The 144,179-nt window shown below is 37.1% G+C and overlaps 1 protein-coding gene and 1 long non-coding RNA gene across 2 annotated transcripts; one reads left to right on the top strand and one right to left on the bottom strand.

Moving 5' to 3' along the window:
• Nucleotides 1-59,026: 59,026 nt before the first annotated feature.
• Nucleotides 59,027-103,025, bottom strand: APOB (apolipoprotein B). Its single transcript, XM_015889909.3, has 28 exons — nt 102,899-103,025; nt 98,052-98,167; nt 97,197-97,342; nt 95,409-95,562; nt 95,093-95,254; nt 94,024-94,148; nt 93,812-93,894; nt 92,570-92,792; nt 91,278-91,505; nt 90,140-90,254; nt 89,894-90,040; nt 89,325-89,536; nt 88,036-88,276; nt 86,958-87,134; nt 85,961-86,152; nt 84,339-84,506; nt 82,807-83,018; nt 82,108-82,290; nt 80,462-80,583; nt 79,798-80,008; nt 78,092-78,267; nt 77,482-77,669; nt 76,879-77,018; nt 76,062-76,435; nt 66,523-74,061; nt 65,967-66,081; nt 64,473-64,656; nt 59,027-61,350 (listed from the first exon to the last, which is right to left on the bottom strand). The coding sequence occupies exons 1-28, from the start codon at nt 102,954-102,956 to the stop codon at nt 59,707-59,709; spliced, it is 13,635 nt and encodes a 4,544-aa protein (XP_015745395.2). The 5' UTR covers nt 102,957-103,025; the 3' UTR covers nt 59,027-59,706.
• Nucleotides 103,026-111,390: 8,365 nt separating this feature from the next.
• LOC148216998 (uncharacterized) lies at nt 111,391-114,559 on the top strand. The gene is made up of 3 exons (XR_015797809.1): nt 111,391-111,447; nt 112,047-112,107; nt 114,240-114,559. It is a non-coding gene; the product is annotated as an uncharacterized LOC148216998 (long non-coding RNA).
• The last annotated feature ends 29,620 nt before the right edge of the window (nt 114,560-144,179 follow it).

Here is a 144,179-nt window from a genome sequence, read left to right as displayed (position 1 = left end):
GCCTGGTTAGATGCTTCAGATAAATGAGAATGTAAATATAAACTGTTTGGAGATGCGGACATCCAGGCCAGTCTGAAAAGTGTGGTTCATTTCCCAAACCTGTCTCTGGTGCAATCCCCCGTAATTTATAGCCTCGCTCTAAACAGCAAGTTCTCTTTTGTGTGGTGCTCATTTGTTTGAAATATTAATCAGTTCCACGGAAGGAGTTGCATTTATGAACATTTCCTTCTGATAAATGGAGAATTCTGAAGCTGTTTCTCTTTGCTGTGGTTTTCTCAAAGGATGATAGCTCCACATTCAGGCATCCACAGGATGAAAAGTTTTCTCAACACCTGCTACTGCAGTGCCAGAACAAAAAGCTGGGACACCATCTGCTTATAGAGTATTTTTCCTGGCACACCCAAAAGGCTTGTGTAAATGTAGGAGAGGGAAAACATCCATTGTCATGCTTCCATCAGGACAGGACTTGGGGCAGAGGTTCAGGTCCCTATGAAGAAGAATGAACAGCCCTCCGCCCTGCCCCCAAGGACTCACATTTGATGTAAATGAAGTAATACTTGTCACTACTTAAAGAATCTTCCCCCTCAAAGATAATGTGAAGACAGAGTAATTACAGATGTTGCCATCATAAGAGGTCTTCCACACATAAATCCACAAAGTGCAGAATTTATGGCGATACAACTAAGCCACCTATTCTTTGGAAACCTCTTTTGTTTAAAGGAGGTACTGCAACTGGAATGTCTCAAAAGTAAGTAAGAATCTGATATCCTTGTCATTCCATCTATGCATTTTTTTTCTCCAACTATTTTCAGAAAACCTTTTCTGCCTCTTTAAAACATAGGCAGTTGCCTTCCACCAGGTCAAGTCCAAACTTGTAATTCTGTTTGTAATACACACTTTCCCATTACCCATTATTCCATTTGCTTAACTGGAACTGAACCTGGTATCTCCCTCATGCAAAACATGTATTCTTGAACTTCTGGTTCTCTTTCCCAACCCCTCCTATTTCCTTACCACCTTGGTTCTTGCTATCTTGTATTCAGTGGTAAATACAATACAACCCATTACAAGAAAATAAAAATACAACCAATACTAGTCAAGAGATTTATCGACAATAGTATACCAAAACATGAGTCCAGTTTCTGAAATATATTTTATAACATATCAATTCTGAAGTAAGTTCTACTGAATTAAATGGGATTTCCTTTCAGGTAGATGTGTTTAGGATTTATCTCTCAGTAGACTGTTAGTATGAAGAGTTAGACCTTGCATTTTAAATGGGGATAGTCTGGATCTGGTCCATTGTACAGAGTTATATGCAGAATTTTAAAATTCCTAATCCAGTAGTTAAACAACCTCCTGTCAATACTAGGTTCCCATCTTAGTTACTGGACCAAGGAGCACTGCTCTAAATTTACACTCTCAAAATCATTCTGTTTTGCCAAGGCTTAAGGATTAGGACAATTCATGATGCTCAGCTCCTATACAAGAAATGAAAAAACAGCATTATGAGCTGTCACCAAATATACCAGGCTTTTGTTGTTGTACTATATCATTCCTTGCAGTGCTCAGGAGTATGGAATAATATACCAACAAATAAGAGAATAGTACACGGGAAGAAATGGCAAATGGGTCCATTAAAGAGCCAGAGTGGTGTAATGGATAAATTGATAGACTAAGACACGGAAGCTCACTAGATGATTTTGGTCTAGCTGTTAACTCTCAGCCTAGTCTACCCCAGAGGACTGCCATGGTGGAAAAAATGGAGGAGAAAGTGGTAAGGATGCTGAAGCTAATATGAAGGTGATCATTAGATCATTAAGAACTACTGGAAAATTGATTCCCCCTTTTTTTACCATATTAGCCTTCGCTCTAATACATGTGTTTGTTTAGCTAATCCTATGTAGAGATTGCTCAGTCCTCTGGTCAATCTTATGAGTGTCTCTAACTTTCTTTCCCCCTTCTTCTGGAGCCTTAAGTAGATGTAACTCCATGTGAAACCCTTAAAAAGGATCTGGTTACAGAACATAACTATCATTTCAATTGGAGTGGGTACAATTAACATCCATCACTTCACCTAGATTGAATCCCACGTGAGGAGGAATTTCTGAACATGATAGCTTGAGAATCTATTTTATAGCTTTTTCACCTACCGTGAGTATGCATGGGATCCCAGCTGGCACACATGGAAAGAGGCTGAATGATGGGAGTGACAATACATTAAAAAGAAAAAAAAAGGGGGGGAGGAGAAACTTCTGGCTTATAAATTGCCCTTTTTTACATTATTGCAGGGTGATTTACATCTTTAATAAGAAGGGAATGACTGGAAAAATCCATCATATATCACTGGCACATGTTCTACTGTTAGCTCTTATTAATTTCAGACCTTGTTGAAATTATTTGGACTATATTCAAATGAATCTGTGGCCTCTGAAAATCTAGGAAGTTCCATTCCTTCTGCAGCTTAGCAGTTCTTTCTTTAAAAGTTAAAGTCTCCTGTGAATCAACTTAATTCTTGGAGAACCTATCCATGCAGTTTTTGTGGCAAAAATATGGAAATGCTTTGCTGCTGCTTTCTTCCAAGATGTTATTTCAAGTTCCTGCTCTAGCCTGCAACCCTGATATTTTCTGGTAATGTCCCATCCAAGTACTAACGAGGTATCACCAGGCTTTGCTTTTGGGGACCAACAGCCTTTCTTACACTGACATTTATGTATTTGGGTATTTATTTATAGTTTTACTTAGGGTTATGGGGTCATGTAATTAAAGGGAAAAAAAGGACAAAACAATTTAAAAAGATTATTTTTCCCTATCTAAATCTGAGCTGCAATGGGCAATTGATAACAGGTTGTTTCTACAGTACTTCCCCCAAATCCAGGGACTTAGACAAGTCTATGGCAGAAAGATCCCATGTTAGCTGAGGGGGCAGAAGCTAAAAAAGACTTTGCTGTTTTCTGCATAGATTATGGTTATCCTTGAAACCATAATCTATAACCAGAAACCCATTGAAAAGAAAACTTTCTCCCCTTCCCTTTTTAGCCGATTAGGTTTTCCTTCAAACCTTCCCTGTATGATGGAAAACGTGGCTGGAGGGAGACTGTATAAATGGCACTTGCACATGGTAATCCATCTTATTTCCTCCACTCTTTCCTTCCCTCTGCAGTCCCTATGCTACATCCAGAGTCCTTTTTTTAGGGTCCTTACTTTGAAGAAGAATAGAAAGGAAGGTGTTTAGAGGACCAAAGAGCGGAGGAATAAGAAAGCCCCATTGCTGAATTTGTTTCTGTTCATACAAACTCTGGGTATGAACAAATACCTCAGTAAATAAATAAATCTGTTGTGGACCTCAAAGATCATGATGGAAAATAATAATAGAGGATGTGGGCTTTGAAATCAGTTGGGTCCACCTAGATTTAGTTCTACCACTACTCCCTTAAGCAACAAGAACATGTATTACAAGCATCAATCTAATCATCCTGCTGTTCCTCTAAATTAAGCCTAGGCAGCGTGTGGCCCTCCAGATGCTGGACATTATCCCTTGCCATTTGTCATCCTGCTATAGCTGATGAGAACTGGGACTCAATGGCCACACATTGCTGAGCCTTGCTGTACTGTAAGTGGAGAATTTAAATTTAATCCATCTTGAATATCCCAATGAATGCTTAAATTAATATCAATACTCCAGTTGAAATGGTGTGACAATGCAGCTGCACACTTATTCTCTGCTGAACATGATCGATGATGATGATTTCTTCCCATATCATGGCTTCACTTAATTAGGAATCATCCTTTACAAAAGTGACTTTAGAATTTCCATACTTTCCCAGATTTTTGCATTCCAGAATTGCTGATCACTTGACACCTCTAATCTGTATATATTAGTTTTGGCAAGATCCTCTGACCTACTGAAGAATAAAAATTCCTACATACTTTCTAAAGATGACTTTTTTTTTTTTTTTTTTGCCTACATGGAAAGATCTGGCTTTGGTGGCAGTACCTCCAGAAGGTTTGGTGATAATTGCTTTCTCACAAGGGGGAAAGTTTTGAGTTGTTAAATTGGCAACAAAAGTGATGTACCATTGTCAAGCTAAGGAGCGAGTTATTCAATTTTACTAAAGTTGATATATTGCCTAAAGTGACATCAAAGGGAAAATTTTCTAGCCTGTGTAATAAACATAGATGCTGAAATTGAAGAGAGCAGAAATATTATTAGGGTTTTTTTTTTAAGCTAATGAATAAATCACAGCATTTGAAAACACTTTCAGATTGTATATGGTTTACCTGCATATCCACTCACTCTGTCCCATCATACTCCATCCAGTAAAAACATGCATTAAGCAGTACATTTCAAGAGAAAAGGGCCATGGTATTTTGAGTGGAAATTCTGCAGACGGAGGATATGATATCTCCAACTTTTATATGATTTTTTTTATTTTGACAAGATCTAACCTTTCCTATCATCAGCAGTGTAAAGGATACAGTTTTCCCCACTTAAGATCATTTTCTACTGCAGCATCTTATAATTTCATCAACTTTGTCACTGCTAATCCCCTTCCAATCAGATGAGGGTAAGTTCTGTTGTAGGGTGGCCCATCTTGCATCCTGATAGCCATCCAGCAAATGGCCACCTTGCTAGTCCATGGCTTATTATGCTTTCTCCAAGAGCTTGAAGGGGAAACTTCCAAGGGGCTGAATTCTACTATATGACTGATCCAACTTTGTGCTGGAATGATGGATATTGTTATTTTGGTGGACTGTGCACCATATGCTTCAAATACAGCATTAGATATCAAACCATGCCATTTTCCAACTTTTTAAATAACCATTGTTACAAGCATTTTGCTTCTCACAAGATGTTATTTCAATCTCTCATTTGTTTCCAGGAGAAGCTGGAAGGGAGTACTCTACTTTCAAGTGAAACCTCTATATAGGCAATTAAGGTAGCAAAACCTGTATCCATTTTCCTCTATTTTTTCTATGCAAGGGACTGGACAGCTCCATTTTGTGAAGGAGGGACAATTTCTAACTGGTCAGTTTTGGTATCTGCCAGTCCTTCTGTCAGCATGAGAAATAACTCACAGTAAGTTCTTCTAAGAGTAGTAGGTCTAATAATGTCCTTTAGTGGTTCATGGTTTCAGTGAGCCATGTTGTGATAACATGGTAGATTGTTGCATTATTAGAGAATAATAAAAAGTTAACTGGATACTTTCTTATAAAGAAGGCAGGCAGAAAGCTACGAGAACTTGAAGGACAAGGGAAAATTAAAAGAAGCAGTTGATAGTTGGAAAGAATAAAAAGAGGGAAAAGAAGGGAAAATGAGGAAATCAATATGTATATATTGAAGAGAAAAAGAGACCGTCGGCCTTTGTGATGATTGTTCTTTAATTGAACACTTAGGAGTTTTGTTAATGTGGTTATTCCCTATATTACTTGTTCATACGATGTTATTAAATTCAGCTGTCATTGTTCATAATCAACTATCTCTGAGGAAATGAGAAACAAAATATAGTACTATTTGCCATATCTAAGATGCTACAGTATTAGGAAAAGAACAGATAAGAACAGCAATAACACCAGGAGAAGATCAAACCTTGATTTTAGAAGTTGCAGTGACATTATTACCATTCCAGGGTGGCCCACTTGCACTATGGCCCTTGGGCACTGAGAAGTTTCCTGCCTGCATTACAGTATTTAATGCATTTAAATACTCTCCTATATAATCACAAGCCCACTTAAAACAATAAAGTTTACAGCAGAGGTCCATGGGGGAGGGAATCAAGAAAGTGAAAATGATGGGGTCAGGACTGTGCAGTTGAAACCCCACACCTTTGTACATGCGTTGATGTGGGGCTTTGCCAATTCTGCCTGTTTTGTTTGCAATGTCACTGAGATAAACAAAATGCTGGATTTTTGCTATTATTGTTGGATCTTCTCCTTCTCCTCCTTCTCCCCCTCCCTCTTTCCCATAATTTTAATTTTTTTTCAGGGCTGATTCTAAACTCTATTAACTGCACATAGGTAATTTGTTTTGGCTTTCCTATCTCTGCAGAAACAAGACAATAAACATATTTCATCTGTAAAGCCAATGTATCCTCACTGCAAAGAACATCCTTTAGGGTCTCTACCAGCTGGGTTTGGTGTAGAGCCAGTTTGGTGTGGTGGTTAAGGCATCAGGCTAGAAACTGGGAGACTGTGAGTTCTAGTCCCACCTAGGCAGAAAGCCAGCTGGGTGACCTTGGGCCAGTCACTTTCTCTCAGCCCCTAGGAAGGAGGCAATGGCAAACCACTTCTGAAAAACCTTGCCAAGAAAACTGCAGAGACTTGTCCAGGCAGTCTCTGAGAATCGGACACGATTGAATGGATTAAAAAAAAAACTAGCTGGGTTACATTGATTGCTAGGTTAAAGTCAAAAACACTTTCCCCAGATATGAAATGCTAGAGTTTAGTAGCAAATCCCAACAGACAGAGCAAAGTTTTTTTGGAAAATGATGTTATATACAGATTTACAGATCACTTCCAAGTTCTAAAATAAAAAGCTATTTTTGTGATGACAATGTTCCCTCATTGCTTCAAATATATTGATGGTTGATCCAATTCCTATTATACAGGTGTCACTTCACCAAAGTCACCAGCTTTGTTATAAAAGAAGGTGGTTATTGCTAAGACAGCATACAAAAGTTGATGTACATAGTTACAACAGCAGTTATTACATGAACTCTGAATTCTGTTTTGTAAAAGAAAATTGTGACTAGATGATTGTGGTAAAATGTTACAGCCCGGCATTTAATATCCAGCGATTTCAATAGCAGCAATGGAGGCACTTTTTAAATCAACATCTATCTTTGGCATATGACAGTGTGTATATAGGGCTAATATGTGTTAAAATTCTTTGGTTATGGGGACTTCAGGTGCTCAGGACCAATCTCTCTCTTTGTCTTTCTTCCTCTCTCTCACCTTGTTATAGGCTTGTTACAAAGGATTTACTAGGCTTCACATGATTTCAGCAATGGTGCCATTGAAAAAATGTTGCCACTAAAACATTTTGTCCTCAGCTGCAGTTTGCAGGATAATTCAAATTTTCCTCGTTAATCACCAGGTAATTCCTTTTTCAATATCCAATTTAGGGATATTTTACTCTGCTGCAAAAAATCATTCCAAAGTACATTGCCAGTGCAAGCCTATACAGGTCTACCCAGAAATAAGGGCCACTGAATTTAGCTGGGTTTACATCTAGGTAAATATCTGCAGCAGTGGTAAGAACTCAAGCTATGCTGGCTGGAACTGGTGGGAGTTACCGCTCACCAACACCTGGGAACTGACATGGGTTTCCAACATGTTTAGAAGTGCCCTGTCAAATGAGCTGTTTTTCTATCAGATATGGTGAAACAAACATTGGGAATAAAAAACCTTAATAACAAAGCCAATATTTAAATGCTAAATACAACACATGCAAAATTGAAAAATAAAGGCCAAGGCTTCTATACAAAATTAGGACACACCTACAAGAATATTCAACTTCACTCTGCTAGGTGTGTTTTATTGCAAGAAAAGCCACTTCAAGAAAGAGAGATTTGCAATGGGGGAACCGTTGGAAGTGGCGAAAACATATTGGTGGGGTTCATAAATCACACCAATCCATTGTTTAATCATGATTTCTTGATTGGCTGGGTTGGCACCTTGATTAGTTGGGAATCTGTTGTTTAGGTTCACACACACTGTCAACCAAACAAACCACTTATTGGCATAGCATATTATGAGAAGCCAGTCATTAGGTGATAAACCTTAAAGCTACAAAAGTTTTAACAATTAACTCATTTACCAGTTTATTATATGAACTCCTTAGAAAGGTTGTTATGATCAGACTAGATAAAGGTACAGAGAGAAGATGACATTTGGAGAATGGGTTGTCCCAAAAGGGTAACCTGTCCAGTGAATTCATTATGCCTACATACTGTATAAACCAGCAGCAGCTATTAATATCATTTACTCAATTTATATGCTACATTTCTGTTCAAACTGAACATTCAAAGTACTAAATGCTGAAACTACAAAAGATAAAAATGAATAAATTAAAGCACCAGTAATAAAAGCACAGATATTTAAAAGCCTGGCTAAAGAGATGGTGCCCTTTACTGAACGTTTGAAGGCAGAGAGGGGGCCAAATGCAAAACCCAAGGGAGGGAGCTTCATAGTTTGGCAGTGATACAATAAATGGGTCTCTTGAAGCAGGGATATCGTTAAGAGAGGATCTCTCCTGCCCAATTTACTTCCTGTATAAGTTTTTTTCTTCCGCAAGATTCCAAACACTGAAATAAAAAAGGGGACTATATTTATGTACAGTGTATAGCTGTGCCTTACTAACAAGATCAACTGAAAATCCCTTATTAAGCACAATATTTTTATCTATTGGTGCAGTGAATGAAAATACAGAATAAAACATTTCTGTCTGGGAGGGTATGAAAAGGTAGAACAATGATATTTGAGCTGCAAAGATCTGGATGACTACTAGATGGCAGCACAGGATTAGAGTATTCTGTATCTAGTGGTCATCTGGAAAGGTACTTGACTGAAGGTACTGGAGGAAAGGTGAAATGGAAATCTAACAACAACAACAAAAAAGAGTAATGATTTTCTATAGGGGGGCTGGTTCCCCAAATCTTTATTAAGGTCTGAGCATAATTTACTGTAATGTTCTCAGAATCATATCAGTACTACTTAGGATCCCTTTGCAGAATGCTATCATTAGAATAACATATGTTCCTAATTAGTTTACAATCTCATGTGTGCTGGTGAAACATTTGCAGAGAGCTGCGCTATTAGTGGCTTGTATTGTGAGGCTGACTGCAGGACTATGTATTTCTGATACATAGAAGAATATGTGTTTGAAACTTTAGCTAATACAGAATGCTGAGGCTTTCATCAAATGACAAGGAGGAACCCTAGAAAATGCAAAGCACATGTTCTGAAACATATTTCTAATATCCTATCAGTTGTCAGGCCCAATTCATAGAGGCTCTTATGCTTAAGATCCTAAGGAACCTGCAGCCTGGCAGAAAGACCCTTCTTTTAAGTCTGTCCTTTAATTTTCTGAAGCTTCAAACATTAGATTAGGAAGCTCCTAGGATTAAATGTAAAGTTACTTTTTCAGCACCATTGTAATTTTGAATGGTCACTAAACAGGGCAGTCATTAAGTGAGGACATCCTGGCCATATTTATTTCTTATTATGCAAACCTTTTAATGTGAGTCTGGGGTAAGATATTTATTGTTTCTTTAAATGTGGAATGAATAGCAACTCAGAAAAATGACTCTGTAATAGTTAGGCTGCTTTAATTTTGACTTTTATCTGACACATTTCTTGGGAACATATTCTTACCATCCTGGGATCCCATTTTCAAGATCAATTTTGTTTTCCAAACAATCAGAATCAATTCTAGTTAGAAAGATGTTAGAACCCATGTTGTCAGTATCATGAATCTTCTGTCTTCATTGTCACTTGAAGAAAAAAATGAATTACTTCCACAATAGGGAGTATAAGTTGGAAGTGAGTATGCATGTATCACTGGGATTTACACTTGCTTAGGAATTAAGTGATATCACGTTCTCTAAGCATTAACAAATTAGCAGCTTGCTCTTTAATTTTTTTCCCATAGTAATTGCTTGATTAGAACCAACTAAGCTAAATGCAAGATCTCACTGAAATAAGACAATATTGTATACCATCTTTTTCTCTGAATTATATAGTTTGTGTCTAGTTTTCAGCATAGTTTGTGTCTAGGACAATTTCCATTAAATTATTTTAAGTTGGGTCTGTTGAAGCCAAGGGTATATATCCATCAATGTAGTGAGATAACACCACATCCCATCTGCCACTTTTCCATGTTGTTGCCATTGGACAGGTATGATGGTGCCAGGTCCTGGCTTCCTCCTGCTTCAGTCATATGGTTTGGGGCAAATAGCATCTGGTGGCAGAATCATTGAAAAGCTGGTAGGGGTGTGTGTCTCTGTGTGTGTTTGTGTGTGTGTTCTTTGCTTCATTGATAGAACTTTATCTCAGCAGGAAGACTCCCCTGTTAGCTTGCTTTGACAGCATTATGATATCATAACTAAACGTCAGTCAGAACCACATAGTAACTTTAGCAGTACCCACTAAAGATGAAAAGTTCCATAACAGATGGAAGTGAGCTCATTTTAAAGCAAATGTTTGGTAAGAATGGGAAATATTTGTTATTCATTAGAAGCAGTAGAGCCCCAGGAGCAGCCGGAGCTGCACAAAGACCTGCATCATCTTTGCAGAGCCGCACTCGGCCTTGCAAATTATAGGCCATGGGACAAAACGAGACCGCAGTTCTAAAATGATTAAGAGCTGAAAACTGACTTCAGCAGTAGATGAGATGCTAGCAAATAAACACTTATGTCTAATGGTTATTAAAATCCTATTATACTCAAAACTGCAGCAAGGATATATCTATTCTACAGGGAGTAGGAAAAGATAGTAGGGCCTCCATTTTGACCTGCTTCAGGAACATAGTCCGACTGGGACCCAATCTGATGTCCACTGGGAGGCTGTTCTGACGGGCCAGCACTGCCACCAAGAAGCAGCTCCTCCAATCCTCAGCCCCATTTCTAGATACCTCTACTAATATAACAGCATGACCAGCTACAGGTATTCCATCCAATTCCCCTTCAGTCACAGAATATAAAAAAATATAGTAATTCCATCATTGTGCTAAACAGATTGCTGAACAATACAGTGAAGGTGCAGTTGAAATGGAAAAGGTCTTATCTTTTGTGCTGTTACATGTGTTTGATCACATGAGTTTTCCTCCATTTCCGTTTCAGTGGTTGTCCTGCTTGCTGCATTGTCCTCAGCTCCAGCGTGAAGCTAATTTGGCTCTTTTAAGTGAGGGCTATCATGCCAGCTTCATGTTTATGAACATTAAAACTAAGTTAGTTTTTGGAGTGGCTTTCCTGTTACTTTCATAAATCATACTGTAGTTCAATTATATGATCCAAAGGACACAACTTACATGGTATCATAGAAACTAACTGTTTAGTAATAATACAGAATAAGAAATTTTAGAGATACCATATCTAGGCTGCAAAGATATGAATCATTTTTGGAGTTTTAACTCTGTTGCTATTTTATAGTCGTCTGGATTTATGTGGTCCAGGTATTACCGTCTTAGACAAGTTGACCTACTTGTTTTTTCTGACTGTGTCAGAAGAAAAATAGAGTTCTTTAGAACAATTTTTCTATGGAACTGTAAATAATTGACCATTTTAGATTTTAGGTTTTTAATCTTTTAGGCTAGGTTTTTAATCTGTTCCAGTCTTATCCAAAATGGTACTGTCCAAAAGTTATCAACTTCCACTATCCATAGGCAACAGGGTTTTTTTTCACACTGGAAGGAGATTATGGGACTTGGTCTAATAATTTTGGAGTCCATCTTAGATCTGGGAAGATACAATGACTAACGATAAGAGCATCAGGATTCCTCAGAAGTAATGCTTTCAGCAGAAGGAATAGACTGTCCAAGTTCAATTTGATTGTAAAGATAAACATACAATTTACAAATAAAGGACACGGAATAAGTATTTTACAGCTTTTTACTTGTACACTGTGATGTAAAACCCTGAATTTGCATATACATTCCTGGACTCCTGGATTTTCCAATAATAAAGAAAAATATTGATGTAGTTTCTTAAACAAAGCTCGTTTTCAGGCTGATATAGCTAAAGATCTGCTGGGAATAAGATGAGAGAGGGAAAAGCTAACCTGAAGCTGAGTCCTTTATCTATGAAGTCTACAAGTATGGCCACAGCCAACAAACGGAATAAAAGAAGGATGCTTGATGGTGCTATTTTATGACCAGCGACTATATTTTTTAAGTTATATTTTCCAGAACTCTTGTGTATAATTTTTAAAATAAAGAGCTGTTCTTTGGGAACTTAAAAGAGTTCCCAAAGAACAAGAACTCTTGTTCTTTTTGGATGTTTACTCTTAGGACTTGGGTACTTTGGTTCATAGCATCTATCTCAGATGTTTTCCAAGACCAAGCTATTTGATGGTCATACAGTTTCCATTTGTCCAGCAGGATGAACTAAAATTGTTTGCTTAGGTTTGGCCAAGGGTAAGTTATTAACTTTGCCAATGGATCAGTACCAGTCCTTGGTGCACTTTGAATATTTCATTACTACAAGTCCTCTGATTAGTCATGAATGGTTCAAAGCTATAAATTCTGAATTTTAGTTAATACATGTGAGTACTATATATTAGGTAAGTACAAAGCATTTATGTGAAGATGCCATGGCTAGCAGAATCCATTTTATTTGACTTGTGGTCAGGGAAGTTATATGGTACAATCTAGAATCAGAATGTTGCTGGTCTTAACGGGGGCCATTCAATTTTTGATTGCATTCTTCATCGTGAGGTCTTTGATTTTAATCAGATCATTGTGTGCACATATGGATTTTCCTGGTGGCCTAACCAATGAACATAATTAAAAGAAATGATGGGCTTTCACTTTAAGCAAACATCTGGTTTTACTTGAAACAAGATGACTTTTCTGTTGAAGAAATATACCAAATTCACATTTTCATCTTAAATATGTATTTTCTCTGTTCAAGCAGTATGTGAATATAAACACTATATGTAACTGACAGTCCAAATTTTTAGAAAGAGTTGGTGCTCTGGGCATTAGTGAGACCACAGAAATTATTGCATTTTTTATTTGATCTCTGTAAATCAGTTTCAACAGTCACTGATTTGGACAATTATTCTGATTTATATTCCAAGAGCTATAATTTGTAGAAAATGTAACCAACATCTTTATATATAAAATGTTTGGCAATCTAACCTTGTTGTGATGTCATGGATTTTGATTTAATGGAAATATTGAGGGAACAGGAGGATAATAAATACTTTGAAGAATGTTTCACAGAGTGTCCTTCTTTGTTTCCTTAGAGTTTTGCCTTCATTCATACATTGGGAAGTGAGGTGTATAGCAGGACAGTGTGAATTTGCTCCTGTCCTCCACACAGACAGTCTGTAATAAATTTAGGTCCTTTGACTGAACTCTTATTTTACGCTTTTATAAAGAAATCCCTAATTCACTTCCTGCTACATCCAAGTTGGTTTGGAAAATATTTGAGACTTGTAAGTTTAGACAATCCTGAACTTAGTATATGGCACCATCTTTTGTTCAATGTGTGAAGAAATATGACTTTCCTGATTCTTCTTTCTCAAAGAAGGGAAATTACAGAAACGTGTTTGAAGTGCAGACTGTTTGTGTATTTGACTGAATGTTTATACCATACCATCGCCATGCTGCTGCAGTTCCAGAGCAGCTGATTAGGAAAAGTAAAGCTGTGATTTGATTGTGCTTTTCCACAGGCAAAATGCATTGAATGAACACTTCCCAACAACAGATAACAGTGACAGTGCTACAGCCGACAAACAGGATATAAATAACATATAATTAAAAGCTTATACAAAATACAACTACCATGACAATATAAAAGCATCAGATTCAGCAGCTTTTAAGTGGTCTTTAAAACTAATAAAACACCTCATTAAAATAATGGCCACATTTTGAACATTTCCAGATGTAGGCTAATGCCATTCCCAACTTCAAGAGAAGAATAACATTATTAATGATCTTGCTAAGAAACAAACAAACGAAAAAACCATCCCCGGTTTCCAACCGTTGTTTCTACTTCTGGCCTCTGGTTTTTATGCATTGGGAGGCAGCTTTGTCTCTCACTCTTGGTGGCTTCTTCCCCAGCTTCCATTAATACCATCACTGTTCTCCTCATATCCTTTGCAGTTAGTTGCTGTGTTCTTTCTTAGAGGGTTCTTCACACCAACTCCAGAGTAAGCTGTGGGACTTAAATCTCTTCGTTATGTAACTTTTTGATACATGTAGTCTCTCGGTTCTCCATTTTGTCTTCTTCCCCACTCCTCTCCTAAGTCTTAACTCTTCTTGTCTGCTGCAATGCCTTGTAGGACTTGTAGTACAAACCTACAATGGTCATCATGTGTGAAGTGTCACTATCATTGGACCAGGTTGGTGGCTTGTTTTGGAAAATGGTAAAAGGTAGTAAAATGTCAGATTGATTTATTTACAAAAAAAAAAAAAAAACAAGGGTTCAGTGTCACATGCCACATTGTGGACTGTATTGGCTTAAATATGATAATGAAAAAATGGCAGTAGCAGTTTATTGGATTCAAATTTAGTGATTCTTTACCAAGGCCAGACAGGACTTAAATTAGTCATGACATTCTGACTTGAATGTCAGTGGATGTAGTCTAAGCAAATTAAGTCTGTATCCAACCCAATGAACAGAATCAATATAAAATGGTAGTAAAACTTAAAAAAAAATGGGGGGGGGAAGTTTTGTATTTCCATTAGTAAAGAATATTTCTGTCACTTATTTTCTGTATATTTGCAAAGTTGGGTTTTCAGTTATATATGGGCACCACAGTCAGACCGACCAATCTGGAGAGAATATCACTACTTCTCATTTATCAACGCCAGGCACCAGAACAGAACTTTCATCGTTAGAACACAATCTAATCTGGTTTGTACTGAGACCTGAGGGTAGACAAATGTATTTTATTAAACTGCTACTGCTCATACACTTCATCATATCTGTTTTCTGAAAAAAATAAAAATAAAATGAAATAATTGAAAGATTATTAAGAGAAGTCCTTCATTATAAAAAACACAAGTTACTGCCATGTATGACACAGTGAAAAACAGTGAAGAAAATCTATTCAATATGGAAGCTATTAATCTGGGTACACCTAGGCAGAGTTCATGGGGATTTCCAGGACCACTGAAAAAGTTGTCCCTGGCACAAGACGTTAAAAATATGCCTAATGTGATTTAGGAATTTGAAGTATCACCTTAAGCCTTTCAGAAACAGAGAGGAGGGGTAGACAGAAATATGTATCCATGCTGGAAATGTGCACTTGGCCAATACGTTGGATTTTTTTTTAAAGGATGTAGAGTATTTATTTCACATATGATCATTTTTGAGATGCTGTAAATGAATGCTAAATCCATTTGCTTAGATTGCCTCTCCCAAACTAATTTTCTAAAGATCCAAAAGTTGTCCTGATGCCAAAACTTTGCTTAGTCTGACAAAGATAATTATGCCAATTGTTTTATTACTATCAGTGGATATTTTAATGGATGCAGCTTCAGAAATGTGATTTTAGGGTGCAATACCACTTGGTTGCTCAGACATAATATTTCAGTAAAACCAATATTAATACATGATAGATTGTTTTTCTTTTTGTGGCACATGGATTCATTTTCTATCTTTTTCTCAAATGTATTTATATGATGAAAACAATCACACATTTTGAAGAATTGTTTGCACAAACTGAGACTGTACCAGTAATACAGTATCTGAATGCATCGTTGTGCATACATCCAAGCCCTTCCAAATCCCCAGTTTGGGGGCTTACATGTGTTCTGAGTCAATAACTCCATAACAGCACTACTGTAGTCAACTGTTCCCCATTTCCATTAAATGGCTGCTTGATCTGTGAATCTTTTACAACTAGTTGGATTGGGGTGACATTCAATTCAGTTTCTATTACTCTTCTAATATCTTATATTTTTCTCTTTGTTCTTACATTTGAAAAATAAAAGCTGTGCACTGACAACAATTTCAGCTACACCTGCACAAGGAAATGAACTAGCTTACATTAGACATGACCTCAGCTCTAGTTACTGATCATGTACTTCCAGCTGTAGTTAATGTTCTATTCATCTCTACTATTGCATCCATAATTTTGATTTATTTGTAACATTTTATCCCCAACTGTCAGTCACAATTTAGGACTCTTGGGGAGGGCGGGGGAGAATGTTCAGTAAATAAAAGTAAGGCAGAGGTCCATTGCTTTTGTAGCTAGTGACAGTAATGGAGCTGAAAGGAAGCCTGTCTTTTGGGACATCTGTAAGTGACTTAAGTGACTTGAAGCCTAGGTTTTAAGCTGAATCAGCCCCACCACCATGTCTGTGGGTCCAAGGACTTTTGCAGGTGGGCCTTTCATACTGAAGTTCACAAAAGTCAGTCTGTGTGCAACTGAGAACGAGAATGTACAAAAGGGGGGAAGGTGGCAGATAGGTTAACCAAGTACAATAAAGCTTTCATACATAGAAGTGAGTGCTGAAACGATGTGGAGTAGCTTAGAAAAGCATTAGCAAGTATATGGAAGCAGTTTGTCAAAATTATGTCTGATTAAAAGAGTAAGAACAGGCCTGCTCTGTTCTCTTAATTTATAGAGCTCAAGGTCACCGGTGTCTGCTGAAGGCAGCAGCGGCTTGGTTAGTTCCAGTATTGCAGTTTACATCAAGCTTTGAAAGCATAGGAAACTGGAGAGAAAAAAGTTATAGACTTACAGCTGATCTACCTGTTTAGAAAAAACTTGTGAGGTAATGCAGGCCTTGTAACACTGTTTTGTTGTTGTTCAATTGTTAAGTCGTTCCAACTCTTCGTGACCCCATGAACCATATTGCGCCAGGCCTTCCTGTCCTTCACTGCCTCCCTGAGTTTGCTCAGTTTCATGCTCATTGCTTCAGTGATGCTATCTAACCATCTCATCCTCTGCCATCCTCTTCTCCTTTTGCCTTCAATCTTTCCCAGCATCAGGGTCTTTTCCAAAGAGTGACCAAAGTATCTGAGCTTGAGCTTCATTATCAATGTAACACTGTACCTGATGAAAATGCATACATGATCGGTATAATGGATCAATTTAAAAAACTACCAGTGCCGCTTCATTTGGGGTTACATTATCTGGGTTTGTAAAAAGGAAAGCATACCTTAAAGATAAAATTGATGTGATGCATGTTTCCATCTATCAAGGGAACTGTGTATCTTGCTAAAGTTGGAAACAATTTTGACTTCAGCAGCTGGATTTTTTATTTCCAAAAATGAGAAGTCCATAATTATTTGCTTTTTTTCCCTTCCTAGCAAACTTTGGGATAGTGTTTGGTGCAACCTAATGCCACTTCTGGACCCCGTTTACGTCTGCAGACATGAGCATCTGCAGTGGGAGGGAAATGAAGGAATGCGTGTTGTGACATTGTAACCAACTCCACTCCCTTTGAATGTGTGCAGCAAAGTCACATGCAGATATGAAAGGGCCGGAGCTCACGTTGTAACATGATGTCTAGATTCAACAGATGCCTCTGTCTGCAGACTTCACATGGAATTTATTTGGGATTGTCATCTAATACGAGCAGGGTTCCAACATCACACATAGATATCCCCCATCCACTTTTTTCCTGGATTTTTACTATTTTGACTGATGAAGCACTCTTGAAAACGTAAAAGCTTACATATCATTTAGTAAACCTTTGGTTGACTCAATAAATGTATAGCTTTAATGCAGACGTTGAGTTTATTTTCCTTTCAGATTAGAATGGCTGTTTTACTTTGTATATGCTGGGCATACACTGTTTATCAATTGCAGTGGAACTTCTCTCAATTTTCCAAGAGATTTTGCTGCAAAAGTTGAACATGTCAATGAAAGAATGATTTTAAATCTCCAGTTCCCAGGAATAAGGAAGGCAGTTAGGAAATCATGACATGTTCTCCTATCACTTGTCAAACTGAAGAATAATGAGAAAGAACAAGCACAGTGTTCTTTTTCCCTATAGCAAACCAAATGTGTCAGAGGCTTTGTGCCAATGTTGGGACAGTCAGGCCTTTCCTTATATTTTTCCTTCTCCTCTCAACAAAACAAAACAAAATAAATATGCCTTAGCACTAGGGTTATCATTTATTTATTTATAAGCGCATCCTACTTCTCACATTTCAAGAGGATTCACATTATAGAAAAATAAACATCATAATTCACATAATAAAAATTACAAATGCAACCTCAGCCCATCATCTCCATCAAAAACCCATTGGAACAAATACTTTTCACTGCTTTGCAAAAGGGAGGGGGTTCCACAATGTGGGTGTCACTCCCACTGGGAAAATACACTTTTGGGCACCTGACCCATTTATTGTGAGATGGGCTGCTCAATGTGAGCTGAACAGGGTGGGAGATTCTGGTCCAGAGAAACAAGCCTGCAGGTACACAAGTGCCAAGTCATATAGAGTTTTAAAGGTTACAACCAACATTTTGATTTGGTCCTGGAAGTGTATTGGTCCTACTTTACCAATTAGTTCTCTGGTTGAAAGGCTGTGCTGTTTGCATTCAACTTAAAAGTACCAGGAGTTGCAAGAGCAAGGGCTTGAAAGCTGCCCATTAAAGATGAATCTGAGAGACTGAACAGGCACACCACAGTGTTATGTAATGCATTGCAGTAATATTTAGATGACAGTAATGATTTCTGAAAGAGCATCTCTATATATGAGCTAACATATCTACATTTTATGTAGCTGATTTTGGGGTGATGCAGAAGATAGCCTATCTTACTCAAGATGTATTGGGTGGAATGTCTTCCCAGGTCTTATCATAGCCAGGTTTTGGCAGTAACCAAATATTTACAGGGAGCACAAGCAGCATTGTAGACCATGGGGTGAAAAAAAAAAAATCTAAAAATCATGGCAAGGCTATATGAACTACAATAAGTAAGTTAGCATTTCGAGTTCCTCAGAACCTTTTATCAGGCTGGATGTTAAGCTCAGAGAGGGAAGGAGAAAAAATAAAATAAAATTTGTGAGTACTGTAAGAGCATTACCATATCCAGTCTGCGAAAGTCTAGGCCACTATCACATTGTGGTAACCCACCTGATAGTTTGTTTGATTTTGGCTTAACATCTAGTGTGAACCCAGATATTGTAGTTTGCAAAACATTATTTATGTTGGGATATCAGATCTGCTGGTGGTCCTCTTCCTTTCTTTCCTTCTACCTTTCCCAGCATTACAGCCTTCTCCACAGAGCTAGGTCTTTGCATCATGTGTCCAAAGTAGGATAACTGGATTGTGCCTCAAGTGAGAACTCAGCGTTTGATGATTTGTTCTCCAAAGTTTAAAAGTGTCAATACTCTTATCTTGCTTCTTCAAAGTTCAACTTTTGCTTGCATAGTGTCACAGGGAATACCATGGCTTGCATGATTCTGATCTTTGTAGGTACACTCATCACAGAATTTGAATATCTTCTCCAAGGCCTTCATGGCTGCTCTACGAAGTGTCAGTCTGCAGCATATTTCTTGACTGATTGTTCCATTATTGTTGATCCTAAAAGGCAGAAGGTACCCACCACTTTGTTATTGTCAAGGCTGGTTATTGCAGTTTATTAAAAAAAAAACCAAAAAACTAGAGCCAGAATGAATGAATGAATGAATATATATATATATGTGTGTGTGTGTGTGTGTGTATTCAGGATTTTTCTTTTAAAAAAAAATTGTATCTGATATCTCCTAAATTATGCCTGCAAAAAATGTATGTATGTATGCATATATATATATATGGAATTTTGCAGGCATAATTCAGGAGATATCAGATACAAATTTTTTTAAAAAGAAAAATCCTGAAATTAGGAAACAAGACACATAAGAAAAACAAAGTGGGCGCTTATCCATTTAGGGGAACATAAAAGACTTATTCCTCACTATTCATTTCCCAGCCCCCAGCAGAATGCGGATTAATGTAAACTCAGCGGTTCTCAGAGGAACAGCCTAAGTGGACGAGAGTTCTGAGCGGGAAAAAAGAAAGGAAGCCTTGGAACGCACGCGCTGAGTGACGCCGAGCCTCCTCGCGCCAACAATAAAAAAGCGGGAAGCCTTGGCCGTGCTAAGAGCCCGGACAGTTCCGATGGTGCCTCACACGCTTGGTGGGTCCTGGGTAAGCACTTTTCCTGCAGTTGCTTCCAATGGCAACGTGAGTAGGGGCTTCCTGTTCCTTCCCAGCCGCAAAGACAACGCTACGTCGAGCAGTTTACTCTCCCTTTGGCGGTGGTCCATCCAGACGCCGTTCCCAACGGCGCCCCGCATTTTTCTGCCCAGGATAGCGCTGGAGGAGGAGGAGGAGGAGGAGGTGGTTCGTTTTTGTTTTCAGGCGGCCTTCTTGGAGTTGCTAGCCCTTGTTGAGGTATCAACCGCGTGGGGTCCAGGTCCTTGGGTTCTCTTTCACGGCGCAACCTCACCTTCTCCCTCTTCTGAGGATCGCTATTCCTGCTGGCGACGCGTCCAGCCATGCACTAAAAAAAGGGGCGGGGGGCGGGGAAACAGGCAAGAAAATATTTTGCCTCTGCTGTTTGTGCAAAGAAGCGCTTTTTTTCAAAACCTAATCATCTTCGCCGCTTTTATCTTGATTTTTGTTTGTTCTGATAATGAGGTAGGCTTGTCTGGATGTATTATCATAATCCCTATTATATATAATTTTTCAGACAAGTTGTGGCTGTTTCTCACTTATTTGTCTGCCAGAAATGTGAAAAGTAAAAGCAGCTGGGTAGACAGTGAGCAAGTGAAAAAAAAAAAGGTAAGATAAAATCCCTATTGAAGCAATATCTCTTTCAGATCATGCGAAAGTTTACAAAATAGTTGAAAGTTTTCAAGTTTTTAAAACTATATAAACCAAAATGAGGACAAGAAGTATACAGAAAGTGTTTAAGGCAAATCTGTACCAGATTTGTTTTAGACGGAGGTTGGGAGAATCTGCAAATAAAGAGATTGTTGAATCTCCCATTTTAGGGCTTGAGAGGTAGAAGATAGGTAGGAAGGGAAGAGGATAGTACAAATTAAAAAAAACAAAACACAGGCATTTCAAAAAGTGTGTCCCTGTTTCTGATCCTTAAATGTTGGCAGTTGCAGACAAGATTCTTGTAAAATTTATCATAAATTATAAATATAATAGCAGAATGCCTTGAGGTGTATAAGTAAACTTTTTGAAAAAGTGGTGTTTTTTTGTGTCATGGTGGGACCAAGGGTTTCTTTGATAGACTGCTTTGGTGGGACATAAAATATGGTTGAGAACCATTTGTCCTCTAAATAATATTAATATCTAAATGTTGAATGGCTGTCCCTGAATAAAAAAATTGAATGTTTATTTTTCAAGACACAGTGTAGCACAAGAAGCACTCACTGTGCAAGATTTGATGTTAGGTAATTTGGCACAGGTTCCTGGGCAGCCTTTGTTTAATAGCTAACCAAGATAGAAATCCTCCTGACTGGGGTAGTTTGAACATCTAACTGGCAAAGAGGATTACATGTTTAGAGTTACATATTTATTTACTGTTAGAATGGCATCTAAATTCCTGCATAGGGTCATATGAACCATACTTTCTTACCTGCAAATAGTAAGATCGTTGGTCCAGCTAACCTGTTTTTATGTTCCTGGTATATTTATTTTTACATTTGTCTTTTTTTTGAGTGGTCAAGGTGGCATATCTGAGAGTAAGGTGGGCTGAGAGTGTTATCCAAAGTCACCAATGAACTCCATGGTTATGTGGGGAATACAGGTTATCCTCATTGAATGACTACTCGTTCAGTGACTGTTCAAAGTTATAACGGCGCTGAATGAGGGGGACTTAAAGGTCCTTGTAGTTGCAGCAGTTGCAGTGTTCTCGTAGTCACGTGATTGTGATTCAGGTGCTTGGCAACCAGCTTGCAGTTATTAAGTCGCAGTGTCCCATGGTCACGTGATTGCCATTTATGACCTTCAGTACTGGCTTCCAACAAGCAAAATCAATGGGGTAGCAGGTAGGAGGTCACAAATGGTGATCATGTGACCATGAGACGCTGCAACTGTGAGGGATTTGCCTAACGATGGCAACTGGGACTGCCACAACTGCTGCAGTAAGGTGAGAACGTCATGTGACATCACACTTTATGACCGTGTCACTTAGCAACAGAGTTGCTGGTCTGAATTACCATCTTTAAGCAAGGACTACCTGTAACTTGAACCTCTATAGTCTATGACCACATTAACCACAATACTACATACTTTTTTGCCTGTCATATTTTTCTCCATAATTTCAGATACTTATCTTCTACATCTTCTAATACTTATTTGAAATTGGAATGGAAACTAAAAAAAATTTGCACCCAGAGCATGTACTATTTATGCACCGTAGACTGTGAAGACACAAAATACAGAACTCTTCCTGAAGTTAATCAAGTTTGGCTTTGATCAGTATCTGTATGAAAAACTGTTTAGGAACTCTTTGTAAAAGCTACCTTGAATTCCGTGAAAGAAAGGCATTATATAAATAATATAAGTGCAGCAGGGAATCCTGCTGACATTTGTGATTTGACCTATTATAAAGAGTATAAATTATCCATCTGTACATTCCTCCAAAAATGCTTTTAAAATTATGGGATAAAAATGTACATATTCCAAAGTTGAAATAAATATCTAGGGAACAATAGACAAATCCCAAAGCAAAAGCTAGTGATCAAAAGTAAGTATTCACCCAAAATATATTAGATGTCTATATATTTTACAAACGTGACCACAAAGTATTTTATGAAACAATGGTTACCTCTTCAGCAAAGCCAAGCCTGTCAAAGAATATTATTTTTTCCTAGGCTGTCAAATTTGCCATGTAATGGATTCCAAATCTGTATATTTTTCTGTGGTGGCAGTTAAGTAATACATATGGATACTCTGGCATATTTGTTTGCTTGTGGAATGGGAAAGATCCACATCGTTTAATGATTTAAGCACTGGTTTCAGTGTAATCAAAAACCTCAAGCAAGGCTATTCATTTTTAGCAGTGGCAGTAGCCCCTGTTGACTTAAGATTTGATCATCTTACCCCTAAAATCAAAGACAGTTTTCTCTGGTGTTACAGGCTATGCTGGTAATAATCAGATCATAGATACTGAAATCTGTCACAATATATAAATGTAATGAAAGTAGTTCCCTGATACTGAAGCATTATGAAATGTACTTAGAGACATCAAACATATCTGCACGACACATTAAACCGTGTTATAATTAGACAATAGAATAAATTGTTACTAAGGAGGAGTATCTTAATCATAGTTTGAGGCCATATTTTTTTATTTGTTGCTTACCTAAAGCATACTCCAGTGGGTTGAACTGTGGTTAAATACTACTGCTGACCTGCCAGAACAGTGACTGGAGGTTGTAGTGATCACAAGATGAGCTTGGAAGAGAGTGAGTAACTTCCATTGGTTAGTCAAAAAAATTATTTTGAGCAAGCATGACATTATTCCCTTGACCTCACAAAAAAACAAGTCATAATTTGCAATTTATCTAAGATCTGAAGCTGGAATAAGATTTTAAGTTCTTTTGTTGAAAATTAAATTACATATAAATAAATACATGTTAAATATATTAATTTCACACAATATTGTCTGTTCTGACTAGCAGGAGCTTTCCACATCCTTATATCCAAGCTTTTCCCTGAAAACGTCGGATTGAATTTAGGATCTTTTCAATGCAAATAATGTACAGTAGAGTCTCGTTTAACCAACCTTCGCTTATCCGACATTCCGTCTTATCCGACGCCCCTAAAAAAAACAACACGCATAAATCGGCGACAAGAAAAGCGTGCTGCTTGTTTGCGAGCGTGAGTGTACTCTTTCTTGTTGCTCCTGATGGTGTGGTGCCGCAACACAAAAATCGATTGCAACAGGTGCAGCGGATCGGTTTTTTGGTTTTTTTTACTGCACTCAATCGTTACTGTGTGTTATCCGACATTTTTGCTTATCCGACGTTCTGCCGGCCCATTTATGGATAAGCGAGACTCTACTGTACTATAAAAAATAGGGAGAACCAAACCTAAGTTTGCTGGTGTTGTTTGATGGGGTGTTGGGCTAACCAAAGAATCTGAGATGGGAAAAGATGAAACTTCTGGTGGTGCTTTAAAAAACAAAAGTGAAGATTATCAGATGGGAGTCTGCAGCTGTGACTAGCAAAGTTTATGGTATGCTTGTATTCCTTGTTGAGAACAGCCTGCTGTGTATTTGGAATTTTTGTGGCAAATACAGGCTTATAGTGGTTCTTGAAAAAAAAATTACAGAGGATTGGAATAGTAATCCTCAATTCCAAAAGCAGATTAGGATTAGGGGTAAGATGGAAGTAGGATAAATTGAGGTTGGGGAAAGATGTTAAGAACAATAGAAGGTGCTTCTTTTGATATGTTCAAAATAAAAGATTTAAGAATTAGTGTGCCAATGCCTAGGTAGCAAAATGTTAGTAAGTAAGAAAAGGCAGAGCTACTCAATTCTATTTAAGACCAGTCTTTTCCAACAAAAGCTGTATTCTATCAACGCAATTGTGAAGAGCAGAATAAAAGGGCAGGATTCAAACTTGATAGTGATATAAACGTGGTCATGGATTATCTGTCTCCAGGGCCAGATTAATTGTTTCCTGGAGTACTACAGAAACTTGCTGATGGTCTTGCCATCAGAACTTCATGTATCATCTTTGAGAAATCCTAGATAATAGGTGAAGTGCCAGATAACTGGAGGAAAGTAAACATCCTTATCTTAAAAAAAAAAATGACTTTGACTGCAGATTAATCAGTCTAACATTGATACCTGGGAAAATTGTAGAGCAGATCATAAAGACATAGATCTGTAAATGCCCTAAAACAATGGAGTAGCTATGAAAAGTAGCATGAATTTGACAAGAACAAGTCTTGCCAGAGTAACCTTGTCTCATTTTTTTTTTTTTTTTTGGATAGGGTAACCTTTTTAGTATATTGTGGGAAAGCTGTAAACATATATAGCTTGATTTCAGCAAGGCATTTGATAAACTGCTCAGTGACTTTCCAATTAGCTAATAATTAACTTTAGTTCAATAGTGTGACAGTTAAGGGGCTGCATAGGTTGCTTGAAAGAATTCCTCCTCAGTCTGAGGAAGTGTTGAATTTGGTGCCACAAAATTTAGTCCTAGGCCATATGGACCTCAACATTTTTATTAATAATGTGGATGAGAAAGTGAAAAAAATGTTTAGAAAATTTGTAGATAATATAATTGAGTGGGATAGCTAATATCCCATAAAGAAATAAAATTCAAAATGATATCAAAAGGTTAAAGAGTTGAAAATAACAAAAATAACAAAATGAAATTTAACAGAGACCTTTTTTTTTGCTTACAGAACAAATCAAATACAGGAAAAAACCAAGAAGGTGCACATTTTCCATCATTTTAGAGTGCAGAGCATTGAATAATGAATTTAAATTACAAGAACGCAAATTCTATGGGAATATTAAAAAAAAAAAAATCTTTGAGTAGTTTGAAAGCAGAACCCATTTCACAGGGAAGTAATGAGCTCTCCTTCACTGGATGTATTCAAGTGGAGACTAGACAGCCATTTGTCTGGGGTGCTTTAATTTGGATTCCTGCTTCACGTCATTTCTACAGCTGAGAATGTGTGAATCAGTATCCATCCAGTATATTTTACTGCATTTGCTAGTAGAACAGTGTTCTATTCCATGATTTAATGGCTTTAAAAAAAATGATCTGTAAAAATAACATTTCTACATCCATTTGCCATGTGCAATTTTTCCTAATGTGTGGATGTTTTGTATGCAACTTTTTAAAATAGACTTTTTAAAATATTTATTTCACAATTATATCTTTGTTACATACATTTTCCCAGTGCCGTCCTTTTTTTGTATCCATTTCCTTGATCCATTTTTTTCAATATGTACATTTTAAACAATATCTTTTAAAATTATAAATACTCTGTGTGTGTATATATGTGTGTGTAATATTTGTTCAGTGTTGTTATACACATGTCAAAGTCCTTTCTGGTGGATCTTTCATATCTGCTCACATAGGCAGCCATGGCTAATTTCTGTTACATCCCTGTTTTCTGTCTCTTGCTGCTGTACAGGTAGTCCTTGCTTACTGACCATTCGTTCAGCAACCAAACTTACGAACATGCTGAAAAATGACTTGCGACTGGTGCCCGAAGTTACAGCTGTTGCAGTGCTCCCACAGTCATGTGATCAAAATTCGGGTGCTTGGCAACCTGCCCTGCACTTACAACCACAGGGGCGCTGCAACTCCCTCCACCCTCCTGTCTCCCCCTATCTATGCTTTTTTGGCCTCCTGCCGCCTTGTACTCTGCTGTTCCAGCTGACCTTCACTGTATTCTTGCTCCTGCTGCTGATGAGGTGTGCCTGGCCTGGCTGCTGGGCCGGGCCGGGCTGGCTTTGGCTGCAGAAAAAGAAAAAAAAAGTGCTGAAGGCAGCCCCTCAATGGCAGCATGCCAAAATGCCCCTTTTCTCCATGCTCCTGGGCAGGGCTGGAGCTGGCTTCGGCTGTCGAAAAAGGAAAACTAAAAACCCAAAGCAGTCCCTTTGCAAAGAGCTGTTGGGCGAGGCTGAACTATCTCCAGCAAGGGAAGTGGGATGACACAATTATTACCATTGTGTCTAGTCAGGCAAGAACTCAGTGAGTAGGGCTTATTTGGATCGTACCTTTTGAAATGTTCTTGGAAATAATTAAAGATTTCATGTGACATATTTTTGTGACATATATTTACTTTCCAGCAACGATTAACAAGAAAATCTTATGGTCCATGAGTGATTATGTTTTCTCTTTGCCTTGCATTTAAGGAATTCCACAGGTTCATAATAAGTAAGGGTTGGACATGATTAAGGGTCCTGAAATACCACAACAGAATAACAGAATAATAGAATAATATAAGGAGATCAGATTTGAAAGGCTACTCTGTACACGTCCTGCATTCTTATACTTGTCACAACAAAGAAAACAGCTGTGGTAAAATATATTTGTCCTGTCCTTTAGCATATAGCCCCCCATTTTCTCATGCTTATTAAAACCAAGAAATCACTGCTAGGAAATGATGTCTAACTAAAGTTGTAATACATGTGTTTGCCATTTCACAGCGTTATTTTCAAATTGGTGGCAAGCATAGCAACAATACTAACAGTGATTTTATTTTCCCACAGCAAGTCAAGCTGACAGAGCCACAGTGCATTCTTAAAAGCATACATACAAAATGGTGCAGATTCTAGGCCAGAGCCATTTGCTTTAGAAATACTACTGATGGAAAACAAAAATAGCTATTAAGCATTGCTATTTTTTTTAATATTTATTGGGGCATTAACATCTGAAAATGTCCTTGCTTATTCAGGATAGGCTGTAATAACAAGATGTCAGCACATTTCAAAACAAATTAATCAACCGCAGCTATCTGCCATTTCTATTTTGTATAAATGCTATGGGGTTTATGAAGCATTCTTGAAAAGAAAGATGATGCTGGAGACTGGTACTTTGTTGCTTAGCATGCCAAGTTCCAGTTCTTTAATTAAAATAATCCACTCCAAATTAGTTGAGGTAGGTAGCCTAGCAGGAACCAAAACAAAAGCCTGCAGGAACATTAGTGGCTGCAAATACCACATTTGCATACCCTTGGCCTAACACTCCAAATAAATCAAGATAGACACCAGGGATACGTTTTAAGATGATCATTCCATAACCAGCGACTCTTAGAAAGACCCTTTTTCTTATGATCACCTTCTGCAGTCTCATGGCATGTGTACAGTATGCTTTATAAAAGGCAGTAGCAGCAATTGATGCACAATATGTCTTTATAGATGCTCTATCTATTTAGGTGCTTCTATTCCTGTGCAGGTTTTCAGCCTTCTCATCTAAAGTTTAAAAGAATTTTATTGATGTTCCCAGTTATGTGGGGGCTTCTACTTGTGAACTCTGGAGATTAAGAATTGAACACATTGGGTGTTGGAGCAAAGACATATATACTTGTCGAGTATCTGAAGGTTCTACTTTCCTGCAAATATTGTTGAGAAAAAACTTTGCCTTTAACAGGTAGGGGATGCCTTCTAGGAATATGAGATATAAATAAGGAAAGAAATGTCATATTATTTTAAGTTTCATAAAATGATTACATTTGTTTCATTTTTAATAGTCTGTTCCTTGAGCTAAACACTTCACTGAAATCATATTCACACTATAGTTTACAGAGAAAGATGAATCTGGAACCATTTGGTGCAGCTTTGCTAAAAAAGTCTTATTCATATAGCATTGCTCCAAATTGTTGTTTGGATTGCTTCAGAAATGACATATTGTATGACCAAATAATATCCATTATACTTCATAGATTGATTGATTAAGTCATTGTCAACTGTTAGCGACCACATAGATAGATTTTTCTCCACGATGATCTGTTCCTAATCTAGTCTTTCAGGTCTTCCAGTGATGCACTCATCGGTACTGTAACTGAATCCATTCACCCTGCTGCTGGTCACCCTCTTCTCATTCCTTCCACCTTTCCCAGTATTACAGCCTTCTCCAGAGACCTAGGTCTTCACATAATGTGTCCAAAGTAGGATAATTTGAGCCTGGACATTTGTGCCTTGAGTGAGAACCTACCCTTTAATATTATGATTATCCAAGTTTATGCTCCAATGACTGATGCAGGAGAAGAGGAAGTTGATGAGTGTTATGATCAGCTTTAAGCTGAAATCAACAGAACATGTGAGCAAGATGTGTTGCATGTGATTAGGGACTGTAACACCAAACCTGAAAATACTAATAAACAGAGTTGGGCTGTATGGCCTAGCAAACTGAAGTGAAGCAGGAGAAAAATTTACCAGTTTCTGTCAATCCAGTGACGACTTCACTGCTAAAATGGTCTTCCAATAATGGAAACAACATCTATATATGTGGCCATCACCAGATGAAGTACATAGAAATGAATGTTGTATCTTTTTCTAAATTAAAAAAATAATGTATTTTGGTTTTTTGTCTATATTTTGCATTTTTTATAAATTTAAATAAAATAATTAAAAAAATAAAATTTACTGTATAATTGGTACAAGGAGGTAGAAGAGGTCAGTTATAATGAGAGATATGGCCAGGGGCTGACTGTGGAACAGATCACAAACTGCTGATAGGCAAATTCCAAGTCAAGCTAAAGGAAAAGAAGAAAGCCAGCCAGTTTCTATGGTATGGATCTGATCATATACCCACCATTTTCAAGGAGAATTAGGAATCACTTTGAAGTCCTGAATCTCTATAGGAAACCAGAGAAACTCTGGAATCAAATCAAAGAAGATGTTAAGATGAACGTGAAAAGAGACTGCGAAAGACCAAGAAACAAAAAGAAACCAAATTAGATGTCGGAACAAATGGTAGAAATTGCTAAGAAGGGAAAACAAAGCCCATAAGGACAAAGATCTCAGGAAGGAACTCAGCAAAACATTTCAGAGAGCTGTTAGAAAAGAGAAGAAGTAGTATTACAATGACCTCAGTAAAGACACTGATCATGGAAAAAGATGCAGAAAAGCAAGGAAAGTCTTCCAAAAGGTCTCTGAATTCAAGAGTTTTAACCTCAAACTGGTGTGCTAAAGATGCCAATTTCAAAGAAAGGAAGCTTAAGAGAGTGGGCAAACTATCATACAATATCCTTTATTTCACACACTAGCGAAATAATGCTTAGGATCATCCAACACAGATGAGAGACCTATGTGGAAAGGGAGATGCCAGACGTTCAAGTTGGCTTCGGAAAAGGCTGAGGAATATGTGACTTTATTGCTAATGCACACAGGATAATTGAAAAAGTTAAAAGAAATCAATATGTGCTTCATTGATTATAGAAAAGCCTTTGATTGTATCTAGCATGTAAAGCTGTAGAACGTGCCTAGGAAAGTGAAAACCCCAAAACATCTCGTCCTCATGTGAAATCTACACACAGGTCCAGAAGCCACATTCCAGGCAGAATATGGCCAGGGAGACAAAATTATATACTCTTCCTTTATTTATTCAACCTATATGCAGAATAGCAACCTATATGGAGGGAAGTTGGATTGGAAGAAAATTAGTGTGGTTTTAAAATTGGAGGAAGAAATATCAATAATCTACATTATGTGCACTACTGGAAGACTTGAAGGACCAGGTTGGGGAAGATACTCCTACAGAAAATCTATGTGGTTGCTAATAATCACTACTGACTTATGGTGCATAATCATCATTAGAGAAAATAATGCCAAGAAGTGGAGAATATAAAGAAGTGGAAGATGGAAGACAACTGGTAGGTCTTCTTTGCTATTTATTAAGATGGCTTTTACAACTACACCTCTCCCCATAAGCTTTCATGCTTCCACATTGAGGACTGTGGCATAGGGAGCACATGGTATCACTCAAGACTCTGAATTTAACCAAGAGGGTTACCTATGGCTAAATCCCAACCTATATTTCTTAAGATATAGGTTATATTATATATAGACTTAAGCTGTGGATCAGCATTTCAGCACACCTGCTATCATCCCTAGCCAATTAATCATCATCAATATCTTGGATGTCACAAAATCTTTTGTGAAATATTGTGAGCTCTGTTGTAGGAGCATGACATTTTATAAAATGTTGATCTCTGAAATTATGTGAGACATTGGCAATCTTTGGCTATATCAGAAAGTAGAGTTAGTGCACATATCAAAAATGATTTGGAAGAAGTGCTTTGGGCTTCCTGCAAGCACAGTACCACTCTGCTGTTCATTAAAGGCACCCAGTCTTATGCTTCGACATGAGCTTGAAAGAAGTAACTGCTTTAAGGAATCCAGTTAATAAAGTTAAGGTGGCTCTTAAAAAGCCATAGTGTTTTTCAGGCTCAGATATATTTTTAATTATGTTAATTGGAATACATACATGTTCAGTCCTTAGTTGCAGCTCTTGAGGCCAAAAATATTAACGTTTGGGTTAAGTAATGTCACCCTTAGATTTCCAATGGTGTGATGTTTTTCTGTGCTGGCTTTTTCTGCTTCTGGAATATAACCACGTGGACAATCTAATCACATGAATTGTTTTTGCTTATGTATTTCCTTCCCATTTCAAATGAATGAGAAAGTCTACATGATCAGTCCTTTTGACAAATTTCTTTATTTACACTAATTTGCCTGCAAAATGGAGCATAGTAGAAAAAAATAGCTCTGATCTATGAAATTAATTTCCATTCTGTGGTGGAATGGAAGATACAGTGAGGGGACCACAATATGTGTAAAATCTTACAGTCTTGGGGGAAAATTTGGCTTCCTGTAAAGATTAGTTTTTGCATTAGATAAGACAGCAACTTCCCAATTTACCTTAAATATTGGAAAATGTAGGATAAAATGAGAGTGATCTTTATGGTCAGTTATTTAAAATTCAAGCTGAGAGTACTGTTTTATTTTTTTAATCTACTACTTAATCTGCAAAGGCCAGACAGGTTCAAGCAATCTAGTTTTACAGGGAAGCAACTTTTTTGGGGGTGGGTGGGTGTCACATGTATATAGATAGATTGAATTAATTTGTCACTTTCCATAGTTCCTAGCAAACTAAATAGGTAAAGCACTAGTTGAATTTAAAAGTATATTGGTGTGAGATGAAAAAAATGTTGGCTTTATAGTTAGCAAGGAATGTATTTCATATAATTGTGCAGCTCAGAAGAAAAAATTAGTTTGGGCATGGCAGGCTTTTCTTATAGAAGGGAGGGGACATATCTTAGAACCTGGGATCAGAGGATGTTAACTCCAAATCCTAATATGACAATACTTAAGTTTTGAAATAATTCAGTGTTATTTTTTGCAATTTGTGACTTAATTTTGGCGAGAAAGTAATTTTCTCAGCTGTGTCCTCTTGATAAGTCATTGTTTCAGGAAAAATGAAACCGTCAACTTGGGCAGGAAGAGTAATGCATTAAAAATGTTAGCAGAGAAGTATGGGTGAAAATGGGAATAACATTCACTAAAATGTTATTTGTTCCCTGTAAATTTTGCCCTAAAGTCTTGTGCCATAAATGTTACATTTTGGTTCCTTTTGTAAGGAACAGGTGTGTGTGTGTGTGAGTGAGTGAGTCTGTGTTTGGGCTGTGCATTACTTTAGAGTTGAAGATGAAGAGGTGCTTCAAATTGTGTGTCACCAACTACTTAAAATTATGTATTTTTCCAGGATTGCATCTCTGCATACTGCAACTGCAGCATGACCATGGAAAAATGCACATTTGGTCATTGCAGGGCAAACACTAGAAAAATGTAGCATAGATAATATATAGTTTGAAGCTGGTAATTCTGCCACCAAGGAGAATCATTCTGTAAACAAAGGACAGATAGCAAAAACCTTCAAGGCCAGGAAAAGAATAGCCACATGGCCCTTGACTAAAAAATTATGAGGATTCAAAACTTGAGGCTAACATATATAAAGGGCAGGATTTCTGGAGGTTGTTAAATGAAAAACTTCCTAATTCTCTGCAATAAATGTATTAACTTTCTTGAATCTGTTTCAGGAATGGGGGAAAGTCTAATTGCTTACCTGGTACAGTGGTACCTCGGGATATGAACGCCTCTACTAACGAACTTTTCGGGTTACGACCAGCTCCGGCCGCAAAAATTTACCTCGATGTGCGAACTCCGCCTCGGGGTATGGTCATTTTTCCGCCCTGACATGTGGTCCGCGGCCATTTTTCCGCCACGCCGCACCCGGCTGTTTTCCTGCCGCGCCGCGCCCGGCCGTTTTCCCGCCGCGCCTGGCAATTTTCCCGCCCCTGACGTGTGGTCCACGGATGCCAGAATGGATTAACGGTAATTACATTGAACCTTATGGGAAAATTTGCTTCAGGGTGTGACCAAATTCGGAGGGCGGAACGGATTAACGGATTTACATTGAACCCTATGGGGAAATTTCCTTCGGGTTACAACCAACTTGGGATACGCCCAGAGTCATGGAACGGATTAAGTTCGTATCCCGAGGTACCACTGTACAAAGATTTTAAAGTTTTTAAGCAGCTCATCAAAGTCAGGAGTCAGGCTCTATTAGTTAAAATTAATGTAGACTTTAAATTACTGGGAATGTGAGATCTTGGTATGCCCACCCTTGCTGGTAAGGTCACTAATAGAGGGGTAAATTTAAGAATAATCTACAATGAAGTTAAGGGCAGGTAGAACTCTGTGGGCATTAGGAAAGTCAATCCACCTAGGAGATGAAACACCAAGATCAAACCCAGAAGATGGCAGTGGTAATCCACTTCTTCATTGTTATTCTTCTCTGGTTACAGAAGAATGATGAGCATTCATTAGATCTGGAGATCATGATTTGAACTGAATGAAGTTATAAGGAAGTCCAACTTATTTTGCAAGGACACCTATAACTGGAATATGGGGTATACTGTAAGCTTGAACAAAGGAAAACTTGAAATTGTCAGAGTGAAAATGTACTAAATTAGATGTTTTACTGATAAATGAACATGGGTGAATCAGTATGGCCACTTTAAATCAGATGACAAGATTACTGAAAACCCTGGAAGTCTGTATTGCCATGGGAGAGGAGACAAATGGAAAAGAAGTGATGGACGCTAGGTGTGCAGTCTCTAACAGTCAAGACTCACTGGCAATAGAGTCACAGTGCATGTCTGCAGGAGATTTACATGGCCAGTAGGAGCAAGTTGCTGTCCTTGACTGCATCATCCCTAGACTTGTTTCTGAAGCACTGTAGGGCATCTTACCTGGACAACCAAATGGCAAGTTTTGGATTGGGAGAAGAAGCAAAACACCACTTCTGTACCTGAACAACTAAAAGACAACTCTAGGCTGCCTCTAGAGCGGTCTGTGGTTGAAACAGGTAACATAAGGACATGTCCATTAAAAATGGTTACTAAGGTATAATGTCTGACAAAAAAAGATAACCACAAAATTGACTCCTAAACAGTGATGACTTTTGAACTTAATTTGGCATCCTTCTGGAGATTATGGGAGACAAATTGCTTAATAAGATGGGAATATTCTCTTTATCTGGCCTATCCGGTGAGTAGATTAAAAAGGCATTATTAAAGCTGTACATCAATCTGTTTTAAAAGGGCAGTGCAATAGCCCTTGTGTAACATTCTTAATTTTCCTCATCAGGTAAGGGCATCTTATTATATATCCTTTCCTTTAACACAGACGGCAGAGGATTAAATAAGGTCAAACAGAAGACTTTCCTCTGAGACAGGTTGCAATATGTATTATCAGCTGTCTCTCTGGTGGGCTGCGGATGAGGCGAAGGACATGTCATTTAAAACTGGTTTGTGGGGCATCTTTGTCTTGCTGTTAGAGGGATGTGAGAATGAGCTCTTGCAGAGTAAAAAGATGGGGAAAAAAGTAAATGAGTCAATCTGAATATAGAAAAGACATTCCTCTGCTCCTCTTCACTTCCACCTTCTTTGACCATAGTCTCTAGCTGCTTAGCTAGGCACTTCCCTCACAGCCAACTACCTTCCTCCGCTGACAGTTCTCTGCTAATAAAAATTTCTTCATTGTGCTCCTAAGTTGATCTTCTTTGCTACTGCAGAGAGTACACACTGCTGCCGACTGCTGCTGAAAGAAGAAGAATCCCCTTTTCTCCATCATCTCTTTCCTCCCCCACCCAAATCTTTTTTTTCCGCTTCTTTTTGCCACAGCTCCTATTTGCTTGTGTGCCTCTGCCTCTGCTGTGTGCTCACACTCTCATTATCTTGTTCTCTACACCCATGCCGTGCGGTTTATTGCTATTTATCTCTGTTCCTTTTATCTTCTTCAGGCTCCCAGTATGATAACCCCCATACTGTAGGTCTGCAATAAATTGAGATTGCATCAAAATGATAACATACAGTGACATCATGACACAAATTTTGACTTTACGTACTTGTGTCCCGGTGTCTGATGTATATTTATCATTTGCCCTCCTTTCCCTCATTGCAAACTCCTGTGATTACCCCACAACATTTTTTTTTTGTTATCTGTTTCCTTACTGCAGCAACAGTCAATCTCTTTCTCTGTTTATTTCCTAATTACAGTGCTCCATTGCAAAGTTCATATTTTGTTCTTCAACAAATTAACTTCCTTGCAGTCCCCTAATCAGAGGGGGATCACGCTATCCATACACTGTTACTATTACATTCATTTTTTGTTGTTTACAAACAGCTGGTATGTTAAGAACATGAAGGACAGGATAAATCCCCACCCCACTGTGTCAGGAAAAGAACTTGCAAGATATTTTCCATCAGTATAAAAGCTCTTAAATTTATCATTCTTGGGGTGGTAGAAGAGGTTGTAAACTTTATCCCCAAAATAAACTTAAATTATTCCACATCTGAACAAATAAACTCAGTTTTGTCAGAAACGTCCTGCACATGTATTCGACTGCCTGTAATCCTTTTGATGACTCTTTGCAACCAAATTGTCTCCTTAAATAGGTAAGCAGTCTTTGAATTCAAACTGTGAGGACAAAAGTGGATGCCAGCAAATATAAATTCCTCTTCCAATAAGTATGCAGACACTTGCCTACTCCAGTTTAGTATCCTGATCCTGTATGGGTTGCTCTAGAGCTGGGTTCCCTGAAGTATCCCCAAAGTGGTCAGTATCCTCTCATTCCTGAAGGGTTGATGAGACTCCATTGTTATTGTTTTTATTTTTATTATTGTTGGTTGCATAGTCAGCCAGATGTTTAGATTGGATTTGGCATTTTTATCTACCTATCAAGTCCTTCCCAAGGACCTGGAATAGGCAAATGTTGTTTGATGGTGTTAAAGATATTGCAGTATATAAGCTGTTCTGAGTAAAGCTGCCTTTTGCAATTGACTGATGGTGATTTTGTCAATGCCGATGGTCTTCAAGTGGTACTCCAGATGTTTTGGGATTGCACCCAAGGCACCTATTACTATTGGTATTATCTTTGCTTTCTTTTGCCACAATCATTCTATTTCTATTTGCAGGTCTTTGTATTTTGTGATTTTCTCCAGTTCTTTCTCTTCTACTCTGCTGTCTCCAGGTATTGCACTGTCCACTATCCAGACTTTTTTGTCTTTCTTATTAACAATTGTTAAGTCTGGGTGCATCCAGGACTGCACTGTTTCTTCTTTGTCAGATGTTGACTGTTTCATTGCAGTCTTTCCATTGATGGATTGGTAGAAACTTTTCTGATTTGACTGAAATTGGAGATTGTGGCAGTAGTGTGCAATTCCAACTTCGTATCTGTTGATCTTCTTGGCTATGGCTGTTATTTGCTGCTTCATTATTTCCAGTGCTTCCTTGATCTTCCTTGTTTCTAGGTGATATTTCTTGATGAGGTATTCTTTGGTCTTTTTGCTCTTCAGCTTCTTTTCTTTCATCTGTTCTAGCTTGCTTGCCTGTGATCTTAGCCTGCTGATCTTATTTTCCAACCTGACCTTCCATTTTGGCAGTGCACTGTTTGGCTTTTTTTCTTGTTTGTTGATTTTGCATCCAAGGTATTCAGTTATAACTGAAGTAATGCTGTACATCAGTTGGTTTGTTTCTTGCAGTGAGCTGGTGGTTATATTTGATATTACAATATTGGCTTCGTTTAATACTTGTGCTAGCTGTTTCTTTGTAACAAGTTTCAATGCAGGGAACCTTATTCTGATGTTTTTGTGCTGTTCTAGATGCTCAGTTATTCTTTGTTTCAATTCCTTTTGTTTTTTAGTTAGAGGGTTTTGTTCTTTCTGAGGAGAAGGGTCTACTGTCTGAACTATTTCTGGCAAGGCTTTGATTTCTTTGCCCTGGGTAGACCTTTGCAGTTTTTCCAATTTTACTTCTGTGAATACTTTATTTTGTGTTATGAATCAACATTGATCTGCTAGCCTCTGTTCTCTTATTTCTGATTCTGGATGTTGTTCTTTCCAGACGTGGTGCATTCTTTTCAGATATCCTCTTTTCATTGGACTTGATTTCTAATAGATTATTATTTCTTTGTTTTCAGTCTTTTTATATTTGTGACAGGTAAACAACCTTTCTTCCAGTAGTTCTGCAGCTGCTGGCCTTGGTTGCTCAGCCAACAGTCCTGCCAATAGAGGCGAATATATGTAGCTCAGGGTTGAACTGTGGAGTCCTTGGGGTTCTCTGAGCTTGATTCTTTTCTTGCAAACGTTTCATTACCCGGCTAGGTAACATCTTCAGTGCTGGAATGGGATGGGGTTTGCTCTCTGTTTATATACTGTGGCATGTCCTGCCAGTGTTGGTGGGGCTGGGGGTTTTGTTTTGTTCCTCTGGTAGTTCCTTGATTAGGGTATTGTTTACTGCTTGCTTGCATGCCTGGTGGTAATCTCTGCTTATCTGGGTGATGATTGTTGGCGAGGAGATGTTCTGGTCTTTTGTTTTCTTTTCTATTGTCTCTTTTGAATAGTGTGTAGATGCTGTTTATCTCTGTGTGTCTGTTGATTGCTGCCTTGTTTGAATACCAAGCTTCCAAGAATCCCCTTGCATTTTTGGATTTAGCTTGGTCTAAAATGCTGACAGTTTCCCAGTTAAAACTATGGTTAAGTCTGTCCATGTGTTGTGAGATTAAGGAGTTTTCATCATGTCTTCTGACTGCTAGTTGGTGTTCATGAATGTGCTCTGCCAGCCTTCTGCCTGTCTGTTCTACATAGTGTTTGTTACAGTCCTTACACTGTATGTTGTAGATGACTCCTGTTTTTTCTTCTTGTGCTACTGGGTCTTTTGGTTTACTTAAGATATTTTGGAGGGGTTTAGTTGGTTTGTGTGCTACGGAGATGCCATGTGGTTGTAATAGTCTGTTGGTGGTTTCTGAGACGTTTCTGATGTATGGCAGTGTTATCCTTTTCATAGCTTGTGTTGTTTGTGTTGTAGTAGGTTGAGTGGTCAGGCACTTTTTGATAAAGTTGCATGGATATCCATTTTGTTGGAAGATGTTGTAAAAGGTCTGTTTCCTTTTTTCTGCTGTTCTGGGTTGCTGCAATACGTTTATGCTCCCTTGAATAATGTTCTTACACAGCTCCTCTTGTGGGAGGTTGGGTTGTTACTTTGGTAATGAAGTACTTGATTAGCGTGGGTTGTCTTCCGATAAACTCCAATAAAGATGTTACCTAGCCGGGTAATGAAACGTTTGCAAGAAAAGAACCAAGCTCAGAGAACCCCAAGGACTCCACAACAGTCCTGTGTCCTGTAGCCCACTTGTCACCAGATGTCCAGGAACTAGAACACCTAGTGCGGTCCTTGTGGACCTGGGTGATGACTGATCTGGTATGGGTTTCTGTAAATTATGTCTCACCATATTGTCTGGTTCCTCTGATGAGACCTTTCCAGTATGGTTGAACCTCTGGCATAACTCTCATCCTCCTTGGAGCATGCAAGTCCCACAACCACGTCAAGGTAGTGCCTCACTGGGTGATGATGACGATGATGATGATTAATAGTACTATTAAAATAGTATTTATTAAATTATTTTCATATGATAAATGTTTGGGGGTTGATGAACAATCTGAAACTTCCCAAAGGGGTTGATGAGCTGAAGAATTTGGGGAGCATTCTTCTAGAGAGAGTCCAGTCTGAACTGATGCCTGGATTTGGAGTGAGATTCAGAAAACTGAAGTTCTGTTCTCCCTTAATCTAGTGTGGAAAAAATACATGAGGCTGTATCTTTGTTTTTTGTTTGAAGAGCAGATGGCTTTTTTCAGTTTTCCAAAAAGGCAAGTTCTTTTCAAGGACAATCTTATTGAATACTGTACTCAGTGAAAATACATCCCCCTCAAGTCTGAATGAGAAAGAGTTTGATAGTTTCAGCAGTGAGCAGCACACAGTTTGGTTAAGCATGGGCCTAAGTATTCTTTGAGGTTTATTCCCTCTGAGGAATTTCATTCTGAAAATCTTTAGACAGCAATTAGTCTTGGCAGCCTTCATACTAGAGTCTAGTATTCAGTAACTTCCTCTTCATTTTCAAGTCTACATTTAATGTTTTTGCTGTGAAATAGAAAACAATCACTGTGATGCTGAAAACATGTAGTAGAGTTGCTATCAACTTTTTAGAAGGGGGATCTTTCTTTAATCTTTTTCCATTTAAGCATGTGTTCATATTTACTCCCCCCTCCCCCCATTAAGTTTTTATTAAGCGCTGCAGGGCTTGATCACCCAGGGGCTGCTCCAGGAAGTGTTTGGCTGAGCTTAAAACTGGGTTGCCTTTAAATGGTGCAAATATTTTATGACTTCTTCATGATGAACAGCATGCCATGCATGCCTACTGTGACGGATCAGATGATCTGTTTTCTTTTGTCTTGAAGCAAACCACATTTTGCTTGTGTGAAAAAGCAAATGTTCCTAACTAGACCAGAAATCAGCCAATAGTTTGGAGAGGCTTCTAACAACCCTCTGATATATACTGATGATCCCTTTTGATGGGCCTTCTTGTGGCCATGAGTGGCTCCTACTTCCCACTGCCCACTTAAGAGGTAGGTATGAAGTTCTACTTGCTGTGATAAAACCTCATAAGCTATTTTGTTGTTCTGCTAGACTAATATCCTCCCTCTCCAGAGGCAGAACTACATGTCTAAGCTAATGAAATGGTAACACCAGAAGTCATACACTTTCTCACTTGAGGGTCTAATTGCTGTGGAGAGATGCTGTATTTTTACCAGTTTGTATTCACTAAAACCCCTCTGGATGAGATTATAAACCAGAAGCCTGACTTTTTTTCACTGTGCATATTGGACTTAAGTCATAATGTCATCACACAAATGAGGTGAATTATATAATTTGCATCAGTTGTGTCATGAAGCAAAAGACATACTTTCATGCTGTACTGTACATGATTCACATGATGTATGTGATGTCACCGATGCTTTGATCTTGTTCATGGAGCACACTAAGCCATGAAGTGGAGTTGTTCTGGGGGGAGGGAGTTGGTGTAACATACCATGTGAATCCAGCCATTGTGATTTCAATAAGCTGTGATTAAGTGAATCAAGGGTCAGCACAGTGTATGAATCCAGCTTTTAAGTTGATAATGTAAAAAAAAAAAAGGAAAAGGTCAGTTTGTGATGATTGGTTAGAAGAGCAGCATGAGGACTGAAAAGCAGAGATCAGCTCTGAGTAAGGAGCAAGGAGTCTGAGAGAAACTAAAAACTCAAGATGGAGGCTGTGGAGAGCAGGTAGCCATTCTTTGAGATTGTGGTAAAAAAGTTTTAAGCTAGCAGCAGAACTCAGTGAAAGAAGCCTTCAAGCAGATGATTAATCAGAGAGAATTTCAACATAGTCTTTAAAATATCTGAATTATCCTAGAATTCAGAAGCAACAGCAGGAGTCTGAGGCAGAAGAAGATTTTTATATGGATTGTGAGAGGGTAATGTCTAGAGAATAAGTGTTGTCAACTTATTTATCTGAGGAAAATTCTCTTACATATTAGGAGTATTGCTAAGAACTGTACATTTAAGGAATTTTGCCTGTACAGCTGGAAAGCAGTATATGGTCTTATGTTAAAAAAAGTCCTTATTTTTATTAATATCCTATCTTGTAGTAAGTATTAAGCCCATGCCTGTAATGTAGGAACCAAGATACTGAGTTTAAATAGCCCCCTTCGCTTCAGTGTTCAGAGGGTTTATTTTGATTTTGTAAATGAAGCAACATTTCATAATTTTGAAGTCTGACAGCTTTCTTAAATGGTGGTCAGGAGTTCCATAGATTGAAAACCTGAAATGTGTGTGTATGTTTAACAGAGCCTTATTGTTTCCTTTCATTAATATTACTCAATCACTCTCTGTGAAAAATAATTTTAGAATCTTCTTACATCTTGACTACATGAAGAATAAGATCCTAAGTTAATTTATCTTGTCAGATAACACACAAGTATCCTGAGTGATAGCACGGTTCTCTTGTCCAGAGACATGTGGACTGGATGCTCTGAGCCTTTGGTGTATCTTTTTTCCCCTTTGGACCATTCTTGAAGTGTCAAAGAGGAGATCAGATAAATAAGGGCTCAGTTGGTTCTAGTGTATTTTTCAAAATAATAAAATGGTTCTTTGACCAGATTCATCTTTCATTTCAGAAGTAAATTCCTTATTCTACAGAGTTCAACAAACTTCTTCGTCTTGTTCTGCCTTTGTCTCATATCCTGGCATAAGCTTTGTGTTTTATTTAAACAGAACAGTGGTGATCTGTTGGTGATAGAGCTTCTGGTCCAGCAAACTGCAGTACATTGCCATTCAAACTTCTGGTGGGCTAAAAATGGAAAATACATACTTATGAATGCTGAAATGTCTACAGCAGTACAGAAATAAAATATATATCAGCCTTCAGAAGTAAAGTACACATCAGCTACCCAATTTTTCTCTTCTGTTTGAATGAAGCCTATTAACCTAACAATCCTGTCTCTATAATTCAGTCTTAAAAAGTGCACTTTAGATTGCATTAATACAGGGTTCAAGAAGAAAGAAGCAGGCATACAGTATAACAAAACAATTCATTACATAAGGATTTTAAAATGTATGTCTCTTTGAACAATTTGTGGTATGATTATCATTAAGCAAACTTATTTAAATCTGCATTTCAGAACACTCATTATTTGGGTGCAATCCAAATGATAACTAAGATACTGTATAATTGTTGAATGAAATGATTTATGAGACAAGTAATACTGAACATACGTTTCCTCTCTCTGTTTTAACTGATTTTAGCCACTTTAATGTCATATTTGTCTTTTACAGTGACTATGGCTATCTACAAAGAAGGAGAGTGGTTGATTTTGATGAGTTTATTTTTGTCCAGAATAATTTAGTAATGCTTTGGACTCCTTCGTTGTAAGTTCATGACCAAGCAAATAGCCAAGACTTTGACTCAACTGGGTTGATTGTCTTGCTGCTCATTAAAAAAAAGGAGATGGGGGAAAACAGCTTATATAGTCTGATCATAAAGCTGCCTTACTCTCAGAGCAGGGATACTTAAAGCCAGAATGAGATGAATCATCAGCCTTGCACGAAAGCTTATAAAAACTTGGGTAGTCTTTGGGATTCAATAGATTCATTCGAAAACTACTGGCTAGCATTTCTTTCTCAATCAGTGACAACATCTACCAAAGATGCAGACAGTATCTACTTTAAAAATTCAGTAGATCTCTTGTGTCTTACCAGGTGTTGTAAGAACAAAGCCAACAATATTCTGAAATAGCATGAGCAGAGTTTTGATAAAAACTGGTCTGATCAGTAAGGGACATTTTCCTTGAAAATGGGTGGCAGTTCTTTGGCCTGTTCTCCCCCCACCTTCACCCCATGCAACCAACAAAACAAAAAATTCTTTCTTTGAAGTATGTAAGATCTTTTTAAGAACATATATTGGGAATAAAGGATAAACAAATGAGTTTTTTAGGTTGTAGAAGACAGGTTTCAAAATATGAGAAAGGGTGGTTTAAGGCTTGATTAACATTACCTAGTTATAGTAGCCCAGAATTCTTTCCAAAGAGCAGTCCTATGGTATCTATAATTTTCACAGAAGTGGCCCACTAAACAATAGGAGAGATTTGTCCTTTGCACAAACCCCCTTTACCTACCTGTCTAAATTTTGATGTGACGTGTTCCCGTAGGAGAGGCAATGATATTTGCAAATGTAATTTAGTTATATTCCAAACCAATAATGTGTTTTATCAAACCATAAAGCACTCCTTTCTTTTTTACTCTTGAGCTGATCTCAACTTCTGATGACTGAGGAAATGTTCATGTAGGTTTCTTAAAAAAGTGGTTTGCCACTGCTGCCTTCTGGGATTGCTTCCCCCCCACCCCCCATACTTCCCAATTTTGCCTAAAGTCCTAAGATTTACTGGTGATTTCCTATCCAGATGCGAACCATTTGGATCCTGATTAATTTTTTTTAAATTAGCTAAGTTTGGTTAGGCGCTGCCGCTGTAGGCAGTTTCTTAAAAAATATTGGAAACTAGGTTCAGATACTTAGACCTGAAACTGGTCAAGCTTCATCCGCTCAGAAACTTCACTTGTTCTGCTTCAGTGTATGCCAGCAAAACACATATTTGACAAGTAGACTATTTGATCTAAATTGGTTTTAAAAAATGATAAATTAAAATGGAATTTTGTAATGTAAGTAGAAAAGGATTGTCTTAAAGAGGCGTTCTCTCTTGCGAGACTGAGAAAAAAATCCAAGTATCTGTGAAGCACAGCCATCTTAGATGAAAGCATTAGTTCTGATCTTGTTAATCTCCAGGCGATGAATAGTATCTTGGACTCTTGTGACAAATCAGTGATGAGTTGGGAAAGGCAGTATCTGCTTTTCAAAGGGATGCTTCCAATAACCACATCCTTTGTCATATGATGCATGGTCTCTGCTGCCCCATCATCACTGCTACTGGATGGGTGACCAAAAGCAATTTCCGTGGCAGACCTATGCCTCTAGACATGCTGGCAGCCAATCCTGGCAAGTAGCATCATTGAAAATGACCTGATCCTCTAAGACTTCATGAGGGGTAGAGAACATAGATAAAGTCAGTCACTATGGGGCAGTAAGACTTTTTCAAGTATTGGTCCTATGAGGCATATGCATTTATGTCAAAGCCTTCACTCCATGGCGAACAAGTGGTTTCCCTTTGTTATCCTAAAATGGAGAGGAATTCTTTAGATATCTGTGATGAAGCCTATATATTTTATTTATTTATTTATTAAATTTATCCCCGCCCATCTCCCCCTAATTCTCATTAAAACAATAACTCATTAAAACAATAAATAAAAATACAGTTACATAAAACTGAAACCTATGTAAAACAATTACTAAAAAAGAAAGAGTCCAGGAGGCCGATGGTTCAGAGCAGCAAATGCCAGGGCTCTAAGGGGCTAGCCAACCCCACACCCAAGTTATATAGAAGATCAATTAGAGTCAATCTAATTCAACAGTTTTAATGTTAATCTTATTTTCTTATTAAGGATCTGCAGTATTACAAGCATACTGTTTAATCTGTGATATGCATGGAGTTCAGTGTTACATGGATGTTATCTTTTTGAGTCAATGTTATGTCAGTTTAAATGTTCATTTGATTAAATAGAAAAAGTGAGACACTGTTGAATATAACAGTTATTTTTACTGATGTGATACCATGGAAGCTTTCCAGGAAGAGTATATAGGATTTGTGAACTTCATTTAGAAGTGGATGCTATTTCTTCTGAATGTTTCTTTGTTAAAACATTCAAGTAGTGGTTCTTTTCAGTCGCAGCATTGAAGAACAAGATTAAATTCACCTTTGGATTTTTTTGCTTTCCCAGAATCTCTAGCATATGTTTAGCATTTCCGAGACCTCTTTTAGTGCACACTAAAGGAGAGGGAATACAGTCCTTCTACAGATTGAAAGGCAATCTCTTGTTTGCCACCAGAAACATTTGCCAGCTCTCTCCTTCCTTGATTGTGATTTAGGGGTTTTGTGAGATGTTCCCAGTGTATGTATGTACAGAAGTATCTTCTTAAATTTAGCTCTCTGTATGCATCTCTACCCTAAAAGAACACATTTTTTAAAATAATATTTTATTGAAATTTTAAAGTTACAAAGTTAAAAGTTAGAAATGAAAAAGAAATTGAAAATACAAATTATAAAGAAAAGAAAAAGTGAGATAAAGTAAAAGAAAAAGAAAAAAGATATGAAAAATAAATAACTTCCAATCTATCTCTGGTCTTAGGAATAATAAGACTATCGTAAGTGCTAGTTTTTAATACATTAAGTAGGAATAATTCTTTGTGAAAACATATCCCATTACATTTATAATCTAATCTTCAAATCCCCATGTAAGCTTCACCCCACCTGCATTTTGCAAATAGTCCATCAATGGTTCCCATTCTTTAAGGTAATAGTTATTTGAGTTTTCTTTTAATAAGCAAGTCAGTTTATCATTTTCTGCCATTTCCATCAGTTTTAACAACCATTCTTGTATTGTTGGTAGTGTCTGGGTTTTCCAGAACTCTGCATAAAGAAGTCTTGCTGTGGTAATCATATACTGAGTAATTCTAATAAGATGTTTTCCTATTTGAAAATCCATTATCCCCAACAGGAATAGTTCTGGTTTAAATAGAATCTGTATTTGTAGTATGCTCTGGATCAAGGTTTGTATTTGAGTCCAAAATTTCTTTGCAATTTTACATGTCCACCACATATGGTAAAACGACCCTTCTTGTTGGTTACATTTCCAACAAATGTTGGAAATTGTCCCATACATCTTTGATAGTCTTTGGGGTGTCATATACCATTGATACAAGATTTTATAAAAATTTTCTTTCAAATTATAACATAAAGTAAATTTTAATCCTTTAGACCACATATTTTTCCATTGCTGCATATGTATATTATGTCCAATATTTTTTGCCCATTTAATCATGCGTTCTTTAACTTGTTCTTCAACCATTTCTTCTCTCAACAATAATTTATACATTTTTGCTATTAAGTATTCATTTGTTTCACATAATTGAATTTCAAATTCCGATTTATTCTGTTCAAATCCAAATTCTTTTTTATCAATTTAAAATTTTTCTTTATATTGTATATAAGAAAACCATTGAAAAGTATATCCTTCTAAAACCAATTGCTCTTTTGATCTGATTTTATATTCTCCTTGTTCTTTTTCTAATAAGTCTTTGTATCTCATCCATTTATTTTTATTTCTTGTTTCAGTTCTATAGAAGGCTTCTTGTATAGAGGTCCACATCGGCATCTTAGGGCATAAAAGTGGTCTGCATTTAGTCCAAACTTTTAATAGAGATCTTCTGATATAGTGGTTTTTAAAGTCCACATTAACTTTAACTTTATCATACCACAAATATCCATACCATCCAAATCTCAAATTATAACCTTCCAAGTTTAATAATTTTTCATTTCTCAAGGTAATCCATTCTTTAAGCCATACTAAACAGCAAGCTACATAGTACAATTTCAAATTGGGAAGACCCAAACCACCTCTTTCTTTCACATCTTGTAAAACTTTATATTTTATTCTTGGTTTTTTCCCTTGCCATATGAACTTAGAAATGTCGTGTTGCCATTGTTTAAAGGGTGCTTCTGAAGTCAATATTGGAAGAGAACACATTTTTACTAACTTTCATTGAGACATTAAATGGCAAAGGGAAAGAAGAGGAATACGGTTCTAGTGGGTGAAGTGGTCTAAAGTACATACAGCCCTGACAGCTCCTCTGTGCCCTCAATGAACATAAGGGAAGCCTTGCAAACAGCCTTTAAGAAACCATGCTGAACTGTAGGTACTCATATTTGGTGCATATGGTGTATGCTGTAAAAACAACGACCACCCGCCTTGGACAAGATGTCCAGTAGTGTTGAGATATCCTTTAAAATATTACACAAAGTAAGAAATGTCCTTTCAGTTATTGTTTTTCCGTAGCTAATTCTTGGTTTTAAACTTTGGATTGGAAAAGATGTTGTTCCAAATACATGCACAAAATCAATGCCTTCTATCTAATGCTTATATAAATGAAAATATTCAGGAAGTTAATGATTCTAGTAGAGCTATTGGTTTGGGGCTACAAAAATCTGGATGACCACTGGATTTATGTATTCATTTTACAATTTTTAAATACCATTTCTATTGCAAGACTGTGGATGGAGCACAGCAAAGAAAATAAAACAGGATAGAACATTACATACCCATTAAAAACATTATTAGAAATATAATCATATATTTGGTTATATGATTTGGGTTATATATTTGCCCATAACCGCATATGAGCCAAAGGGCCACTGTAATAAAATCATCTTCAAGACTTTCTGGAATGAGAGGAGAATTGGGATCAACTTGTAGAGTCAATGTATTTCAAAGCGTGTGGGCTATTATAGAGAAGACTTGATGCTAGTCCATACCTCTTACATCTTACCTTTAGCAAAGTCTAGTCCTTTGCTACCCTCTAGTGGTCTTTGGACTTTTTCAACCCTAGGTCTAGATGATGTACAGCCTCAATTGTTTTATGATTGTTTTCCTCTGAAGCTATCTATTTATTTATTTATGGAACTTATATGGCCACCTATTTCACACAATGATTCTAAGTGATTCATAGCAACCAATAAAAACAGCAACATAAAAACACATCATACCCTTCTCATGAAGATGCCATAGCAAACCCATACTGTTACCCCCCGACTCAATCCTGTCGTAGCCCAGTGCTTTGGGAAGGAGCCAGATTTAAAGGAAATGAAGAAATATGTAATAGTAATAGAAGTTGACTGTTGAAATAGTAGCCAAAATAGTAAAACAACAACTCATATCACATCTATTGACATATACCGAAAAGATAATTCTAGCCTGCTTTTAAATAGTGTGATCCAAAAATAAATTACCATAAGGAAAATTCTAGAACAGTAGAAACTGAAGAGATTTGATATAATTGTTTAATAGCATGTAGGTGTACCTTGGAATGGACTAAGAATGATATGAATAGTTACAGGAATAGCCAGACAGAATTAGGGGCAGAAACTATACAAGTATGTTGCTTATTTGGCCTCAAGGATTGGAAGAATCTCTTTAGGGAAGGATAGGTTACCCATGGGATCCTATTTTTTAAAAAAACATAACTTTGAGGGGCATGAAGGCCACTGGGAGGCATGGCAGCAATGTGTGTTATCACCAGAGGGGACAGCACCAAAAGTTTTTACTTTGGGAAGGATTGGGGATTGGAAAGATTTACTTAATAGGATTAATATGTCTATATTGGAGCTTTCATAGTAAAAGGGGGAAGTGTTGGGGGGAGGAATCCAAGAAGAGCACTCTGCTGAAAACTATTTGTTTTAGAATTTTAGTGATACAAAATTGTTGGACACTGGTGCTGCAAAAGTGAGGCTGGACCACAGTTTGTCACTCCTGCTTTAGGTTGTGAATTGTTATTCTGTTCTTTCCCCTTTTACCTTTAAGTACCTTAGCTATAGCGGTGATCATTACCCATTTTATCAGAGAGGCTAGGTGAATCACTGATTGCTGCTATACTGCAGGCAAACCTGTGTCCTGTGCAAGGAGTACAATTAGTAAGGGTGATTGATAGGTTTAACTAAAAAATTATATCTATAGAAACATCTGGCCCATGAAGACTCCCTACCCAGCTCATTGAGGCCCTGACAGAAGTCCTTCATCTCTTAGAAATTCATCCTTCAAAATACCTTTCTCCCTTTGTGATCTAGTGTATGGGTATCTTAGTGCACAGAGAAAGGGACCTTGATTTGATTATGTGCCATCAAGTCAGTATTACTTATTAGCAACCCCATAGATAGATTTTCTCCAGAAGAATTTTCCCCAATCTAGTCCTCCAGGTCTTCCATTGGTGCACCCATTCCTGCTGAAATTGTATCCATTCACCTTGCTGCTGGTCATTATTTTCTTCCACCTTTCCCAGCATTACAGATTTTTCCAAAAAGCTAGGTCCTTGCATAATGTGTCTAAAATATAATAATTGGACCCTGGTCATTTATGCATCGAGTGAGAACTCTGGGTTGGTTGGTTGGTTGGTACGATGATTTATTTGTTTGTTTTCTTGGGAGTCTTCTCCAACACCAAAGTTCAAATGCATCAATACTGTTTATATCCTGCTTCTTCACAGACCAATTTTTGCTCCCATAAATTGTATAGGGAAAATCATTGCTTGACATGATTGACATAATCAAAGATTTTTCTACAATGACTGACTTCTTTTTGGCATTCTTTGGCTTTCTCCATTAACCAGCTTATCCTCAATACTGCTTGTCCTCAATCCAACAATACTGGACAACTTTCAGTAGGAGGTTACACAATAGCTTAGGGGACCCTGGATGAATTGGATTACTTGGATGGCATTCAGCTGGGTTTCGGGCCTGAGTATGGGAGTGAAACAGCATTGGTTGTGCTTTTGGATGACCTCTGGTATAAACGGGATGGGGTAATGCATCCATCTTTGCTCTTCTTGACCATTAGGCAGCCTTCAGTAACATCGACCATGGTATCCTGGGCTGGCTCCAGGAGTTGGGGGTGGGCAACACTGTCTTGTGCTTGTTCTTCTTCCTTCCTTCCTTCCTTCGAGGTTGATTCCAGTTGGTGTTGATCGGGAGCAACAGCTTGAGCTGTGTTGAGCTGATGTAGGATGAAATCTGCCATGAATCATGATTTTCTGTTTTAAATTAATTATGGATGATTTTTACATGTTTGTATCTTGGTTTTTAACTTGTTTTTATTGTTTTTATTGGATTGTTTCTACCTGTTGTGAGGCGCCCAAAGTTGCTTAGATGAGATCAGTGGCCATGCAAGTAGAATAATATTAAAATAAAATAAAATAAATGATAAAAAATGCCAGTCATTTAATACCTTATTCTCAGTAAAGACTGGATTCATTTGAAAAAGGGAATTTAGTAAGGTATTCATTTTAACAGCTATGATTCTTCCTAACCAGGACAGATTTAGTTTTTTCCATGTAGAAATATCTATTAATATATTTTTCCAGGTTGGTGTATCGTATTTTTTTTAAATCATTGTTTTCTGTCAAGAAAATTCCTAAATATTTTATCTTCTTAGCAATAGTATTAGAGCCTGTTGTTTGGTATGAACATTGTTTTTCATCCTCTACCAAATTTCATGTAAACATTTGAGGTTTCTGTTTATTATTTTGGTACCCTGACACCTGTAGGGGACAAATAACATTCTACCCTTACATATATGACTCTGAAGTGTATATTAGAGCAGGCAAACTGAAACTGCTTGATGATTCTGGGGACAGATAAAAAACAGGTTAACTTTTCTGTGGTATGAAGGGAATTGATATATGGGTACAATAAAGGACATTATTTATGTTAGAAGATGCTAGTATCAGTAGAAAGGGCAGGCTTGGAGTCCCCTTAGAAGAACATTCTAGAGGCATTGTGTCAACCCATAGTAAGGTTGGTCCATGTTATCAGATTCTACATTCCTGCAGTAAAGGTCATGCTATAATTTATGCTGCTTTTGTAAGTCCTGTTTCAGACCTTGTGGGCTTTGGGGCTCCTCTGCATTCCTTTGACAAGAAGCATACTGTAACAAGGAGCATACTGCAACAAGGAATACTGTGTTGCATCTGTCTCCAAACACTTTGGTTCCTTACTTAAGTGGGCATTTATCCCACAGCACCAAATCATATTGTTATATACAGTATGTTCCATCAACAATGTTAAGGAATATCTATAGTAGGTTGAGCAATTAAAAGTACATTATCATCAGCAAATAATTTAACTTTGTGCTATTATGTGGCTAAAATTCTATTTTCTTCATGTATTCAAATTGAAAGTAGTTTTAATGCTAGTAAAAATAGAGAGAGAGGGGATGTCCTTGTCATGCCCCATTTAATATAATGATTCACTACAGTTTTGGCTCTTTGTTTTTTATAAATACTCTGTCCATTTAAAAAATTTAGGGTCGCAATGCATTTTCTTCAGAACTGCAAATGTAAAAGACCCTTCCAAATTGTCAAAGGCTTTTCCAGTTTCAAAGAAAAATCATTGGCGTTATTTTTTTGTTTGCGTTATCTTGTCAATTATATTTAAGATGTGTCTGATATTATTTTTCTCTTAAGAACAAAGCCCATTTGGTCAGGGCATATCATACAGTATCAGTTAGGAAGCTATTAGGTTTCTTAGCAGTTGCTGTACAGAATTGCTGTAAAAGCTTGTAATCCACATTCAATAGAGAGATAGGTCTATATGCTTCAGAGATGCTGTATGAATCTTTTCTTTTTTTATAGATCAAAGAAATAAAAGCTTCTTTACATGACAAAGGGAGTGCTTCATATACCTGAATCTCATTCATTACTTGAGTTAAGGATATAGTCAGAATTTATAAGAAAGTTGTGTAATAACTTGAAAAAATACCGTCAGGTTCTGGAGCTTTATTCAATTTTAATTTTTTAATTGTCCCTTTAGTTTCATCATATATTTAAGCACAGTATATATAACAATCATTTTATTTTTATTTATTTATATATCACATTTTTATAGCTGCCCATCTCACACAAAGTGACGCTGGGCAGCATACAACGATCATGCTTCAGAATTCAGGTTTGTCTTAACATCTCCACTGAAATCAGCAGTAAAATTCAATTTACCTGCAGCAATTCTAGCTTTGGATAGAATACTAGGGGAATTTAAAGCTGGACTTTCATATTTTAAATTCCTAGATGGAATACTAATTTTTGCATTCTTCTTCCTTGAGTAAAACTTTTATTGATGTGTTGTGCAAGGTGAAGGAATATTGAATTGATAAGATTCCTTCTTCCACTGATGCATTATAAAGAAACAGAGTCCTTGAAAACTGAGAGGAATGCTTATCAGAACTGAATGGGGTGGAACCTACTGAATTTTCCTGGATTGGTCTCTATTTCTGCTACATAGGACCTATATTTATTCCACGTTTGTTTCAGACTGTTTTCATACTTTTTAATATCACCTTCTCTTCCCATTTCAGTAATTAGACCCCCCAAAAAATTTAAAGATCAAAAACATTAAAGTGAATGAATATCATCCTAGGTGCCTCTAATGCAAGAGTTAAGTGCTATCTACTACCTATTATTCAATATACACTGAATAGCTGAATTTCGTAGTTAGTAATAAATGAGCTAAATGTTTGTATGCAATAAAAGATTTGCATGTAGATTCCTCTCCGCCACCTCCTTTTGCAGAAGAAAACATTCAGGAGCCAGTTTATGTTGCAACATTGGACAGGCAGTGGCTTTTATAATGGTACAGAAATGAATCTATCAGATCGAATAAATTCTTAGGAGAACAGCTAGTTGTAATGATTAGATATTTTGGCTTGTTTTGCAGCCATCCCTGAGATAGAATATATGGTATGTAGGCAAGATATATTTGCAAAAAGAACTGACCCCATATAATCCCATTTTGGCTCATCTCAAACAGGATGCTGTGTTTGTTTCCACAATGTACTTAACCTCCAATCAAATCTCCTTACTGATGATTCTGGCAGCACACAATTAGATTAACTGGGTTAAGGCTCACTTTTTTCTCCCCAAGAAACACCTAATAAACCATGATCCCTTGCAAAACTTCCTTCCATTATTGACCCCTTTCCTTTTCAAGTATTCAGGTAGGTAGCAGTAGGCAGTGCTTGGCCAAGGCAGACAGAGTTTGGGTCATAGGTTGTGTGTTGGAAATGAATGACATAATGGAGGGGATTGGGGTTTTTTTTAGCTGTTCTTTATCTCCAGCTCTTTTTTTTTCTAGGAGAACTATGTAAAAAAAAAAGTGGATTTAGATGTTCCCACAGTATAACTGATTGGAGGTAGTTTAATCATGTGCTTGAGCTAAATTTAATTTCTTGAGGGGTTAATTGATTATTCAGTTTTGGTGTTACTGTAACAGGCTATATCCAACCCTGGTTAAGCATGTTATGGGAATAGGAACCCTGAGTACATTATAACTGAAGAAAACATATCAAAATTAACTTCTAGGGATGGAGAATACTAGAAAAGAAATGTGTTCTACGAGACCAAAGGTGAGTTAACTTGTGTCCTCCAAATGCTTTGGACTATGACATTCATTAGTTTAGCTAGCTTGGGAAACAGTGAATACTTGGAAGGTAGCAGGTCACTCTTCTAAGATTAAACAATAGAGAGCAGGGTTGGAAGTTACAACCATCTTCAGTAGCTGTTTTTGAATCAGATGTAAGTACTAGCTTATGTCTTAGATTTAACCATTCAAGAGTGCAGGTAGTCCTTGCCTAACAACAATAATTGGGACCCGGAATTCCATCGCTAAGCAACTTGATCATAAAGTGCAACGTCACGTGACCATGCCAACTTACGATGGCAGTTCTGGCAGTTCCGGTTGCTGTCATTAGGTGAATCCCGCACAGTTGTTTGGCGTGATGTCACATGATCTCCATTTGCAACCTCCTGCTGGTTTCCCCATTGACTTTGCTTGTTGGAAGCCAGCAGCGAAGGTCACAAATGGAGATTATGTGACTGCGAGATGCTGCAACGTAATTGCGAGCTGGTTGCCAAGCACCCGAATCCGAGCCAAATGACTGCGGGACACTGTGATGGCCACAACTATGAGGACTGGTTGTAAGTCTCCTCATTCAGCACTGTTGTAACTTCAAGCAATTGTTGAACAAGGACTACCTGTATGTTCTTGAATCTAAGGCTTCATATGTAGGCTGGGTTCCCAAATCATATCAGTCTTGTTGTATCTTTGCTTAGTAGATTGTATTAAGCCAGCCATTGTGATATGTGGTTTATTGCAATGTGTGAACCTAGTCAGTTATAACTCAGTAAAAAAAGTTTAAGTAAACTGGTTGAGTATGATTTGTGAACTAGTTTATTCAGCAGATGTCTTCAAAGGAAAACTCCAAATCCTCATTCTTTTCTTGTTTCTTGAAATAGTCGACCCCTCTGGAATTCTATATAAGCTGTTCAGAAGTGCAAGGACAAGTCAGTATTAAAATCAATGTCCAGAAATGGACCCCACCCACTCTTCCCATCCAGTTCTCTCACCTGTTTTAACAAAATGATGTGTAATTTCTGTCAGTGGTTAACCACAAATCTTGGGTGCTCCCAAACAGCTGGGATTTTGGAATAGAATGCAACCTTGACTGCATTCCATTAAAGCAGTGCTCAGTTGCTTGGAGAATCCATTGGTGAATTCCTTTAAGTCTCATTAATCACTTAAGGAGTGACACTGCGGGAGAGGCTTTTCTTTTTTTATTTCTCATTTGTTCTTAATATTCCCTGTTTATTACAAAACCTTCTTTTACAAAAGTGTTATTGTAGCTGTTTTCTAATGCAGCTTTATCCTGTTTCACTCGCACTAGGAGACAGCCCATATATGAGAACTGAGAAATAAATGACCTTTGATGAACATTTGAAAAGTTCAGTGAATCTTCATAGTATAAAACACCTGGGGGAACAAGCATACCAGTGTGATCATCTTGCAAGTCTGTCTGCTTCACATTTACTCTATACTGGACTTTCTTTTCATTGATTTTTGTTGGGGAAATCCTGCATCTATATTCAGCGCTAGTGAATATCAATCAAAATGAAAACAAGTATTGATTTATTGTCTATAAAGACAATAAGAAATTCATCTAGTTACTATTACTGTATGAGAGGCTTATTATTGCAAAATATGGAAAACTAAAGTATAACTTTTTTCATTCAGCAATATTTAAACATTTGGGAAGATGTTTTCATTAAATTAATACAACACATAGAATTTTAAAGAACCCTACAAATGGATTTTTTGAAAAATAATTTTTTCTTAGCAGTTAACAATGAAGTTTTCCAAAATAGATTTTCCTCTTTAATATAAATGTCATTCTGGGTAATGATACTGAATACAGATGTTTGCGATTTTTATTTTTTCCCTTAAGGTATATTTTCTATTTCTTTTTCTTTTTCTTTTTCTTTTTCTTTTTCTTTTCCTTTTTTTTTTTGGTTTATCATTTAAAATTTCATTAGGAAACAAAACGAAGGATAATAAAAATTTCAGGAAGGATATTAACATGTGTGAATGATGGAACAATTTCAAGATTAGTACATTTGAAGTCATGAACTTAGCATTGCTACTTCAAGATAGGGGCAGATTAGAGTTAAATGGTGGTCCCATTGGTTGCCTCCACTTTCCACCAAAAGCCTTTTTGAACTGACTTTTCATCATGAAGCAGTATTATTTCTGAGTTTCCTAAAGGAAAGGAGATGGGTGTTTACATGGTGGTGTTGCATGTATGTTGCAGGTACATCTTGGTAGTTCTCCTGACTTAAATGGGCCATATCTTATTCTGAGGCTCTCCCAACAACCAGGAACACACAAAGTGAGTGCTGTGGGAGGGGCTGCTGCTGCTGCTGCTGCTGCTGCTGCTGCTGCTGCTGCTGCTGCTGCTGCTTTTTCTTCTTCTTTTTTTTTTCCAAAGGACAGACATTCCTTTAAGCTTCCCATTCACCTCCAGCATACCAAGAGTGTACAATTGTTTTGTTGCTCTCTCACATATGCATTGTTCTGGACTACATCCTGTAGTGGTATGCCAAGAGATAATGGTGAGGAAAACCTGCTTAAAATATGTAAAGAATTTAGAAATAAATGCTGGGGAAAAACTGGAGATAAAGACTTAACACTGTTCTCCTTTTTGGGAAAGATTTGCCTTTCTTTTCACTTATATTGTTTCATTAATCCATCTCTTTTTTCAGTCTAAGGGATGATCTAGCTTGTTAGGGATTGGTCTGTACTAAAACATTTCTGAAAACACAAAAAGAATAAAATGTTAGCACTAAATCAGTGTAAGCAATGTTGAAGCTTGCTAAACTAAAAAACAAAACACTGAAGTCTATAACAGCATTCTGGATGGATAGAGAAACAGACAGATTTTATTATAGTATAGAGCAGCACGTAGGGCATTCTGAAATTCTAGTGCCCCTGTTAAAAATATGTCTCTTATATTCATTTCCTTTAATTTTCTGAGACAGTAGAACACAACAGAGCCTGTGGACTTCATCCTAGGCTGTTAAAAAGGGGAGAATGAGATGGGGTATTTTATAGCTTCTCACATATTTTGCTAATGTAGCATCAACTGCCCTAATGCAATTAGGATTCCTACTTACACATCATCAAAACAAAATGACAAAAAAAGATGCATGTGTAAGTTTATATAGCCGAACGCTGAAAAATTATTAATATATTTTTCATATTTTAGGTTTATTAAACTCAGAAGAGAAAAATAAAAGTTAAATATCAATGCAACAAAAATTACAAAGATAAGGTTGTAATATAGTTACTATAAGCAAACACCATTGCGAGGCCCGCTCTGTAGCTGTTCAGTTTTGCTAGCTATAAGCTTTGTGTTGATGGGCAATTTTTGGATTATGCTTGCTTTTCTACAGTTCTTTCTTTTAAAATCAATTGGGGGCTAGATACCCTTTCAGACACAGCAGGGGTAGCAAACCTGTGGTCCTGCAAAAACAGTTAAACTGAAACTAAACATCTGGCTGACTGCAATCAACCATAATATGATAGTAGATGATAGGATAAGGGTGTGAAAAGACCAAACCCTGGATACATTCAGGCAAATGCCAAAGCTGCAACTGTCTTTGTGGCAGATCAGAATTTGATCATTTATGAGGTAGTGGTTTTTGGACAACCAATGGCAGTCATGCTTAAAAAAAGAAGAGCTTCTATCGCTCACTGTTTATATCCTAATGTTATTTCTCACACATTTATTCTGCTACTTCCCTTAATTTGATTCCATGCTGAGTCCCGGTGGGATGCCTTTCAAACATTGTACCAGTGATCTCAGAACTGAACTTGCAAGGGTTTCTTTTACAAATGGTTCCTAACAGATGTGTGGCACACTTTATTAACTTAAGTACCCATTAGTTGAAAATTTCATTAGTTTGGGGGAAAGGGGATCAGTTTCATCAATAGACCTGGTATGGTTGGACTCTTTGTGTCAACCTGACCCATATCAAAATGGATTATTGTTGTAAGTGAGACAAGTGACCCAATGTTCTGCCTATTATGCACACATGATCCTTTTAAAATGCTAGTGTGGGAAAACCGCATACTTCAGTGAATCTCTAAAACATAGATTCTTAACAGGTGGCAGTCCTTCACTTAGCAACGTTTATTTGAGGCTATATGTGTGTGTATGTATGAATTATTTGGGGTACAGTTTCCAACCAAGTACCGTAACCAAGGGGAAATCAGAGCAGAGAATGAAACAGAACAATACTTTGTGTAACACACATTTTAATGAAGTCAGGTGGCCTGAGTGGAACTTTGTGTATACTGTAGTGCCACCGTTTGATCAGCTAGAAGCATTTCACTTTAGAGCTTTCATTCAGGAAGATCTCTTCATGCGAGACTACATTGATAAAAGTAATTATACCACGTAGAACATAAGTATGCTGTATCATGGGTAGAGCCAGTGATTTAAAGTTTTTTTTTAAAAAAACTAAGCTTGGCTTAGTGCATTACAATGTACTGTTAGTAAATTTCAGATAGAAATTTATCATGTTCACATGATAAAATAATAAAAAATAGGATACAAGATAAAAGATAGGCCACAGGTTCCACATCCCTGCTTTAGATCTTTTTGGATCATGCATGCTTAGGCAGATTGAATATATTAATTAATTAAATCCCTTCCTCAATCAATTTAATTTATTTTTCTGAGATGCCTTGGAAAGATGCAATTCAGAAAAGAATGCAGCAGCCATTTGGTGGTTTTTATAATACTTTTTATCATTATTTTGTTCTTTGGAATAGCATTAGGAAATCTTTGTTTCCTGGTTTTTTGCAGATCATTATCTATGAATGAAATCATATATTTAAACAATGATCCAATGACAACATTTAAGCACAGACTGCTTTAAACCCAGGTTAGTGTAGTTACTTGGCCTGCAACAAGTCTAGCATTAGCATCCAGAACCTCTTGGGAAGCTGGAGAAAGGAACTTCTAGCATTGCTACAGCCAGCTAGTATCTCCTTGGAAGCGAGACAAGGAATCAGCTGTGCTTCAAGAATGGTGAGAAGAACCTATAACCCAGTTTCCCCAAATGGGGCTTTTGTGATCCCTTTGAGTTCAGCAAAAATGGTACTACAGAGAAGGTCCAGTTTGCATCCTCCCTATAATGATGACAGTTATTTTGATATTACATTTATATATTGTTTTTCTCCAAAGCTGAATGTGTTGCATGATTCTCTTTTACCAATTTAACTTCAGGGCATCCCTGTGGATTCAGCTGACTGGCCCAACCTAATTCAGAAATCATTATGGCCAAGTAGAAGCTTAAACTTGGGTCTCCGAAGTCTTAGTCCAGCACTGTATTCACCACATCACTGCTGCTCAGTGTACATTTATTTGAAAAGGGAGGAGTTATATTTATTTGAAGTTATTGAGAACATGGGGCACAATGGAAGCAATAGAAACAAAGCCCTTCAGTGAGGTAAATTGCATCTTCACTACATCTCAACAAGCCAGATAGTGTTGCATCCGCTGTACAAAGTACCTTATTGACATGAAGCATAGTGGACGTGCACAGGTCTATTGCTTTCATTGTAGATATGAAGACCAAGTGAAAATGACTGGTGCACCTTCTGCATTACTCCAAGCTCACAGGATTCTTTTGTTCTATCTTACTTTTATATATGAGTTAGAGACTGCTGCTGGAAGAATTCCTCATGTTACCCAAAAAAGAATTTGGCAGAAATTCTTCATATGTAGCAGTTCTTGAAATGATTTCTCTTACACTGTCAACATGTTAGTTTCTAATAATAATTACACAATTTTCTGAAAGATGGTTTATGACAGAAGACCTTGAATGAATTTCAAAATAGCTTTCTAAGTAGCCTCTATATCCAAATATTGGCCCCTACTTCAAAGTGGAATATAAAAAATATTTACTCCCATCTCCATATTATATTTTATATAATATGATTTTACTGTTAGACAAACAAGGAAGAATGTGTCTTCTGAAAATGTGGGTTGAAGTATAATCTTTAATTTCTTCTCTTCCCACATAGATGACAGAAGAACAGCTTCATTTTTAACAGATTCTTCACTGGTAGTCATGTACAAACCAGTACTTACGGTTTAAAAGAAAGAGCCAGGTTTCCAAACTTTCTGTCCTAGAATATTATTGCAAACTAGTATTTCCTTAAAACCACAACCCCAGGTTTATTCATAATGACAAATAGAAATCCACAAAAGTGAAACTAAATTCTGATTTATTCTTCCTGGCTGTATGCATGGAGAAGAATGGAGAGCTTTTTAATATTTCTACTCATGTATTACAACATCAAATTATTGTTTGATGTTAAAGATGAATCCAACCAAACAGAACTCTTAATTAAGGAAGAAGGATCTAGAAACAAGCAGAATGAACAGCTTAGCTAAAAGACACACACACACACACAACATTTTTACTGAAATTGCAAAAATGTTTTTATTCTGACAGTAGAAAGAAGAGATAGGAGAAAGAAACCTATTAGTTAGAACTCTAATGCGTATATAATGTTCTAACAAAATATGAAACAAAATAAATAATTAAGCCCAGATATTTTGCTATCAGAAATGGTAAATTTCAATCTGTGGGGAAAAGATTGTAAGGCCTTCTGCAGGGATGTCCTGCATCTTTAAATACTGAGCAACAGCATGAAACACTGTATCTACTGCATTTTCCCCAAGATGTAGCACTAATGCAATAAAGACCAACAGGAGCCCGGGCTGCTGTAATGTGCAAACTTTAGAACAGAGAGATCATTTCAGATGTTGCCTGAAACAGTGGCTAAACTTGAAGTGGAGTAAGAATGAAAACATTCCACAAGTTGAACAGAAATATAAAAACTGGTGACAAATGTTCAGAAAATATTAATTTGGTTAATAAAACAAATTTATTTTCACAAGTCTAGTGCTGCACCTTGATAGGAGAAAGAACTGTTTAGGGCAGAAATGAAACAATAGCTGTTTTGCATGCAAAATTATTCATTTGACTAATTTTTTATTTTCTTATGTAGAAGACATAGAGTCTATCTCCATATTTGTCTCCAGTCTCCTTTTTTCCTACTTTATGTACATTTGTTCTGTTCTCAATTCAAAATTATTTATAATATACATTCTTTAGTTTAGCCTGACCTCTATCTTATTCCACAGAGTTATGATTATTTATTAATATCAGTTACAAAATATTTGAACAACAAAAGGGCCTGATGGCCTCTGAAGCCAGTGGAAAACCTTCCATTAACAAACTGGATCTACAAGAAAACTTGTAATAAAAGAATGAAATGAAATAAATGAATTCATTTATTGACTTTGCAGAGGAATAAGCTGACTCACCAATATTTAGTTTTCATATACAACAGCTTAAAATATTTTACTGATATTGCAGAAATTCAGATTGCTGCCTTTAAATATGGTGTGATAACAATTTATACCATCTTTTTTTCTGTGAGTACATCTGTACATTTTGCTTGATCTGTTCCACAGTCAGTTGCCCAGCATAAATCTACAGATACATGAAATTTTGCTGCTTCCCACCTTTTTTTGGAGTTTAGATCAGTGACTTGCCAAACTAATTTGTTTCTGTTGAAGATCTTCATCATTTAATTGAGGCATTTGATTAATGGGCTTAATTGCTGACAAATCAAATGGTTTTGGTATATCTATTCTGAGTTCTCCTTGGCGAACAGCTATGTAGGGCCTCAGAGCATCAGCTGTCACTTTCTCAAACCAATCAAGTAGCTTTTGGAGGTATTGGAAGAATGCAGTATAGTTCTCAATTGTCAAGTCAATCAATCTTTGTGTCTCACTGATGAACATTTCATAAGAATTGAAAAAGTGATTGTATGTCTCCTGCAGCTTTGCCTTGACCTGTTTGTTTTGTTCAGCAGCACTCTGTTTTGCAGCTTCAGACCAATACAGGATCTTTTCATGTGCAATTTTGGAGAGCTCAGTGAGTTTTTCTTGGTTCTCCAAAAATTCTTTTGCTTGATCTGTTAGGGTTATCATCAGGTCAGCAGCATCATTTATCCATCTGGTGTGCCATTCTAATATAGCATTAAAAAGATTTTTCAACCAATTTATTAACTTTTCTTCCAGTTCATAATATTTGAGAGACCACCCAGCTACGCTTGGATCAACATATTCCTTCCGCAGATCTTTTATGCTTTGTAAAACGTCTTCTAACTTTTCATAAATACTGGAGAAAGTATTCTGGATAATGTTTTCAATGCGAGGAGACAAATATTTTATATCACCTGCTAAGCTTTTCAGTGCTTGTAAGAACTTTAAGAAGAGTTGTTTTGTTTGGTCTTTCAGATACTCATAGTTTTGATCTTGTAAATTTCTGATAAGCTCTTCTGTCTTTTGGAAGACTTGCTGAATTCCTTCTTTTAGGTCTCTTAGATGTTGTGCAAAGTCAATCTCCTGGAGACCAACAAATATCTGACTAACTTTCTTTTGTACATGGGTTAAAAACTTTTTAATTTCTGCAAGTATATCACTACCTTTGATTATCTCAGAGGAAGCTGGAATTTTAATTTCTGCCTCACTGACAAAGGCAATCAAAGAATCAAAATATTCCTGCACTCTTGTAATGTACTGATCTACAGCTTTTGCTACTTTTTCAGTGACCATTACATAAAGTTCTTCACCAGTGTGCTTCCCAGGCAGCCCTGGTACCTGGAGTTTTGTTACCTTCAAAAATTCAATGGCAGAATCAATAAGATGTTTTACCTGTTTATGGTATTCTACTATTACTTCCATTATAGTATCAAAAAATTGGGCTCTGATTCGATCATATTCCATTTTGCTAGATTGATCTGCAGCTGTATGGTATAGCTTTTTGGACTCTTTTCTAATCTGTTCATATTTCCCTGTGACCTGGTTAGTTACTTCATGAAGCTGTTCTTCTAGTTCACTGATACTGTTTAAAGTGTTCATGTACGTTCTGTCAATATTATTTCTCAGAATATCCTTCAGTTTTGAGGTAGCAGAACTGATTTCCATGCCTGTATGTTCACGGTGGTATTTGTTAGCAGTGTAGTACAAAGCATCAGCCATTTCAGGCATCTTCTCTTTTAAAACTTTGAGTAACTCTATGACAGCATCCTCGTTCCAGTTGGTTTTGACTTGAATCAGTTCTGGATTTTTGAAAGATATCTCACTTTTTAAGATATCGACTTCATTCTGAAGGTTAGACTGTAAATGTAAAATACATTTTTATGAAGGGTTATTTTCTACTTTGTTATGGAACAAGACATTTACTCACTATTACATTAAATTAAATCAAATATATTTGCCCTGATTTTACAGTCTGTTGAAGGAATTTAAAATAAAAATGCAGTGTACATAAAAATATAAGTAATGTGTATACCCTGCACACATATATGTTGTATGTGTACCTAGCTACAAGTGTTTCCTTTTCAGAGCAATCATTCACCAATAACAATATGGTGATTCCTGATTTTATTAATTAATTTATACAGAATGATTAAAAATTGTAATGTACCATTTCATGAACATTATTCAAATGATTAGATTTCTATATTAAATCCTTGGCCCAAATTAGGCACTATGCTAATTAAACTTTGCATTTAATATATTTAAATGGAAGTAGCTAACAGAAGATATGATGGTACTGATCGTTAGCAGAATTGCAACAGAACAGAAGGGGGACCTTTTCTGCTAGGAATCTTCAGAATGGATAGATCAGGCCTGATCAGGCCATGTTGCTTTAACACGTGCTGGTATTTGTTTTGTCCCATTTCACATTAATGAGTGTTGGGCTTTTTTTTTTTAAAAAAAGATTTCTTAAATATCTCTACTGGAAATTACGGGTGCTAGTTCTGTTTCTATTTTTCATTCTTTTAAAGAAGTGATAATAACAAATTGAAGTAAATACAGTACATGTCTGCTGTAGATGTATTGAAAATGCCCCTAGGCACTGAATGGAAAAAAGGGGGGTTGGCTACTGTGCTCATGTAACAGGTCTGTTCAAATAGGCCTTGAACTACAGCATAATATCTTGCTTATATTTGTAACCTCCTTTCATTGAAATAGACCTCTAGTGGGGCTGAGTAGTACATTGCATAATAATTTGTAGGAAAAACTATGCTGATGGCTACACTTCGTATCACTTGATAGTCGGTATTGAGAATATTTACGTTTTCCTTGACTGGATCACTAATCAGGTATTCAAATGTTTAGTGTATACATGTGTTTGTATGTGTATTTATACAGATATACATGCACATGAACAAAATATTATGAAGTTGTTCTTACTCAGCAAGCCTTTTGAATGAATCAGTCTCTATATGCCAACTTAATAACAGTAACTGAAGATGGGGGAACAACAAAATATTTCACTGGTCTATAACTAATTGTGCAGGTTCTGATAGGACTGTTTATTAAAGAAACATTTAAGAATAAGTAAAAGGTAATATTAGATAAGCATGATTTAACATTCCTTCCCACCTTTCTTTTAGCCTTTTGACATTGTCCATGAGGGTTTCTTGGCAAGGATACTGGAGTGGGTTGCCATTTCCTTCTCCAGTGGGCCTTAGGAAGCATTACTAACAACAAAGCTAGCAGATGACAGTATTCCAGCTGAGGTATTTAAAATACTAAAAGATGATGCTATTAAAGTGCTGCACTTAATATGCCAACAAGTTTGGAAAACACAACAGTGGCCACAGGATTGGAAAAGGTCAGTTTACATTCTAATTCCAAAGAAGGGCAGTGGCAAAGAATGCTCAAACTATCGCACAATTGCGCTCATTTCACAAGCTAGCAAGGTTATGCTCAGAATTCTACAGGCTAGGCTTCAGCAGTACATGAACTGAGAACTACCGGATGTACAAACTGGGTTTCGAAGAGGCAGAGGAACTAGAGATCAAACTGGCAACATTCGCTGGATCATGGAGAAAGCACGAGAGTTCCAGATAAACATCTACTTCTGCTTCATTGACTATGCAAAAGCCTTCGATTGTGTGGATCACAACAAACTCTGGCAAATTCTTAAAGAGATGGGAGTACCAGACCACCTTACCTGTTCTCCTGAGAAATCTGTATGCAGGCCAAGAAGCAACAGTTAGAACCGGTCACGGAACAACCGATTGGTTCAAAATAGGGAAAGGAGTACGACAAGGCTGTATACTGTCACCCTGCTTATTTAACTTATATGCAGAGTACATCATGAGAAATGCCAGGCTGGAAGAATCACAAGCTGGAATTAAGATTGCAGGGAGAAACATCAACAACCTCAGATATGCAGACGATACCATCCTAATGGCAGAAACTGAAGAAGAACTAAAGAGCCTCTTGATGAGGGTGAAAGAGGAGAGTACAAAAGCTGGCTTGAACCTCAACATTAAAAAAAACTAAGATCATGGCATCTGGACCCATCAATTCCTGGCAAATAGAAGGGGTAGAAATGGAAGCAGTAACAGACTTTATTTACTTGTGTTCCAAGATCACCACAGACGGAGACTGCAGCCATGAAATTAAAAGATTCTTGCTCCTTGGGAGGAAAGCTATGGCAAACCTAGACAGCATATTAAAAAGCAGAGACATCATCTTGCCAACAAAGATCCGCATAATCAAAGCTGTGGTTTTTCCAGTAGCAATGTATGGCTGTGAGAGCTGGACCATAAGGAAGGCTGAGCGCTGAAGAATTGATGCCTTTGAATTGTGGTGCTGGAGAAGACTCTTGGGAGTCCCTTGGACTGCTAGAAGGTCAAACTAGTCAATCCTAAAGGAAATCAATCCTGAGTGCTCACTGGAAGGATTGATACTGAAGCTCAAGCTCAGATACTTTGGCCACATAATGTGAAGAGAGGATTCTTTGGGAAAGATCCTGATGCTGGGAAAGATTGAAGGCAAAAGGAGGAGGGGACAGCAGAGTTTGAGATGATTAGATAGCATCACCAAAGCAATGAATGTGAAATTGAGCAAACTCCAGGAGGCAGTGAAGGACAGGAAGGCCTGGCGTGATGTGGTTCATGGGGTCACGAAGAGTTGGACATGACTTAAGGACTGAACAACAACCACCCACCTTTCTACAATAGGGCCTGAGAGTTGACTTTGCAACAAGATGCTGAAAAAAAATGTTTGTGTAAGGAAGGACAAAATTAAAGCTGCAACTAAGGGAAAAGCCAGCCCTGCGTAGGGGCTTCAGTATCATAATGTTACTAACATAGTAGTGGAGTTTAACCACGTGTAAGTAATTGAACTTAGGTCCCACTGAAGTCGGTTCAACTTTGTCAGAATAAAACTGAAAGTCATTTGAACTATGGAACATAGTCTAATTTATCTTTGCCTACCTGAGTTTGGTAGAAAATCTTGCTGTTGAGAATACTGGCATCTAGACTGATAAGAAAACCAAGAGTACCAGCTGAAGAAGATGATATCAGTGTAGAAACTCTTGAACCATTTCCCTGGTAGTGCATTTGGACATCAGTGAAAGTTGGACTAGTGATGTTCAGGGATACTGTGTCCGAAACAATTCTAAAAGAAACACAAAGTAATCACAGGATAAGTTAATTGCTAATTAATACAAAGTAAAGTTTAAAATCATGGCCTATTATAGAGGCTCAATTTCTTTGGGACGGCCTACTCAGAAAGTCTAGGCTGGCACCAACTCTGAAGTATTTTCAGCATCAGCAAAGACCATTTTGTTTGTGCATGTCTTTTAGGGGCTATTTAAATATATTATCAATAAGTATTTTTATTTGACTGGTTTTAATATTAATTACTTCTGCTGTTTTATTGCTACTGGTTTATATATGATAATAGTTTTCCACAAGTTGAAAGCATGCATCCATGTATAAAATGAAATATGCAATTTTTGTCAGTCACCAGTTCTTAGGGCATTCTTCCACAGTAGGTAAGACAGATTGGCAAATACTAGGTGCCTCACCTTGCAAAAGGATAAATTCAGCCTGTTAGTTCAAAGCCACTACTGGGTACAACCTTAGTTTAGTTTATATGATTGTCGGTAATAATTGCTGTTAGTCACTCTGGATGACTAGGTGGATAAAGAGTAAAAATATATAAAATCTACATTTGATTTTCAGCAGATGCCTATTAATGCATGTTCTCAGTCAACACTTGAATTGGGTCTTTTTTTTTTTTTTTTTTTAGAAAAAGTGGATTTTCAACCTATTTGGTCAAATTTCCTTCATTTTCTATCAATGATTTTATGTATTCTCATGCAATTTTAAAATATTTCTTTTTGATAAAAGAAATCATATTCTATATTGTGTTGTAGGTATTATGTTAACTTAATAGAAAGGAAAAATGTGATAAACCCTTTTCAGAATTATTAAATAGCGTGACTGAGGTGATAGCATCATGCTAACCTTGGATTGATGTGATGGAAAGAATCAGTTAATTTAAAAAGTCAATATGGGGCAACATTTCAAATAGCCACACTTGAAGTTCTATAATCCAATCAATTAAAAGTAAAGTTTTGATGGTGTTCTATAAAGAAATGATGGAGTAGATCTAATGGAGTTCCACTGGGAGGGAAGCCGCTAAATGTCCTCATTACCAGTCATAAGCACAATCTTGCCTTTGGAACTCAAGGAATGTTTAGAAAGGCCTTACTTCCCCATGTCAGTGCACACAGAGAAGGTGCCTCTTTAGACAAGCTTTTCTGAGTAGATATCTGTATTCCTTGTCCTCATTTACTTTGAGATAATGCTTACAGAGTATGGTATTAAGTCTCCCTTACGTAACACTGCTCAACTAATTAGGATTCCCCATTTATAGCATATAGTTTGATGTACAGATATGTTGACAAAAAGAATATTTACCTATCTATTTCTGCAATGAAGACGCCTTTATATTTTGCACTTAGCTCAGGATGAGCTAAATCATACTGCGTATCTAGTGTGAAACGGTTGTCTTCATATTTGTAGGTGGCTACACCTAGAAAGGAAAGGTTTCATACAGGTGAAATTGGATTTCACAAATTTAGGAAATGAAACATACCTTGATTTCATAGATTTTTGCACAATGTCCTTGGGATTTTTTTTCCCCCTTAACCATTCTCTGCAGTTAACAGAACAGTTACTATTGGTTTCTTCAGTTCTAAAGTAGCTGCTATAACAACATATATACAGCAAAACTAGTCTCATGAATTCTGGATGAATCAATACTTCCCAGATCTAATCACTTTTCACCCACATTCTAAATCTAGATGAATTTCAAACTTCTCCATGCTGCCAAACATTACCCTGCCCCATCTTACCTACATTATTACACATTATAAACTAGTTGAAGTTCCTTCAATTCACTTATCTTAAATTTTAATCAACTATATCCAATTCAAAGATAAAATTATATAGAACATAATCCTAATATTCTTACCATCTAAATCGTATTCCAGAAACTGCAATGGTGAATTTGCAGTAAAGTCAATGGAATGTTCAAAAGCATCCTTTGTGTTCTTCAGATCTGTTTTCCAGGTAGCACTGTACAATGGGGAAGTGATCTTGAAAGAACTAGACAAAGCTCCAAATTTGGGGAAGTAAATTCCAGCAGGTAAAGCAAATTTGAAAGCTGGTATTTCAATCTGCTGTTGAGGAATTGTAATTGTAGGTAAATCAAAATCAGCTATCTTGTTGGCTGCAGCATTCAGATCCACATTCATATTACCAAGAGAAAGTGTCTTTGGAAGAGTAAATTGGGGTACTGTTACGAGATACTTGGGAATAGTCAGCTCAAAGTATGGAATTTTATTTTGTTCCAGATTAATGTATTTGGTTATTACATCAAATTGGGGAAACTGTATTTTTGGGAGCAAAGGAAGGCTGATATCAAATGATGTACTAGTCAGCCTTTCAGGGACTTTGAACTCACGTTGAACAATGGTGTAAGATGGAATGTCAAGAGTTGAAATAACAGGATTTTGAACATTTGGTTGAATTTCAGGAAACATGATTGTAAATCCATCTGCCAGTTGATTGATATTTATAGGGAAAAAATATCCATCTTCATTTTTTGTGTATACTATATTTGTTGATGCATTTAGGTATTGCTTCTCTTCAGGTCTAGTGGTGAGATCTAATTTCAAGATGTGCCATAAACTCCTGTCATAAACTGGTAGCACAAACTGTCTGAGGAAGCCCATGTACCCTCCCAAAGATGCTGACAAGTCAACTTGAGCTTGTACATTATTATTTGCTAACTGCAAGTCATGTCCAAGGAAGAAAGAAAGGATTTGGCTTTCACTCTTCCAGTCAATTTTTTGATTTCCATTATTAACAGCCAGCGAAAGGGCTTGATTAACTGAAGTCTCACCAAAGAAATTATTTGGTTGGGCAACTTGCATCTGAAGAGCTGCTGATGTAATACCAGAAGCTAGTTCCAGAGTTACTTTGCAGATCTGATTTCCTTTAGTTCCAATTATTGGGTAATAATATAGATAGTTTTCCCCACTATGGTCCCATACAGCATAAAGACGATCAGTAGATGCCTCAATGGCAACATTTTCTTTTGTGTCAAAATTCCAGTTGTCTTCAGCATTTGAACTAGTCTCAAACTTGAAAGCTGACCGAATACCTTTAGAATTTAAATAAGCATTTGCTTCATGAACTAACTTCCCAGAAAATGGTTTTCCTTTGTAAAATTCACCATTGATGAAACTGTTGGTTGATGTATCAGCTGATATGTAAGATATAATATTTTCTAGCTTAGCCTGGTGGACAACTGCTCCTTTAGCATTGACATAATTGGTATCAATATCATAATTTAAATTTATTTTTGAAGAGATTATTGGTATTGTTTTGGCATTTCCTTTAAGCTCCTGCTCAAAATTCACTTTCAAGCCAGGCACAGTCATCTTTGCTGCGGTTACCACTGAAGCTTCTATGTTTTTCTTTGTGAAACTGATAGTGCTATCATGATTTCCTTCTATAACTTTGTTTTTCAGGGATAATGCAGTTGCTAGTTTCAGACCCCTTTTCCTTGTGATGCTTGTTGTTCCATCCAACTGATACTGTAGGGCATCAATCACAGAAGTGGAGGAGGAACTCAGTCGAGCAACAATATCAGATTGGTTAAAAAAGCCAGCATTTGTATTCAGGGTAATCATGCTAGATTTAAATGAGAAATCATAGGTAATATTTCCAAAGGCTGCAATATAGATTTGGTTTGGCAGTGGGCTTACTTGATAGTTGAGAAGCTTCAGTGTCCTCAGCTCTTGGGGAATGCGAAGGACAGGTAGTTCCAGTGATGGAAGGACTACTGTATATGATGGCATTGAAAACCCAACAAATGGAACAGTGAAACGTGGGGTGCTCATTTCTTTTGGAAGCAGGTAACCAAAAGTTGGGAGCTCTGTTGAAAAGGGAGAGACCTCAATGTTTAGCACGGGAATAGTGTACCCTGGAATCCTGAAGATTTGCCGATCTTGGTTAACTGAAGGATTCACTTTGTATTTATCAAACTTGATCTTGGCTTGGTTATATGATTCTGTCAGAAATGCTAAAGTGTTGTCTCTTCCTCTTTCAAAATGCTTGTTGATGTTCGCTATGTAATAATTAAGGGTTTTGTGCACTCCATCTAAAGGAAGTGGAAATGAGTGTACATCTTTGTTCTTATTGTACTGAACTTTTAGGTTTAAATCAAATGATTGTTTTGGGGTTTTCAGTAATTTTTTCAATCCTGTTTCTTCCCACAGGGAATATCCTTGCACTTGGGGTGTCTTTATACCAAAGTAGGGGACAGATTGTTCAGGAAATGAAAGAGGAATGTTTAGGAATTCCAAGTTAGCATCACCATTCATGGATATAATAGCTTCAATTCTATCTTCATTATTATTAGCAGACAAGCTATGAGTGTATCTATATTGATTAAATCTTCCCTCAGCTATCCAGCTAACTTGTTGAGTGGAAGGACTGAGCACTAAGCCATAGTTATTCAGAAACTCAATTTTTCCAACTATTTTGAGTGGGAAGCTAACTTTTAAATTCATTTTGTTATTAGTTGATGTTTTAATTTCAAATGGCTGTACTAAAAAGGACACATCATTATTTATAGTCCCGGAGATGCGCCCATTCACCTTAGCATTGTGTGCAATGGATAGCTCCATTTTCAGCTGTGCAAGGCTCCCTGTGCCTTGTACATTTAAAACACTATGTCCAAGTTGTGGTGACTCCATTGTAGACTCAACCTGAAGCTTTGAAGAACTTGGCAAGTTGTATTCATATTCCAGTCTTTGGTTGACTCTTAGGTACTTAGCATTTATCTTGTTTTCTGCTACAAATGCAGCTACTGATTTCTCTATGGTGAAACTGACTTTTGATTCATGGGTTCCTTCATCAGAGTAATCATGAGCAGTCCATTTCCAGTCTCCTTTACCAGTGGAAGTAACTGATATGCGTCCAGCCTCCAGTGCTGTTTTTATTTCATTGCTTAATTCAGCTTGGCTAGTGAACTGGGCCTTTGGAACATTGAGCCTATGTGTATATATAGTCTTGCTCTCCATGGAGATCATCTTGTCCAGGTTGACTGTTAGTTTATTATGTAGTTCTATAGCATTACGTGCAGTATGGAAGCTGGCTGTTGTTTCAGCATTTCCTTGAACAGATGTTGTCAAAAATACTACTTCGCTTCCATGATCAGCTTTAAAGTACAAGTGAGTGAACTTCAGGCTTTCTTTTAGGATTAACTTCTTCATCTCAGGAGCCAAAAGGTGAGTATTTGCAGTTATGGTGAAAGCAAGGTAGTCAATTTTGGATACTGCTAGAGCTGAAACAGAGGCTTCAAATTCTGGGCTGTGGGCATGAGCTGTTACATTCTGAAAACCAGCATTAGCCGTCAGTGTGAAGAAGGGAGAAGCAATTCTGCAAGTACCAGACAGTTTTCCAAATGTAGGGACAGTTACAGTATATGGAATACGCGGTAACTGGAATTCTGGAATCTTTATATCTGGAAATTGAAATTCATTCAAGTTCAGCTTTGGAATCAATAATTCAGGTATTTGTAGCTGGGGCAAATTCATTTCTGGTAAAGAAAAGTCTGAAAAATAAAGATCTTTGATTTTTACTTCTTGAAAATATATATCAGTTGCTGGCAGCTGAAAGTCACTTGTCATTATTTGATCTATTGTCCTCACAATCTTCAGTTTGATTTCATTAAAATCAATTGTATAGGAGGGAACTTTAATAGTATTTAGAATGGTAAATTTAGGAGTAGTAAATCTAACTGGGATTCTGATTTCATTTAATTTCTTGAAATTTATCTGATAAGAAGGTACACGAAGGTCAGTTAGTGGAATAATAAAGTCTGGAGTTTGAAATGTTGCGTTCTGTAAGGCTCGGAGACTGAATTCAAAAGCAGGTATGTTGATTATGCCTAGTCTGATTTCAGGAACATTAAAACCAGTTTCAACAAACTGGTTCAGACTGTCAGCCATATTTTTTATATTGTATTTCTCTGCTAAAACACTAATCTTCTTTGAGGTAATGTCCCATTGATCAACTAGATAGGAGATTATGGTCCTGTATAGCTGGCTTGCTTTCTGAAGGTATCTTTGGCATTCCATTGGAATGTCCATTTGATAAATTCTTTTGCGTGCATCTTCCAGGAAATCCCGCATCTTAATTTTCAGTTCCTCTATTGCTGGTGAGCTTAGAAGATCATTGAGCCAGTTAACTATTGCAGCAAGTCTATTATCTTTTAATTTCTCAATATAGTGAGAAACCACCATATAGACCTCTTTGATGTATTGTTTTGCAGCTTCTGCTTTTTGTGGTAGCTCTAAGGCTTTAATTTCATCATTGATTTTTTGAGTTGCTTCCTGGATTTTATTGTTTGTTTCATCTACAAATTTGTTGTAATCAAAGGACTTTAGCTTCTTTATCACAGTATCAAGGAGGTCATTGACTCCATCCACTAGCTTTTTATAATCAAATGTTTGGAGCTGCTTAACGGCATCATCAATAAACTTCAACATTTGATTGAAGAATGATTTTATGTCAATTTTTCTCAGTGTGATGGTTAACTGCTGAATTGTTTCTTTGATTTTCTGTTGTTTAAACAATTCTTCCATCTTATCCATTAGAACTTTGGCCTGCTGGTCAATATTATAGTTTACAATAAGTTCATGCATGTGGACTCGGAACCCATTGATCTTATCAAATATTGCATAATCCTCCATAAAATTTAGAATGATGTCTTTGATTTGTTCAAGGATTTGGTTTATTTTTTCAAATGGAAATTGTATTTTTAACTTTTCTATAAGTATCCCAATGTCAATTGTCTTTATCTGCTGCTTCAAAGTCTCTGCAATATGTTGGCCGTCGAGATTCTGAATCTGGCTCTTCAGTTGATCAAGTTTTTCTTGTATCTGAGCTCTGATTTTGTACTTGGTATCCATATTTTGAACCCAAGCAGCAGCATTGCTTCCTATCTGGCTAGGGTCATACTGAGAAATAAAAGATTGGAGTTGCTGAATGGTGTTGATCATTGTCATACTGATTTCATATTGCTTATCTAGAACTTTTATTTTTTCAACAATTTGCTCAATAAGTTGTATGATAGCTGGTCTTAAGTCATAATTCTCCTTCATATACTTTTCAATTTCATTCAGAAATACTTGCAGCTGAGTCAGAGCTTTTAGAAGATTAGCTTTAGCATTTTCCAACATGTCCTGAACATCATCAACTGTTATGCTATAATCTTTTGTGAAAGCATCCAATTTCTCTTTCAGTTTATTCATTTTACTTTCCAAATCGAAAGAGTTCACATAGTCATTCACCTGCTGGGGAAACTTATCTAATGCTGTTTTGTATTTTCTCATAAGCTGATCTATATTCATATTCTTCAGATTCTTCTGAATGGACTTCAGTGCAGTTAAGATGGAACGTCTGAATTGCTCATAATATGCTGGAAGTCTTTCCAAGAAAGGTAGATTGATGACATGCACATCTGCATTCTTATCATACTTCACAGAAAGAGAGAGGCCAAACTCTTGAGGCTCAGCTATATTTTCTCTTAAACCAAAGGTGTCAATTAGATTAACTCTTTCATCATTTGTGAATGATATCTTTATAGGAAAGTCTAGTACAGAAAGGTCAGCTAAAGTTTGTCCAGTCAACTCCACACCGATATTTTCAGCATTGTTAAAGGCATTAATGTCTTGGGTATATACATGATTATTCAGCTGACTCTTCATTTTCCAAGTACTGCTTTGTTCAGATGGAGTCAAAACAACAGTGGCTTTGCTATCTAATCCAGTATTATATCTTTTCCCAGAATTTAGATTGTGGTCAGTTGATCCCTGGTAATCATGGGAAAAGACAATAGCAAGAGGTTCTGCTTTTAGCAGGAATTTGCTGTACAGTCGACCTGATTGTTCTCCCAAGATTGAAAATCGTCCATCAGCATTGGTATGCATGTCAAAAGTGACAGTAAATGGGGCAGCCACCGATCGTATCTCATTAGAAAAGGTTAAGAATTTAGAGTCACAGTTTGTGTTGACATTGATTGAAGAAGAGAGTCCTGCAACATTTAAATTAACTTTATGGGTAAGAGCTGCACCCTGAATGCTTGCAGCTGTGTCTGTCTTCATATGTGCTGTCAGATCTCCATAAGTAAAGATATAGGTATGCTTTATCTCATTGCCACTATAAGTGCCTTTTATGTTACCATCCAAATTTACCTTCAAGGGTTCAAGCTGCAAGCGGGCTTTGTTGTTTACATTGGCACTACTGTATTTCAAATCATTGTTCAAATTGGCTGTGAGGGAATAGGGCTGTAGCTGCAGGTCCACATGATGTTTGTGGGATATGTCTGGGCTAATGGTGTGATCTAAATTTGAAGCATAAGTCAAGGAGAACCCAGCAGTGTTCAGCTCATGAGTGTGTTCAAGCTTCATTTCTTTGTATGACCCTGTCAAACTATTTGAAAATCGGAGATCTCCTTTATTCACTCTGAAGTTCAAAATATTCTTGCTGTCCACATCCAAAATGCTCCCTTGATATGTGCTCAAAAGTGCTATTTCTGTGAGAGCCAGTTTCCCATCCAAGCTGAATTTTGCATTGTGTATCCCAGCACGTCCATTAGTATCAATCTTCACAGAAGCACCAGAAGTGCCAATTCGTGCATTCATTTCATTCTCAAGGATGAATAAGAGAAGCTGCAGTTTTGTTGTTGCGCTGCTCACCAGTCCATCCTGCTTAATACTTAAAGCAGACTTGTGTTCTGCTTTGTTTCTTTCATTGTCCCATGACAAGTCACTGATCAGTTCAACACCTTGATTATTAACAGAGCCTGATACCAGGGCATAATATTTATTTTCTAAGTAATTGGCCTTTAACTCAGAGTGAAGGATAGCTTGCTGCTTGTCTAGAGTTAAATCAAACTTATTGATAGTTCCAAAGTTTGTGTGGGTTCCATGTGTCTCTGATGACAGTTTCAGCTGGCTGTTTTGATAACTTAAGGAAGCCTTGTTAGTCAGAGAGTAACCCTCTATGTTTGAGATAGATAAGATTGTCCATGCATCCTCAGTAATTTTTTGAATCATCTGGTTAGTAGCCTGAAACAAGGAAGAATCAAACTTCAGGTTTGATTCCCATATCAGCTGGAGACTATTCTTATCAGAGGTGATAGATTGTATATATGTGGTTTTGGCAAAAGCTGTAGCAACATTCAATTGTCCATCCAGATTGAGATTACCAACATGTGAATTGTCAAGCTCTTTGGAATCGTGGTCGACAGACAAGGAAAACCTAGCTCCGAGGGGACTGGAAGTCTCAAATGTTATGGTATTTTTAACAGTGGGATTGAGTCCATATTTGTTGATATTCCTGAATTTAAAATTGGAATTGAGGAGGCTGTGATGGAGTGAGTTTTCATAATTACAGGTAAGTGCATTTCTGTCATAACTTGCTTCTGCCTGACCTGAAATAAAATAGAAAAGAAAAAAAAATAACATTAGTAACTTGGAGATTTTGTGATTTTTAAATGATTGCTCTCCTTTCATCATTCATAAATCCTTTAATCCAGATATTTAAAATGCAAGAAGTATGCTTGTTTACTTGAAAGTAAGTCCTGCTGTATTTGATGGGACCTTGATCCAAATAAGTGTGCACAGCGGCTGACTTGAATAGGTCTTTTTTTTCTTTGACCTGTGACGACTACTGTACGTGGGAAAGGTAATGCAGTTTATTTGGCAAAATTTTCAAAAGTGGTTTCAAATTGTCCTCTTCCTAGGGCTGAGAAGTAATAACTGGACAAAAGTTAGCCAGCTGCCTTTTGTGTCTAAGGCATGACTAGAACTCAGGTTTCCCTGCTCCAAGTCCAGCACTTTAACCATTAGACCAAACTGGCTCTCTGAATGGGACTTAATGCCCACTATTTTTATAACTGATTATTTGGACATTAGTTTTTTGAAAAGTCATGCAAGGATTGCTTTGGAAGTTTCACTGAAAGCTAAACAACAAGGTTAATTTAATTCAATGTATGAAACAGATTGTAATTCATTTGACATTCTGGCATGTTGGACTGACTTGGTGTTAGCTGTAGCAAATTACAGATGAAAGCAACTTCCTTTTAAATTTGCTTTTACTTTCTCACAATATAAACTTTTTATAATTGGTGTTTATATCTTGAGGTAGAAATGCTTTTTCATGACCTCTTTTATATATTCATAAACATATAGGAGCAAGTAAGTGATCACAGCATATAGCTGGGTATTGGAAATAACTCAAAAAGTTTAATCAGTGTTATATAGTAAATAATGAACTAGGCTTGAATTTTGGACCCAAGAATTTAATGCTGTTCTTGCCTCATTATCAAATTCGAGTGTAATTTGAACTCAGAGGCAGACAGCCTGTGGCCTGAGAGATGTTGTTGAATGCAGCTTTCATAGCCCAGCCACAAGCTGGTTATGAGAAATTCTGGGAGCTTTAGTTGAGCAACATTCTGGATAACCATTCCATATTCCTGCACAGACTGAACTGCAGCTATACATGAACACTAGCTGATGAGCATCCTATTCCCAGCATAGCTACAAGCAGGAGAACACAAACTTTTTTCATTTTTAGCCAACTGCAGTTTATCGTACCTAAACCTGGCCAAGAATTGAAGTCACTTTCAATTTCTTGATTTCTGATTCTGGCTTGTTTTATTAAACCATTGGTTAAAAGCTAATATGGATTAAAGCATAATATCAAGAAAACAAGATACTTAGTAAGAGATGAGGTGGAAAGTTCTGATTTCCTCCTTACTGCTGCATCAAAAGAACAATGGGAGCAGTGCCTAAGCTTGAGGTTTATACCCATAACATGAACTATGTAATCATTCTTAACATGGTTCCCTTCAGATGTATTAGACTACAACTCCCAAATTGTCAACCCACATGACCAACAATTGTGCCCTCTGGGGCTTAAAATACAAAGAGGGCACCAGTATGGGAAAGACTAATATTGCTAGGTGATGTTGGGTAGACACAAGATCTCACAGCCCCCATCTCTGTTGTATGACAGTAACTCCTGATTCATAACCTTGCTCCAAGGTCAGACACAGAATTGTGAAATGCTTTACAATAAGTTTGCAGAGTATTATACAGCTTTCTTTCCATTACACACAGTTAATATAATACAGTAAAAGAAACAAATCAGTGTACAGATGTCACCAGGCTGCAAGAGTTCTCTGCATGAACAGTCAAAACTTAACATGTTGAGTTCATTTTCAGAATCTAATAATTAAACTGTAAGAATTATTACACTTGGGGAGAGACTTCATTAAACTGTGTAAATATGAAATATTAAAATCATTCATATTGACCTTTTGTGTTCAGAGAAAAGAGTTTTTGACTTTTGACAGGGAAGCAGTGTACTGACAGGAAAACATAGCACATGCTTAATTAATCTGTTTTTACAGCACTAACTGATGCTTACCTTGTACTTTATATGAAAGTAAGTCCAAAACAGAATCAGCTTTCATAAAGTAACTTGTTCTCAGATTGTAGGTATCTCTTGTGGTGTTAGCTAAAGTATAGGAACCGGACCAATTGTAGTAATTGTTGTACAAGTTGGAAATGATCTCAAAAGTGCCCAACAAAGGTACTCGAAGTGTGTAAGACTCTGGGACGGTGAATTGCGGAATTTTATATTCCTGCGATGGCATATTTAATCCCAGTGATTCCATCACCAATGGTGGTGCTCTTATAGTCTTGGGCATGCTCATATCCTGTGATGATTTTCCGCCGAATGGCACTGGGATAGTAATAGAAGTACTTTCCTTATTCCAAACGTACTTAATCTTGCCATCACTGCAACACAAAATTATGCACTGTGAGATTTAAAATGCATTGCTGTTCTTCAACATATGCCCATTTCAGTAGACAGCAAACAAAAGCAATAACTAAAAAACATTGTTGTAAACTTGCTTGGAAAAAATCCTATTGAAATTATCTCTTGAAGTTAACACCTGTTAAGATCCAGTTAGCTCTTGCTTTAGAGAGAGAGAGAGAGAGAGAGAGAGAGAGAGAGTGTTTATTCACCAACCTCAGTGCTTTCCAGATATGTGGACTTCATGTCCCAGAATTTTCATTAATGTCTATGCAGGCAGCAGAATTTTGGGAGTTGAAGTCCATAGTTCTGGATGCATTCAAGTTGGGAAAGGCTAACTTGGAAATTCAAATAGCTTCACAACTATAATGGGGTTGGCCAGCATCAGACAAAACAAACAAAGGTAACTCATATTTTGTTTTACCTTTTAAAGAAAAGTTCTTCAGGAATGGTGATTATATCCATGATTTGAAAGTCAAGCTCTTGGAGTTTATTTAACTTGTCCTGTAAATTCTGGACATGTGGAATATCTTTGGATGCCTTTTGTAGCCAGGTATTGGTTGCCTGAAAAATCATAGTAAAGTTATCACAATACAAGCATCATATGTTTAGGAACAATTCAGAGAGTTCAAACCCATCTAGCAGGGAAGAAATGCTAAAAACAGTGGAAATATGGTCCTGTGTTACGTTCTCCAGTTGTATGAAAATTGCTGCAGAGCGTCACTTCTTTCCACACTGCTGGGGATCATATGAGAAACTGAAACATGAGAGAAGAACCTACACTAGATTCTCTTGTCATGAGTACTGCAACAATTTGAGTTACAATTTGCATGGAGAAAGAGTCACTGTATCATCTCCACACTGTATGTTATTTCCACTGCCAAAGTTATGTTTGGCCATTACTGGACCTTGGCCTTCCTTGGGGAATACTGAAACCTTCTACAGCTAGAACACTCAAATAATCTGAAATCATCAGCTACACCAGATATTTTGACAAGCATAGGCTATAACAGACACATCTACTTACCACAATAAAATGTGAAATGATGTGCCGGACTGTCATATCAGTATTAGCTACTTTGTGATCCAGCAGTCCATTTGCACTTTTCTGCAGAGACTTTGAATAACCTTTCAAGTCTCCAGGCACACTGGCAGACATTCTCTTCAGGGGAGCACTAGTGCCTGAGTTCCACTGCACCTCCACTTTTTCTGTATCTGAAATCCAGAACAAATGACTTCATATTATTTCCCAGAGAATCTGGATTACAAAATTGAAAAAAATCCTATCAGTTACCATACAGATATTTACTCTGACATGGGGAGGTAGAGATGTATATTGAAAAGATGAGAGGAACAGAGAGAATGATGGTGGAGATCACAGTTTTCATGCAAAGGACATGCTCAACCAGAGGTGTGTGATACATTCTGATTTTATGATAAATTGTACCCTTCAGGCTTGTATGCTCTGGTTCTCTCTCTATATGTCACTACAAAGAGTTGAGCTCCAATAGGCAGCTCCTGAAGGAGCTGGGCCAGAACTGGGGTGTGATTTGGAGAAGTCTTAACATAAACAAATCAAAAGTCTGGTTTTTTTTTTTTGGCAGACGAAAATCTTTCATTTTGAAAAAGAAACCTACCATATCTCAAGACAATCCTTTCTGAAACTGAGGAGCCATGTGAGGTAGCTGAGGAGTCAATCTGGAATATCACTGCATCACTTGACCGATGCAGGGACACATCTGTTTTAGCTTGAGTCTGCAGGCGAGGAATAGAGATTGCAGCTTCCATGGATGATTCTCTCCCAGCAGCATAGCTGGTAAAAGCAAACCACACACACACAAACAAAAAAAAGGAATACAGACATAACTATCATTTATACTACCACTGATGCTTTAATTTCAAAATGGCTAGGGAAGTGGGTGACAAACATATTTGTAATCTTGGATATTCCAGAGTTTACAGGTGTAAATGATTACCAGTTGTGTCAAAGTATAAATTGCAGCAATAATTATGCTGGGCTTTAAACAGTGTGATTGTACATTAAAAACCAATGTCAGAATAAGAAACTGGAGAACAGGATTAATGTTAAGGAGTCTCAGACCTTTCCATCCCAAAATGAACACAGGGAACTTTTTCTGCAGCTTGGGATTATATTGGGAATGGCAGTGCAACACAATACATTACAAAGAGTATGCAGACAACACTGCAAACTATCTTCACAAAAGCAAATTGTATAATGCCACCATCATAGAATCTGATAGGGCTCTTCCGTACAAGGCATATATGCTAGTTTGGCACAAGCAATGTATTGCTGTGTTCTGTGATGGTGTCTCTTCAGCAGTCAAATCAATTTTATTCTAGTTTGACTGCAGAGCAATTCAATTTACATCTGTTTTGCAACTCTGGAATTCCCACTTGCTACACTTTGCTTCCCCTTCTGAGCTTCTCAGTAGTTTCCATAGGCAACCTCACTGACAAACCCCACCTTAAGCCTTCTAGTCAGTTTCAAGCCATTTTCACAATCCTTGTAAAAAAAAAAAAAAAAAGCAACATCATGCTTGATTTTCAGTCCTGATATAAACAGCATACTCTAATTTGCACATTGCTTCCCAGCCTCTGGATTCAACCTTTCCTCTCTGCCACCCACCCTCATACATAGCGGCTCTACTCTTTTATCTATAAACGCGATTAGCAGCTGCTGGGAAAAGGTCCTTGCTGTAAAAACTACAGATTTATATGATATCAGTTTTCAGTGGGAATTTATATGCAGAAAAAAAAATCCTTGCTGGCCTGGCTGTTTTAGCCTCACTTTGTAGCTTTTTTAAAATGACCAGAGACATGAACATGAAATGTATTGGGAATAAGGGTTGGGAGTGAGAGCAAAGTGATTTTTCCCTTCTCTGTGTGGAGCATGGGTGATGGGATTTTTGTTAGTCTAAATGCTGCCATAGTTCAGGAGATAGGACACTGACCAATGATACTGGTATTCTCTTATCAGTCAACTGGAGGAAGTATTGCCTAGTCACTATTTTTGGCCTGTTCTCATAGTTCTAAGGTCGACACAAGTGAAGACAATTGGACAACCAACTTCAAATCACTTGAAATGGATTGGAGAGTAGATACTAGGCCAAGTGGAACTGCTCAGACATTCTTCCCCCACCCCTTTCAGCAGTCAGTAGGGCCTTCACAATATTCCTTGAGGTATAAAGGCCGAATCAACCCTGGCGATCAATGGGGTGACAGATGTCGCAGCCAGATCGCCCTCACATCCGGTATAAAGGCCTATTTGCATGTTATCAGTCCTGATATTTCTGTAAGAATTAGTAGGGGAAAGTAGCATTACCCTAGCTTTCCTGTAATGGTAATTTCAGGGCTTTTCTTGTTGATAATGTCTAAGATAAAGGAATGTGCTTTCTTTTCTTGACTGGAAGAATCAGTAATTCTGAGACTGGTGCCAAAATTGATGCGCAAACTGGGGATCTCCAAGTCAGTGGTAAAAATTCTTTTGGCTCGATTGTATACAAAGTCCATTTTGGCTTCACTTTCTTTTATACCTGAAACATATAATGTTAACACATGGGTTACAAATGTGCTCCATAAAAATAAATGGCCAACATCAATGCAGTTGAAAATGTCTTTCAGTTCAGATCTTAAATTCTGAAAATCTTTGTTTGGAAACCCTTCCCTAGGCATTCACACCATGTGCTTAAAATCACTTGATCTTTTTATACAATGATTGGCAGCTGATTAAAGAGACTAGACCATGAATCAAACTGATATTAAATCCATGGTGCGGTTTCCCATTTGGTTTTGACAGATGTTTGATGTGTGTTGCTTTCATTAAAATCGCTAAAATTACCTGCATCCTGATCTTCCAAGATTTGTTGACAGGAGAACTAGTGATTTTATGCATTTCTACTGGAATTTTTGTCAGAGAAGAGATTTATTATTAGGCAAATCTTTGAAGGTTTTTACATTACTGTAAAACAAATGACACAGCTTCTTACCTTTGGCTTGAGCAATGAATTTTAAAGTGTCTACCAAGTCTTTCCCCTCTTTCTTTAGTTCATAATTAGCACTTGCAATGTACTCCTTTACTTTTCCTGTTGGTTGTAGTTCAATTTCAAACCTGATTATATTAAAATGGAAAGAAAATATCTCATTGTGAATAAATAAATGGAATAATAGTCCAGATGGAAAAAAATATATTACCATTTTGATATCACAGTAAAAATAACTATAATTGATAGTTATTTAAAAAGCATTAACATAAGATGTATTTAACAGCGATGTAATCTTAAAAAAAATCATAGCATACTAAAAGATTTGTTTATGCTGTTGGCTAATATCTGGACTTGCATAACAACAGCCAGTTTTAATTGATATGGAATTTCATTTTTTAAGAACCTTATTATAAAAAGCATAAAGATAAAAGCAAACAAGAACTAATAGTCAAGGAGAAAAGTAGAGAGCAAGAAAGAGACAGAGAAAGAATACAAAAGTGGTAGAAAATAAAAGGAAGAGAAAAAATGAAATACAGAAAGAAAAACTTCTGACTTCTTATGCAGCAGATGTAGATAAATCATAGAATAACCTCTTACTCTAAAACTACTTCTTAACATACACATTTTGTATAATCTATTAATTTAACTAATCATCAAATCCATATATCATAATTTCATTTTTTCTGTCTCCTGCAAAAAGTCCAAAGGGGGCTTCCAACTGGCCTTAAAGTTAATCATTTTTTTTTCTCTAAATAAAGCTGTCAGTTTTGCCATCTCAGCTAACTCCATCAACTTTACCATCCTTCCATTGTAGGTAATGTCGAGCCTTTGTAATTTATATGGAATTTCATAAGCCCCAGATATCTTTAGTCCTACATAGTTTAAAGGAGTGGAAGAATGGTCTTATTTCTGGTTTGGGCTACTTCCTCCCATAAAACTGTTCTCACCTGTTTCTAAATTAGTTTGCAAAATCTATTTGAAAATACACAAATACAGATTTAAGTTATATTTAAGAGGTATTAAAATGTACACTTTAAGCTGCATTTTAATATCTAATAGATATGTGAAAGCTGTTATGACCTTGAAAATTTAACAATATTAAGTTCACTTTGATCTATCAATAATTAGGTGTGTGATATATTCCTGTCCCCCCCACTTCTCCTATTTGCATTATATTCTAGCTGCCATTCTAATGATATACTCCCAACTTCAGACACACATGGTTTTGCATATGGGATTTATATACAAAATGATCAAAGAGCATGTGGCAGAGATGATGAGAGCAGGGTCCTACAATGCTGATATTTTCGGGATAAGGAAATAGAACATCAATTGCTATTAGTTATCTAAACATATCACATTAAAACAACTCTAAAGATGTTTGTAGTAAAGACTGCTGCAATAAAATATAAAGATATACAGTAGAATATAAAATATTTGGCATCAGGATAGTCTGTTCTGAGGTTATATCATGGAAAGGTAAAAATTGACGATGGGCAAATAATTCAGCATCTTGAAGAGTTCATTACAAAATAGATTCCTGGCTTTCAGGATGGTGAGGAGGGGCTTAGCGAAGGATTTGTGTTTGGTCTGAAATGTCAAAGAGAAGTTGGTAACTTATTCAGAGAAAGACAAATGGGCTATCTTACCGGGTTTCCCCCGTCAATGGATAGTAAGGTGCTGCATCTGTAGAGCTAGCGTTGGAATATTCTATTCTGGTACAAAATTTAAGACCAGTAAAGAAAGGGGAGCAAGAGTTTCGTGACACTCTATTCTCAATCAGGGGAGGAATCACGTCAGTTCGGGTTGGGGTGACCAAGTGCAAGACATTGCTGTAAAAAGAAAAGGGACAGATGAGCCTTTCTACTGATTCAACCGATTAGCAATTAAAAAGAAGAGCATATGATCATAAATTAAAGTATTTTGCACAAATCTGTAAACCTGCTCTTGGAAAGTTAATTAACATTCCATATATCATCTTTGAATCTGGTTTATATGTCTTTCTAGGGAGCACTAGAAAACAAATTAAAAGCTCTAAACTGATAGTCCCAGTCCAAGGTATTCAGACTGCTTAAACTATTCTTTGCAAGGTAGAAAACTGCAACTTTATAGCAATTCACAGACTAATTTCATTTTGGAAATGTAGAGAAAGATAATGACTAGATTAGTATATCATAATTGCACCCAGAAACAGTTTTTGTAACAAGCAGGCTAAAAATTATTGCAGAACATCTATGTACAAAGCCTGTACTACACCCTAAGTTTTTATGGCTGAATAGGAGAATACTGTATGATATTTGAAAAATCAGGAACTAAAAAAGAAGTTGTTTACAGAACTGTTATGATACCTGATGCTGAAAACCTTGATTGGGACCTTTGGTGCAGGAATGGTGAGTTTAAGGTGTCCAGCTTTCAATGCAACACTGGCTTCAATTCCAGATTCATGGTATATGTTGGTGTTCATCTGCACACCATTTCTAGCATATTCAGGGATATTCACTCCTAAATGAGTTATAAACTCAACTGCCATAGATGGTTTAACAATCAACTCTGCTTGCATCTACAGGATACAAATAAGACACAAACATTTGTTTCATTTTCACCAAGCATTTTTCATGGTGTGACAAACCAGAATAATTCATTTCTGATTCTGACAGTTTACTTATTGATAGTGTATTTCCCTCACCAGGCTGACAGACAATAAATTTCAGATCCTGAAGGGAATTTACAAAACATTGTTTGGTACCAATAGAAGGGAATATGTGTAGCTCAGGATTGAACTGTGGAGTCCTTGGAGTTCTCTGAGCTTGGTTGTTTTCTTGCAAAAGTTTCTGTAACCCGGCTAGCACTGAAGATGTTACCTAGCCGGGTAACGGAACATTTGCAAGAAAACAACCAAGCTCACAGAACTCCAAAGACTCCATGTTGTTTGGTGTTTGCATTTCTCTGAAAGTCTGATTTTCATACGTTGGAACCATTTAAGCTTGAAACAAGCATATTTCAAAGTCAATGCAGTCTTCAGCACTGCATTTATTATACAATGAAGTATTCATTTACTTCATTTCTATATTCCCCATTCTAAACAACTCAGGTCAGTTTGCATTAAAATTTAGAATAATTTAAATGCGTTAAAACAAAATAACACATTAAAGCATGTTATATTAAAATCATTTTAACTGACTATTATTAAAATTCAAGCTGAAAGACAAGTCTGTAAGGTTCCCTTGTAGGCTTCTATAGAAAATAGTCCCCTAATAAGGAGTGTATTCTACAGTTTAGGAATAATGACTGAGAGGGTCAGGTCTCATATCACCATCAGATGAGCTGGTAATATCCAAAGATAAATCTTGCCTGACAATTTTGGTGAGTTATGAGGATCATAGAAGAAAAATGTTCTCTGAGATAACCTGGGCCTAAGCTATATATCAGTGAGCTTCCATTGTTTTTTCTTTTTTCTTTTGTTTTGTTCCCATGGAAGTGCTACCCTTTATAAGGAACTCCAATACAGATTCCACAGAAAAACAATTTGTAATATACTTTAACTTACCTAAGGAACATTAACTAAGTACCTTCCTACATGACCATCATAATTCTGCTGTAACACTAGACTTTGTGACCATGCAGCACTGCTTCCAGTGTAGGGGAAAGATAGGTAAGCCATTAATGAAAGCCCCAAATCCTACCCCAAGAGCTCCTCCTGATTTTAGGCAAGTCACATACCCCTGTAACCCCTGCAGTTAAAGGGGCATTGTAAAAAGTAATGAGAGCCCCCTGAAATTGTGGCTCTTCTTTGCACTAGCTCACCAGTTACTTCACTTTACTTCTATCGTGTTGTAGCTTGTTCAAGAAACTTCAAAATTAATCTGAAAGCAAAACTCACATTCCTCTGTGAAATCTTCATTCCAAGCTTTGTTCCAGGAGTGGCTACTCCAGACAAAGCTACTTGTAGCTGCAGTCCTGCACTTGTTGGCAGCTCGAATTCATTGTCCATGAAGATGTAGTGAATCATGAGATCATTCTGAGACCCCTGGGAAATGGCCTGGACAATCTGCAGGCAAATAGATAAAGAAAGGAATTGTGTGTTACATTTGCATCCTTCCTAAGGAGTTTCTCTAGCTTCAAGCTTTGACAACTGAATAAAGATTCAAGGAAGATTCTGACAAATATCTGACTTAACCTTTCTAGGTACAAACAAAGAAAATAACAAAAATAATTGATGGGTTGTTTAGTTATATTAAGCCTTGTTCAAATATATCTCAGGATTGTAACATGTCTCCAAATCAAAGCAAATGGGTGATTTAGAGGAAGTTTGCTTCCCTCTGCTGGTTTTCCTTTAAAAAATGTTAGTTTAACGTTGGCTGGGACTTGTTTACTGGGGGCAGGGGAATCATGCATCTGTTTCTGTATTGAACAAGAAGTGTAATTTGACAGTAGGGAACCTGCAGCTTTCTAGATACTGCGTATCACCACTCCCAGTAGCACGGCTCAGAGTTTGCAGTGCTGGGAGTGAAGATCTCCATGATCTGGTAACTGCTAAAGACTTTATGGACATTGTCACTTGCATAGTAACAATCTCCTGCTATGAATGCTTTCTATAACTACTTCTGTAAAAATTCTACAACAAAAAGTACCCCTGCAACAATGTAGTTATTCCACATCAAAACCACCCTCTTTTGCTAGGCTTCTAAAGTCTGGATTGCATGATAAAAGCCAGGAAGAATATGAAATTGGTCAAAAAGAATTTCTTTGTAAAGAATAAACATCAATTAGATGGAAGGGATGTGCTAATCTGGATTAGGGCCCTCGTGGCAGGATAAGGGGACATTAGTCTTTTGTTCCTGCTACTCCAGTCTAGATGGCTTCCCATCTGCCTTCTATTTGCACTGAAAGAAAAATTGTCATTTGGGTTCCAATGAAAACTTCCTGTTCAGTTCACATAGACCCCAGTAGAAAGCAAAAAGCCTAATATCCCTTCTCATCCCAGAGTTTGGTATCCAGATCAGATTCCCAGGTCTGCTTTTCATTTTTTAAAATACATTCCCCAAACTGTAATAGTATGTATGGCATCACATCTAGTCTGGTTGTCAGGTTTCAGCACAATAAATGATTACTACTTAAAAACAAAAGCTATCTTGCTTGTTCATCTTAAGCAATCCAATTTCCATGAAGCAAATCTTTTACTTTGATGTGCTTACATACTGTCCCCTCTTATGTTGATTGTAAGATAGAAATAAATCCAGAATAAAAGCTATAGTTTTTTATTTAACTGGACTCTCTTAGCAATTCTATTCACAACTCAGAAGGACATCTCACTGAATTGTGTGAGTTTTTTCATGGTTAAATGGGCACACAGGATGCAGACTTAAACCAAAGTATACAGACTTAAACCAAAATCTCTGTCTCTGAGTATAATGGTAATGGTTAGTGGTTAATTTGATTGAATAATGAATAGGAAAGAAAAATGGAGGGTAGAATTCACTGTATAGTATTTTGAACACTTACCTTCTGAGGAATAGTCTGCAAGGTTTTAAGGCTTTTCAGAATCAGATTTCCCAACACCTTAAGATCACTGAGTTTCAAGTAGCCCAATTCTTCCTGGAAGATTCTAAAGTAGGCTTTGACATCAGGTGTTGGTTTGTTGGTGATTTCTTTAACGGTTTTCTCAAAATTAAGCATGATTTCTTTCATAATATCCTGAGAAAGCAAGAAAAATGGGAACCCCACCACCACCACTTTGTCAAACACATATCTGAGTTCACAGAAAATATTGATAGCTAACAAGCAATGCATCAAACTATAGAATTTCTGATCTCATTTGAAGAAAGAATTTAAACCAGCTTGACTGAGAATCACATTTTAAATAAAACTTATTTAATCTACATGTAGAAAAAGTCTGAGGCTTCAACTATTGCTTAATCAGCACAATTTCTCAAAGTTTTTTTTTAAAAAAATACTTTGAAACATGTACAGTCAGCTTGTAAAATTTGCTTACAAATCTCTGCTGTAAAAGGGCAAAGAATATGAGGACAATTCAAAAGGTGAACACCTTACTTTTTCTCAAGGAACTTCAGCTGCCAGGATATATACTATCAACTGTGCCTGAACATTTGATATAATGAGAGCACATAAGAAAAGGAACATTAGAATATGAAAACTCTATATATTATTAAAAGGCTCATTTAGTTGGGTATTCAAGGAATCACCTTACACCAGGACATTTACAAATGGCTTATTTATGCTATTTCTGTGTTGCAGAAAAATTGAAAAAGACTTTGGAAATACAAATTCAGATTAAATAAACACTATACCTAACCCTAAGCATTTCTACTTAAAGGTAATTCTGAGAAACCTATTACTCCAGTAAGTGTGTTAACTTTTGAGCCTAATAGTAAATCAATTATTTCAGTATTGTACTAAACTTGACCAAATATTCTACAGAGGTTCTAATGTTGATTTCTAAAAGTTAACAGTACAAAATATCAAGAAAACAGTCATATACCTGATCCTGTCTTCCATCCTTGGAGTATCCAAAATAATCAAAAAGGACTTGGGAAAACTGCTCTGGTACTTTGCCATCAACCCAGTACAAAGCTTTGGTAGCAGCATCAGGGAAAAACCCTCCTGGCCCAAACATTGCTTCTAATGTAGGCTCTAGGTTTTTCCCATCCAAACCAATCTGGTCAAACAAATGAAAATAAAAGTGATTTCACTTGGAAAGCCCAGGTTAACTTGTCTGAACATTCAGTGGCAGTTCTATAGGTGTTTCTTGGCAAAAGTATCAGTTTAGGAAGGCTTCTGGAAGATAAATTGTTCTTTCCATATGGCAATGCAAATTTTAGAACTTTAGTACACCCCCCCTCCCGCCCCCATTAAATGCAGTCTTGTTTAGGAAAGACACGTAGTGAAGCTGTTATAACAGCAAAAACCTATTGGCTATCTTGGAGTATTTTACTTGTTAGATTTTTTATTGCTACTTTCCTTTTGTTTGTTTTGTTTTCTTTACCTATTAAATCTTCATTGACTTCCAGTGTTTAAGTTTGAATTGTTTCAAACAAATGAATTACACATTTGTGGAAGAAGAGGATAATAGTATTAGATTTCTGAGTGATGGTAACCGAAATTCTAAGCATATTTATTGGTGATTTCGAACTGACTTATTTCCAGGTTATTGATTATCGGGCTGCAGTCTAAATAAACAAACACAATGACTTCAGCTTTATGGGAGATTTCAAATGTAAAATTAATGGCTCACTGCTGTTGTGTTTGATCATCACTGCATACAGAACCCTTGTCCTTTGATATCAAGATAGTCAACAGCTGCAGTTTTAGCAATTTTATTCCTATTCCAATTGATTACTGAAACCATTTATAATATATTTTGATGAACTGGAAAGTAGTGAGCCTATGCTTGTTGGGTAAAATTTTTATATAGGTTTGTCTTTTAAAACTATAGTCTGTTTTGAAAGCTTTTGGCTTCAATACAGCATTTAAATAAAACAGTAAATAACATAATACATTGATGTCAGTATTCATGAGTAGGAAAAATAAACAGGAAGAAGGGAGAAAAGCTGCTATACCTCAAATATATCCAGAGGTTTCAGCCCAAATAACTCTAATGTTGTTTTTAGCATGGCTTCCTTAGCTATATAGCTGCTTGGATCAAACAGCAGATTTCCTTCTAATTTTGCTGAGAAAGGGTCCTCAGACCATGGGACTGTCACCATCTTGGAAACCTGATAATTTCGTGAAAATCTTCGGAAATCTTTGACTGTTGGCATCTGGTTTCCTTTAAGAGCCTCCTGAATTTTGATTCTGATCCTGATTAAATAGAAATAGAATGTCCAATGTTATTAAACAGATAATCAAAAGAAAGTAAATAAAACCCTATACAATGTTGAGGTAGATTACAGTTGTAATTTTCAGTAATGTGGATTTGCTGCATCATTCTGGGAATCTCTACTAAGTAGATTGCTGGTGCATTAGCTTCACTGATGGGAGGAGACAAAAGTGACCTGAAGAGAGGAGACCCTATAACTAAATTCTGAATTTACTACTTCACTACAGCCCTACCAATTAAACAGTAGCCAAAAATCCCTACAATCACTTTCTAATTAAAATTGTGGGCTTTAAGAGTCCTCAGAGAATAGACAATTTTACTTGGCATGAAAGCACAATAAAAACATTAAGTGTTATTTAGAGAATTTCTTTCCTAAAAGTCCTTGTTCCCTTCACTTAGAACAGGTTTGTAAAAAAAAAAGAAAAAAGGTTGGAGTTTAGATAGGTGGATAGGAGAGAAGGCAACTTTGTCTCACAGCTTCAGATTAATTAATTAATTTATAAATCAAATTTATATGGCACCTATCTCACTATCAGTGACTCTAGGCAGCTCACAAGAAAGATAAAAACATTTAAAAACTACAAAATGCATTAAAAGACTACAGACAAAATTAAAAGGCGGAGACAGGATCCTCAAGGCATCAACCACCCCTAGTTAATAAACTGCTTCCCAAAGGCAGCAACTTTACTTAGGCCTTTCCTTCTGCCTTTATTGCTTTTCAGAAAGAAGTTCCAAGAGCACCAAGGTTGCACAGAGAATTTTGGAAAGTCCTTTCATTTGTGAGCAGGTACACTTTTTGATTTGTTCAACTCACTTTGTCTTTGATTAATGCCATGACGGGGGAAGAGGTACTCTTTAGCCCCCATACAATGTCATTGAGGTTAGTTCATTTGATTTTGGCCTCACTGAACATCCTTATGCAATCATGCTTTAGTTAGGTTACTGAAGTTATTCATTAAGGTTATAAGCACAATTTCGACTAAAAGATAGTGAAGCAATTTCAGCAGATTTTAAAATAGCTTGACTTACGGTTCATTGTAAAAATCAGTAGAATCTAAGATATTGGCAATGTGGGAAGCTACAAAACTTTTGACTTGTTCATTCTTGTCCTTCAGAGCAACTTTAATGACTTTTGAAATATCAGATGAAGAAGGGTTTCTCATCAGCATGAGGTAAGCTGCTAAACGTTTATTAGCTGGAGAAGAGGCTTCCTGGAAGACTCTAATAAGCATTCCGCGGTCCTGAAACAAAAGGAAAATGATAGTACTTTCCTAAAGGATCAGTATGGCAGCAGCTGTGAATACTTTAATTGCTATGTTAGGAAATGTTTAGGATTCACTTCTGTGATTATCTAACTCGCCAAAAGTCTATTATACAAATAAAAGAATCACATACCTTGAGCTAGATCCTCACGGAAAATCAAAATGCTGAAAGTCCATTTCAAGTATTAATATGATTAATAGAATCATTAATTCACCGTTAATCAAAGCAATGCCTTGAAACTAATTTAACCAAAGTGTGAGATTTGTTTGATTACCCATCAGAAACAAAATATATGAAAAAGTTATAAGTAATAAGTTATAAATAGTCTGTTTTACCTCATCATTTATAGTCATTTTTCTCAGTGCCTGAATAGCTGCTTTCTGGATATCAGGGGATGCAACATTACTTCGAATACATGCTTTTAGGGATTGTTTCACACTGGGATTGACATTTTCCAAAACGTTTCCCATATTGCCAATGGCCTGTGAACCACAACAGAAAAATACAAGTGAGTTTTTTTTCTCCCCACCAAGGAATATTCATCTGTAATAGTGAAAAGAAGTACTTTCACAAACAAATACCCTCAGGGTCAGGTAGGTGAGGTCCTCATTTCCTGAACATTCTTTGCTGATTAAAGATGTCATAAAGTTTACAACATCTTTTATTTCTTCTGTAATTCCTTTCTGGAAGTAGAATCTGGAAGATAGGAATATTTTGAAAAATCTTTCAAAACTGCAGGGTAACTTAAAGTGAAAAATCAGTAATTGGCAGATTGAGAGTTCTTTGCAAAGTGACTTCATCTATCCCATTAGTTCTGTCAAATTTATTCAAGAGCTGCTATAAACTGACCAGAGATATTCTCACAAGAAGAATGTTTACCACATATTGTCTTTGATAAAAAAAATGTTTGGCCTTCAGTGATAACATCTTTTAAAGGGGGTGTGTGAGGGGGAGAGAATGTAGATAATGTGAAAGTCTTAAAAGTGAAAGCTCAAATCTCATTTCCTCAAAGGGACTAAAGAACCACCAGGAGATCAAAGTGTTCAGCAACCTACACTGGTTGGTCCCAACTTCAGGTTGCTTATTTTCAAAACATATTAAAGTAATTTATAATTAATAAAAATGTATTAATAAATAAAAAAATTCCTCCCTTCCTACTGCTAGTATTCCTTACTGCCTAGATCTAATTTCTTTGCTACGTGTATTGAACCATGATTTTATCTCTCCTCTCCTCTCCTCTCCTCTCCTCTCCTCTCCTCTCCTCTCCTCTCCTCTCCTCTCCTCTCCTCTCCTCTCCTCTCCTCTCCTCTCCTCTCCTCTCCTCCCCTCCCCTCCCCTCCCCTCCCCTCCCCGCCTTTTTTCTTTTCTTGACATCTGGGCAGAATGTTTATGTTGAACTCCTAATAAGATTGACACTCAAAGATATCACGTATGTTTACACTAATTAACCAATCATCTCACAAGCAATATTCCTTTCTGTGAAAATAGGAGGGGGCTTTTTCTAAGATGTTTATCTTTCATAAGTATTTTTTAAAGTATATGTTTCCTTATTAATCAGAGATGGCTTTTCAGCCAATTAAAAATGTTAGTAATAGCTTAATTTAAGCAATTCACTATTTGAACAGTTTGCAGTCCTAATGACAACTTTATGCTGCGTTAGCTAAATTTTATTCCTAAGTAACGTCTTTTCCTATCAAAATATGCTGAGTTGTCACATACCTATTCACTGAATGGCTCAAGGCATAGAAAGAAGCTCGGCTTGGGTGATACTCAGCCATGGTTAGAATCTCCCGTATTGTTTTAGTGCTTGGAGAAGGTAGCAGTCCCATGCTGAATGTGACAGCATCTGCCACCAGGGGGTCAATATTGCCAGTTCTCAATATTTGAAGGATAGCTCCAAAGCATTCTGGGGTTCCACACTGAATCAGGGCCTGTATTGTGACGGAACTATAAAGAAAAAGAATCAGAGGAATCACAGAGTTGATCTGATGACACATTCATAGTACCGCTGTAGTGGCCAATGTGCTGTCCAGTTTGCCATTGATATATTTCATTATCTCTGCCTTAGAGTTTATTTTAATTGCCTATACAATTGCCTTTAATTGTATAGATGGGCTAGGAAAACATTGGGCTCTCGGTATCTCTGGAAATTAACAAACTAGAGTGATGATCAGCCAATAGTTATGTTGAACCTTTTAGTTTTTCATGTTCTAATTTCCCAATAAATTGAAACCAAAGCATAGCATTGTTTGGAGAAGTCCATAAATGTTTTGTCCATTTTCTAATCCAAAAAAATAAACAATATGGAGGATAGTGGTATGACTTGTCCTATAGTAGAAAGCCCACAAGGCTGATACTAAGTTTAATGCTAGATAATGCATGTAAATTGCTTTGAAATCATCTGTGTAAATGTTATTTTAAAATGGTCTAACATGTAGACTGAATTTTGATGCGACCAAGGACAATTTTATTTGGGTTGATGGGATGATATGTGTTAGCCAGTAAATTTTGGCTCATCCAAAGGATATTGAGAAAATCCAATTATCTGATGAAAAATAAATGTTTTGTAAGAATCAAGATATGGGCTGATTCCAACAAACCTTTGTCCATCAACAAAACTCCAGAGTTCACTGGAGCTGGGTGGCTAATCAATATAAATAAATAAATAAATAACGAATGAACGAACGAACTGGGAGGGGATGATTTTCTCCTCTTCCATGTACCCTTTGATTTATATCCAGAGGATTGGGCTTCCTCTAAATTGGGGATGAGAATATATAGGAAGAAGTAGAAAATCCTGTCACATAAGTAGATTGCCATCTAACAATACTGTGTTTCCATTCTCTGCTGATAAAGCATTTGTCTGCTGTTCTCCCTGACTTACATTTTCCAGCATTGGTCTTCTCTTTGCAATGTGTAAATTGCTAACTTTGGCCACATTGTTACAAGGTGTATGGCCGAACATTCCACTGTGGGGTTCTATTATATTGATTCAACTGATGATAAAATACCTGGAAGTTTCCATCATCTTTGGCACCAGGGGACTAAGAGTGCTATTGTGCAAGCTTCTCAGCCCAGTGACAAATCTGTAGAACAAGTTGGCTCTTTTATGGTTTTGCTGAGAGTCTGTGAGTTTCTTTAATTCTTGAAGAACTTTCAGAACAGCATCACCATGCCTGAGAATTTTGGTCTCCACATTCTCCAAAGACAGCTCTCTCTTTATTCGGCCAGTAACTGGAAAATAAATGCATGTTTTCAAAATGATACATCACTGCACGCTGCCCGTGTTATTTTAGTTGAATTGCAGATCCTTCCAATTGTAACCACCCATGCCCCCTCCTAAAAGTTGAGGGATCCTCTAGAACAGTGTGAAATGTGGATGCTTCTGGAATAAGCGAAGACTGGGCACCTCACTTTGTTCCACTAATGCTTAGCCAGCATCAGGTACAACCATTATTAATTTATTACAGTATTAGTTATCATAGCCAGCTTTGTGTTACATTATTCAAGTGCTCAAACTCACCCTGGACACTGGCAAAACAATTATTCTCTGTGTTTGTTAGCTAACCAGATGTCCAGATTTAAAAGTGAATCAGCCTCGTTTCAAATGGAATAATGTCACATTGAAATGCTGCTATTTCCAAGTCAGTCTAATAGGAGATATTAACCAGATCTTAGTATCTTTCTTGATTTCTTTTCATAAGCCTTGCCTTAGGTCATCTCTATCCAATTTGAAAGGCATCAATTTATTCATGTCACCAGTGGTGAATGGATGTTCCTTACTAATCCTGATGGACTTAGATTTTTTTTTTTAAGATGAACCAAAAACCATCTTGCCTTCTGTGCATGAGCCTTGCAGTACAAATCAAAACAGGTTGCTCATACTACTTCTCTATACTGCGTAGGGTAGTCGTCAAGATCCAATAAACATTATTTTTCTCTATTTCTCTTTCTTTAGAATCTTCTTAAATTTTGCATTCGCCTATGCACTAATGCCCTTTAATACTTTATTCCATCTCAGAAGAAGCATAATAGTCAAAGAGACACTACCCTCCACAACTGCGGTTGCTTCCATCTTTTCCTTGTAATGGATCTTCAAAGAATTCACAGACCTTCAAACCTCCTTTAAGTGCTGCTCTAGGAAACCAGGTAGGTGAAATATTCTTTTTTCCCCTATGGGTTATATATATAAAAAAGTCCTATGTGACCCATAGGAAATAGATCAAAGTGATAACCATTGCTTAAAGACTTACCATCCATATTCCTGTTGTTGATATTAGCAATGTTTTCATATTTCAGAGTTTGGACGACTTTTGCCATCATGCCATACTGATTTCTATGGCAATAAGAAAAAAGCAACAAAACCCATTGTTCTTTTCATTGTATAAAGTAACATGGTGTTGTTTTGAACCATAGATGTAAACTCTGATAGGGAAAGGGTAGCGAAGAACCTTATGCAACTTACTTGTATGAGGAGGGCAGGAACAAGTGTTTTTCAGTGCAAATGGCTGCAGATACATGCTTCTTCTTTGTATCAACAGTGTAGTGGCAATGCTGGTTGCTGCTTAACAGGGTGGATAAAGGTGCATTCTGCAAACATAATTGTGGTTAAATTAGATAGCAAAACCAAAACCACCATAGCCTAAGCTTATTTTAAAAAATCCACAAAAGTTACTCCCATGCTAGGAGCCATAGAGGAGGGCTGGACAGGGAGTTTTACCACTTCTGTAGAAGCCTGGTGCATTTTTATACTGGACTTGCTGAATATTTCCCTTCTTGCCAGCCTTTCTAGTATTAATGTGGGCGGAGCAGAGGAAGTCCTTCTTCTACCAAGCTGGTGTGTCATCTGTAAGCAGTCCTTGCTTGTTTACAGTGATCAGAATAGTGATTAGGCTGCTGTCCCTGGAATATGGCTTTTATAGTTCCTTGTTTAGCTTGTCATCTATCTTGGCTAGCCAGTGAGGATGGGAATTTCTTTGCTCATGTGCTTTCCCTGCATTTCCATTTGGATACAAATATACAGTTAACTGTTCTTCCTTCCTTGGCAGGATCATATGAAATATTAGTTTACTCAATACCTATCATTATTTAGTCTTTTATAAACAGTCATTTATATTAGCAACAATTTTAAATAACATATTATTCCAGAGTTGATAAACACTTTGTGTTTCCACAGGGATTTTGGGGGGGGGGATTTATTTTTTAGTCATAATGCCTCAATTTAACCTAAGATCATCTGCCTGTTGCATAGTTTTCCACTTGATAAGTTTGCAAGGGCCAGTTCCAAGAACAAAACAAACTAAAGTGAGGACCTTAGATCATGACTCCTGCTAGAAACTTTCCCTTTTTTAAATTTTAATTCTTGGTTGCTCATAAAAAGACTTTTACTTGATCATTGAGGAAAGAGATTTCATCAAAATATATCGAGAAAATGATAGCCATATTTTGTAATGACAGTGATAGTGGAAAGTGTGGTATATCTCAGTCATACAATGCATACAGTCTATATTTTGTGTCATGCCCCATGTACTTACCAAGCCTTTAATGAAAGCAATTGGACTGACATTATCTCTGATAGGGTTGAAGTTATCACAAGATTTCAGGTTTCTTGTTATTTCAATGTCTGCTAAAGTAGCAGTGTTGCTTTTCCTGTCTTTTATTTCAATGCTGCTGTCACATTTTCCATATACAGTATCCTACAAAGACAAAAATACCACATTCCTCTACAGTCTACCAAAGCAAGCCTGGTGACCCAAAAGCCACTTCCCACAGGTGCAGTATTTTGCCTGGGTCACTGAACTATGTTTAATTATATTTATTGAGAGAAAACAGGATGGCTGTGCTCTTTACCATGGACACGGTTTGGACTTTGACTTCTGTCTCCATTGGCACAAGAAGAGCAGAGATGATGCCTCTTTTGATGTTGAGTATATGTGTAGCTTCATTGTCTTCAGGATATAGCTCAACATTCTGCTCATCCTGAATCTTGAATTTCAGGTCATATCTGTCCAAACAAACACATCAAACGTTTAGAAAAAGAAAAGCATTGTTTAACATTAAAATAGGGACCTCCAAGAAAAATGCTGTAGTATAGAATGCTCTTGTTCATGTTCTAGCCAACCCCATGTTCTATAATCTTCTGTTTATTTCTCCACCCACCTAGTTTTTTGACCTAGTCCCCAGTGTCCATTTCCACTTGGGGGCCCCTAAGCACTTTGGGTTATTATGGCCTGTTTTTATCTCCAAGGGCTTTTTAAATATGTTTCACAGCGTACCATTTGGTTTACACTACCCTCATGAATCACCTCTGTTACTCTTCATCTGATTATGATGCTTGACAGTCTACCATTCTCTGAACTGAATCTGTTCATACCACACAATTTTATAATGCAACCTACATTGGTTTTAAAACCTTTAAGTGTACTAGCCTATTGCCATTTTTCCCTAACTTCTTTTAAATTATAAAATAGCTCCATGCGTAACATATTTCCTCCTTAGTTATCTTCTAAGATCTAACATTAGGTAGATTTTCATTAAATATAAGATCCAGCAGAAAATACATATTTTGTAAAGGTTGGTTCCCAGAACAATAAAGTTTCAAGAGACCATTATATAAGCAGTCAGCTGCAAGCTTCTCTGTTATCATTGAAAAAATATACCTCCTCCCCAAATTGTAGGATCCTCACCAGATCATGCCTATTTTTTTTTTAAACATTATTACAGTATATGTCATGATGCATAAAGAAAACAAAAGAGAGAGGGAGAAATTGCAAGGTTTTATTTGGCCCAATGCATCTCATGTGTTCCCTTTTTTCAAGGAAAAAAACCCCTTTTTTGTTTGCAATGGAACATTCTTGAAAAAGGTGTTTTTTTTCTGAAATGCTTCGGGCCAATTTTTTTTCTATTTGTACTTGGAATTCTTCCTTTTCTTTCAAGTGTTTTCTTTATGTATTATGGCAAGTATTGCTGACATCGTTTTATTTTTCACTGTTGTCATAATAATGAGCATGATACTTCCTTCTCCATGTATGATTTTGCACACAGGGGTATGTTTAGCAAAGCTCTGTTCCCAAACCAGTCTCTGTTTGAAATGTTACTGTTCTTCCAGCAATTGGTTGGTGGACAAAGAAATGAATCATTATGGGGCTGGTTTTCTGAAATTTCTGAATTATGTTTGAAAAATGAAGGGGTTTTGGTTTTGCTAAGAAAATCTAAATTTTTTCCTTCTTACATGTGTCTCTATGCCGGCAAAAGGGATCTCCAGCTGGATGCTTACTACAGTCAAAAAGCATCCAGGCAACTCAACTGATGTTCTGCTCAGAGTTTGCGTACTGTTACACCACTTATATTCCCTGGTTCCACATAGACTATTAGAAAGCTGATCACCAAAGATCTAAAGAAAAGCAAGCTTCTGGATAAGATATGGCTAGTTGCTTTGAAGCTTACTGAATGCTGTAGCAACACAGCATGTCTAAGTGTAGTACAAAAATCTGTCTGCAGTGGAATCACTCAGTTTGTTCTCTGGTTCTGCCTTTGGGACACAACTGCTCAATATCCACTATCATCCATGGTAGATAGGAAGACATTCAGCTAGCATTAGAGTCCCACAGAAAATTAGGTAAGACATTTTTTTCTTACTGGGACATGGCAGCAGCAAATTCATCTGAGTTCCTTGATTTTTTTAATAAAGCCTTTCCCTGGATGTCAATGCCATACACCTCTTCGAGGGTACACAGGCTTATCTTCAGGACTAAATTGTAGAGTTGTGGAACTTCCAGTTCAACCTGAAAACAGAGAAGTTTAAAGGTGTAGTACAATGATTTTTATTAAACTGATTAGTCTGGAATCATTTGGGCATATCATGCAGGATGTTTCCAGAACAACACTGTTAGTTTCCAGTGTGATTGTGCAGAGATGATGGAGGATCTTGCTACTTAGCTGCAGTAATTAAGACGTTAAAAGAAAATAGTGAAATTAACCCCTGGGGGCTGTGCGGGGGAGCACCCATGCTACTGTTGTAACTAAATGAGACTAGGATTCAGATCATCAATATGCTGGTATTTTTTGATATTAGATCATTTCCACAGTGTTGACTAGAATGCTATGCTATGCAGATCAGAAAAATGTGGTGATGGGATTGTGGCCAAAGAAATCAGTTAGAGAGGGGAGTTATTTGTGCCTGTTATAATAAAAAATCAGAAATTTTCTCTGGCTTTAGCCAGGAATGAATTCTTAGGAATGAACTTTAAATGTTTGTACTTTGCATAGAGCACATTTGAGATCTAGAGTCTTTAACTATAATCAGCCATTTTAACCCAATTAATAATTGGGATTTCTTTTTCTGTGCTGCTTTGGGAAGTGTGTGGTCTCTCTGCCATATGTGAATTCTCCATCCACTAGGGAAATGTTTGAATGTACTTTTATGGTGCTAGTATATTTAAAAAGAAGTATTGCCTGATAATCTGTAAATATTTCATCCTTCTCCTTCCTTACCTTGCACTTAATTTTAGAGCCACTGTGGGAATCTGCTGTTCCAGTCACACCACTTGTGATTTCTGCTTCATAATTATAGATATACTTTCTGAAGGACTTAAATCTGGTTGCATCTCCTAAAAGACATAATTATGTTTGTATGAATTTTCTCATACAATTGTTTGGATTGAAATGATTGGAAAATAAGTACAATTTTTCATCTTATTAAGCAGTCTGATAAACTTTTAGCATACAACCTATGAGAATATGAGATATAAATATCTTCTCAAACACTTTTTGAGATAGAATAAACACAATTGTGTGTGAAGGTGGTTATTTTGTCAGGCTACGTCTGAATACAGCCAAGACCAAATCTTATTCTGTGATACAACTCGTTGGGGTAACTTGGATATATAAACATACTTCTTAATCTTTCTCTTAGGTTCTCTTGAAGATAAAATGAAGAAATACATATGCTGTTTTGAGCTCTTTGGAGAAAGCACAAAATCTAAATAAGCTTCACAAAGCTGCTACTTTCTACAATTATGCTCGCCCATAAATTTAAATGGGGGCAGCATAGTGAGATGCACTGGAAAACAATATTATCTTTCCTAGCTACCATGGCTATGTTGGATCAGGATTATGGGAGTTGTAAAATTCATACTCATCTGGCACCATGTTCCAAATCTACAGGGTTCGTGGTATACAGGGACAACTAAATGAAAGCAATCAGTTGATGAGCATTAGTGTTTCAGTTCCCATAGTAGTGGTCTTGAAAACAAAGTGCTATATACTAATTAATATTTGCTCTAATAGGATGACCATACATTCTTCTTCCTGCATCTAAATATAATGTCTTAAATTATAAGCCTGCAAAAACACTGTTTCTTCCTCTTTTCCTTCATTTGCAAAGGCACAATTATGAAGCAAATAAGATAAAGCTAAAAAATCTGGAGAATTTCTGAGTTGGATTGAAAGAGTGAAATAGCCATGTTGTCTGTAGATGGTGCTAAAGTGCTATGTTAGGAAAAACAAAGCTTATCAGGGGACAGAGAGCAAACAAACTCACTGGATACTTTGACCTCAAGAAGAACGCCCTGTAGTCAGCCAAGCATTTAAGAATAAACAAGTTTTCCAGAGTTGCTCAAGCACTTTCTGATCCTTGATTCTTGCCATTTTAATCTGCAAATTCTACTAATATTTTATTTTTAAGTCAATCCTCTCCCTGGCTCTTTTCCTTGCCACTCATATGCAAGAGTGTGTGTATTGATGTTATGTGTGAAAGCTTAAAAACTTAATGTTTTTATGTTTAATGTTTGCATTCCCGATTATACCTCCCATGGATAAAATGTACATAGCTTCCCTTATTCTGCCCTTCTCCTACAACCACCAAAAAAAAAACCCCATCAAAATTTGAAAGGGTTAGAAAGAAAAGCAAAGCAAAGTAAACTCAACTTTGAATAATGGAAGCACAATAATAGCTTATTTTCCAGCCATATGTGAAGTTAAAATTCTCCTTTTAGTTTCTAAAGACAAAACATGTTTACCTGAGTTTTAATAGCAGAATTTATGACATCATTATTATAATTATTTTAGAGGAAGAGGGTTCAGAAGTGGAGAAAATTTTTCTTTTGCTATGCACTTGGCAAATAAAATAGCCAGCATATTAAAAACAGTGGATAGCTCTTAACAAATTGTTTTGGATTTCATCTTTAAAATGTATTTTGTCACACTCCCTATTCCCTCCCTCTCCCCAAATTTAATCTGATTTTAAATACTGAAATATTGTTTCAAGGAGTATAAAGAGGTTCTTCTACTATTAGCTCCCAGGCGATTGATTGATTGATGATGTGCCAACAACTTGGTATTGATTCTTAGTGGCCATATAGACAGATCTTCTCTAAGAGGATCTGATCCCCAGTCTGGCCCAGTTGTGCACCCATCCATGTACCTTACTGCCGGTCAGACCTCTTCTCTTCTCTTCTCTTCTCTTCTCTTCTCTTCTCTTCTCTTCTCTTCTCTTCTCTTCTCTTCTCTTCTCTTCTCTTCTCTTCTCTTCTCTTCTCTTCTCTTCTCTTCTCTCAACAATATAGACTTCTCTAAGGAGCTGAATGTTTGCTAAGGTGTCCAAAATATTATAATTTGAGCCTAATCATTTATGCCTTGATGAAAACTCTTGATTTATGCTGTGATCCATTTGTTTGTTTCCTTGGCTATCCATGGTATTCTCAAAAGTCCTCTTCCACACCAAATTGAAAAGTGTCAGTATTTTTCTGTCCTGCTTCTTCAAAGTTCAATTTTTGCTTCCATAGAGTGTCACAAAGAAAATCATTGCTTGCACCATTCTGATCTTTGTAGGTAAAGACCCCAGGCAATTAACATTGTACAAAGACAATTTTTGTGGTCAACACACTCTTCTCCCAAGTTTGATCAGCTCATAATAAAGATTATACACATAAACATCTGTATAATTTTGTTGTGCATATTGGCATGTACGCTGTGATACCTCAACCTGAAAATGTACTGAATGATTATTTTGTAGCAGCCGGGGGTGGGGGGGAGAGAGCACAAAGGATGAGATAAAAAGGAGTTACGTGCATAAACAGGGCTTTTATTTTCAGACCCATCATCTTCTGTAGAATGAAATAAAAATGCAATTAATTCTGCACTTTCCAGTTTGTCCAGCAACAATTAAGGAAATATAGCTAGCAAAATACAAACCTAATAAAGGATTGTGTGGGAATATCTGGTCTTATGTTTAGGATAGATTCTTGTGCAAGCACTTTTGTAATATATAAACCCTTTTACAAACAGGAAAAAAAAAAGCCAAGGAATTTTTCTCTTCACAAAATGGGCTATATTTCATTTTTTAATCTTATAAGATGCTATCGTATGAGATCAAGTATCAGATGAATAGGTCTTTTTATGTGCTTGATCATAAAAATAAAAACAAAAATAAAAAGGCCCAAAACCCTACATTCCAATTACATACTATATTAGCAAAATACAGTTGAGTTTCCATGAAAATATACTATTAATATGACTTTACAGTATTAAGGCAGTGGTCCGTTTCAGAGGATGTGTTAGCTCAAATAGCTTGTTGATTGAACTGTAAAAGTAGTTTGACTCTGACTTTTATCTGTGTTAACAAGAGATCAATCTCTTAAGTGTTAACACTTAAGAAAGAAAATCACAGATAATCAGGAAATGGAACTTCATTTTTGATTGGCAAACACATGTGGTAAAAATCATTCTGGCAAATATCTACACCACCCACTACAAAACCTGTGTTCTGATACTTGAAAGTGACTGCTTCAAAGGGATAACATGTAATTTGTCATATGCTTCTCTGATTGAATTATTTTTTTAAAAAAAAATCTTTTGTACAACTATCTGTCTGTCTGCCTATCCATCTGTCTATCTGCTGCTGGTCCAGCACCTGTAGAATGAATGGCATCTCCTAGCTTGGGCCAAATAAGTACTCATCTCCCAAAACTGATGCATATTCTAAACCTGCTCTAGAAACTTGAGGAACCCTCTGTAAGGAAAATCCTCCAAGTCTTCTCACATAACATTGGATGTAGCCCATAAGTATGCTTGCGCACTTATCCAAGAGTTGATAAAACCAACTTGTTCTTTATCAGAAGCCAGCGAGTTCCATCTTTAACATTTAGAAACCCAGTGGAAGAAATGATCCTGCTGGATGCTGTTCTCTTTTAGTGGGCAATGAATGCACAGACAAGCAACCTCACTATGAGAAATATGACAGCCCATCAGACACAAAAAGAACAAGAGACAGAGGCAGTAAGCTTATTTGGTTCCAAACAATATGATTCCATTCAAGCACATCCTATCTCAAATATGTCAATCAGGCAATCCTGTATGAAAACAAGGCCTTGAGTACAGTCCCAGACAAATGGCTTGAGTTCTGCAACTTTGGAAAAATCAGATCTATCCAATCCATGAAGGGGCACCTGAGTGAAAACACTTGAGATGCAAAGTCTTGTAGACCAGGGCGGTCTTTAAATATTGTTAATAAATAATACATAATAAAATAAAGAGAGTGTCAGGCTGCCATGTTGAATCCAGTTAAGGTTTGCTTTTGGCTCAAGTGATAAGCCTTGGAGACTTGGTTCCTGAAAGCCATGTTTGTGATTGCAATTCCATCATCGTCCAGTCCTATGGTGTTTAAATCTGAAATGAATCCTCCTGCATCAAACAGGATGCACTTCTAAGGAAGGGTCTACAGCACTGTCCTTCAGTGTGTCCTCTTGGGATGCAGCCACCATTGCACTGTATGGTAACTCTGCTAAGCAATAACCTAGGTAAAGATTTAATTTTCAGGATGTAAAGTGTTTTGCTGTTTCTTCCTATACTTTTAAAGAACAGCAGAAACCACACTGGAGATTCACATGAAAAAAGTAGGATATAAATCTAATAAACACCCAAGAAACTCTTTGGCAGACAGGGATCCCCATAAGCAAATACTATCCTAAAAATAAGCAGAGCATGTGATTCCACAACATCTTATAAACTGTTCCATCACATCAAATCATTTGTTCGATCCTGATATTCTCCATAAAGTTGAAACATATTTATGCTGAGCCTAGACAACTAGCTTGACTTCAAGCTAACATGGAAGATACGTGAAATAAATAATCTGTATGCCAGTGGACCAGATCCAGAACCATTCTTGATTTGATAGATTCCTTACAGCGACATGTAATAATTCTAATCATCTGTCAAAACCACTCTTATTATTAGCCACCTGACTAATGAATATTTTCAGATCAAGGTAGTTTCTCAAATAAAAAGAACCCACCCCCCCTGCCCCTCCCCCAGCCACCATCTGAGATATCTCTACTTACGTGTTAAAGCCTCACTGCTCAGCAGCAGCAGCAACAGCCACAGCTGTGGGTGCCCCATGTTGAGAAAGGCACCCTTTGGCTGCACTGCTCTCTTCTTCTTCACCTAGTCCAGCGATATAGTCAGATTAAGTGTCCCTACTTGGACCTGCCTTTAAATACTCCCTGGCAAAGAAGCTGAGCCAAACGGTTTAGAAAGTTCAGAGCAAATTACAAAAGGTCCAAAGGTTATAGTCCTGCATCCTCTTTGCAATAGCCACAGCAAGCTATTCTGAGCTGGTTCAGCCATGGCAATGGGTATAGAAGGCATAGGGAAGCATAATGGCTCTTTAAAATTTACAGTACTTATTCAGTCACAGCCTACTGCTGGTGGGGGAGATTTCATAACAAGAGCTTGTTATGCCTAGCTATAAAGCCAAAGGAGCTTATCATTTAGGGAGAAAATATATTTTGTGTGCTAGCTAAAGCCCTGAATAGAAAAATAATACTAGAAGGCTAGACATAAAGGCATCCTTTGATCTAGAGTCACAACTGTAAGTAACTATGAACCAACTCAGTTTGCTGAGGATTTCACTTGCAAGTTGGTTACTGCCCCAAAGCCATCTGGGACCTCCAACGGTTAGCAGATTTCGTCTAGCTATTTATCATCTTATTTGAGTTTACAGATGCTTTGGAGGCTTTGATCCCAGCTTCAGTAGCCCCTCCTCTGGCTCCACCTTTTTCCTCCATTCCCTATGAGAACCTTGTACTAAGTTTACCTGCTGGTGTATTAGGTCATGAGAGCACTCTTAAAAGGCCCTTGTTACATTGTAAGAAAGTTCATGTGTACAGATAGTCCTGACTAGTGATGTAAATAGCAGTCATAACAAGTCCCTCATTCTTCCTACCAAAGAATGGCACTTAAGGAAACAGAATACCAAAAAAAAAAAAAAAAAATTGGTTTCTTGCTGAGCACAAAGGACCTTCTAAAATGGTCCATCAAAGTTGTAAGCAGGGAAATTGGGGGAGCGACCTTCTGATGTTTTTTTTGGGATTTAATTAAAGAAAGGAACCCAGGAGGCTGCACACCACTGGAGAAGATGGTTCTGTACAATGAAAAGTGGGACATTCACACACATATTCCTTGATCACCTCATAGCTAAATAGATGTAAGAGCATCATACTCCATCATGAGATTTCCCCAAAGTTATTTTCTCCTTTGAAAGAATTTCCAAAATAAATTCTCCTTTGTCAAATCAAACAGAAACTTATAGGAAAAAAATGCTGGAGAATTTCTCTGCCCTGCATTAGAATTGTTGGCCAGTATATACTTTAGATCCTACCAAAGAAAATAACACTTAGTCTTTGAATGAGCTGAAGATTGTGGTCTTAGTGGAGGAGGAAGACTTTATGATATGCTTCTCCATACCAGTACATTGGCAATATTGAGGACCTAAGTGGGATGCAATCTTTATGTTTTTAGAGGGAATTTTAAAACTTATAACTAGTGTGTGATATATCTATTTTTGTGCTTGTTTTCAACACCAAAAAGTAGGAGATAGTATCAACATAATACAGGTCGACCTGTAAATTTTTGCAGCATGATCTTGGGAAACTGTAAAAACAAAGTTGGGATCTACATGTGGGCTTTGGGTTACCCAGTGCTGCACAACAATATAAACACAGCTAAGGGGAAAGGGCCTGCAGGAGAAGGATCCAAGAAAATCTATCAGGAAAGGATAATTTAAATGATGAATGAGTTTGCAAGGTATTTCAAATGTATTTTTGTCTGGGATAAATTATCACGATTGTTGGTGTGATGGAGCAATTAACATGCTAGGCTAGGCGTGGGGTGATTCTGTTTCAGATCCCCACTTGGTTATACAGTTTGTGGGAGACTCCAGACCATTCACTGACCTTATTTTTACACAGTGCTAAGTCACGCTTCCCTTTATCATGGCTTGTAGCATATGCCAATAATTTTAGCCATAAACCATTCTTTACAAATTGTAGTAGCTGGATTCACACAGTAGGCTAAGACAAAACCAAACACATCCCACTAAGGCTTTGGGAATAGGTTCATCTCTTGCATTGGATCTCTGCTTAATTTATCATATAGGTTGTAGTTCAGATAAAAAGGGGAAGAATCTTGTATGGTGTCATGAATCCTTTGGAAGAAAAGCAGGATATAAATGTAATCTGGAAGTATAAAAATGGATCCAGAAACATTACTTTAAAAACCACATTGTACCCAGCTTAATCTGTTAATGTAACTGGAACTGTAGTTTGTTTATTTATGAACCTCTCTGTCCCCTGAAGGGTTCCCAGAGTGGTTCATAAAATAGTAGCTTACCACAACACTTTATGCCATTAGGCATTAAAAGGTAAAGATTCTCTTGAGTTGAGCTCAACTACTGGTGGCTATGTGGATATGCTGAGACAGATTTCTTGGCCACCGTGCAGAAGAAATCATCATCATCATCTGACTTCTTAGCAGCTCTGGGCAGCTTACAATTTAAAAAGAAAGAAACAATTCATATAGAAAAAAGTCATAGCTGACCAGAAAATTACTTCAATAAGAGAGAGAAAAAAAAGGCCAAATTTATAGGGACTCCAGAACCACCCTATCCCAAGACCTAGGAGAATAACCACGTCTTACTGATTCTCTGAATGTCATTAGGGTGGAAACTGTACAGAACTTGGGGTGGGGGGGGGGGGAGGGATCATTCCAGAGGGCAGGCATTGCAACAGAAAAGGCATGCTTCCTGGGTCCCAGAAGATGACACTGTTTAATCAACAGGACCTGGAGCACACCCACTGGAGGGGCAGAATTAACCAGGCCTTAAGATAGCCAGGCCTTATGCCATGAGGGACTTTATAGGTGATAACCAGTACCTTGAATTGCACCTGGTAACCAGTGCAGCTCATGGAGCAATGGGGACATGTAAGCATATCATATGCCCATCCCTGCTTGTCCTACTACATTTTGAATGAGTTGTAACTTCCAAGTGGTGCTCAAGGGCAGCCCCATGTACAGTGCATTATGGTAATCCCATCGTGAAGTGACCAGGGCATGAATGACTATCAGAAGGCCCTTCCAGTCCAGGAATGGTTGCAAATGACATACTAGATGAACCCATGCAAAGGGCTTCTTGGCCACAGCTGCCACCTGCTCTTTGAGCAGGAGCTCTTAGTCAAGATGATCCACAGATTGCATACAAATGTCAAATTATGATGTGCAATCCCACTGAAGACTAAAGATGGAATATCCCCAGAGCTGGGGGGCCCACATAAATCCAGACTTGTTAACATTGAGCCTGTGTCTGTTCTTCCCTATCCAGACCTGTACAGCATCCAGATACTAGGCCAGGACTTCAACAACATCACTTGCATATTGATGATACCTGATCCCAAAACAAAAGATGACTTAACTTAGTGGTTTCATGTAGATGTTACCTACATGAAAACAGTGGGGAGGGGAGAGTGTGTGAGGTATGGGCACAGTCTCTCCCTGCCTGTCATCACTGATTGAAACTGACCACAGAGAAAGGAGAACCACAACAAAATGGTGCCTCCCAGTCCCTGAAGCTGGTCCAAAGGGGTGCCATGATTTATGGTATTGAAAACCAGAGATCAAGGAGGAACAGGATGGGCACACCACCCCCATCTCAGCTCTGCCATAGTAATCAGAAAGCACAACCAGTGTTTTCTCATACTGAAAGCCAGCCTGAAACCCAACTGAAGTGAGTCTAGATAATCTGTTTCCTCTGGGGTCCTCTGGAACTGAAGTCTGATCACCCTCTCCACAACCTTACCCAGAAAAGGAGGGTTGGAGACTAGATGAAAATTGTCCAGGATTCTTGGGTCAAGTGAGAGGCTTTCCTGAGGAGAGGGCAAACCACAGCCTTCTACAAGGCTGAGAGAACTGCCCCCTCTCTCAAGGAAGTAAACACCATCAGAAGGGTCTAATCATATTTCACCTCCCAGGGGATCTTGACCATCCATGAGGGACCTGGATCTAACAAACACGTGACTGAGCTCACAGACTAGAGAATCTTACCACTTCCCTAGGAGTCAGAATCAAACTCACTCCAGGGAACCCTACAAGGCCTTGCCTTGGGTACCTCAAGTGGACCTGTCCAGCTGGAATCCAACTCTTAAGTGGACCCGAGTGACTTTTTGCCAAACAGCATGAATATTCCTCACAGAATATTCTGCCCCTCTCCAGGAGCCCCTTTAAACAGGGCTCCAGATGGCTAATGGCATACACAATCAGAGCAGAGAAATAATTTTGTTTTGCCAGCCTTATTGCCACCATGTACTACTCGTGATTGGCAAGATTGGCTCTTTGATTTCTTCCAACAGCACTCTAGGCATTTCTTCTTGCCTTTTGCCATTGCCATCTACCAGGAGGTTTCTTCAGTCTCCCTATCTAATCTATTATTTTTGGATTTCCTGGCATTCTTCCGTCTAAGCATTAACCAAGTCTGTTTAGCTTCTTTTGAGATCAGACACAGTGAAATTGCAGATTGCGGATTAGACCGGGAAGTCAAGAGCAAACCAGTTCTGTACTGTTGTCAAGTAAGCTGCAAAGGCATGTACATGTAATCACCAGGAGTTAGCTCAGTTTGAACACCATTCCACCATTTTAAACTTTAATAATTCCTAAAAATGTGATTTCTCTAGTTATATACTAAAAAAAGTAGTTGTAAATTAATTAGCACAATTTCAAAGAAAAGCAGCCCATTCGCCTTTGTTTGTTTGTAAATGATTTATTCCACTTTTAATAGAGGAAGAAAACAAAATATGTATGTACAAAAGATACTGATGTGCCATTTGATACAATGACCATTTAAAAAAAAAATCACATTCTAAAACATTTAAAACACAGTACAATAGTTCTGACTCATTGGAAGCCTTAATAAAAATTTACCCACAACTGTAAAATACTAGGATTTATCTATCTATCTATCTATCTATCTATCTATCTATCTATCTATCTATCTATCTATCTATCTATCTATCTATCTATCTATCTATCTAAAAATTTGACTGTAAGTTTGGTTTATAAAAGTAGTTTTCTGTTCCACTAATATAATTTAAAGCAGCTGTATTTTCAAAAGGAAAGATGAATAAATGTTACTTTCAAAAAAGTGTGTTCAAGTTCTCATGGTTGAATAATTTGCTACAAGAATAAGAGTGGTGGGTTGGGGGTAGAATTAATCATCCTTTCTTCTCACAACCTATTCTCATTCCCACTAGTTCACCAAAGAACAGCAAAGTACATCTTTGGGTAGGAGTTAAGCTTCAATTCCTGTTGTCAAGGCTGCCCCTGACTTAGAGAAACTTGTAGCAGTTCTTTTCCCCTGTTTGTGTTAACTCTCTTTTATCATTAGGTAACTCCAAAATGTAAATTTGTGTTAGAGATTATCTGCTGATAGTAGCTGCTGTCTAGGAAGTAAAGGGAACAGATGTTATTTAGTAACAGGAGGAAATCTTTTAGCAGTTAATGTTTTTTTCTATTCATTTTAAAGCAAACCTAGTGAAGGTAAGCAAAATGCCTACACATCTGTTCATAGGAAATTGCTTTGATGAAAATATTACTTGGTATACATCTTCAGGAAAATGAAGTGGTTTAGGATTGTTTAGGGAGCTGATAGCCAATTATGGCGTAGTGGTTAGAGTTCCAAAGAAGGGATGGAGAACCCAGATGCAGATCCCCAGTTAGCTACAAAGATTTCCTTGGGCTAGTAATTCTTTCTCATTGCACAGAATCATTGTGAGGAAAGAGGGAAAGGAAAGGAACCCATTTTAAGAGGAAATGACAGTTATCACAAGATGTATAAAATCCTCTGTTCTCTCCAATGTGCAGGTTGATGGGACCAGATATTCCCAATCAGGAAAGCGTGAATCCTAGAGTCAATACTACAGTCCATTAGCTATTATTGCCTTCAGGCCTGAGTAAAGAAGTGGATCCAGACTCAGGTACTGCCCCCCTCCCCAATCTGACCACACTGGGGAATTATTTCATGGGGCAAGGTTTAAGGAAGCCAAGCCTGCCTCAGTGCATAAGCCCTGTCACTAAAGTCATCCATTTCTCTGTTCAGGAGGAGACAGAAGGCAATGTTCCCCATTTCTTCATGACCACAGAAGTGCTTAATCCAAAACATAAATGGGGAGCAACACTCCTAGATCCTCTTATGCAGAAGGTCTCCAGTTTCCTAATGCTTTGCTCTGTTGGGGCTTCCCTTTTAGAAGAGGGACCTTCAGCCACATCTCTGCCCTTGATGCCAAAAGAGGGAGTGTTTGAGAGAGGAACTTTGTGTGAACCTCTCCTGGCTTGAGAGACTGGTCTAGTGGGCAACAGGTTCCCATCATTATCTAAAGGAAGGATGGGGAATGTTTTTTTTTTTTAATTCCTCTCTTACAAGGGTTGCATTTTTTGTTGGAGAATCTGTTGGAGTCACAGTGCAGTAGTAGGTGAACTTGAATCCCAGGAGATAAAGGTAGGATCAATCATAGATGGGATAGTTATTCTGGCTCTCTCCTTCTCTATCACTCCCCTCCCCCTGTTCCCCACCTTCTGCCATTCTCTTGCAGTTGTGTTTATTCTTCCTCTCTTTGCTTCCGTCTCTGCTGGTTGCTTTGCAGAAATCTGACCTAATCCCATTTTGAAATTAAGACTGAAGTCTGTATAAAATTAGGCCAATGGCTTCAGGTGCCCATTCCTGTTATGTCCCTCCCCCCTCCCCCAATTGCATTATTCCTATTTCTTTTTGACATGGAAACTACAGTTACTGCAGTTCATATTCTTTCTGGGAAATGCAAATCAAAGCACAAAGGGCAATGAGGGAAGTGGTAGGTAGATGTGGTGAAGGTGTGGATCTTTTGCAAGAATAGAAAGATATTAAGAGAAAGGAATGAAGAGGCATAGTCAGTGGTGTTAGTGTAAACTATTTTAGTAACATTTCCTTTTCTTTTTCTTATCTCATGCCTTTAAATTCTTTGTCTGATATTCTTTACTCCTGTATTTTGGTAGCTCAATAATTTTCCCTTCTAAAAGGATATAATTAGATTAATACTTTACATCTCCTCCAGTGTTCATACTCATTCCACAATTCAATCTCTAGTTTACATTATTTTTTTAACACAAAAAATATTTCCATTATTACTTTCAGTGCCAGATTCACAAAATGCAGCAAACCCCAATGAAGTCATAGCTCACTTCCGACAAATGTATCAGATGCTATATCTTTCTATGGCAAAGCCCTTTTTATTTTAGATACTTTTAATGTTTACATGTGTACTTATAATACAGAAAATCCATTTCATGTTTACATAAGTTCACAGAAACAAATACAGTGGAACCTCGGGTTACGAACGGTTCTGTTCACGAACTTTTCGGGTGACGACCAGCTCCGGCCGCAAAATTTTGCTTCGGTTCGCGAACTCTGCCTTGGGTTACGAACAGGATCCACGGCCATTTTCCCTCCCGTGACCCGGTCCACGGCCATTTTCCCGCCCGTGACACATGGTCCGCAGCCATTTTCCGCCCCTGACACGTGGTCCGTGGCCATTTTCCGCCCCTGACGCATGGTCTGCGTCCATTTTTCTGCCCCTGACACGTGATCCGCGTCCATTTTTCCGCCCCTGACACGTGATCCGTGGCCATTTTCCACCCCTGACACATGGTCGTAGGGAGGGGGACTCTCCCTCCAAGCAATAGCCGCCTCCCTGTCCTCCACGCCAGAACGGATTAACGGTAATTACATTGAACCTTATGGGGAAATTTGCTTCGGATCGCGATCAATTCAGGTCGCGACCAGAGTCACGGAACAAATTAAGTTCGTAAACCGAGGTTCCACTATACAGTATGTGAGGATGCAGTCCTTTAACCCTTAAATAAGTCCCACTGAACTCAGTGAGGTTGAATAGATCTGTACTTGATTGCACTTCGAATTGCAATACAGGGCTTACTGACTTGGGAGTTGGGCCCAAAGAAATTCCTTGAAAATAATCCTGAATGTTTTCACTTGACTTATATGAGATTCTTATCCTATAAAAAAACTCAATGTACTTTGAGTTCTCTTATCAACTTTTTTTCAAGTAATAAAACTATTGCAACTAACAAATACTGAAATGAATCATATGAAGACATCTTCTGTTGAAGCAGATACTGTTCCAGCTGTGTATTCTGACCAGCAGTAAAGTCTTTAGGCACACAGAGGTTTTTCCTGCCCTGTTTTCTGAACTCTTTGAACAGGAGGTATTGGGAAAAAACACCCTGGAAATTTATATTTTGTGCAAAACATATACTTGACCTCTAAGCCAGATGAGGAAGAGAACTGGGTTCCTGCTACTAGAATAACCGAGGAGCAGATCTTTTTCTTTTCCTCTTTTACCTACTAACCTCTGAATCAACTCTCTTAAATAATTCATATCAACACGTGTGTGTGTGTGTGTGTGTGTGTGTGTATTTCTTATGAGAGGCTGAACAAGTTATTTCCCTCCACTTCTTTATCCCAGTTATCTGCTATAGTGAGGAATCCTACCAAGTATCAGTCAAAACTCTGGTAAGTGTAGCTCCCAAATCAGTTATGTAGCTCACTTTGTTAACTAATTTAGTGTCTAATCAATTGAATTGTATGGGCAAACAACTTATTTATAAAATTCATCTTAACAGTTATAAGAAATAAAATGTCTATGTTTAGTTTTACTTGTATATTTATTCATTTTATTTATTAAATATCTCATGTAATAGATTGCCTACGCTTCCTAATACATTAACATCATAATACAACACAAATAATAAGTGTGCCAGACTTGCTGTTGCATCTAGGTTTTTTTTTTTTAACAGTCTTTTAACTGTAATGATGACAGCAAGAACAAAAATAGCTATAATATGCTGGGATGGTCCAAAACATCATCTATATTTTTCAGAATGCTTCTGGGCTCTAGATAGCTTTCATAGGCATTCTTAGAAAATAAAAATAAATGGGGCAGGTGACTACAGTAATACCTCGGTTCACGAACACTTCTGTTTACGAACAATTCGGTTCGCGAACAGCAGCGTTCGCAAAATTTTGCTTCCGTTCGCGAACTCTGCATCGGGTGACGAACACGACTTGCAGCCATCTTTCCTGCTCTGATAGGTGGTCGTGGTTTCCTCTAGGTGAGATCGCGGTCACAGACAGACACTGGCTGTGAAGCTTTTTGGTGTCGCCTCAAGCAAGGTTAGTGTTCTCTCTCTTCATACTTTATTGTACTGTACTTTGTTTCATATTTTTGTGGTTAAAAAAAAATGCATATGGTTCAGAACGGATTAACCTTATTTACATTGAACCTTATGGGGAAATTTGATTCGGTTTGCGACCAGAATCATGGAACGAATTAAGTTCGTGAACCGAGTATATCTATAACTTCGTTCAGAAGTGTACCCAGCTGCCTAGAAAGAATACAACAGACTAGGGTGGTAAAGAGTCTTAGGAGCCGGAGTGGGGGTGCATCAGCAGCAGCTTGCCTTGTGGGGAAAAAAAAAAACAATTTTGTGAGCGACTATGAGAACTAGTAAAGCAAACTGTCCCATGGCAGCCATTTTGTGAAAAAAAAATAACATGGCCTCAGAATTTCACCTGCTCAAAATGGTTGCTGATCATCTGAAATTAAAGGTTGTAATAAAATGATAAAATTGAGCATATCATATCCAAACAAATTCTGACATAGCGTAACATGCAATGGCAAAGCAAAACCTAAGCCTTCCATCAGCTACAAGAAAACATTGTATTGTAGAGGTGTAGGTACCATATTAGGGCTGGGAAGAGTTAGTTTCATATTCACCCTTAGCCTTGAAAGCTTACTGCATGATTTTGGGGTGATCATTCATAGGCCAACATACTTCATTGGATTGCTGTTGTGGGGGAAAAAAAATGGGCAAAGAAATGTTGCCTTGAGTTCTTGGATGAACCATGAGATATAAATTTAATCAATAAACAAATAATAAAGTGGCTCTGAGAACAGTGAAGTCTTAGCTTGGGGCTAAACAAGCAAACAATAGTGCATCAGGAAACCTTCCAAAACTGGATATCAATCCTAGAAATGCTCATTTTCATTTTTCTGTGGTCCTCAAAATGAGCAAGGATTTGAAGAATGGGTGCCCTTACATTATAAGAGAGGAAACATCATACTGGGTCCCATGCAGAAAGACCATTAGTTCTGAAAATGAATTAGAAATGAATAAAGGCAATAGAGGATCAGCATAATATGAACAGAACAGGAAGTCTTCATAGTTATATTTTGCAGAAGCTGAAGTTTCTAGATTGCCTATAAAGGCTACTCTACCTGCAAACTTTATGGTAACCCAACTATGAGGTTACCAAGACATGAAACATTGCAGTTAGACTATCCATCTCTAAATTCCAAATAAGATCACTGCTGGAATAGTAGCTGAATGAAGGATCCAGGAGCCATCCAAGCTATGCATTTTATTTTTCAAGGGGAGTATATAACCTCCAACTAGAGCAGTTTGAATTCCTTTTATCTTGTCTGACAACTGGGTATCATATTGCTTTTGTCTTGACTAGATAGGTGACTCTTAATTCTATTTTCTTCTTTCTCAGTTCCCCTCAAATTCTGTGTCACAGAAGTAACACTAGCTATATTATGCCTGACACTGAAAGGAATTAATCAATGGTCCTTTTCTGACATTCCATCTGGGAGTCATTTTGATGTAAGGAAATCAAACACTCCTCCTGTGTGATACTAAAGTATAATAAACTCTTTTATGGATAAAGGATATTACAGGTAGACCTCACTTAACAATTGCCCTGTTTAGTGACCATTCAAAGTTACGACGGCACTGAAAAAGTAACTTTACGACTGGTCCTTGTATTTATGACTGTTGCAGCATCCCTCACACGATCAACATTCAGGCACTTTGCAACCAGTGGGTGTTTATGACCATCACATTGTCCTGTGGTCACGTGATTGCCATTTGCATGCTTCACAGCTGGCTTACGACAAACAGAGTCAGTGGAGAATCTGGCAGTAAAATCGCAAGTCGTGGTCATGTGATGTCTCACTTAATGACCGTGGGTGATTTGCTTAATGATTGTGGCTGAAGGGAGGTCATAGATCCGTTGGGATCGTGTGATGGTTCACTTAATAACCACGTTGCTAGTGATGGAGTTGCCGGTCCCAATGGTGGTTGTTAAGCAAAACAAATAGTATCTAAGCAATCCTGATTCCCCACTGGCAGCATCCACAGGAGGAGAGGTTGAAAAAGCAAAACGTGTCACACCTAAAAAAGGGATGGGCCTTGGATGATGGTACTACTTTCACCATTTTGCCTTTTTTATTCCCCCTGCAGATTCTGCTGCTCCCAGTCGGGTTAAATGTGTTTATTCCATGGAAAGTGTTCTGTAGAAGATAAAAAGGATGAATGGACCATTATGGATAATACAAATATTCTCATTCTCCCCTTCCGACAATTGTTTAGAGATTTCCTCCTTGATGGCACTTACCTATTATCAGAAAAGAGAAAATGAGAATTCTGATTCACTTAAAATTTGCATATGACCAAATCCCTGCTAAGTTTGTTGCCTGGATACTAATTTTTGATTGTCAACGTAAGGGCATGTAATCTCCCATGTTACAATTATCTTTAAATCAGTCTTGGTCTGGACTGTTCCTCCAATAAAAGAATAATAAAATAGAATGTTGTACCTCATATCTTATGATTGCATGTCCTTATATTTGATGGAATCTTTAGGCTGTCATAATGTCTAATAAAATAGAAATGACATGGCTGTCTTGCATTACCCAGTACAGATAGCATGTCATGATATCAGCACTTTATATTTTTGCCCATCTTTTATGCCCGATCCTTGAACTTGCACTGATACTAATCTTAAGAAATGTTTCTCTGAAGATACATTAGACTTTAGTTTGTCCATACTTACCTTCTCCACTGAAAATTAAATGATTAGTGTTATCAGTGGCACAGTTTTGTAAATTAGAATAAATAATTGCACTTCACTTTTGGTAATTTGAGCTAAAATGCCCAATAGTAAACTCTGAAGTCTTTGAGTGACATCACATTTCTCTATCTCTCCCTCTCTCTCTCTCTGATGCATACACACATAGCTCAGAGTTTGATGCCATTAGAAAGATGAACTAGCCCTCCTTAAGACAGCACTGTACTGTAGGGTGAGAAGGTAGAGTATATTAGTGCAGGAATGCTTTAATGATGTGGCAAGATTTAAAAGTGTTAGTTCTAGCTTGGCCTTAAAATTTTAAACAATGCATCTGAGGATACAATTACTGTGAAGGCATCCCACTTTCCACCTCATTACCGGTAGCTAAGTCCTCATGAACAAGGCTTCTACCAAAGGATTTAATGTGTCCTTTCAGGTAGATACGACCTCCATACAGAAAGATACCTATTTATCACTCAGAGTAGTGATAACCATTTTCTAGCAGTTAATGAAAGATACTTCCCATAAAATTAAGATTCTGCTCCTCCAGGGATATATAAGGAACAAAGGATAAAAAGGACAAAGTAGAGCAATTTAAATAATATCTGTGTGCAAACAGATAATGGAAACATAAAACCTATGATTAGATTTTAATAAACTTAATAAACTTCAGTTTTCATGAACTTACAATATGAAAGTCAAGCAAAAAAAACCCATAAAATTTCTGGTCAGCAAAGATGCTTCTGTCTTGTATCTGAAAGGCACTGGGTTCCCAATTATTGCTCAGTTGATTTTATTTTACCATATTTATCCAAGATGAAAGTGAGCCTGTAAGTGAGCCTGAATTGAAGATAATCTTCCCCCTCCTTATTCAAAAAAGAATAAGTAGTGAGTTCAGTTTCCATATGGTAAGGAATTCTAAGTTGACCCTCTGATTTTAAGGTTACAATGGGGGAGGGGGGAACTAATCTTCCTTTTTGGTAAACACTGTTTATTTTTTAAAAGATTCCTTTATCATATGTGAACAAAACTGTGATTCGGCCTAAACAAGTCTCAATAAAAATGTATAGGATTGTAATCTCACCATATCTGGCTTTGCATATTCTGCAGCAAGTTATCTATTTTCAAAATGTATTTTAAACCAGTGCCTTAAGCAATAGTATCACCATAGAGATATTGTGAAGTACAAGAATATTAAACCATAACTGGTATATCAGGAGTGACAAATATTTATATTGTATAAACTATAATACATTTCTATATGCTCATTAACATTATTTATTTGCATTACATTTAGTCTGCTTTGGTAACAGATACTACAGTAACAGTATTGGATTAAGCTTTGTAAGCCAGAATATATATAAATATACGTTAACAGTACAACATGTGTTTTTATGGAATTATGTCTAATTGTGTATTTGGTATTATTTTTGAGATTACAGTAGTATTAAAGATAAATAACATTAAATAGTACAAGCAATATGTATAAAATGTTTTAAAACTATTGATAGGTATTGGGAAAGATGCAATATAAAAACTAGTATATTTCATATTTTGAATTATTAGGTGTTGGATTTAAGTGTTAACTATTAAGATGAAAAATATGCTGCAATATCTTTTTAAGATGTGTGTTATTCATTAATTAATGATAATTTAATGACAAAATCCAGGTTTGAGGTTCCAATCTTAATAGAAATTTAAAATATCCTATTTGTAAAGAAGTAAAATTTCATTTGACAGGCTATATGGATTCCAGGTTATGAATACATGGGTAATATTCACAAATGTCTTTTAAATCAAGAAATTATGGTATTCAGAAGATCATTTAAATCAATCCTATCACTGTGGCTTGTTCGAATTCATCATTCCCCTTCAAGATGTTCATCTGGTATTTATCCTCTTGCAAATTTAGATATGTAGCACTTTTGCCATGAATTATTCAAATGGGTAAAAGTCAAAAAGATAAATGAAACTGAACGACAAAGCAAATACTACCCGAAACCTTGTTCAAAAGTTTCCTTTATATAGCTGAAGTAGTATTACTGGTTATTTAATCAGGACAATGATTTTATATAATGGGGTGACTGAAATGACCTCCAAATAAGGATATTGATCTATTAAGCATTAGATAAATGTATTTTGTATTTTAATATGTGAACATATTAAAATACAAAGCCCAGTTGTTTATTTATTAGTAGCTCAATATCATCTCCCCTGATTTATCACTGTTTTCCAGGTTGGCAAATAAAAACCTTTCCCATCACCCGCTTCCTATTTATCTCAAACAAGGTGCCTTCCAAATGCAAATCAAAGTCCCCCCCCTCCCCCCCCCGCCGTAGGCATAGATAACATTCACCTGGTCTGTATTCTTAAGCAATCTGACCTTATTCATAGCTTCCAATTGCATTGGCAGATTGAAACAGTCATCCTTCCAAATGCATGCTGCTCCACATTTTATAATACAGTAGTTTTCCGCTCCAAATACATGTGAATGAAAGAAATATATTTGCATTCAAAAATGTATTTTAGAGAAGATAGTAGAGAAATATGCATCTTTGCTTTAAAAATAAAGAAAAGGGATAAGTAGGGGCTATGTTTGAACACACATGAATTAATGGCTACTAGAAATAAGCTGAGTCATCTATCCTTATCCTTGAGCTATGGTCTTTTCCCCAAACAAACATTAAAACTATGTGATCATCATGGGTGGAGGAGACAGAGAAAGTTATCTTCTTTCCCTGCTAAAACAAACCATTGTGATAATGTTTTTTCTACTGTAGGGTTGCATAGAGTCCTACAAATGATCCTTAAGCCCAACAGAATTATTTTACCAATAGTTAATTCCAAGTAACATGCCAATTGTGGAAGCTAAGGGGAAGCTTAAGCTGGTTGTGCCAGTTATCATTTCAAAGGCCAGGAAATATGCCCTTTCACATAAGAAGAGAAGAAGCTGTGATGAGACCACAATAATCAAGAGAATCTTAAATGGTTTAATGCCAAGTACCTAGCGACAGCTTCTAATTTGTGGAATATTAGTCACACTCACTTTACATAAAATACCAGCCTGACTTTGTTCACCATTGCTCCACAAACAACATGTTTTGGCATTTTTCAAACCAAATAGAAGAGTTCATTTAATGGACAGCTTCAACCACAGTAGGGCCACTGTTGTGCAAGAAAATATGAGGTTAGTATTTACCAAAAATTGGACCTACCCCTGTTATAGGGAGAAATGTTGTGCTGTCTGCATTATGTTAAGTTCCTTTTTGACCCAGGTCAGAGCTGAGTCCAAGCTGATCTTAATAAACACTCAATTCACCTCATGTATCACTGTGACATAAATGAACAACTCATGGTGTCAGAAGTGAGGTTGAATTCCTGTGCAACAGTGATGGTATGAGTACAAACAAACAAGAACAACAAAAACCCAAGGACCTGATGGTTTGTTTAAAAAAGAAAAAGAGTATTACTGTGCAGACACACCATAGAAATTCAACACAATCCTAGAAGGCCAATAGCAACATTACTGCACAGTCATTAGAGAATTGAATATTCTTTGGTGGTAGCTAAGTAGTGACTGTCTCTGAGGCTACCACCAGAGCTGAAGGTTACTGACAATATGGAAGACCAACAGCAATGCTTTCCAGAAAGTTTTCTATTGCAATCTATTTTTTCCAGGTCAAAGCTGAGTTCAAGCTGATCTTAATAAACATAGTCGGATCACCCCTTATGTCATTGGTGCTTATAAATGAACAATGTAACAGTACTACACCTTGACTTAGTATGATTTAGACCAGGTCTGCTTAATTTCTGTCCATATGTCAGTTACCAGCCTAATATGGTGGCCAACCAGAGTCTTAAGAATTTCCTTTGTAGGCTTATGAAATGCTGGCATGCTGCATTTGACTTAACCAAAAGTTATTTGCAGATATAGCTTAGGTGATAATGCAGATAATTAAACAAATGTCCTGCAGAATAAACTTGCTGCTATCTTTATGTCAATGTTGCAGGGACTATAAGTAGGGATGGACAATTTTTTCATTTCTTGGCCAAATTTAAATCTGAATGACTCTAAGTTCAATTCTATCCTGTTACCTATAAATTTATTAGAAACTGTTTGAATAGATATTTCTATGCATTTTTATATAAATGCCTTCTAATGTATGCATTTGTACACAAGTCATTTTTAGCGTGCACATTATTTCAAGCAATTTTTCTCTAGGAAAACCATTTTGTGGATATGTTTTTCTAATATTCATATCCTTGGATGAATTATTCCCTAATGTGGATATTGCTTTAATTCTCAGCATATTCCAGGTTCTGTATATTTGACATGGTAAAATTGCTATAATAATCTGAAAAAAATAATCCAGTGAATTCAATTCATTATTCAATCCTAATTATTATTAGGGATTAGATTTCTGTGTGAGGAACTGGTGGGAAAACATGTATCAAAAACAAGGAGAGAGACTCCTGCATAATATTCTAATTGACAGCTACATGCTTTGTTGAAGGTATGATCAGAAAGGGGCAATATTTTATTTATTTATTTATTTATTTATATTTCAAATTTGTCACTGCCCATCTCTGCTAGGTTCAGTTTTGTTTGCAGTTCTTTTCAAACTTTTATTTTTCTTTCCATCCAGTTCCTAAATTCATTTACAAGTTCTCATGACCTTGTACAGAACTTGCACAGAAATCTAGGTTATTTTTGGAAAGTATGGATACAGATCAGTAGCTGCATTCAGGTATAGTATGTTTTATGGAAGTTTGGGTACTCTTTAAAGGAATTGCTGTTCTTTAACTTTGTGAAGCTGCCCAGGGCGGTTTGGAGTTAGGTGGTCTAGATAATAAACAAATATCCAGATTGGATATGTTTAAATGAAAATGTATATTTTGCCCATCCCTAGTCTTCTGCCATATAAATGTGCCTGTCCTTTATAATCCACTAATATGTTCTTCTTGTTAGGAACTTTCGACTCCAAAGAAATGGACATCTTCCTCTTTATCTGTGTCCTACCAGTATATATTTCCTTTTAAACAGGCATTTGACTTTGTTATTGCTTAATTTTATTTGACCGTTTTGACTGCTTGTTTTGGAAATGTGTTTTAATGATTGAATACTTGATTTATGTTTTCATTCATATATATTCTCACGTTGATTTGAGTTACTTTTAACTTTTTTGGCAGGTGGGAAAGCAAAGTAAACATTTCTTCAATCACTAACTAAAATATATTCATTTTTATACTTGGTAAAATGCAGTTTCAAACAAACCAAACCAAAGGATGAATGATTTGTCTAGTGGAAAAACAACATGATTTTCTATAGATACTCAGCTGTCACTCATTATAATGACCCCCATTTTCTGTAAGTAACAAAGAAAGCAACTATTCTTTATGGTGGCAGCCATTGTAAATTTCCAATTAAAAATTTATCTTGGCCCAAGCCCTTCTTGGAAAACTAAATACTGTAGATTAGTGGTTTGATTTTCTATTTCAAAAGAATTTTTCCTCACAGTGAACATAAAAGGGCTGCTTTCAAGATGGGCAGAACTGGAAATAATATCTTGTCAATCAGTGCACTCCTAACATACAATATTAAGAGTGTAGCCCATTTATATACAGTTAGTTGCACGTATATAAACTCTTTCTTCCCTCTGCCTGGAAATATTTCAGAATTGGCTATGCCATTAAAATAAGGCTATGGAAATCCAGGACTCAGTCTTTTCCCCCCATTTTACTAAACATCTGGATGAAGCTGCTAGGTGAGGTTATCTGCCGGTTCAATGTGAGATATCCATATGCAGATGATACCCAGTTACAGTATGTATCTCTACCCCATGCCAGAGATGCAGTAGATATCCTGACATGGTGCTTGGAGGCTGTAAACCCAAGCAAGAGGGAGTTAATTCAGGAAACAGCCGACTCCTAGATCATACCAACTTTGACTCTCCTCCCCCAGAAAGAGCGGGAATGCAACGGGGTCCTTCCTGGACTCACAGCTCTTGCTTGCGGAGCAAGTGGAGGTTTGGCCAGTAGGGTCTTTGCCCTGCTTTGGCTGATGTGCCATTTGCAGCCTCTCCTGGAACGGGAGGGGTGTGTGTACTGAACACAATCACTTTCACGCTAATCACATCTTGATTGGCTCATTGCCAATTTGCTTTATATGAAACTGTCCTTAAAGACCAGCTGGAAGTTCAGCGGCTGCAAAACATGGCTGCACATATGCTAATTGTCCAGACACATTTTTGCCATTTGACGTCACTGCTATGGAAGAATACTATGTGACACCATTGCTGCGGGAACTTGATTGCCAGTTTGTTTCTGAATGCAATATAAGGTACTGGTGATTACTTATAAAGTCCTATATAGTTTTGGAGCCTAGTTATCTTCCATATCACTTATTCAGGGTAGAATCTGCCCATCCACTATATACAGTAAAAATAGAGAATGCCTCCTGATAGTCCCCACATATTGGGAAATCTGATGAAAGGGGGCATTCTCTGTGGAGGCTTCTCTCCTCTAATAGGAATCTTTAAACTTTTTCAGGCTGTGGAACCTGTTAGTTTAAAATGAAAATTCTGAGAATTTTGCCTGATCAAGAGGCAAAGATCAAATGATAGAAAAGTGGCTGTGTTCAAGTGAAAATGTTTACTCTCTCACGGAACCCTATCAAGTTCTCATGGAATTCTAGCATTCTGTGGAACCACTTTGAAAAATCCTAGCCTATGGAATAACTTACCCCCAGAATCAAGAGTGACCCTTTCCATTATGGTATTCCAGAGGCTTGTGAAAACCTGATTATTCCAAAAGTCCTCTGGAGACTACATTATGTAGAGAATGTGAATAAATGGTGATGGTTGGGTTTATTGCACAGTATTATTTATAATTACTGTGTATTGCAAATATCACTGTACTGTTTTAAACTGTCAATTTATTCTTGTTTTTTACTGTAAAATCCTTAGAGTTGACTGTGATTGAAGTAGTATAAAGTCTTATAAATAAGGAGCTCTTTCATCTGACTATAATTGAGGTAAGCTCACTAAAAATACAATATTACAGTACAGACAGTCCTCTACTTACAAACTTTTGAGTTGTGAACTTTCGCCAATATGAACAAGATGGACCCAGAAGTTGGGAGAAGGCAGGAAAGGATTAATTTCTGGCAAACTAACCTTTCCCACTTTCTCCCACCTTCCGGGAGTTGGAGATTTGCGTTGGAGTTGGTGTTCCTGGAAAGGGTTAGTTTACCGGGTGCGGCAAGAGAGGTGGCAGTGGCTCCCTGGGTGAAGGGACGAGCTGGGGGGCGCAGCGTGCTCTATCACCGTTGTGCCCCATCAGCTCATCCCACTGCACTCTTCATAGTCTATGTGCTGTTGCTCCTCGCATTAGCAGCAGAAGACAGGGCGCCTTTGCCCACACCATTACCCTGCCTCCTCTTTTTTTAAAAAACTTTTTATGGGACTTTTTACTTGGTTGAACTTATGAATAAAACGGACTTATGAACAGCCTCTTGGAATGTAACCTGTTCATAAGTTGGGGACTGTCTGTATGCTGTTCCACACAACTCTATTTTTAAAGCTGAACTACTAGACCAAAAAAATATTTTAGTTTGGATTTCTTTTTTTTTAATATATCATGTAACTCCCTTCCAAGATATTCTCTTCAAGATATTCTATCCACCCAAAGATTAACAGTTGTCCCATGCAAATAGCATTAATTCAAGGCTACTTTATACCTTCTAGGTGTCCAATTTACCAGTCTACTCTGAAAATCCCTCCTATATATGTGGCCCACCCTCTGGACTTTGTGCTTCTCCCTGCAATAGCAAAGTGAAGACCAGATTCATTGTGATTTTACATGACTTACAAATGGTTGACCAAACTTCTTTCAATCACACTTTCTTGTGAAAATCTTTTATTCATAATATTTTGAATTCCTTCTCCCTTCCCCCTCCTGAAATGCTGTCATATGAGAAGTGCTACCCCAGAAACAATTATTAGGAATTTCGGTTTAATAAGTTGGAGTTGCAGAATGTTAGGAAGGACTCTGTGCACATTTTGTTGCCCTAAAAATTCTGTGAAGGAAACCAGAACAAATTTATTTTAGTTGAACATTAATTCAACAGAATGTTTGCACACTGAGCAATCTTTGCTCTTATCCTGAACTATTTGTTTTCCTGAAGGTGTACATTTCTGAAGCTCTATCATTTAAGAAAGCTCTGTGACAGCAAATAAAAGCGGAGGATGAAACTACTGCACAGTTGCCATTGTTTTGAATGCAAATAAAGCTAAGCTACAATATTTAAGACTCCTATATTCAAGTGCACAAGATACGTAAGCATTTTCTTCTGATTTGTGCCAATTCTCAAAACATTCCAGAAGAGAAATGCCACCATGATTGCTTATTATGCCAAACTGACAGTAACAATATATAAAGGCAAATTTTACTTTATATTTCATGCTGTAGCCTGAATGTACCAGTTCTCATAACTTAATCACATATAAAAGGGCAATATAGTAGCTATAAATACTAAAGGTATAATTGAGTGACACTTGGTTATTTTGAAATCTTTAATATCGTTAGGACTTCTAAATAGTCCCATCATTATTATATGCAACTTTATCTAACCAGCGTGTCTTTTTCTGAAAACTACATATAGTAAAGCAGTGTTAGGATAGCAGGAATCTTTCATAGGTGTTTTTATGGCTGCCTATCAGGAGTGAAAGCACCTTCAAGCATTCAGCCTTACATTAAGTTGCTAGATATGATTTTAACAACAAATAGGTTTTCAGAAGGGAATGGTTCCTGGGATCATTATTAGAGAATCCTATAACAGCTTAGAAAGTTCTCATTTGATATATGGTATAGGTGGACTAGCAGCAATTCTGTCAGTAAAGCACCATTTATTCTGGCCTAACAGAATGTGCATCTACAGGTCTATCAAACTGTCATGGAACTTTCTTTGAAAAGATAATTCACAGCTGTAATGTAAGAGCATTTATATCTTCCAGGCTGCTCACTAATTCCTTGCCTCGTATCTCAGTAATTGATAGTTCAATCTATAATTCTGTTTTTAGAAGATCAAGAACAAACTGCAATATCAACGTTGGCTGAATCTACATAGCTGCACCTCTGTGATTTTGTCCCATACTGGCACCAATGACAGTCCATGCCAGCCTTAATTTTGGTGGCCCATACTGAGCTTTTAATGTATACTCAGTTCAACTCTGTTCTCCACTCCTGTCCATTCAGTGGTGCAATTGGAAAGTCCCTGATTGGTGCTTCCCCTCAGCTGAATCCCTGCCATCACAGAATGTCATCAACTCTGGCAGCTCCAAACAACCGACAATTGTGCTATCAAGTGTTTGTCTTTTTTTAGAGAGGGGTTAGGATAATGAGTTGTTGGGTCAATGTAGTAGGCCTCCATGCAAGCCCTGCAGGCCATGTCTTTGGACTAGACTGTTGTGTGAGGGTTCCTGATTGTGTACCACTATGTTCTCACATGTTGGGCACTCCTGTGCACTCCTCCTGAAGTCCTGGTGATAATTCATCAATTGGTTGGTCCTGTTTCTCTAGGGCCCTCAATCCTCCTACATCCCTTCCAGGTCCTGCTGCATCTGGTCCTTGATTCATCAGTGAGGGGGTTGCCAGCACTCCCCATCCCTCCTCTTCCACTGTCAGACTAAGAGATCTGGAGAGGGAGGGATACAGTTGGATGGCTTAGCAAATCAGAACCAAAATGCACTTCAGTCTGTTCAATGAGCACAATGGGAAGCTGCCATTCACCCATCAGTCTTCCTGGCACTGGTATACAACCAAGTATCATAGGGTGGGTGTAAGTGGCCAGCAGGCAAACAAATTGAAAAGGCTACTGCATGGCTTGTATGCATCCCCCTCGGCCCCACTTTCCTCTTGGCACTGTACGGGGGTTATGTTGGTTATACATACTTGCGTGGACTGTGATTGCCTAAAAAGATACAGCAGTATCCTTGATATCTATTGTAACATATTGTACTTCCCATCACTACCAGGTGCCTCCTCATACTTATGCTAAGGGGGACAACTCCATGAACCCTTGCCATATAGCAGGAGAAGTAGGACAGGGCTATATTGTGGCTTCTGAGCCTTGGGAGGGAGGTTTACTATATGGCCCTACTTCTGCCCAATCATGTCTTGCTCTGATCCCCAGGTGTGAGGGAGAGAGGGGTTCACCTGTATCTACCTCAAAGCACATCCCACAAACCATGACTAACTAGTAGCATGACAGCTCAGGTGGGATCAATGTGATCTGTGAAAGACAGGCACACACAATTTCACTCTACATGGCCTTGCTTTAAAACTGGAGAGGGGATGTTTATGTACTCTTTCTGACATTCCCACCTTAACATCCATGTACTTATGCAGGATGAAGATAGCTGGGACCACGTGAATGAGCAAACTCGCTTTCTGAAAACAAGGGTGAGCTGGAGGCTGCAGGTAACTTTGGGTACCCCTGATCATTTGGACCCAAAGTGCCCAGATTTTTATTCAACCAAGTTTTAAATTACAATATATATGAGAGGAAACCTTTGTTGCTTCTGGGATAGTTCACCACTCCCAACTCATAGCTGTAGAATATGTGCTTAAATCATGCATGGAATATGAAAAAGTGAATGGTGCAGATAGTATTCTTCACCTAGGAAAGGACTTCAGGAGCCATGGAATTGCTCCAAGTGCTATCTACTGGCATGTACTTGGCTGAAGAATGCTATCCACACTATGATGAGAGCACAAGGAAGCAGAGGAGCCCTAATCAGTTGTCATTGGGTGGTCACAGCCCAGTTAAAGCAGACAAGTAGACAGGCCTGGGGGCTGCGTATAGCCAGTAGGAGACTTTTGGGCAGCCCTGCAGGTCAGGGAGGAGCAACTCAAGGAGGGAAGCTAAGCAATGAGGAAGTTGATGATGGAGGTCCATACTTGACTGTGGCCTACTAAAGTCCCTTATGGGCTGCCTTTGTCACTTGTTCCCATTCTTGTCAAGAAGGCTTATGGCAGCCATGCAAAAAGACTATTTCACCTGCTGAAGGTTACAGAGGGTTACAGTTTTCATTATCTTGTTTATAAGTGTAAGCCTGTACTTTGTTGGCACCCTTATATCTTCACTGAGGGCAAGACAGAGGATTTTTCGCCCAGGATAAGATATAGCTGAGCAGACAGCATTTTCCCCCCCTTCAGGCAATCAAAACTGTTGTTAGAAAAGCACTGCTGTACATGGTTTGTTTATTATCTCAGAGCATAACTGCACATTATCTTAAAGACAAAAGCTCACTGATATGCTTTTTAAAAAAAAGATGGGAAGGGATTTGATTATATTGGGACACCCTAAAATGAATTAACCGGAGGTGTAATACTTCCTTCATCCCAATTTTGACAAGAATCTCCCTCTCCTCAAGTGCCAACAGAATTCTGTTAGTTGTGGGAGGCAACTATCAGCAAAAATATGGATGGACAGCTATCTCTCCTTCTTAAGTGTTTTAGTAAAATTGTGAAAACAAATGTAATAAAGAAATGAAGGTGGTACAGTAGCTACAACTTTAATATACAACTGCGCTCTGATTATCAATTTGTACTAAAGTTATTTAGTAACTTTCTTGGATTAACTGAAAAATCTCATTTATCTACTTGACTATAGATGTTGATCAACCCAACAGTTCTCACTAGAGGCACAAATAACCAGGATCAAATTATCCTACTTAAGACACATTATGCGAAGACATAGCTCTCTAGAGTAGGCTCTAATGGTGGGAAAGGTAGAAGGAAACAGAAGAAGAGGGGAACTAGCAGCAAGGTGGATGGACTTGGTTACAGTGGTGATGGGTGCACTGTTGGAAACCTGAAAGGCCAGGTTAGGGACAGATCGTCATTGAGAAAATTGATGTGGTTGCTAAGAGTCTTGATGGTGCATAACCAAAATCCATAGATAATGATAGACAAACAGTTTTTACACCAAAAAGCAATGGTAGCTCCATATACTATTTTGAATTCACTTAAAATATATCTGTTTCATTTACTGACATAAAAATTAATAGAGGCACGTGAGAGCATAAAGGGTAACTGAATGCCTCTATTCTATTTTAGCCATAATCTTACATTTTCTTTTTACTTTTTCAGAGTTTATAGAATCATCACTTGGTAATTCTTTGTCATTCTTGTTTGCTTTGCTTTGTTGATTTTGGACATGAGAATGGTATTGCAAAAGAAACATTTTCTACTTTCCCAGAGAAACAGAATATATTAATGATCAGTTTTTACTTTGCCACATTTAAATTGAATCTTGATCAAAGAGATGGTGTTCTTAAATGTCAAGGGGAAACAAATGATATGATTCTGAAGAAGTTACTCAAATCTAAAAGGTAAAAGACATGCCTGGTGCTAATCTGATTTATGATTACATATGAGTAAGCTCTGTTAAATGCAGAGGGATTTCTGAGTAATGCATAAATGGAGGGCATTTGACCTCTTAATTTCAGAGGAGGAATCAGGCATGCAGCTGACTTTTATGTACTTCATTCTTTCGAGCTGGAAAGATTTGGGGAGGACTTTTTTTTCCCCAATCTGTGTAATTCCACATTAAGGGTGAAAAGATCTGAGAGGTCAAAAATGAGCTACTTCTAAATGGGATAAGTGATCAGATTTATTTTTTTACACATTTATTCCACAATGCCCTAGTTCCTTCCCATAGCTCTCTGTGGGTCTCCAGAACAAGAGGAAGGACCCAGGCATGGCTGAAATTAAAAATGGTGTTAAGCACTTGAAAGATGTGGGACACAGACTACCGAGGACACAAATCTAACCCCTCCCCATATATTATAGAAATGATAATTAGGATTTATTTACATTATGTAACATAAAGCTACCTAACTAATTCCCATCCAAACAGTCCTAAATAAAATAAATTAATGCATACCCTTATGTGGTTAAGTATGGGAAGGAAATATAAAAAAGTTGCTGACTGGTATAGTTTTCTTTTTTTCATGAAGGTTTTTGACACACACTCCTATGTCATGTTTTATACCAAAAGTCCCCCCCCCCCCCAACACCTCCATGGCGGGGAGTTAGTTCCTGCTGCTCGCAAACTCTTCAAAGCCAAAATATTGGCCCAAATCTTCTATAGAGTGCAGATGGGAATCTGTGCTACAAAGAATACAATGGGAGTGGTGCAAATGAATTTTTGAGAGTTATTCTTGCCGCCCCAACTAATACTGCTCTTACATTTGGGATAGGGATGCCCAAAATACAGATTATGGCCTGGAGGTTGATGATCAGTTACTGGGCTAAAGATCTAGTTCTTCCCTACTGCATACTATCCTTTGTACAGACTAAGGAATAAAGTTCTTTCATTTCCTTATTTATATTCTTTTATTAATTAATTTATAAGTTCTTTATTTATAGAATAAAGGAATATTTTTCAAGTTGGAGCTATTGAATTTAGGCTAGGACTTGATTGTCTCTCAGCTGGGTTACTTCTTATTCTGGACTATGAAAAGGGCAGGCACATACTCCTTCAAAGTATTGTCCGATTCATCAATTATTATCCAGCCATTAAAATTAAGTGATTCATTTTCAAATTGGGAAGCTTCAGAATTCTGGGCAAATGAAGAAATGAGGGCTAGATAATGGGACACAGAAGATGATTAGGAAAAACAAGGAGTAACTTATGCTCTTGGGTATATTGGGATATGTTGGACAATGCACTGAGACTTGAAGGCAACTCTATTTTTCATTCATTCCTTAGTCTGCAATCATAGTAGAGATGGAAGGCAGTGGGAACAGTCTCATCCTACACTTTGGAAATAATCCAAAGACCATGTGATCCATTTTCATGGATTCCACATTTCTAGCTGTACCTCTGGTGCTGATCTAAAGATTTTTTCCTTTTCCTGCTTTGGATTTTGCTTTGAGAAGATCCCAGAATCAATCCCTGCATCTCCAATTAATAGATGCATTTCAAATAAAAGTCCTTGGAGCGTTATTGACAACCAGAATAGTCAACACTGAATTAGATGGCCTAATAATCTGCCACGCTGTAGTGCAAGTTTCTGTGATGAAATATAATACTGCTTATATGCGGGTCCCCCAGCAGGCTATTTGTATGTGTTAACTGTACCCCCAAATATAGAACTTTTTTTTCTGTTGCTAGATTCAGTTGTCTCCCCACAACTGTCACTAAAGGCCAATTTAAGAAAATCCCTCAGGAATTAAGAGTATGCCCCTCTGAGTTGGGATAGTTAAATTTTTGAGCATGTGCTGTTGGTATGTACTCTATAATAGTATCAAGAATAAATTTATATTTTCCTTTATGGCCTCATTCCCAAGTAGGACAAAAGATTATTATGACACATATCTTCTTTCTGGTTTTCATAAGGTAACAACTATGCATATGGCTAAATATCTTGCTGCCACTTTTACTTTAAGAGCACAGTTAAATTGACTTAACTGATGGTAAACATTACTGAACCTGGTATAATGTACTGTATATGTTTTGAATATAAGATCTGTATGTTTTTGTATGTGAATTTTTCAATTGACACCTGTGGCAGATGCCTCATATCCTTCTGTCTCTTTGGTTCTAGTCTTATAAAAGGTGTGTAGACCAACATTTGATTAAAATTCTGAAATTACTGCTTATATTTAGGAAAATAAAGAGGGAGGAAGAATAAATGCAATATATAATATCCATTTATTTGTTTTATTTATAGTTACTGTAAACTGCTCCAATCTTAGCAAACTCTAAGCGGCTAATGGGGAAAAAACAGAATGTAATATTATATAAATGAAAAAGAAGTCAATGGCCACAATTATTCTAAGGTCCACTGAATAGTAAATCTCCCTCCAGGGTCTAAGTGTTCCAAAGGGTGAGGGCTATCAGTGAGAAGGCCTATGCATACCTATTCACTGAGATTTACTCACATGTAAATCTATTCAAGATCACAGCTGAAATCTGTAACAACATCAGAAGACATTTCAGCATTTATTATTTAATTATATAATGTACTCTGCTTCTACATATACTGCCTACATATGCTAGTTAACATAAGGAATTCAAATTGAAATTAACTGGTTAGGAAAAAAAACCTTAAGTGAACTAGATGCACTGATTTAAGGAAGTGTTTTTCTTTTTTATACAGTGTTAACATTAACTAAATGATCCCTATTTAAATATATGTGAATCCTAGATACTACTGTTAATTTGAATTCTAAAAGCTTTTTACATGTGTCATCTCAACCTGTTTCTCAATGTTTGAAGAGTTACACAAGTATTCATACCTTTCTAAATCAAGACATGCTAACCTCAAACAAACTAAAATGACCAGAAGAGCTACTGTGGGCCAGCTGCTTAATAAATTGTCACATTAAAGTATTTGCAGGATCTCATGAACAAACTTTTTAGTTTTCTATTATTAATGCTTTTGCAGTGTTTGTATTTGCTTAAAGATACACGCATACAGTACAATTCAATAAGTCTTAGCATTTTGAATATGGGCAGGCCTGACAGTATCATTTTAGACATTAAATGTAAATATTTGGCTATTGATAAGTCATATTTTTCAGTGATTGCATTGATTAATAAGTAGAGAGCCTAGTCTGTGTAATAAGCTGCCACTCATGTTAAAGCAAGCCCCCTCCTTACTACAGCTTAGTAATATCTAACAAGTATAAGAAGTGTTCATTTTTGCAGGCCTTGTAAATAGTGGCATTTGCAGAAATCTGATATCATACATGCAGTGATGTTATGATTCAAATCCCACCTTTACATATATCTGATATCTGACACAGTCACAAAATTGAAATCATTTTGTCACTTGCCCCCTTTGTCCCCACTGTGGACATCCATAATGTTAATGCTAAGTTTTAACTTTTTTATTATACCAGCTGTGCTTTTATGTTTTTTTTAACTCATATATTTCTATTATACTTGCAAACTGCCTAATACCATTTAAGAAGTAAGTAGCATATTAATTAATTAATTTTTCACATTAATTAACGTAAAAAAAACAATCAATTATGTCAAAAAAATGACTGAAATTAGGTTGCTTGTTAGGGTTCATTAATTTGTCATATTTTGTACTTTTTTAATTTAGCAAAATTATCTGACTTCCTTCAAAGCCCTGGGATTATGCCGCACAGCACTCCTAGTGGTGAAGCCTCCTATCTAACAGTTCAAGATCTCAAGGACTCAGATTTTTAGTGTGATTAAGTCCTTTTATGTGTAATATTAATACTATTGCTATAGTATTTGAATCCCATTCCAACTATATCTCCAGTATGTAGGCACCATTCTTTATAGAACAGACTAATGATGGCAAATCAATAAAGGAGATAAGTAGGCATTCAAAATTTGTCTTTGCAATCAGTTAGCAAAATCAGTTGCATCTAAACGTATTTACTTAGCAAGCCACTTTATATTCCTCCACAACAGAAGGCAGGATTCAGCAAGATCATGATGATTCTATAATAAAAAAAGGCGATTGATGCTTCCTATGTGTGTTGAGCATTTGTGGGGCAAAAATGGGAAGATAGGAGGTCCCCTTCTGTGCACTTGAGCCAAGTTCAATGGGACTTAGTCTCAGGTAAGCATGAAGAGGTTTACAGACTTAAAGTGCAATCCTGTGCAAGTCTAAAAAGTGAAACCCATTGACCCAGTAAGTTATGTATATCAGACTGCAGGCTTAGTAATTGATTTTAGCATGTATATTCACAATGTGTACGTTGAACTCAGGTTAAAAAGCACAACCTTCAGGTGAAGTGCGCTACAGAACTGCAGGATTAGCTGGAAATGGAAAACATGTTTTCAAAAGATAGCTATGTAATGGCAAATTTCCACAGAGTGCCAATAAGAAAGCAAGACTGAAATGGTGATGGAAAGGACAAGATTAAGCTATATATGCCTAACCCAAACACCACTTCTTCTGGCACATATTCTGAGTAAATTATGAGTTTAAATTGTTAGCTGAAGTTGAGAAATGGTAGTGGGCAGACACTGGGAGAGGAAAGACTTGTATTCATTGTTTTGTTTATTAGAAAAAATCAGAAGGAAAAAAAATTGGATTTTTGGAGATGTTTCAGTCACAGTTATATTTTTGTTATTCATTTCACCAAGATTTTCTGGGGTTTTTTGAGTTCTTGTCAGCTCACATTTGTGTCATCAGTGATAATATCTAGCCTCCTTCTCTTTTATCAGTATCTTTTTCTATTGCCTTTGATTTTTCTGAGCACGAGGGACTCTTGCCTCTGCATTATGTGTCCAAACTATCTAAGTTTTAGCTTCATTATTAGTGCTTCTAGTGAGCGGTTTGGTTTTATTTCATCTAATACTGAATGGTTGTTCTGCTTGCGGTGCCAATTTGACTTACAAATACAGAATTAAGCAAAATATGTTAACATTGGACATATTGAAGGATATTTTTGAACAATGGACCCAGACATTAATTTTAAGAGCGTCTGCCTCTATAGACAGACTGTGTTTAAAAGATATTATGGAAGAGGAAGAAGTTTGAACCTGACAAGATTGAGACTTATTTGAAAGTGGATTTAAAAATGACAAGCTACAAGAATGACATGGAAAAAGATGTTACATTGGACATACAAAAAAACTCGGCTGATATCTTAATAATTAAAAGGGATATACAAATAACAAATCAAGAGAGTGACCTGGATAATTTTCCTATACTGGATTTACAAAAGAGGCTTCTTAAAGCTTTGAAGAATTTTGTGAGAAGGGATAAAGAAAAAATGAAAAAAAATCAAGTTCTAGGACATTATTTGAACGGAATAAAGATCAAGATTGTTAGAAGTAAAAGGAAGAAATGTAAAGTTGGTTTATTTGATCAAGGTTAAAATAGATATGTTGTTATCTCTGGTAGCCCTTAATGGACTTTTGCTGACATCAGGACTGAAATGATGAAACTATAAGGATTTGTTTATAGACAAGTGATGCGATATGGGAAGAAGAGATTATTTGTTGTATTTTAAGAGAAGGTGGTAAGTTACTAAAATTGTTTATACTTGTGATGAAGGGGAAGTCATTTCTTTATATATTTATTTTCTTTTTCTTTATTCCTACTTTTTCTTTCTATTTTTCTTTCTATCTTTTTTGTGGGGTTTTTTTTGTACCTTCTATTTTTTCTATTTTTTCTTTTATTTTTGAGTTTGTATTAGTTTTTATTGTTGTAATTAATTTAATAAAATAAAATAAATAAAATTACTATAAAACACCTAAATCTAAATCTTGACTGTATAATCTAATGGAATGTTGCTGAGATTGTTTCTTGTTGGTCTGATTATTTTGTTTTTTTTTAATTAGCTGTAATTTTGCAGTGGGGTTATGAGTCAGATATAAGTGTTGAAGAAAACTCCTGAGAATACCATGGAGAGCCATGAAAACAAAACAAACAAATGGATCATCAAAGAAATCAACCCAGAGTTCTCACTTAAGGCAAAAATGATCAGGCTCCAATTATCCTACTTCAGACACATTATAGTATGCAAAGACCCAGCAATCTGGAAAAGGCTGTAATGCCTAAAGATAGAAGGAAAGAGAAGAGGATGACCAGCAGCAAGGTGGTTGGACTCAGTTACAGTGGCGATGAGCACACAGTTGGAAGACCTGAGTGACCACGTTAGGGACAGATTGTCATGGAGAAAATGTATCTGTGTGGTTGTTAAGAGTCGACACCAACTTGATGGCATACAATCAATCAATTATGAGTCAGCACTTGGTCTTGTTTTTTCTGACAGAACAGAATTTCTCCATCTTTGCTTGCAGAGTATATAGTCTCCATTTCTTCTATAATATTTAATGCCACACAGAGAATGAATCTCATATTATTATTTCCTACTTTTCTTTGACCAGGGAATAATTTCTTTTCAGAACTTGTAATATCTTGGATCCGTAATATTTCTCTACTAAAGGTATGATTTCTTTATATATACAGTTCTCATTTAACATAATTACAAAGCTTAAGGACTTCCCCTTTGAATTATAATAGTGACAAAGGAAACAAATTAACTGAAAAACATTGCTGATACATTGGTGAGACTCTCAGGTAATCAGTGTTAGAGAAGCTGTCATCTCCTGTTCTGGATGACTTCATTTTATAATAGGTGTCAAACTCAAATGTATTTTTATGCATAGTTCAAGAAAGGAACACCAAAAATATAGGTAAGGCTATGATTCTTGGCATATCAGGATGCTAACTAGGCTGAAGATAATGAAAATGCATGTGAACCCTTTCTTGCTTAGAGACATTTGGCATGAGTAACTACAAAATGGTCTTTGTTCCATTCCTACCTTAATAGCTCACTGCCACGCAGCAAACACATTTACTGCATGGTGCAAAGGTTGCAGCCAACAAGTATGCTGGAGCAAAGTTCTGGGATTCTGAATCTTACAATAAACTAAGGTAAAGCATTTCTTGCTGCTTTGCAAGAAATCTACAGACTTCAGATAAAACAGCTTCTTTATAACTTTCTTGATAAAGAAATGGAAAAACAGGCAGAGCAGGCAGATGCTGGTTTCAATCTCACTTTGGTTCAACACTGATACCCCTTCTAAGTCACATTCACAGGGCTGATAAATAAAGGCAGAGTCAGCACTGCTAAATCTTCCTGATATCTCAGGATTTTGTACAGACAGATTCCTTCCAGATGGATTTCTATCCAAAATCATTTTTTTGAAGCCCATGAACACATTTTTTCTGCTTCAGATATCTATAATACTCTGATGCCAACCCCTTGACACTGCTACCACTGATAGCACATTTTTCTGACTTCATGACAAATGTCTCTTGATTTTAATAGTGTTAAATGCCAGCCTTTAGATCCAGTCCTGAGTGAAAACTGCTTTAAAAACTCTGGGTTCAATAAAACTTAAATAATGTTTACCTGCATAAAGAAATGTGTATGCTTCTGTTTGTTAAATAGCCTAATTAGAAATGGTTTAGATTTTAAAAACATCTGTTTATTACACAGATCTGTTTTAGAAAAGAGGCAGCTCTGTGGTATAATACGGGCTTTACATATAAGTTTCCAGATTCATCCTCTGGTAGGACTGGGAAAGAATGTTGTCAGAAATCTTGAACTGCATTTGCCAATCAGCATATATCATGGAAAGTTAAACGGACTCATCTAAGACAATGTCTTTAGGAGTCACAACTTTATTGAGCAATTATATTTAGTTTTCAATGATTTTTTTAAAAAAAGCATAAACTCTAGTTTTAAAAAGTATCAGATCTAATTATTAGATCCAAAGCTCAGTGCCCTTTAACCTACATTCTGACTTGTGCTATGATACCAACTACAAGGTTATTGCTTTTATGTATATTTCCTTGAAAATGATTCACTCTTTGATCATAAGGTACTGACTGGTTTGTCACAATCATTTCCTCAAGTCATTAGTTTAACTCTCAGTTAACTGCTCTTGAATTTTAACCTTAAACCATGGAAACAAGCAAATGAACCTATTTTGCTTTGGGGCATATTTTCATCTGCGCTATCCACAACATAAAATAACCCACAAAAAGCCCCTCCCCCAATTATTTATTTGATAAGTCTGAGCCACCAAAGGGTGCCTTAGGGAGATGATACAAATGAAAAACTGATAAACAATTATAATATGCAGCAAAGCAGTAATGCAAACTAAATTAATCTAGAACTAAGACAGGCCAAATATCATGAAAATCAGCTAAAGTGATATTTCACTGATTCCCATTTCAGTTTATGGGCTAAAAACCTATCTAAACAACATTAACTTGCCTCTCTTATAGCAAGTATCAGATACCTCTGTATCTTGCATCATTCTTTAACCAAACCATATAAGAGATGCTTTGGTAAACATGTTTAGTCTGTTGAGCAATTAAATGACCACTCCATGCATACTAACCAATTCAGTAGAAAATGTCAACTTGACAAGGTCATATTAAAAAACAACAACAAACTTCCATTGTCCTCTATGACTTGATAATCTTTTAGTTGATAGAGTTCTATCAAATAATCTTCCGGCAACTAATGAAGTTTTGTAGTTAGAATCTGCATTTATGTCTGCAAGGGGGAGCTTAACATTTCATGAAGAGAGTAGATTCCAGTCAATGGTGAGCATTTCTAGCTAGAATCCAAACACTGAATTAACAAGCACAGTATTGTTTGTTAAAGCCCGATTTATTTCATTGGTGAAGATAGACTTTTTATTTTTTTTGTTACTTCAGTCAATGGGATGGAGTAAGTTTCGCTTTGCCTCTTTTACAAAGTCAGTAAACCTGTCCCTGTGTCAAACTGCACCATAGCCAACATCTAATGAAGAAGCTTACTCACAGGGAAAAAAGCCAGCCACTCCAATTAAATGAAGTTTGGCTTCACTTTTGATAATATTTGATGCATGACTTGGGGGCTTTGGGGTTGTAGTTCATGACACTGGAAAATTCCATCAACCTGACAGATGATCTTTCCATCTTTGGAGCTAACAGCATCCTATGACCATGAGCTCTATGTAGCCATATATACAAGGGTAAAAAAAATATTTTTAGCTTGCAATCATGTACATCTATTCATGCTCATGCATATGTGGTAATACCTTCCACTGAACATAGTGGCCTTAAGTCTGGGCCAATATACATAGAATTGCACTGGTTAAAATCAATTCTTTAAAAGATGTTGTTCTGAGTTTACTGGATACCCCAAAGAAGGCATCAGAAAGGACAGAGTGTAGATTTTCACTGTTGGTGATGTAAGAAATTTGAGGGTATGTTAACTCATGAGATTTGGTTTTGCCTGTTATTGGTTGTTGGGGGGGGGGATAATATTGTAACATATAAGTAGATTCACAGGTAACTTTTCATGTTGAATATGTGAATGCTATTTTGAATTATATCCCAGAATTGTGGAATTTGACATTTTTTAAGGAACTTTGTTTATATGGACAAGGGGAAGAGTTGAGAGAATTATACTGAGAGACTGGAAAAGTGCTACTGCTCTGCACATTGAGGACTAGATTCAAGAAGTATATAATTTATCAATTTTTGAAAAGGCTGTTTTACTTGCCAATCAAAAATGACGTGTTTCTCTTTGGCATAGATTTCAAAAGATTTTACAAGAAGAGACAATATAAGTAATATATTTAGGTGATTTATATTAAGTTAATTCTTGGGGGAGGGGCGCTTTTCTTTTTGTTTCGGTAATATAATTCAATAATTAATTAGATTATCTATTTTATTATCATGAAATAGTTCCTTGAAGAAAAAAACTCTCCACATTGTGTAGGAGTGCTTCTGTCTGTTTTGCAAGACTATCTGGGGAAGTCTTTAGTCACAAAGGGAATTTTGGTTGCTAAATTTGAAGTGGCATAGTAATTAATTACATACAGATACTATTTTATAGAGAGAAAATAAAAATATTATTAGCAAGTTGGAATAATAACACACACTAGTCCTGTTCTATTTTTCCCTATAGGCATCACTGGAGGACTGCCATTTAAAGTAATGCAAACAACTATTTTGCTAAACTTACATAAACTTCTTTGTTTTTATAACTATGCTGGACAAATTAAAAACAAAACAGCCAATTGTGCGATATCAGAAAGCTTGAAAAGTGGAATAAAATATTTCATTCTGTCCAGCATTTAAGAAAAAATTCCAGAACACAGGAGATTTTATTCCAGGATTGGAACCCTTGTAATAGTCATTCTGACTTTAGAAGATATTGCATAGCCCTATTTGAGTTATAAGTGTTTCCCTATTTTCATATGCAAAATGGTACAGGGCATAGTCCCTCCTACGTGCTGGCTCCATTTACTATTCTTACATATCCAGTCTTATAATTTAATTCTGAAACAGGTCAGCATCCTGCAGCTAATAAAACAGCTCTTCTCCTAGTTCTGCTGAGTCTTAAGTTATACAAATTTTTCACCATAAAGCTGTAGCACTTCTGTTTCATGTTGCATAACAATATGACTAAAACTCATTGGCAATCAGAAAGCAGTGTTAAATTTTGGAAGAACTATATAACTTATTCCACTCCTAATCAAGTTTCAAAAGGAGACAATCACTCTAACAAATCCAGAGTTCCTTGTCTGAGAGTTCTTTCTGCTATGTTTCCAGATTTGGGGACTTTTGTGCATGTAAAGAATATTGTTATATTTAAGCATTTATTCTCATTCTTGGCCAAAAGAAGCACTGAAAGCTATATGCACCATTAAAATCAAATCAAATAAGCACAGAAACCAACAGTAGTTTATAAGAAATCAAATCAAATCTTTATTTTGGTCATAGAGCAGCATAAAATACAATCAGGAAAATTTATACCCACTTCAAGAATAGCACTAAAACTTAGATAAAAAAAATAACTAAAAACTAGGATTGCTAACACACTACAATAATATTAAAACACTAAGCTATCTTTATAAAAATTCTTAACACTAAGACTATGGACTAAAGGGGGCCCTCTGAAGGCCATAAAAAGGATGCAAAAATAGATAAAAAGTGAAAGAATTTGCAGTAGGTTTATCCATGCCCAGGACCCTTAATTATCTGTTTGTGAATTTTAATTGCCACCAAGTAAAATCTAGCAATGTTGTATGTAATAACATACAAATGTAATTAAATAATAATGCTGCCTCTGCAAAGAAGCTGAAGAAACAGTGGGCCACCTAGTTAGCTGCTGCAAGAAGATAGCACAGACTGACTACAAACAATGACAAAACAAAGTAGCAACAACAGTGCATTGGAATATCTGCAAGAAATACCATCTGCCTGCAAGCAAGAATTGGTGGGACCACAAAAGAGACAAAGGAATAGAAAATGAAGAAGCTCAAGTGCTCTGGGTCTTTAGAATTCAAACAGACAAGCACCTGCCACACAACACCCCAGACTTAACAACTGTGGATAAGAAAGACAAAAAAGTTTGGATAGTGGACATTGAAATATCTGGAGATAGCAGAAGAGAAGAGAAAGAACTGGAGAAATTCACAAAATATAAAGACCTGCAAACAGAAGTAGAGCGACTATGGCAAAAGAAAGCAAAGTTAGTACCAATAGGAATAGGTGCCTTATGTGCAATCCCAAAACATCTGGAGTACCACTTGAACACAATCAGCAATGACAAAATCACCATCAGTCAGTTGCAAAAGGCAGCTTTACTTGGAACAGCTTACATCCTGCGACGGCACCTTTAACACCACCAGACAACACCATCTGCCTACCCCAAGTCCTTGGGAAGGACTCAATAGGTGGATAAAAATGCCAAATCCAGTCTAAACATCTGGCTGACTGTGTGACCAACCATAATATTAAATGGTTCCTTATCTGAGAGGAGAAAACGAAGAAGAAAACTTTCATTATGACCTGCAACATGTTTCAATAAAGGAAGAATGAAGTTTCTCGATTAACTGGTAATAGGGGCAGTGTAAAAGCACCTGTATGATGGTTTCAATAGCATTTGTGCTCCATGGACATGAACCTGCTCCATGGACGGGTTCCAGCTTCCTCTAATCCGACAGAAGAATATAGCTGTCCAATACATGCCAATACGAAAGCAGCACAGGATGTTGAAAGCCGTTCCATAATGCCATCCTATGGATATGTATTTGGTAGCAAATTCAATTATAAATTCTAATGAAGCCAGTGGACTTGTGTCCAGATAGGCCTACGCAGCAGTGCCATCTTCAAAAGTGCATCATGTCTAACAAATAAATGCCTTCTAAAATAAGCACCTATCAGGAGAAAGGAGCTCTGCAGATTTTGGGGACCGGGGGGGTGGGTCCCAGTATGAATGCCTTTATGAAGAACACCTGAATCTGAGTAAAAGAAATCCAGTGCATATTTTTCTCTATAGCACTAAGTTGGTTAGGTACATATAAGGATTGCAGTTACAGTTCACTATTAAAGATTTAGGGAGGCCTTCTATGTGTGGATGCTTGTAGACTTAAGGAAAATCTGCTGAAGCAGAGTGACTTTGTTGGACCTATCCAACTTACCAGTCAGCCCTGTGTTTCTGAAACTGCTACATGTGTACCTGAATGTTTACAATGAAAGTTCATGTTGCATTAGGAGACTGGAAACATGTAGGCACTGTATGATCTCTGTGTTTGTTTGCACTGTGCTTTCATGTTTAATGCTTTTGACCAATAGCAAATGTCAAAAAAAGAGGCAGCTCCAGGTCATCCCTTCTGTTTGTAAACAGAGGGTAAATGTAAAATGTTTAACAAGCCAAACACAATGGTTAACACACTGTTTTGCATTGTTACATTAAAACAAAAGCAAAAACTCTCCATTTTAGACTGAATAAATGTTTATCTATAGTCTATCTTTATTAGCCCTTTGGGTATTTCAGCACAAAATAAGTTCTTTTGCTTTAGGGCATTCAAGTGTTATTGAAACAAGTACTTGACAAATTATTCAGCAACTTGTTTCTAATTCTGCAATATTTTGGACTGAGTGTTATAACAAAAATAGCTCCTGGGTTGCATCTTCTTGTGACAAAAAGCCGGGGGATGGGGTAGGGGCACACAACCCAAACCTCTAAAGATCTGAGTGTAGCCCCAGAGCCTCTTCAAATGTTGCTATCAAATTGTAATATATAACATAGCAGAAAAATATTTAAATACTCAGGGAATAATTGTATTAAGTACTTTTTTTTTTTACATTTCCAGTTAAAGCACAGGCCTTGGCTCCCCAAAGCTGCATATTCTATTGCAAGAATGGGCTGTTGGAGCAATAGAGAAAGTAGCAGAATGACAGCTCAGAAAATATTGGATCATTTTCCGTAGTTATTTTCTCTCTTTTTTTTAACTCCATGAAATCCAAGTAGATTACATAGCCTAACTGGGATGCTAAATAATAATAAAAGTATGTTATTTTTACAGCATTCCCCACAGCTGTACAATTAGGACAATGAAAATGTGGAATTAACCTGGGAATCCAGAGTTCTTTGTGTCAACAATTATGTGGATTGGAAAAGTCTTTGTTTACTTGGTTACACCAGTCCCTCACTGAAGACTCCAGAGGAAAGGTAATAGTCATGGGATAAGTGGAAAGCAAAGAGTAGAAATAAACAGGCAGTTCCTGGAACAGAAGGACTGTCTCAACCGTCTATCCTGGAAATGTTTTTTAACTTGATCATAAATCATTTAAAATTGAAGATGACTAGGTAATCAAGTAAATATGATCAAATAAAACTATTAAGGATGCCTAAACAAAACATTTAAAGTGGAGTGGAGGCTGGTGGAGCCTGAATGAATCCAGACTATGAAAAAAGTCATGTTACAACAGTAAGAGATGAGAGAGAGAGAGAGAGAGAGAGAGAGAGAGAGAGACATCTCTGACTTGACCCAGCAGAACTCTTTAATGTTCTCCAGTCTCCAGTCAGATAAACGTTTCATTGGATGATGGTGGACTGGTCATTTTCCTTCAACCAAAGGGTCACCATGAGAATAATCCATGGAGAGTTCCTCTTAAAGGGAACTAATGGATGTGCAATGCCAAATAGAAAAATAGTTTTTTTCTCCGTGTAGCATTCCAATATTTTTGTGGTCAATTGTTACAGCTTTATTATAGATAGGTATGGAGCCCGAGAAAAACTGCCTTATAAAAAGCCATCAATAAGTTAATGGCTGAGATGAAATTTGAATTCGGGACATTTTAGCTGATGGTACTGCATTTACTATTACTGAACAACAGCCAAATAGCTATTTAAAATTCCTAGGAGCAAAAGTTCAATTGTTTATATAGATTTTCCCAAACAGTCCATTTCATTTACTGCATTTATTTGCACAGTTTTAGGCTGCCTGACTCCCAGCGACTCTGGGTGGCTTATCATTAAAAAATAAGAGAAGTATAAAAAAGAAAAAGAAAAAAAATCAGGGGGAAAAAAATCAGTTCTGGGAAGGGGCATTTAAACAGAATTAAAATGACTGCTACTACAGTGTGTACCTTCTACTATTGATTCCCAGGGTTAAGTAACTTAATTTCTCTGGAGGTTATCTCAGATATTAAATGCAAACTGCAAGTTCTGATTTCATAAGGAACTTTAACAAAGTTACTAGCATTTGTAGTGGGTTACACAGCTGGGCCACCCTTCTCTTAGCTTTATTTCACAGCAGCCATTCTCTACATTCTGCAGCCCAAAAACATTGGGTATGGTCCTGTGTTGGTGTGGTAAGGACTGGATCTCAGAAGCTCTTTTGTATTTTATAAAACATACTAACACTATGAATACTAACTGAAATATCTCTGAGGCGCGTTCAGGCCATCTATTTCTTTATCAACATTTTTTTTCCTAAACATCTGCCTGCCATCTAGTGGCTTGAGTTCACAAAAGGAACCCCTATAGAAAAGTAGTTATGGTGAAAATTCAGTTCTATCCCTTGTGAAATGCATTACTTCTTTCTATATTATAATTCCATCGGTAAGCCTGCTTTGGAAAAAAAAGCATTCAGAACATAACATTTCACACAAAAGCATACTGAGTTCTGTGATGTATGAAAAAAAAAACTTGCTGGTTAATATGGTAGACAGCGAATAGCCTTTGGCTGGGCTGAATGTTTTGTTGCTAAATATGCTTTGCGTTCTCCTCTTTGATTCCTACAACCACCTTGTCTAATAGGTTTGCTGCAGTATACATTACTAGCCTGCCCTGAGATGCAGCAGAAGATTCTGGGATTTCTTGATAGGAGGGCGTCTGTATGGGATGCTCCTGCCTCCTTTCATCTGCCACGTTGCACCATGTTCCTAGTTTTAGCCAACTTAAGGCAAATTCACAGCAAGATACATGAACTCCATATGCTCTTTTTTGGGGTGGGGGGGAGTGCCTTCGAGTCAACCTTGACTCCTAGTGACTACTTGGACAAGTCCCTGCAGTTTTCTGGACTAAATTTCAGAAGTGGTTTGCCATTGCCTCCTTCCCAGGGCTGTGAGAGAGTGACTGGCCCAAGGTCACCCAGCTGGCTTCATACCTAAGGCAGGACTAGAACTCTCGGTCTCCTGGTTTTAGCCTGATGCCTTAACCACTACACCAAACTGGCTCTCCCATATGCTCTACATTGGTAATTATCCTATCATCCTTATTCAAATAGCAGCCTACTAAGAGATCTTCAGTTCCTCCAGTAAGCTTTTGGGATCTGAGCCCAGAACTTTCACAGAACCTGCATGCTACCCACAGCAACACGGTGCTTGTAACTAAAGGATTATCTGAAGAAACAATCAACCCAATGTCAAGCTTTGTAATTCCAATCCTCTATAAATGGCACATGCCAAAGGCTGTTATTCTTTTCATAGCATAGTAATTTACTGGCAGTCCAAATAGTTAGGACTATATGGCAGTAATTTTTGCATACAAGCTACATGCACCAATCACAATCTATTTGGTTTATATAATAATAATTGTTTTCTAAAATAAGTTTTCTAAAATAATTGTTTTCTAAAATGCTACTGACTTTAGCCTTATACAATCAGCAGAGGTCAGGCAGATGGTTTAGGTTTCTATAGCTCATACATTTGTGTTCAGTTTCACCCAATGAGGCCATCTAAACCATAAGATCTCTCTGGCACTGGAGCATGCATGGGTCCTTTTACCTGCAGAAGTCTTCCTTCAGGTAAATCAAGGTAAAAGACTTACCTAAGCAGTCATTACTGCCTTAAATTGGAACTAGGAGGTATAAAGTCCTAAGCTTGTATATGTCTTGCCTTGGGTATGGAAGTAAATCAGTGGCAGGTAAAAAAAATTCCTCAACTATTTTCTGCTGTACCCTTACATCAGTCCCTTTATCCAACCAATATGTCAACAGCCAGTTGGTAGGAAACATTTCCTTCTCTTCATACATTTCTCCTCCTAGCTGGATGATATTGTTATAATGGAGATTTTGTCCCTAGGAAATGATTTAGAAAATGAAGAGTCCCAAAATAGGCGTGATCCTTAGGAACCATGTTTGAAAATGCTACCCATTCTTTGTAAATAGGGAGTTAATTGAAAGGAGTAGTTGCTGCGGTCCCCATGCTGCCACACCACAGGTGGCAACCAGATTCTGCTCAAGGGGGTTCATCACTGCCCACTACCTCATCGCCTACCCTCTGCCACTGCCACCCTCCCAGGCCCCACTAAATGGGACTTCCTGCCACATCATGGTGGTACTTACCTGTTTGTGATTAGGTCTTGTTGACTCAAACTCCATTAAGCCCACCTGTAACTCCAGGTACTCTAGGCGGCTTACATTAGAAAAAGAACAGAAGAATTTTTTAAAAATTAAAAAAAAGATCATAAGCATTCAGAAAGCAAACAGTATACTATATAACAACCAAAACATCCTA

The sequence above is a fragment of the Python bivittatus genome, unplaced genomic scaffold (genome assembly GCF_059951505.1).
Source record: "Python bivittatus isolate LINGU-HERP-01145 unplaced genomic scaffold, Pbiv_v1 ctg000020_np1212, whole genome shotgun sequence".
NCBI lineage: Eukaryota > Metazoa > Chordata > Lepidosauria > Squamata > Pythonidae > Python > Python bivittatus.
This window is presented reverse-complemented; position numbering and strand designations above follow the sequence as displayed.

What these genes read in the sequence shown, in the direction of transcription:
- APOB (XM_015889909.3), bottom strand. Translation starts at nt 102,956, where the DNA reads ATGGGGCACCCACAGCTGTGGCTGTTGCTGCTGCTGCTGAGCAGTGAG. An exon ending in TCACCTACCTGACCCTGAGG is followed by an intron (nt 90,041 to 90,139) that starts GTATTTGTTTGT and finishes TGTGGTTCACAG; the next exon opens with GCCATTGGCAATATGGGAAA. An exon ending in AACCTCTGGATATATTTGAG is followed by an intron (nt 87,135 to 88,035) that starts GTATAGCAGCTT and finishes TTGTTTGACCAG; the next exon opens with ATTGGTTTGGATGGGAAAAA.